We start from the raw sequence: 144,179 nt of genomic DNA, 5'->3' as shown, positions 1-144,179 counted from the left end.
AGGATTTTATAATTTTTATTTTTCTTATTCGGTAGTTTCCTTTTATTGCCTTCTGAACATTGATGGTGCATTTGAGATGGTACAAAGTGCAATGTTACCTGCAACTAAGCTGTCACGAAAACTTGAGGAAAGTCTACAATATTCTATATCCATGAAAATTAAACAAACTTTTCATGTGGACTAAGAGATGCAGTTTATTTATTGTTACAACTTTTTCAAACTCTTACCAAGCTTTTTATTCTTTTGAGATGGGTTTTTCAGCACCTTTGATTTTATTGAAATATTAAGTGTGAACGCTGCCAACCAAGCCCCTTTGTGACAAACAAGCTGAAAGCCCTCTCAACAGATTATATCATCAATTCAGCTGAAGTATGAATACATGTACCAGGCGGACAACTAAACAAACCAAAATAGAGACATTATTTATGTCACAAGACATCCTAAAGCCACTTACATGTACATGTAGCAAGTGGTTTATTAAGGTAAACATCTTAGTTTGTTTTTTTAATAGCAGAATTGATACATTAAAATAAAGTGTGACCTAATTTTGTAAATACATGTAGAATATGTGGGAGAATCAAAGATTTGCCATGCGTTAACATAGAGGTGTATAACTGCCTAATGCACAACGGAGACTCCTGCAACTGTCCCTCATAGCAGTTGTTATTGTTACTGCTAATGTTTGTGAGAAGCATATTTATTTCAAACTGTGATCAAAACTGACTGGAACCCAAATCCCATTAAAGCAAGTCATTTCACTTGGCGGCCATCTTTAAAATGCCTCTCGAGCAGTATGCTCAGTTATTCTGTCTGAATGGGTAAATATCAAATTCTCCAAAACTGTTTGCCAAGCTTACGGTTACATTACATATTTGGTTCCACCAATACATTTAAACAACAATCGTCTCATAAGTTTCATTTCTAAACGTTCGAAAAAAAAAAAAAAATCGACATTTTTCCAAGCTAATGCGCACTTGAAAGAAACGAGATCACGACACCAACCTCATTTTTGGCCATTTTACACATGATCCTTTGGATAATGCTTCGTCAGATCGCGCTGCTCTTCTGAATTAATTCACAACTTCGTATTGATGACAAATTTCCTCCATAAATGACAGCGACTCTTTGTTTACAAGTTTGTGGGTGTTTGAGTAGTTGCTGTCATGTAATATGCAATTGACAGTATGGACTGTACCTCGTGTTCATTTCATACAGCTTACAAAACTAAAAAAACGTTTTCAGATGTAATTGGTTCATTTAAAAGTACAGCTTTCAAGCTTTATCTGGAATTATCCAGTGTGTTTGTTGACCACCAAACTGTCGTAAAAACACACCTCTAGTCTATAGCAATCGCTCATTAGCTCCTGTACTAGTAGGCGGGGCTTTATTCACCATATTGACTATTACACTTTTCCCCATTCAAAACTATATGAGTGACATGTCTTGTGTATTCTATAGTCTTTTCTGAAACTAACTGTGCATTTCAAAGGATTTAATGCTTACCCTCCAGCCAATCAGAATCAAGAATTTCAAGTTTGTGTTAAAATTTCAAATGTTTGTGTGTGCATTTACAAATAATACATTTACACCCACATATATTATGTAATACAAACTTTTATATTATAGTCTTGATTAATCAATAAACTAGCACAAGAGTTTAGTACAGGAATCAAAAATGGTGTCATCTTGAGGCAGATCTTCATGATATTGAGGGAAAGATCTAACACTGATCTAACACATTTTATAAGTTGCTTTGGTCACACTTTATTTTGATGGTCCGTTTGTTGAATTTAAGTTACATTGCAACTTATTCTCAATAGATTATAAGTAGACTGTTAGGTTGGGGTTAGGGTTAGTGTAAGTTGACATGTACTTGCAAAGTTTCTTATAGTCAGTAAAATGTCTGTTGAAGGAGCAGTATCAGCAGATATTAAGCAGAGAGTCTACTAATACTCAAATGGACCATCAAAATAAAGTGTTACCATTGTTTTCCTAATTCCGGAACTACCAGAGTTCTATAATTATTAGTATTAAATTATTAAAACGTTGTAAAAATTTTATGTAGTCAGAATGACTGCCTTGGTAGTGTAAAATTCACCATCGCACACACATATACACGCATACATAAATCACATTTAGCAGCATTTCAACATGTTTTCTGTAATATGTTAACTTTCAGACCTAAATAAATGAAAAACATATACAATTTCAATCCAAATTGACCATGTCTGTTTTAATTTGGTGCCAAAGCACTAAAAATATCTACTAGTGTGAACACATTTTCAGTCTGATGACACCAAGCCATACACTCATTCCTCAGAAACCTTTAAAACTACCAAACATGCTTAATGGAAATTATTAAACCTTTTACTGTGATATAATTTTCCTATATACCCGCAGTTAAGTGTTTCAATTTGATTTGCTTGTATTTCCCTCAGCTAGTCCCTTTATAGTTTATTTTGCTTAAGTATTAACATTAAAAGTACATAAGCAGTTAACAGAAAGAATTAGCATCACTCCTTCCCAGCAAAAGCAGATGAATGATCTCATCCATTGAGACCATTGCATTTTTAAGAGGTTATTTCACTCTCTCACCCCTGTGGTTTGACTTCAGCCGTAGTCAAATGTTCAAACATAACTTTCTTTTTTCGCTCTGCTCCTTGTAAAATCTGACTACAGTTTAAACATTTTAATGACGTTTATTCCTGTCAGACACACCGCTGGGACAGACTAATTGAACCTAATAGTTCCCTTACGGTCCTCTAAATGCCTGCACGATGGATCTGTCCCCAACCTGGTGTAGGAAATTCTTTTAATGTATGGTATATTATTTGTGCTCACCTCCGCACATTGGCGGTTCTGCGTAATATATTTCCACGTGACAGGAAAGCATAAAAACACTTTAGTTTTAAGATGTAAATGACATTTCCATTTAAAGAGATAGTTCACTCAAAACTTCAAATCCTGTCATTAGCTACAGTATGTTCTTGTCCACCCATTTTTATGCGCATTTTAGAATATTTCATTTAAAAAATCATAAAATAAAAATATACACACAACTGAGTAGGATAAACTTTTTTTATCCAATAAGAAAAAAGTGCATAAACTATGATGAAAATAATAATAATTAATTTTATTTATAAATGACACCTTTCTGAACACCCAACTTAACTTTACAAGCATCAACAGACATACAAATTAATAAAAAGATTAAATAAAAAATTATACAATGCCAGAGAAAATGTGAAATACATGAGAGGAGTTAAAGTACAAATACATCGAAGTAACATGGTAAAAGAAAGTCATAGGACAGCCTGCTTAAAAAGATGAAACTTAAGACGATTTAACAGTGTGAAGATTATCACTACTTAGGTCCAGGGGAAGCGATTTCCATAGCCGAGGAGTCGCAGAGCTAAAAGATCTGATCCATTGTGCTTAATCGAGTGCGAGGTGGCACCAAGGAAAGAGAGTTGGCTGATTTAAGAGTGTGAGAAGGGGTGTAACACAATTACTAAATAAATTGTAGCATGTGCATCAAAAAAGTAATGTGATAACAATGGGATGACATTGACGGACAATCCACCAACATATGAAAAGTTCTGTTAGTCATTCTAAATTCCCTTAGCCAAAGTCTGTCATTATAGTGGTTCAGTAGTCTTGGTAGCACTTTATAATTACACACTATTGAATCATCTATTAAGCATTAGCAAATAGTTAATTCATTATATGTTAATTATTACCTCTACATTAACAGACATTAGTAAGAAGTTTATAAATACATCTACAAATGCTGTATTTTTGGCTAATAAGCACATTTATAATTATAATTTATACTTTATTATGACTAATTGTTCATTACTAAATTCATTATTGCATTATTTACAAATAATTTGTATTTAATAGTTGGTGGCTTTTAGAATCATTCAGAATGAGTTAGTAAATACATTTTAAGATTGAATTAATTAAGATTAATATACTATTCAAATCAACATTTATAATTATTATTATTCAGGCATATAGTAATGGTTACTATGTATGTTAATAAATGCTTTATTAACTCAAGTTCATGCAGTTTTGTGACCTAATCTAAAGTGAGGACTATTTATGCTTTATAAATCCTTTATAAATGACTATTAAAGGCTCGATATCAAATGAACATCAAATATTTGCAATCTTAGCAAAAAAAATTTACTGTAAAGTTTAAACACTGCAGAATAACAGGAGTGTTAAAATGCAAATAGAAAATAAATACAATAAAATAAAATTGGATAAAACAACAACAACAATATAATAATTTAACAATATAGTATGATACAAAATGTCATAGTTATTTAGCAATGTTTAAACTGTACCATAATTTTATTTTACATAAGGTTGCAAAGATTTATTTTTCATTTGATACAGTTTCATTTGTGTATTATCAAATGAATAGAAATTAATAAAGTTGTTTACATGTATGTTTTTTTTTCCTGTTTAGAATATAACTAAGCTTTTAATTGTCATTTGCTAGGGATTTGTAAAGCATAAATTGTCCTCACTTTAGATTAGGACACAAAACTGGATGCAGTTGACTTAATAAAGCATTTGTTAACATACAAAAATAACTATTAGTATATGCCTGAATAGAAAGATATAAAAATGTTAATTTGAATAGTTTATTAATCATTTACTAACTTATCCTAAATACTATTAAATAGCACCAACTGTTCTTAAATAACTATCATTAAAGTTCTTAAAATACAATCATTAAGCACATTATAAATGTGCTTATAAGTCAAGAATACAGCATTTGTACTGTAGCTGTATTTATAAACTGCTTACTAACATCTATTGATGTAGAGTTAATACTTAACAGATAATGAATTCACTATTTGCTAATGCTTAACAGATGATTCATAGTGTGTAGTTATTATAAAGTGTTATTCAAATTCCATTTTCCTTCTGATATTTGGAGCCAATTTATTAGGAGGTGATGATTTTGTTCTCTTTGACTCGTCTGATGGAAACGCTGCTTAATTTGTAAATGTTTTAGATGATATTCCAGTTTTGCGCATTAGTCTAATTTGCATATTTGGAAGGAAACAGCTATATACTTACACTTTATTTGTTCCAAACCTGTTTGTGTATCTTTCTTCTGTTGAATACTAAAGAAGATATTTCGAAGTAAGCTATAATCTTGTAACCAATGAGTTCCCTTTTTTTTCCTCTATGGAAGTCAATGGATTTCAGTGTTCTTCGAAATATCTTCTTTAGTGTTCAACTGAAGAAAGAAAATCATAAAAGTTTGGAACTACTTGACGGTAAGTAAATAGTAATTATAATTTATTTATTTATTTTAAGTGAAATATTCCTTTATCTGCAACAATATGTTGTGTTCTACTTTGCGTACACTCCTTAGATTGGTTTGCTCAAATCCAATCCAATTTTGAGACATCGCCTGTTAAAAGATGTTCTGCGATGTGAAAAGTTGCAGCTGCTGTTTTAATTCTTAATATGTCGACACAGCACTCACCTGATGACACTTTTTGGCAGAGTCGGCAGCGCTGAATGATGTTCTGTAATCTCCTTTTTGTCCCGTAGTGGAATTATGGATCAAGAAGACCGATTTTGTTCATTCATTGCATCAGAGTTACTTTATTTATGAGAGAACGAAATTATAGGGTCAGCGCTGCTGTGTTGGAAACAAACCTGATGTCAATTTGCTGCTTGGAGCAAAGAACCTTGAAAACTGCTGAGTGTGTTAAGAGTTTACTTCATAAAAAGAAGCAGACAAACCTACCATTACTCCCTTGTTCACCTACATGGCGCTCACTTAACCCTTCACCTCCCGTAAAGAATGAGAGAAACACAATTTAGAAGGGAAAACTATGGGGCGACACCTCTGATTAACACGTAACAACAGTGGCTAATGCAGGAAATGGCTTTAGGTTGTGGTGACATCAAAGGGTCCTGTCATCAGACACAATCGGATATCATCATGGAGGAAACTCCACCCTTCTAACAGCTACACCTCATGTTGCCTTCACCTGCTATTTGGGCATTAATGAGGACTCTTGAGTCAACCGTGATGCTAAACGTGGTTGACGACAGAACTATAGGCCCTGTTTACTCTTGGTACACTGTAAAAAATGCTGGGTTGTACACAATTCCTTCATGTTGTCCCAACACAAATCGATTAAGTTAACTACCGTTTAATTGTTTTTACAATTTTAAGTGGATCGAACATAAAAAATATATAAGATATCCCGAAAAAAACTCAAGAATTGTGTTGATTCAGCCCATTTTAAATAAGAATTGTGTTGATTCAGCTTATTTTAAATAAGTAGTTTGAACAAGCAGTAAAAATAGTCAATGATAGTTTACCTAAAAATCTAATTCTGTCATGGTTTATTCATCATTTCGTTTTTTCTTCTACAAAGGAAGATACACTGAAGAATGTTGAAGGCAAATAAAACAGCCATTGACTTTCATTGTATTTTTGTTCTGGGATGACAGTGGCTGCTTTTTCCAAACATTCTTCAGAATATCTTCCTTTGCATTCAACACAAGAAATAAATCCATTAAAGTTTTGATACACCTAAGTGTAAATGCTGAGGAAATGTTGGTTTTTTAGCTAACTATTCTTTCAAGACGTTGTTTTGTCAATTCGATGGTGTTAAATACAGACATCAGTGTCTAAAAAAGTGTTTTGAGCTTGTTCACTTTTATTAGACTTTTTTTTAAACGCTCACTTGATCAGATTGCATTCATAGTGTTAACACGAGTGATTTTTTTTTTTTTTTTTTTTTGTTTGTTTTTTTGTATGTCTATTACAGTAACACAATTGTGTTCTGCGGAAAAAAAAGTGTATTACTGAAAATGTACCTGCCATCAACATCTTTTATAAATGTATTTTAACAAGTGGAAACTGTTTCACAAGAATGAATGAGTCAATCAATCAATCAATCAATCAATCAATGCAGCTGGAAGGGCATCTGCTGTTTAAAACATATGCTGGATAAGTTGGCAGTTCATTCCGTTGTGGCAACCCTTGATAAATAAAGGGACAGCTAAAGGAAAATAAATGAATAAATAGATGAATAAAATCAAAAAAATATATCTATGGGGACATCAATTTGTTCCAGATAAGTTCCAGATAAGTCGTTTATGTTGTCACAGCACAGATATTAAATTAACTTTACCAATGTATGTGGTTTGAACATGAAACAATTTTGTGAAAAGAAATCTCAAGAATGGTGTTGTTTAAACTCATTTTAAATAAGTAGTTTTCATAAGCAGCAAAATCCTTTTTTAGCGTGGATGTGAATATGCAATCTCAGCTAAAATGCTAATAAATCATAAATAAATTAAAATTTAAGATCTCTTTTTTAAATGAAACACTCAGCATATTATTGCTGAAGTGAAAGGATTTGGGAAAATTAAGTCTACTGTTAAAGGGAAGGTACTGTACTTGCATTTCTGTATAATATAGACATTTCATAAATATTTTTACTTTTGAAAAGACCAAAGCCAAATGTCTAACCAATTCATATTTCAAATTTGAAGCTGAATTCACAAAAAAAAAGTGGCTGCAATAGGATTTTGTTTAACCCGATCCTGTTGTCTTAGAATTTTATCGTTCGCCATTCTTTCTTTACTTTTTTAATTATTTATTTATTTCTTTTTCAGATTTTCAAATGTAATTTTTCTAATTTATTTCACATTTTAGAAAAAGTCACCAAACTTCAAGATAAATAACATATTTATCTTTTGGTTTGTTTCTGCTGTTAAATGGTAGATGGGGTGGCTCTGTGGCGCAGTGGGTCACGCTGTCGCCTCACAGCAGTTCTCCCCGTGTTTGTGTAGGTTTCCTCCGGGTGCTCCGCTTTTCCCCACAAGTCCAAAGACATGTGCTAAAGGTGAATTGGGTAAGCTAAATTGTCCTTAGTGTATGTGTGTGAATGAGAGTGTATGGGTGTTTCACAGTGATGAATAATAAATAAACAAAGAAATAAATATCTATCAATGGGGAAATTTGTTAACTGCAATTCCCCATACATTGTCAAAAAATACAGGGTTCCAGACATTTCATTCATGTTGTCCCAGCACCAATAGATTAAATTAACTTCACGAATTTAGGTAGTTTGAACATGAAACAATTAAATTTTCCCAAAAAATCTCAAGTATTGTATTGTTTAAACTCATATTAAATAAGTAGCAAAATCATTTTTAGCGTAGTTGTGAATAGGCAGTCAAAGCTGAAATGCTAGTAAATCATAAATAGTTACAGATTTAAGATCTCTTTTTTTAAATGAAACCATCAACATTTTTTTGCTGAAGTGAAAGGATTTAGGAAAATTAAATCTAATGTTCCACGTGTCGGTATGGGTTTCCTCCGGGTGCTCCAGTTTCCCCCACAGTCCAAAGACATGCGGTATGGGTGAATTAATTAAACTGAATTGTCGGTAGTGTACGAGTATGTGTGAATGAGAGAGTATTTGGGTGTTTCCCTTTTACTGGGTTGCAACTGAAAGGGCATCCATTGTGTAAAACAAATGCTGGATATGTTGGTGGTTCATTCCACTGTGGCAACCCCTGATGAATAAAGGGATTAAGCCGAAGGAAAATGAATGAAGTTTACTGTTAAAAGGAAGGTACTGTAATTTGTAAAATATAGATGTTTCATAAATATTTTAAAATCTAATATTAAAGATCAAAGCTAAATGTCTAACCAATTTATGTTCCAAATGTGAAGTTGATTTCACGAAAAAATTGTGGATCCATTAAAATGTTGTTTAACCCTCATGTTGTCTTAGACTTCTATGGATATGTTCATATTCTATATATACACTGTTCGCTATTAGTTAATTAATTTATTTTTTTTATTTTTTATTTTGGGGTCATATTAGAAAAAGTGAACTTCAAGATAAATAAAACGTTGTTTAGGGTTTTTTCTACTGTTAAGTGGTGGCTGGGGCAACACAGTGGCGCAGTAGGTAGTGCTGTCGCCTCACAGCAAGAAGGTCGCTGGTTCGAGCTTCGGTTGTGTCAGTTGGCGTTTCTGTGTGGGGTTTGCATGTTCTCCCTGCATTCGCGTGGGTTTCCTCCAGGTGCTCCGGTTTCCCTCACAGTTCAAAGACATGCAGTACAAGTGATTTGGGTTGGCTAAATTATCCGTAGTGTATGTGTGTGAATGAGTGTATATGGATGTTTCCCGGAGATGGGTTGCAGCTGGAAGGGCATCCACTGCGGAAAAAATGTGCTGGATAAGTTGGCGGTTCATTCCGCTGTGGCGACCCCGGATTAATAAAGGGACTAAGCTGAAAAGAAAATGAATGAATGAATGGTGGTCGGGTCATTTTTGACCAGTAAGTCAACAGGAGGATGAAGCTGTATACCAAAAAAAAAAGCCACCCACAAATTATTATATTCTTTTCTTTTGGATAAGATGTTTTGTGATGAGCTTTAGCTCGTTGTGTGAATAGAAGTTGTATTTATGTATTAATGCTGTATAAATGAATGAAATATACACAATAAACACAAAGATAAACACAGCAGCTATAAGTGATCTACACCAAGAAATGCCCTTCTTTTTAAAGACAAGAGTGTTTGAATAGGTATTTGAGCTGCCTTCAGACACTGGACTTGGTTTGCATTTGACTCATTGAACTTTTTCTGAATTATCATATGGATGTCTTTCTCTGATACACACCTGTTAGTACTTAGGAAGGGAAACTCACCGTCTGAGAGTTTGTGTCTCGGTCAATAGAAAAACAGTGATGGTTTATTTCAGATCTGGCTCACAGTCCGTCTCCTCGAGGAGCTTTGCATTGTTCAGATCCAGCACTATCAGCACGCAGGCCTGCATCTGCTACATTTAATGTAATTATTTTCTTTTTCTGTTCTATTAAATGCAAGTTCCAGGTTGATTTTTCTACTATATTACAGTATCATACAATATTACTTAGGACCCGTAATGGAAAAAAAAAACAATTATAATAATTAAGTACATTTAATATATTAATTACTTTGAACATTATAATGTGTACATCTTTACTATTTTCTGTTTAGTAGTTATAACAGATTCTTCTATATTGAATAACCTGAAAAGTGCATGTTTACTTTGATAATAATTTGTTCAAGGACTGCAAGTTTTTCATTTACAAGTTTTACTGTATTTTACATGTACAGTAACTGTGTTATTGTTGATAGTGGGATTTATTTAGAATATTTGTACATGTCTTTTTTCTAATAACTGACTGTTATTGTTGTTGTATACTGTTGAGAAGAAGGTATATTTTGGGGTATGGTTGAGGTTAGGTCCATAACAAAATAAATATGTTTGGTTCATGCATAATATGCGATTTGTCGTATATGAAATATCTAGTTATATGCAAATAATGAAATGTGTAATATATTAATCATCTTAATGGATAAATATATCAGTATACTTTAAATCAATCTAGGGTTTTGCAGTGGATTTCTTTGCCACAAAGTTTGACAGACCCTAAAGGGCACTTTTTGGTGTCTGTGTCATGATGACATGCATTTGTGTCGACTTACTGGAAAATATCGGACAGCTTTGGATTAGAACAACAAGATCCTGGCAGGGCAAGTAAATACACTAAGCAAGTAAATATCCCTTTTAAGTTTTAATAAGGGCTCATTTACTAGTCCTTTAAGTGCACTTATCCACTTCTTCTTGGCAATTCAGAAAGTGCTGCACTCAATTTCTGCCATTTTACCTCCACCTAACTTTAATTACATGCTCTAGGCTTTCCAGACTTGTCAACAAACCCGCAAAATGATTTACAAAACCAAAAACAACTTGCAACATTTTTTAATAGGATAAATGTTTATCCATTTTCTTTTCGGTTTAGTCCCTTTATTAATCTGGGTTCACCACAGCGGAATTAGCCGGCAACTTATCCAGCAAATGTTTTACACAGTGGATGCCCTTCCACCCGCACTCATTCACACACATACACTATGGACAATTTAGCCTACCCAATTCACAGAAACGTCAACTGACACAGCCGAGGCTCGAACCAGCAACCTTCTTGCTGTTAGGCGAACATGCTAATCACTGTGCCACCGTGCAGCCAGGATAAATGTTTTTTTTTTTTTATTGGATTAAACTTTCAGAATCATTCAATATTTTTCCTTTAAATGCCTCGCCCAAAATGAAAAGTGACTAAATGTAAGTGAATGCAAAGTTGTTGTTGTTTTTACTGTTGAACACAAAATAAGATATTTTGAAGAATGTTGGGTAGTAATAAAATAATAGTAAGTATTAATTAAAGTAATAATTTATAATAAATTATTCTAATAACTATGTATTAAAACATAACAAAAAGGAAGTCAAAGGGAAACAAACCAAACATTTTCTTTTATTATTGTTTTAATATTTAATATACCTTTTATACATTGCTCCTAACATTTTGACCGCCTGCTGCAACACATTTTTGACAAACACCTGATAAACAAAAAATCGACTGAGCAAAACAGCACAACATCACATGCTCCAGCACCAAGATAGCTGATGTTGGTTGCCTAGCAACATAAAAAGTTCAGTGCATTGCTCTTTTCTAAAGACAACCGAAAAGGCAATGCAGTGTATCTTGCATTGTCAAACCTGAAAAGTGTGTGTGATCAGGTCCAAGGCTGCCAGCATTTTTCAAAACATCTGATTTTTGTATCCAACAAAAAAAGAAGCATTAATTAGGGTTACTATTCCCTATTTAATTTTATTCCATTCAAATGTTCCTTTGTAAGCAATACGTTGGTGACTTCAGTTGATTTTAACGACCTTCAATATCACTAATAACAAGGAAGACTGAAACCAAATAGTCCCGTTAAAGGGATAGTTCACCTAAAAATGTAAAATATACTCACTATTTACTCTCAAGTGGTTCCAAAGCTTTCTGAGTTTCTTTCTTCTGTTAAACACAAATTAAGAAATTCTGAAAAACCTTTAACCTCTGATCTCAATAGTAGGAACAACAAATAGTTTACAGGTTTTCAGCTTTTTCAAAATTTATTTTGTGTTTATCTGAAGAAAGAAACTGGTTTGAAACAAGTTAAGGGTGAATAAATGGTGTCAGAATTTTTAGTTTGGATAAACTATCCCTTTAAGTTTAACTGACTTGTGTTTATTTTCAGAGTCTATTTTAAAGTTTTCCAGTGATTAATTCAATTGGGCACTGCATAGTAAGAGTTTCAATTAAAGAAATCTGAAAGCAATAAAAACCAATGAAGCAGACAGCAGGCAAATCATAGATAGCTTAAACACTTGATTTTAAGCACAATTGGAAACATACCTTATAGAGATTTGGTTCAAGTAAACAAAGTAAGCAGGTTGCTGGATAGTGTAGCAGGAATCACTGAGAGTGCATCTGTTTCTAAGTCATGCACTAATTGCATTTCTCTGCTCCTAAATCCATATGCCTGTATGCTTTAGCCAATAAAGGTAAACACATAATCTAATGAAACTGCTTTTGTAGACTTGGAGATGCTTTCTGGTCAAGAGAGGACCCACATGCTAGCCATTACATCCATATAAATCTAATGCATTAATATTTTAATACAGGGAAAAAAACATTATCATTAACCCTTTATAGCCTTGCATATGAAATAGTTATCTGATTTTTAACCTTTAGACATAAAATAATAGTAAACTAAATAAAATATTTTATATTTTAGATCTTTAAAGTTGATGTTGATTTAGTAGCTTATGGATGGATGAAAGATGGATGGATTTATTTATTTCTAATTCATGGATTATCAGTTTGCTTCATTTCAGTTAATGACCATCTCGGGAATATTTTGGACACAATTATAATAATATTTTATTCGTAATTTTACTTGCAAAATCAGACAGAAAGCATGGTGTTTTTATTGTACTGCAAAGCATATATTTTTATCACTTACAAATTTTATATAAAATGATACAACAGGCTTTGACAATTATGTTGGCTGAAACTTAGTTTAACCCCCCTAATTAATGCTTGATTCCTCTGAACCACATCAAAACAAGATGTGTGGGGATCTGCTCTCAATAGTGAAAATAATTTGCAGTGACCTATATCATAAATAATAATAATTAAAAAATAAATAAAAGACAATATAAATACAGTTTATACAGTTGAAGTCAGAATTATTAGCCCCCATTTACTTTATTCCTCAATTTCTGTTTAGTGGAAAGAAGATTTTTTTCAGCACATTTCTAAACATGGTGGTTTGTTCTGTAGACTGTCGAAATATATATATATATTTATATATATATATATATATATATATATATATATATTATATATATATATATATATATATATATATATATATAAAATGAAATAAATCTATAAATCTTAAAAGGAGCTAATAATTTTGACCTTAAAATGTTTTTTAAAAAAATTTTTACTGCTTTTGATCTAGCCTAAATAACACGAATAAGACTTTCTCAGAAGAAAAAAATATTATTAGACATACTGTGAAAATGTCCTTGCTCTGTTAAACATAATTTAGGGTAATATAGAAAAAAGAAAAAAAAATTCAAAGGGGGGCTAATAATTCTGACTTTAACTGTACATTTGACCATGCTTATAATGGTTCACACTATTGTCAATGCATAATCGCACAAGTAGGAAAATATTCAGTCTGTGAACTGAAGCCGGCAAAGCTAAGTTGCATCCAAAATCGCCCCTTTACCTTTGAAAAGTTAATTTTTAGTGGTGTCTGAAACCATATCAGATGTTCTGAGGGGTACTTAATCCACCCCACAATGCATGGAAATATCGACATGAGTACCATGAATTCATGTGTGAATAACGACTACCTCAATTACCTGCTAGTACATGATTATTTGTTAATTAATGTATTACTTACCACATTAGTTTATGCTTAAGTTAACCATCATGAACTCATGATATATTAATGTAGAATTATATCATGACTTTACTTGGAGGGGGCACATCATCATTAACCCGTTCTTAACTACTCATGAACTCCTTATATACGTCCAGCTATTGTGTTTACACTGAATAACAATAGAAAAGTGTTCTGTCAACATCAACAATTTAACACCAGAGTTCATGAGTAGTTAAAAAACAGTTAATGCTAATGTGTCCTTCCAAGTAAAGTCATGACATAATTATACATTAACACCTTATGAGTCCATGTTGGCTATATTTAGCTTAAACTTAAATGTTGATTAATACATAAATGAACAACATTAACTAACAAGTTATTAAGTTAGTCATTATTAAAACATGAACTCATGTTACTCGTGTTGTAGCATGATTAGTGTGCGCCTTAACTCATCATTAAATCATAATAAAGTAATGTTTAGTTTACATACTAACACATCACTATTAATGTACTGTTATTGTAAAGTGTTACCGAATAGAGAATGAGGGTATAGGGGCAATTTCAGATACAGCACTAGTATACCTACCAATAGACACCAAAAAGTAGCTAATGATGAAAGAAATTTTTAGGTGAGCCAAGGTGTCAACTGCAACATGTGGATATCCAGAACCATGTCGGGACAGCAGGACACTTAAGGTCAGCATATACATGAAGTCCATATCTAGGTCAAGCCTGAGTCCGCAGTTTAACACCTGCAATGCTGTAATATTTCTTGATTACCCAGCTGTTGAGTGTAACGGCAGCTGAATTTGGAGCAGGCCTCTCCGGTGATGGTCATTCCACAAATATGCTTACTCAGATCTAAACGTCCATTTGAAGAGCCTCTGGGGAAGGAGTGAACTGGAGCTCTCGTGATTGCAGTCTAACGGTCTGATTAGAGGGGACGCCAGGGCACGGAAATGAGAATCAAATTAGAGGGGATCTTCTTGCACGTAGAACTAAAAGATCTAATTGAAATGATATTACACTGGATCTGCGTCTTATCCAAGTGGTGGATAACAGCAACGGAGGAGACTTTTATGTGAACATATATTCATGATTCATAGCTATAAATGTCAGAATGTATCAGTAAGATCATAATTTAGACTGATCCATAACGCTCAACGCTTATGCTTAATTATATGCTTTTTGTTAGACTTGATGGTTGCCAGATTCCTTGATTGTTTTTGTGAATTTTGACACAATTTGAAACAAACAAATCATTTTTATGGTTGTTTTCTCATAGTCTTCTTAGAAAACAGCTGCAAGGAACTTTGTAAATGTATTGTTTGGTGGTTAGATCTCCATAAACACACTGACTCTTCTTGGTTTTTAATCAGAATGGGAACTGGCTTAACATTTGTTATGTCTCATCTTTGTTATTTTTTTTTTTTGGTGAGAAATGGCGTCTAAAGATCTGCATAAGGTATGTACACACAAACAAATCGAATTAAGAATGGCTTTGGGCATTGAACTGACTTTATTCAATGCAATGAGTGCCATGTTTTTAAGATATCAAGATGTCAAGTTAAAAACAAGAAGTGCCTCATAAAAATTGTTGCAGACCACTGAATTCTTTTCCATTCCAGTTTGAAGGCAGCAACACATCATGTGAAGTGTGGTTTGGCGAGATGCGTAGTTTCAGAAAATGTAAAAATATGAAGGTGGCATTTCAAGCTCACTATATTAATGAAACGTTCCTAATATTATGAGCAAAGCCTCATTTGGTTATGTGGTGCTACCTTCATATTTTCTGAGGCTGCTTTAACAGCATCAGCAAAAGCACAGTACATTCAAGCAACATATCACATTCACAAAATTCAATATTGTTCATATTTTGGTTATCCATTTCAGTTATGATGTTGGGAAAAATGTAATATGTTACAATGTAAAGCCACTTTTAAAAAAGCATCTACACTCACCGGCCACTTTATTACGTTAATGCAAATTACAGCCAATCATATGACAGAAATTCAGTGCATTTAGGCATAATCAAACGATTAGCTGCAGTTCCAACCGAGCATCAGAATGGAAAAGAAAGGTGATTTAAGTGACTTTGAAAGTGGCATGGTTGTTGCTGCCAGAGGGGCTGGTCTGAGTATTTCAGAAACTGCTGATCTACTGAGATTTTCATGCACAACCATATCTAGAGCTAACAGAGAATGATCCAAAAAAAGAAAACATCCAGTGAGTGTCAGTTCTGTGGGCGCAAATGCCTTGTTGATGCCAGATGTCAGAGGAGAATGGCCAGACTGGTTCAAGCTGATAGAAAGGCAACAGTAACTCAAATAACCACTCGTTACAACTGATGTATGCAGAAGAGTATCTATGAATGCACAACACGTTGAACCTTGAGGTGGATGGGCTACAGAAAAAGAAGAACACAGCAGGTGTCACTCCTGTCAGCTAGGAACAGGAAACTGAGGCTACAATTCACTCACCAAAATTGAAGAATAGAAAATTGGAAAAATGTTGCCTAGTCTGATGAGTCTTGATTTCTGCTGCGATATTCGGATGGTAGGGTCAGAATTTGGCGTCAACAACAAGAAAGCATGGATCCATACTGCCACTACCAGTCTGGTGGTGGTGGTGTAATGGTATGGGAGATATTTTCTTGGCACACTTTGGGCCCATTAGTACCAATTGAGCAACGCCATAGCCTATCTGAATGTTGCTGCTGATGATGTCCATCCCTTTATGACCACAGTGTACCCATCAACTGATGGCTACTTCCAGGAGGATAACGCGCCATGTCATAAAGCGTGAATCATCTGAGACTGGTTTCTTGATCATGACAATGAGTTCACTGTACTTAAATGACTTCCACAGTCACCAAATCTCAATCCAAAAGAGCACCTTTAGGATGTGGTGGAACCGGAACCTTTTACCCAACACTGGGTAGATAATAACTTGGTATTATGATTTATGACAGGTGTTGTCTGGTAGATGTATGATGTACCAAGAATGATGGGCCTTTGCTGTGACGTTATTTTAGTCTTTGTTTCCTCAGAACAACTTGTTAATATGGGCTTTAATAATATATTTTCCATGTGATCTCAACATAGAAACTGATTGAGTATAGGCAACAAATTATCTTTTTGAGCAACATCAATACTGCTCAAACAGAGAATAAAATGAACCCTATGTGATGAACAATTGTTCAATGTAATTCAAATTGATCACTGTGAATCCAGTGTCCCACATCCCAGCTGTCATTCCTTTTATAAGTCCCTATAAAAGCTACCCAGTCCTTGACACATTGACATGCACAATAGGCACCAGTAGACAAGTGAGTCATGCCCTGGCAGAAATGAAGTGTATTCTGGCATAGTTTCCAGAAGATGTCTTAGCTTTTAGAGAGGAAACATAAAACTGAAGCTCATGGCTGAAAGACAATCCAAAGATTTATCATACCATCAGCACACTGCAAGTTTAAGCACTGCCCTAGGCTTTCCTATCAACCCATCTTTTTTGCTGAATGCAGTTTCCTTTCAAATCAGTGTAGACATTTCCAGGTCAGTGATAACATGCAGATATCATATTTTTAAAGAGATGCACAGTATATGATGACTAATTTTACATTTAATACAAGCATTAGTTGGGTGATGCAGTAGTAACATGCTAAAATGTTGTTGTGGAGATTATCAGAAGAGCTAATAATTAATTTATGCCATGAACCCTTTGTGACCTTTTTCAAATAAGTTATAGTGCAAACATTGTCTCCCATAAAGGTCGACCCCTGTCATCACTTTGTTATTACTCTCTTGCAGGTAAACTGACATTAGTTCACCATCTCTTCCCCTTTGAAGTGTGACCAAGGACTTCTTATCAAAGCCTTTGCTGTTGAAGGTTCAAACATCAAGGCCTTGCCCACACTAATGTTCGTTTTCATTTTAAGACACATTTAGGTCTTCAGTCTTTTTTGAAAACACTCTCCGTAAAAAACACTCTGCTAAATTCAAAAACGTAAATTCACGTAAATTTGTTTTTGTGCCATGATGCATTTTTAGTCATGACCAATTCAGCTAAAACGGTTGGAGACATTGTAGAGCAGTTGTTTTGGATGCTCTTCATTTGGACAGCGTTGTTAAAGATTAATTGCAGTTTGTAGATGCTCCAGATTTCTTTTCTCCAAAGGATATGAAATGTTTACTCAGAGCTGGTATTTTGGAACGTCTCCCAGTCTATATTTTCAGTCACATTTGCAAGTTTATACTCCTGTGTTACTCGCAGAAACTATTCCACCTCACAGTTGGTCCACTTTTTTTTTTTTAAATGCTTTTCCTCTACATATTGGCACAACATTTCAAAGAGCTGGAAAGTAAATAAACACCTTAACGAATGCACAGTATAGGGATGAAAGCATTTTCAGTCACTTCAATGTGACCAAAATGATTGAAAATGATAGTGTGGATGCGGAGCAATGGTAACCCTTATGAACTGTTGGGGATGTTTTCATCCACTCTGGGGTGATTTTGTGTCTTAGTTTGGCCATGACTTTTTCTGTTTCAGCTAGCGGAATGATTTTTGGTGATACATCTTATTTTGACACATATTTTGAGAAACTGCTTTGAACTTTTTAACTGCTAAAAAAATGCATCAGATAATTGTTTTTTTGTATAAATCTATTAATCAACCTCAGTCCTGATCAAAACTACTAAATTGTTTAGAAAATTAGAGGATTTTCTCTTTAATTGTGAAATTCATACATGATGTCTCTGATTTGGTAAAAAAAAAAAAAAAAAAAAAAAAAAGATGTATTTTCAATATAAAAAGTAATTGTGGACTGACTGTTTTTGCCCCATTGACTTCCATTATAACCACATTTTTTGATTGCAAAACCATGACAGCATATAATCATGCATTTTTGATTGTTGGTGGTTTTCCCTTTTGGGAAGAGGTAGAATTTGTAATTTTTACTGTTGATCGTCAGTTGGCATCATTAACCCCTTAGATAGGCCTGTGCAAAAAAAAAAACCTTTCTGGATTTTATATGGAGTGACCTTTGCACACTTACCTTGGTGTGTCTGAGAAGATCAAAATATGCATCACAGCTCTCAGAACTTTATAATAATAATAATAATAATAATAATAATAATAATAATAACAACAATAATAATAATAATTCCTTACATTTAAATAGCACTTTTCTTGACACTCAAAGTGCTTTATACATTGAGGGGAATCTCCTCATCCAACACCAGTGTGCAGCATCCACCTAGATGACGTGATGGCAGCTATATTGCGCCAGACCGCACACCACACAACAGCTGATTTGTGTAGAGGAGACAGAGTGATGGAGCCAATTATGAGGCCATGATGAACAGAGGCCAGGATGCCATGGTTAAACCCCTACTCTTTTTCGAAGGACATGCTGGGATTTTTAACAACCACAGAGAGTCAGGACCGTGGTTTAACGTCTCATCCGGAAGATGGGAGTAATGGTGTAAACAAAAACAAAGACTGTGTATTTATGCACCATCAAATGTGATTATAATGGAAGTCAACAGGACAGCCACCAACAGTAAATTAGGGAGAAAAAAATGAAAATCTAACAGAGCATCAAAGCCAATGTTTTTACTAATTGTTCACATGTCCAAACTGTGACAAAAGGTAAATAAAAAATCCAGTCCACAATTTCTTTTTATATTGAAAATACGTCATGTTTGTGTTTTTTTCAACAAATCATTTGAAAACTTGGCAATTAAAAAGTTAAAATACTCTAATTAAAAAAAATCAGTAGTTTTGATCAGGACTGAGGTTGATTAATATATTTATGCAAAAAATAATAATAATAAAAATATCCATTGCGTTCTTACAGCAGTTTAATTCAGTGGATGTTTCATCCCTAACTGAATTTGAACATTGCTCAAGGGTTAAATGAAAGCAAATGTTTCAAATGTATCCAGTTTAGTGTAGATGTGCCTCAAGACATCCTAGGAAAGACATCAAAATAGAGGATTGGAATCACAAGCTGTCTGGCCTTATTCTTCAATAAAAGTGTTTAAAAAAAGTTACTTGTTTGACAAAGGGTGCATGGTGAATTTATCATTTAAGTACAAGTACATTTAAGCTTATATATTAATGCCATATATATTCACACTGGGGTCGTCACGGTGGCACAGTCTGGCTGGATCAGTTGGCATTTCTGTGTGGAGTTTGCATGTTCTCCCCGTGTTTGCATGGGTTTCCTCCAGGTGCTCCGGTTTCCCCCACAGTCCAAACACATGTGGTGTAGGTGAATCGAATAAGCTAAATTGGCTGTTTGTGTGTTAAAGAGTGTGTATGGGTGTTTCCCAGTGTTGGGTAGTGGCTGGAGGGGCATCTGCTGCGTAAAACATATGCTGGATAAGTTGACGGTTCATTCCGCTGTGGTGACCGCTGATTAATAAATGGACTAAGCCGAAAAGAAAATGAATGAATGAATGAATTAATGAATGAATATTCACACTGAGGCATTTTTATAGTAGACAAAAATCAGTCAAAGCAGCATTACATAACAAAAATGTGGAAAGTTTTTAGGGTGCCATTTGTTATTGACAGTCTTTGCTGTCTTTCAAATAAAATGAATCCGTCTAAAGGAAATGAAAGTTTTCAACAGCTGATGGATAGTTTTCACTCACAATTTTTGTGAATGTTTAATTTTGGTCTCTTACAGTCCCTTTATTCCTTCAGACATCTAACTTTGGATAGTAATCTTCATGAAGATTTAAGGATTAGTATGTTTAATTTCCTGTAAGCTCCATTTTCATTCTGCTCTTCCTGTTTTTTCCCATATTTGCTCTACACAGATGGATGGTGGATGAGTTTCTGTGCTAAGCAGTTAATTTTTGTTTTGTTTTGTTTTAAATAATACAAGCAATTTTAGAATTTGATTTCAGTATGACAAAATCATTTGTATCATGTAAATAAATGTTTTATGTGATTTTGCAAGGATGAACTAAACAAAAGTTAGACTAACATATGCTGGATTAGTTTGTGGTTCATTCCGCTGTGGCAACCCCTGATTAATAAAGGGACTAAGCGAAAAGAAATGAATGAATGAATGAATGATATTGGGATAATAAGGAGCTTGACACCATTTTATTTGTAAAACCTTTTGATATCTGTTTATTTGTTAGGGAGTTAGGGTAGTTGATTGTACTTTTATTTCTTTCATTTTTGGTTGAGTAAGGTAGAGGTTTAAAATAAGGGAATTTTTTGTTTGTTATTTTGGACTTGTCAACTCCTGAATTCAAACCCCAATAAAATTTTGATTGCATATTTTCTTTGTCTTGTCTTTCATGTCGTGTACCACCCCTAAACAGTACGTAACAGACTACAATCAAACAAATATTGTCCACTTGCTCTGAAAGACAAAAGTAACATACATGTAATGATTAAGAAGAAAACAACGTCATTCTTAAAAGGGGTGTCTATAAGATTGTCATGAAACCTTTATAATCATGACATGACACAGCATGAATGTGAATGAGATTTTATGCATGCTTATCACAGCTGTCATTAAGTGTTATTCACTCAGTTATGACATTTTAAATGCAAATATGACATTGTTTGTTATGAAAACTTGACATTAACAAATACATAACAACTGGCTTTTATCTTTGTAATGACAACTTGACATTACCAAGACAGCTTGTCATAAACATGATTGTCATGAGGCCCATTATAATTGTGTCATGAATGTTTTCTGACCACTTTTTCCAACCCAGGCTAATTCTGATTTACCAACCCCTACATACATTTTTTGGAGAGAGAAAAATACATCCCAGGAGCTACGTTTTTTGCAGTTTTTGTTTTTGTGAATGCGCAGGAGGCCGCTGTGTATGCTTTTTCAGATCTCAAATTTCGGTTCTAATGTAAATCAACCAGAGGCTGCTGTCGACTGACTGACTGACTGACCAACCGACCGATCCCCCCACACTCCTCCAAACCCAACCAGTAGTATTTTAAAAAGTATTGTTTGATCCACCCACCCCTTCCCTAAACCTAACTGAGGTGTTTTGAAAAGCCATCCAGAAAAAGAAAAGCCCTCGCCTGATTTTTACCACATTGTCAGATTTTACCACATTCTCACCCTGTTATTTGCTTGTTTATTTTATTTTTTGTCTTTTGTTTTTGTTTTACCTGCTTTCTGGAACCGTTCTTCACCAGACTCGAACTTCAGCTTGAAATTCGAAATTTAGCTTGAACCACTGTAGCTGAGGTAAAAAAAAAAAAAAAAAAAAAAAAAATATATATATATATATATATATATATATATATATATATATATATATATATATATATATATATATATAATGATGCTGTTATGAAATGCCTTTATGGCAATCATGTTTATTACAGATTTGTGACATGTTTTGTTGTCTTGGTAATGTCAAGTTGTCATGACAAAGACCAAAACAGGGGTGCGTTTCCCCAACAATGACATAACTCGTGGCTGAACTATCATAGTACGATGCATCATTTGGGAAAAGAACGATGTAATGACTAGTGTTTCCTAAAACCCGTAGTTTCTCTGTCGCAGATCCATCGCTTGATCCATGTTAGTTATAGTGTAAAACGTCCATAATGATGCTCTAAACGGCGTGGAGTAACTACTTCTTTAGAAGTTCTTTAGAAGAAACCCATCATTTCTTCGTGCAAGTTAAATTGTTTTACACAAACACGCATTTAAAATAAAATCCATTATTAGTTTTGGTAAAAACATAAATTAAATAAATTAACTATAAATTAAAAGAATTGCTTTTTAATTTTAAGCATTTTAATATGCTTTTTGTTTTCACAAGCTTTGAAAACGTAACATAAATTCTGCTTTTAAATAATAGGTCACCTATAGCTTTCGCCATGAGGCTGTGTTCAAAATGACATCAATGTTTTCAAAGTGCACTGCGAAGGGAGCACAATTGTAAATATGAAGATTGTTAAAACTGAACTATAAAAATACTTTGAAACTTTTAGAATACGTTTGAAAAATTATCTTACACCTTAGACAGATGACCATAATGTTTGTTTTATTTTTAATCATTTCAACTATGAATGTTAGAATGTTCTAAATTAATAGGGCATAGAGGGATAAGTGAGAATAAAACACATCCAGGAACTATGTTTCTAACTACAGCTCCAGAGGTGTAGTTGCAAGTGCACAAGTTTGTGACGCAGTTTGCGAATGTTTGTTGGAACGATGGATTTGGGAAACAGCAAATCAACGAACTATGTTTGAAAAGACAGAACTTGCGACCTTAGTTGGCTAACGATGGTTTTGGAAAGCGCACCCCTGGTTGTGAAGTATTTGTTTATGTCATCTTTGCATTTAAAACGTCATAATTAAGCGAATGACATTTCATGACAGTTCGCTTCATAAGCCGAAATAAAATCTCATTCACATTGATTATAAAGGTTTCATAACAGTCTTATAAACACCCCTTAAAAATAAAGTATTACCAAAAACAAAATTATTTCAAATTATATACGAGATTCCAATGAGCTGGTAACCTAAATGGTCATCATCTTTCTTTCAAAACACGTCTTGCTTTCTTACTTAGGAATCTTATCTCATCCCAGAAGCAAAAGGCCAGTATTGTGCAACTGTCTGTCAGTGTAGTGATAAGGAAACCTCATTAATGTCTGCCACAGGAGGAGATACGAGATAAAACTAATTGAATGAATTCAGATCTTATCTTTTAACATCATCACACAGATGATCTAATGAACAATATATGAAACTCAGATTGCAAACCCTAATTAAATTAATCTCCCATAGGAGACACTACTTCAGTGTGTGGATCCTGTCAAGGTCTCATCCTCTGGGGGTCAATTTTTTCCTCTCCACACTCTAAACTTTCACTGCATTCCTCTAAAGGAGTCCATGTGGATTTGTTTAGAGGTGCATCTGTTAAAAACCCTAATGCCCTTATTTACTATTTGACTTTTGACTTAACACTGTCCACTTGTGCAATATCAATCTTTACAAGTAAGCACTTAGAATTTGGGAGTGCATGTTTATCCTCTAGGGAAACATAGATTCAGTTATTCTTGTGTAAACAGTTAGCAGTAGTAGAGCACTAGTATTAGTCAACCATATCCGGTGCAACCCAAACATATCTAAATATTTCCATCAAAATCAAAGTTTGAAACAACTGTTTAAATAAATCTTATTTTATCACCCTTTGGTGGATAGGCTGGTCTAAAACAGATGTCAAATGATAATAGGTCTGGGATTCATTTAAAAGTGATTCATTTCAGTTGTAAAACAATATTTCCAATATCACTGAAGAAGTGTCCATTGTTTCTGGGGTGTTTTTTGTTGTCCAAGACATTCTTTAAATGTGTTGTACAGCTGTTGAGATAATTATGTGAGCAGGTATATGTTTTAGTCATCACTGTTGCTACAGGTTCTTGTTATATAATCCACACTTACAGTAGAGCAATTTTATGTGCTTAGCATCTGTTTGTGACCTGAGCCAGACATGTTGAAAATATGCTACACAGTGTAATCTGGAGTTTCTAGGATAATCCTGATTTATATTTTCTCTTTGACCTGAGAAATTTTCCAGTCACCGGGGTTCAACTTTTGCATCATTTAAACCTGATTACCTCAGAAAGTCCTAGCTGTAAAAAAGTTCTCATTCTTTCCAGCTCTATTTGTTTTATCCATCAAAAGTTGTCTATCTTATCCAGCATTATGCAGACCCAGTTTGGTTATACTTTTCTTCTTCTGGGATTTTTATTAATGAGCATTTAAAAGCTATTCTCCCTCAAAGGTGGCAACCTGGAAAGATTGGTTTTAATTTCAATGCCATTCCACAGATGGTCCTCATTAAAGTGTTTTAATGCCCAAGTTCTGCTTGCATCTATGGAGGCTGGGTTTGTGAGAAAGAAAAATCCCTCTGGAGGATTCAAACTAATGCAAGGTCTAGATGAAGCTGGACAGATTTCCATAATCATGTGATGTCTTTAACGTAAAAAAAGGAAAGGAAAAAAGAATGTGCCAGGGCATGTTTGGTTTAGTGTGCAATCACATCCAGTAGTTTCCACATACTGCTGCCATGATTTCTCAGTAATACACACAGTTCTGTGATTTACTGTCAACATGTATCATAATAATCAAGACCAGGTGTTATGTTGCATCTGACAACATCTGATTTAGCTGTTGCAGGAAGCAGTTCATTAACAAAAGTGGGTCAAAAACGCATTTGTGAGTAAACTCATGTAAACTCTGCCTCCTGCTAAATGGATCAACAAAGGCCCATGAAGATCTAAATGGTAGCAGTGTTCGAAAGCACTAACCCCAACTATATATTAGTTTTAATAATTTTTCTCTGTGTGCACTGTAAAAAAAAATCAGCTGGGGTGCCGGAAAACAAAAACGTAAAATAGTGGCCATTAAATGACACAAATTTACCAAAAAGTAATGTACGTTAAATGACAGAAACTTGCAGAAAATCTAAGTCACATCCCAATTCTATTTTTGTACCCCTACCCCTTCCCCTTGGCCCTTAAAACCGAGGGTGAAGGGCTTTAAAATTTACCCCTAAGAATTGGGACGGCACTACAGCACCTGCACATGTCATCAGATGTCATTGCGATCTCATGCTTCATATGAGATTAGACATCGCGACCGCTGTAGTTATTCCAGTTGTGTTATTTTTTGGTTTTTATCTTCAGGAAATCACTGAAGGCATATATTGTTATCATAATGATATAATGTGGCAATAAGATCATAACTATACTGTGTATTTACACAGTGGTCATATTCATCTATGAAAACACACCAAAAACAACATTAACATTATAGCAGTCACGATAAAAAGCCCATTCCCAGCAACTAGACATTACTGACAGGCTATTCAAGTGTCATCGAGTGTCAGAATGTTGTGGGACATCTGTACAGGAGTTATTATTAGAGAATGTAGATCGCAAATTTTGCGGTTTTTATTTTAGCAGTTTTTTAAAGCATGACGGTAAAACACAAATGCGGTTATGAATATATTAAAACATTTGCTTGTTTGTTGTAAAAATTCTTAATAATGACAAAAATTTACTAATTTGTGGATCTCCTTACTTCCGGGTGCAGCGATCCTGCCGTTGTAGCTGGTGTATTCTTGGAAATTTTCTTCCCCCTTGGTTTCGAGTGTGGTATTTACCCTTACACTAAGAGGACAGGGCTAAGGGAAAGAATTGGGATTGGGCCTAAATTTAAGGTAATTTCTGTCATTTGACATTCGTTATTTTATGGTAAATTTTTGTAATGTAATGCCCGCTATTCTTTCCCGCTACTCCAGCACTCCAGCTACCGGAAAAAAATCCTAAAATAACTGTTTTTTTTTTTTTTAAGTGTAGTTACATAAGTAGTTACACTGTACTGTAACTGCATCACCTAAAAAAAGTGTAACCAAAACTAGCTCTGTGACCCCTGAGTACTTTTATTTTTATGCTTCAATTTGTCTGAAAGTCTGAACTCAAAATTATTACATTCACAATAATTTTTAAATCACTATCATTATCTTAATAGTTTGGTGTGAACATGCCTTAAATTATGTTTTGACCAATGTTTTCCACTTTTGTTGGTATTTCTAGAAAGAAGTTACTAATTAAATCAATTACCGATTAAATCAAGTCTCAGAAGTCTGAAATTGGTTCTAAAAAATGGCCTTTGTGCAGAAACACTGCCTCCAGAAACAAGTCCACACCCTAAATTTCAGACACAGTCATTGTTTTGATGGACTACTGAAAAGCAGAAGGCATTTCTTGCCTGCTGGAGACAGACACGTCAGCAGACAGATCATCTTACCTTGATTTGCAGAGAAATGTCCATCTGAGATTTATTCATTTTTATTATGAAAAAGATTAGCAATATTAATCTCAAAAGTATGAGGGATATTTATCAAACCAACTCGGTACAACAGATAATCTTGGACACTAAAGGAGTGTTGCGCATTTGTCGATGAATCATTTGTGTAAAGCTTCATTACGCTACTTAGATACGCAGTGTTTTCAAGCTGTTTCCTACAGTTTATCTGGGTAAATGTTGACTCAGCTGAAATGCATTATTAGAGCATTTGCAGAACATCAGAACAGTTCAGGCTTTGTCATCTCTTTAGTCTCAATGCAACAAGCAAATACATTTCTCAGAAATTGCAGAATCTGTGAAACCTGTGTTATTTTTATTTTTAGATACCATTGCTTATTACTGCTTCTTTTTAATTAAAAAAATGATAGTTACATGGAGCACATTTAGCATGTAAAGAACATTTAAGGTTTTTTTAAAAAGGGAAAAAAGTTGTTCATTCTTAGAAACAAATTATAATTTTTCCGATACTGATCATTTAAAAATGAAAAAAAAAAGAAAGGAAAATAAAGAAGAAGAAAAAATATCCAAAAATGTAAATTCACTTGTTCAAAACCAATTTAATAGAAGATCATTTGACAAATGTTGCTAGATGGCACCCATTAACTTCCATAGTATTTTTTTTCTACTATGGAAGTCTATGGACGCCAGCAACCAACTGTAACAAGGAGCCGGCTACAGGGCTGTATGACACCATTCCTTTTCATGCTTATCATGTACATCAGCAGACTTGAGATGCAAAGAGGAATTGACCACGACAACAGGGTTCGAGCCTGCTGAAGAACGGTTCTAGAAAGCAGGTAAGAACAAAAGCCAAAAAATAAAATAAACAAGTAAATAATAAGGTGAGAATGTGGTAAAATCTGAAAACATGGTAAAAATCAGGTGAGGGCTTTTCTTTTTCTGGATTGCTTTTTAAAACTATTGGTTGGGTTTAGGGAAGGAGGTGCGCAGGTCAATCAATGCTTTTGAAAACACTATTGGTTGGGAAAGGAGGAGAGGGGGCCACTCGATCAGTCAGTCAGTCATTCAGTAAGTCAGTTAGTCAGTCAACAGCGCCCTCTGGTGGATTTACGTGACAGCAGGCACGAATGGCAATCGGGAGAGAAATTTGAGATCTCAAAAAACATACACATTGGCATCTGGTGGATTTGCGAAAACAAATTCTGCAAAAAAAACGTAGCTCCTGGGATATATTTGGCACTCTCCAAAAATGTATATAGTGGTTCCTTTTCAGAATGAGCCTGGGTTGTAAAATCCCATAGCATCTTACTCGTTTGAAGCCTTTATTTTAAAAAAGTGTATAATGTATTTATAGTTCGATTTTCATAAAAATATAAATAAAAAAAGTAGTGATATTGAGTGTCTCGACCAGCACCATTGAGTCAACCAGATGGGAACTATTCTGGAAACCTCTTTGAAACAGTCAGTTTTTTTTTTTTTTTTTTGCTATTACATTTAGTGCAATAATTGAGCATTCCAACTTTAAAGTTTATTTAACCATTTCTTTATAGCCTCACAGTCTAAAGTAACTCTCTGTTGGCTGAGGTGTCCATGGTTTTCCACTCTTTGTCTGGATTCTAGCAATAGTCCAGCTGCACACAGCAGGGTTGGGAGGCTGTTTATTATACAGTCCCGTCCATGTGGAGGCCCTGGGGATCTAGGCCAGAACGGCAAGACAAAAGCTATGTGAGAATTCAGGGAAATGGCCTATAAACCTGAATGCAACAGTTTAATACTGACACACTGAAAACCACACAGTCTGCTGTACAGGAAAGTGCCAAAAGGCTGAAATTATATCTGTTCTGTCAGTGCTTGCCTTCTAACTGTTTTCTTTTTAAGTTGTGCCCTTTAAATGTCCATCAGTGCCTTTTTTCATTAAAGTTGAGATAAGGTTGGAAATATTTCAAGAGTGATGACAGTAACAGATGCGATCAAGTATTTATTTCAGGGCTCAGAGTTTTGTTTCGCGTGCTTTGACAACTCTACATGTAATATATTTCATTATTACGAATATGACATTGTAAACAAAAGCTACTTTACTCATTATTGGATCATTTGTCTCACAGTTATCATTTTAACATATGTGGTTAGACCACCGGTGAAAATAAACAGGGCTTCATTGTCTAAAGAATGCTGTTTATTATTAGTTGTTTTCTACAGGTCATTACTCGGGCAGATGGTCAAAGAAAGGAGTCTGGTTAGTACAGACTGTAGCTCAACCTTTTTTTTTTTTTTTGCTGAATCATAGCCAGCTTTGATTTTCTCAGTGGATAACTAAAAGAAAGTGATCTGGGAAAAATACAAATGGACTGTCAATTTTTGATTAATACAAAGGGAAATGAAAAACACATTTCAATGTCTACATTTAAGAAAAATGGACATGAAGAAGCTAGTAAAATGCTGTAAATCACTGATGTTAGTGAGAAGAGGTGCTAAATTGCTATGCCACTGATGATGTGAGAGAAAATGTAACTAAAACCATTAGCAGTGTCAGAACAGTGTTAAACAGTTTGTTTGTTTGTTTGTTTGTTTGTTTGTTTGTTTGTTTGTTTGTTTGTTTATTTAAATACATCTTATTATCAATTTTGGTAAGATTTATATTTTTCTCTATTTTTAGCCAGGCTGGTGAGTCATTAAAAGTCTTAGTAAAACATCAGCATATGGTATATCTACTATCTACTACATAAGAATTAAAACTGTAATTAAATAGCAACAATTGTAACCTTCATGTTATTCAGTGTAGCTGTTCTCTTTTATGTCGAAACTACCAAAAACCAAAAAATGAATAGGTATGCATTCATTCATTTTCCTTCCTTGGGGTTGCCACAGCAGAATGAACCGCCAACTTATCAAGCATATATTTTAAACAGCAGATGCCCTTCCAGCCACAACCCAGTACTGGGAAACACCCATACACTCTCTTATTCACACACACACACACACACACTACGGCCAACTTAGTTTATTCAACTCACCTATACCACATGTCTTTGGACTATGGGGGAAACCAGAGCACCCGGATGAAACCCACGCCAACACGGGGTGAACATGCAACTGACCCAGCCGGGACTCAAACCAGCGACCTTCTAGCCGTGAGGCGACGATGCTAGCCACTGAGCCACGGTGGTGCCCCGAACAGGATACACTGTTACCAATAAAATTTGTTTACAAAACTACCAAAAGTCATACATGTATTCACACAACAACATGTAAATTGCCTACTAGCCTGCATAATAATGACTAACAATAAATAAGTAAATTAAATTAAAAAAAAAAAAAAAAAAATATATATATATATATATATATACAGTATATTTGCTTTTAGTATTGTAGCCTAATAATGATCAATAATATTGATTAATATAATACATATTAATGTATGTATATTTATGTATTATTATTAATCTGTTTTTTGGGCATGGCTCATATTCTGGCTTTAGTTTACCCAGACACACATGCAACATAAATCTCCGTTTCTGATGTGAATTAGACTATTTATTAATTAGCAACACAGACCTATATTCAGATTATATAACAAAAAATAGTTACAGTAAAACTTTAATTTAAGGGGTGTTCACAAAACAGTCACGGCAATATAATAATAATAATGACATAACCATTTCATAAATAAATAGGAGATTTTATGCATGCTTATGACAACTATCATGAAGTGTCAATTGCTCAGTTATGTCATTTTAAATGCAACAATTACATTGTTTGAGATGTCTTTGTTATGATAACCTGACATAAACACATTAAATCACATGACATCACCGAAACAACATAACTGCCATAAATCCATCACAAGCACGATTTCTATGGGGCCATTATTATTGTGTCCATGAATATTTTTCTGATCACCTTTTTCAGTTGAACAAACGGAATCTGTTAAAACAATTATCAGTGAAAGTATCAGTACTTTGTCAAATAATTTTACAACAGCCTAAATAATATTTAGTCACATTTATTTCTTATTTTAATGACAAAGTCAATGTACACCACTGTAGTTGTGGTCAAGAAACTGTTAAACAATTTATGACAGAAATATAATGGTAATCATATTTATGGAAGATTTATGACAGGTTACATTATGTTGTCTATGTAATGTCAAGTTGTCATGACAAAGACAGTGGAAGTTTATGATGTATTTGAATTGTCATAACAAAGTTATTTGGTTACCTTTGCATTTAAAATGACTGAGTGCATAACACTTAATGACAGTATTCATAAGCAGGCATAAATCTAATTTCTATGCATGATGTGTCATTTCATGAACACCTCTTTCAAGTAAAGTTTCCCAATAAGAATAAAATGTATATGGATCCTGCATGAATCCTGAAATCTGCTGTTATGGTAAGTATCATTAAGATCTCAACTGCCTTAAACAAAGCTTTTGCTACACCTGAAAAGAATTTGCGAGGAGAACATGCATGGATTGGGTCTTTTCTATGTCACAGGAACCACTGCTTAGGGACCACTAGTAACATGTGCTAACCAGGTGGACAGCCCTGCACTGTGGACTGTAGATTTATTGTTGAATGGTAGCTACATTCACTTTCAAAACAGCGTCTGGAAAAACAGGTGCAAGCTTTGATGCTTCCCACTACACCAAAATATTATTAATCCAGTGTGAGGTTGTTGGTAAAGAGTATGTACACCCTTCATTTTAAATCATACCAACAGAGATCTTTGATCATAGTCTTAACAAAGCACCTTAGACCTCTGGACCTGTAAATTTGTTACATCTTCAGCCTCCCTGTTATTAAACTGAATTATGTGTCAGACATAACAAATTTACAACATGCTTAAAAGAAACATCAGTCTTTTTAATATGCCAAGTAGTCATGTACCAATTGTTGATTTAATGCATCTTAGGAAAACGTGCAGAACTTGCAGTACTTTGAAAGTTTTCATTTAAAATGGCAAAAACATTAACAAACAATTACAAAGAAATGGCAAATAACACATTCAGTAAGTGTAAATGATAATAAAAAAATAATAAAGTAAACAAGTCTTGTAAACATTAAAACATACTTTGAAAATATACTCTAATAACCTTGCACGTACAACTTCTGTACATGACCAGCTAGTTTCAACCGTTTCAACCTGTAGAGTTGATGCAATAAAAGGGTAAACATAATGCTATACATAGCTTTATACTTCAGTCATTGGAAAACTTGGTAGTGTAATTATGTCTTAAACAGCGTAAACTGACAATGTGCAGTGTATATCAAAGATGGAGAATTCTAACAGGATTTAAAAGTTATCCAATATTAGTTTTTTTAAAAACATGCACTCGCTTTTCATATTAATTGAAATATGTAAATGGCACATATAGGGCCTGTGTTTCCTTTACAAATATTATTAAGAATATTCCATTGTCTATTCTAAATTAACATAAAATCACTTACAAAAGCTAACACGTATTCTAATACCATATATAAATCATATAAATAAATAATGAGGTGATTTATTAAGAAATGCAATGTTATATTTATTATTTATTAGGAAATGAAAAAAAATCATACTTTAATAACAATATTAATATGATGATGATGATGATGATGATGATTATTATTATGATTATTATTATTATTATTATTATTATTATTATTAACTAGGATATTGTTTTTTTATTTGTTTATTTTTTGAAAATATATGCTATGTTTTCACAAGCTTTGGAGACGTAACGTAAATTCCACTTTTAATTAATAGGTCACCTATAGCTTTCGTCATGAGACATGGCTGTGTTCAAAATGACATCAATATTTTTTAAAGTGCACTGCGAAGGGAGCACAATTGTAAACATGAAGATTGCTAAAACTGAACTTTAAAAATGCTTTGAAAGCAAATTACACCTACACCTACACTTTAATGCTTTAAAAAAAATCATCTCAAGTTTAAATGTTTAAATGAATAGGCCATAGTGGGGATGACTGGAAATAGAACACAGCCAGGAACTATGTTTCTAACTACATCTCCAGAGGTGTAGTTGCAAGCATAGAAGTTTGCGACGCAGTTTACGAACATTTGTTGGAATGATGGGTTTGGGAAATGCCAAATAAACAAACTATGTTTGTAACGACACAACTTGTGACCTTGTTGGCTAACCATGGTTTTTGGAAAAGCACCCCTGATTGTGAATTATGATTTGAATTCCTGAATTCCATTGAATTCTTTTGACAATAAAATCTGAACTGTAATTTCATAAATCACAATCCAGCACTGTCAAAACACCCTTGAATTCGCTCGAATCCATAAAAATAACTAAAAGTACTGTTCACATTATAGGCCAGTTGGAAATCAGTATTTTAAGCAGCAGAAATAGTGTCCTGTATAGTTTGCAGTTGTTCTTAATGTAGTCACACATATATTAGACTGAACATGTATACAAATGTCCATGATGTCGAAATTAAGTTTTTGTAGTTTATAAGAAAACAGATTATCATTTTCAAAAACTTGCACTTTCAAACTTGTTTTAGAAGGTCTCTTTTTCAGGCCCCTAAAGCACATTTGTTGTATGAATAATTTAAATGCATTTAAAAATTCAATTTTGTTGAAAATGATGCCATTTCATGTTCATTTGTCTCAAGAAACATTTCCATCTACCTTTTTGTATAAACAATCTTTTTCAGAATTCTTTACTAAACAGAAAACATTGATTTAATTAAAACAAAAGATTTGCAATTAGAAATGAACTCACTGTCATTTTTATGTATCATTGTTGGTTAAATTATATGTGTGTTTGTATATATACATGAGAAATATTTAAACAATAATATCTGTTGTTAAAGACGCCATAAAAAGAATGATGAATACACTGCCTTATGAGGTTCTCAAACAATGCTGGTAATTATACGTTGCTTTCATTCTTGTCTTATCATGATCACAATCTCCATATGCTCCGTACCACTGTTTCCATCACAGAAAATGACTGCAACTACATGTCAATTTCAAGCAGGTGTGCTTTTTGCTTTAAATGATGTGATGTGATGTGATGTATGGAATCTCCCTTGTGGGCAATAACATGGTCAGGAGCCTGTGACCTTTGCCCTTGCCAGCCCCCTTCATTTTCTTCTCCAAATGATTCACATGCCCTGTGAACTCAGGGGACTGCATGCATCACTTTAGAGTATGATCAGCATGTGTGAGTGTGTTTGTCTGCAAGAGTGAGAAAACTCGAGAGTGAGAAAACAAGGATTTGAACCCTGTGTAACCTTATATAAAGACAAAAACCTTAAAGGGTCAAAATAGCTTGTCACGGAAATAGAACACTGGGGGATGCAACAACTTCAAAACTACTTTAAAACACACTGTGCACAGACATATTTGTATATGTTTTAGAGACCTTATATTATTACAACACACAGAGAAAAATCTAAATGAATACTCTTGATTCTTAAAAATATGAGTTTTCTTAATGTCTTTCATGAAGGAAATAGTTTATATAAAGAAACTAAACATTATTTATTGCCTTAAATCCTTACTCTTTCTTCCACACTGAGAAGTGAGACGTTATAAGTAATCATTTTCATAAAGTTAAAAATAATAATGGTCATAAAATTCAGAAGGTAATAATCAGTAGCCTCGGGTATTTTGTTTTGCCACCATGATTTCAGCTAAAATTTCCTGTAATATTTGACTGAAGAGGGGAAAAAGTCAAGTCTGACAGCCTAAGGTAAATAAACAGTAAAAAGTACTGTTCTTGGTGAACTATCTCTTTAACATAACCTCTTTTTCCCTGGACTGCACATGTGCTTTTCAGCAGCTCTCGGTGTCGTCCAAAACATTACTTTCAGGAACGCGTGTAAAAGGCTCACAGTCGGTCACTCCCCCGAGCCCGTGTCTGTGCGCAGCCGCGTCCACGCGCGCGCCACCGCCAGCTGAAAGTTCCATTCTAACGTTTCCAACATTACGCGCAGCTTCACAGCTGGATTCTCTGGTGCGCTTCTCAAACCTGATCATTTTCTAAGATTTTGATGACTTATTCATACTATTCTAACGCATCTCGGAATACTAACAACTGGATCATCCTTGCATTAAGAAGAAAGTCGTTTTTATTTTTCGTTACATGAAGAATTTGCTGTCTGAGTTAAATGGACTACCACATCTCTGGAGATGAAGTTCTAAGGAGTGCTGTGGATCAAAACCATGCCGGAATTTAGGAAAACAATCTCTCTCTAAAATAAGGTTTGCTTGAATGAACTCTGAATGAATGAGTTGCTGCAACAACGTCTACTACATTAAACATTAGAAGCAATTTTATTGTTAGATGATATTTGTGACGTAAGTTGTGATGTAGTGTTTTCAGTAATAGGCTACTGCAAATATCTTCTCATAGGGTGAAAGACTACTAACATTTTTGCAATATTTCGCTTAAACTGTTGCGACTTTCTGCAGTTGCAAGTTGTTACGGCTGTGAAGCTGAAGATGGGTCGCTTTTACGCTCAGATTTGGATAATGCTGGTGTTGATAGCAGTGCCCGTAGCGGTAAAGTGTTGCCCGCGGCCATGTGCGTGCCATCAGCCAGTAGAGGTGCACTGCACGTTCCGCTCCTTACTCACGGTGCCTGCTGGCGTGCCCAAACAGGTGGAGCGAATGAATTTGGGGTAAGAATGAGTGTGCTGTGCCGATTATTTTTCTTATACAATGCTTTCTCATTTTCTACTTTTGATATCAACTTTCTAAAGGGAGCATGCGCCCACTTAATTGATTAGCATACAGTGCACCGTAATAAGCTGAAATTGGATAGTATCACTTGTTTTAAGCCATTTAATCCAAGGGTTCATCTGTAGGTTAGGGGAATTTCCTTGGTGATGTTAAATGCCAAGGATATTTAGACATTTTTACAGGTGACTTACAACTATGTAGGATGGATTTGATTAAGGGAGAGTTAAACATGGTATTATTTCTTTACAGGTTTTTTTTTACAGTACAAAGTATACAAAATAACAAATTGATGTTTTAATGCACAAAATTTTAGTTGTGTACATTTCAACATAAAACAGATATAAGAAATTTGTTCTTAAATGTAAGAAAATACAACTGTCCTATGAGCAAAGTCAAACTTTTAGGTTATAGCCTAGTTGTCTCATGCCTGTATGCATAGCAGTGTAACTGCCATTTTTTTTACCCAACAGTAATTAAAATGTGTGGTTATACTGAAAATAACTGAACACATACTTTACTAAATTATCAAACGAATAAAGGCATTTTAAACCAAAATGCAAAACCACTGAAAGAGAAAATAGATATTTATGTATTTAGACTTTTCGCTTATGTCTTTTGAAAACTATGGGTTGGTGACAGACTACTACTTTTGTGAGATTATAAAATGCTATATTGACATGAACCTACCAGGGAGGATTTGTGAATGGCAGTGAAGTAACAACGCTGATTGTAAATTCAGGCAATGACAACATTGTCATTTTTTCTTTAAGCTATGACTTGTTCAATTGGTCAGTACCTGTAACAAAATCCGTACCAAAGCTATTGAATTGAACCCTGCAAATAAATTAATTGTAGCACATTTAAATATCTTATTATCCCTTTCTTTTGTTCACTTAGGTTTAATACTATAAATAAAATAACTTACAGCTCTTTTGCTGGGTTACGAAAAATGGAGCTTCTTTTAATGCATGGAAATAACGTGCATCAGATTCCTGATGGAACATTCATTGACCTCATATCCCTTCAGGTACTGTCAAGTTTCTTCCTTCAGTAACCATTATTTCAGTGCTTATTTTGTTTGCAGTGATGCATCATATATTTATGGAACAGCTTGTGCAATTAACTGATAACAAATTTTAACACTGTTATATAATTGTAATATAAATTACGACAATAAATCCATTTAAATGCTTCTTTCTCTTCAGATGCTGAAACTAAGCTATAATAAACTGAAGTTATTAAGCAGACAAACCCTTATGGGTCTCTGGAGTCTCACTAGGTTGCACCTGGATCACAACAGACTTGAGTTCATCCACCCAGATGCATTCCAAGGTCTCACAAATCTTCGCCTTCTCCATCTGGAGGGCAACCAACTTCAGCAGCTCCACCCGGCCACCTTCTCCACTTTCTCTGTTCTTGGACACTTCCCAGTGTCAACCCTGAAGCACTTGTACCTGTCAGATAATATACTGACCACACTGTCACAGAAGATGCTTGCAAGCATGCCCTACCTGGAGAGCCTCTCCCTGCATGGGAACCCCTGGACCTGTGACTGTCGCATGAGATGGTTCAAAGAATGGAATAAAAATTCACCAGGTCAGAATTATCATGACTGACAGTAATACTGATGTTCTATGAGGATTCCAATCAGGGGGAAGTCATATTGTGTGATCATTATTACAGATTATTATTATTATTATTATTATTACTACAGATAGAGCATTTCATGAAGTAATTTCCTTTCACTGAATTTCCACTTTCTTCTAACCTCCACCTTTTTTATTTTCCAGGAGTGCTAAAATGTAAGAAAGACAAAGCCTATCCAGATGGTCAACTATGCCCTTTGTGTTTCTCCCCAAAACAACTAAAGAAGAAACAGCTCCAAGAATCGGAGAAACCCACATGCAATAGTCCCATCATCAGCATTTCTAATAGAGCCATTTCTTCAGAGGACACAGAAAGTGATCTCTTGACAACAGATGAATTTCGTCAACCCCTTGGCAATATTTCCCTTGGCCTGTCAGATGAACATGGACATCAAGTAGATCTGGAATGCCTTGTAATTGAGCCAAGAGAGCTTACTAGTATAGGCTGGGACTATGTTAACCAGTATCAAATATCAGTAAATTTGACTCTTACATTAGATTTGAAATGTGCTATTGACAGGTCTAGTTATGAGAGGCTGTGGCGATTAATTGCTTATTACAGTGATGTTCCAGCTCACCTTCGAAGGGAAATTATGCTAAGCAAGGACCCTTATTTGAGCTACAGATATCGGCAAGATATTGAAAGGGATGCTCTTTACTTCACAGGAGTAAAAGCAAACATTGCAGCTAACCCACCCTGGTTAATGCAGTCATCAATGGACCTCCAACTAAACAGACTTCAGTCAACAAGTAAAAATGTTCGACTAATTCTCAGCACCTATATGACTGATATAATGGAAAGAGAAACCTTAAGACGGCAGAGTCAAGGCTGGGTTATAATTGAGTCCAAGAATGACACTAGAACAATGCAAGCTGCTGTCGTGGGAAGTCCTGCTAAAATAAACTGTACCGTTCATAGCTCAGGGAATGAGTCAGTAAAATGGATGCTTCCTGATGGCTCTACTATAAAAACACCTTATCGCAATAGTGAAAACAGGCTTTCAGCATCAAGTTCTGGTCTTCTTGAAATCAAGTCTCTTGATCATTCTGACTCAGGAGTGTACTACTGTATTGCACAGGTTTCAGATGACCTTACTGTCTTCCCTTTCCGCTTGACAGTGGAGGAATCCTCCAGCCCACCTCCTGGAGGTGAAGGAATAACAGAGCCAGTTACAGGATTTACAGGTGAAACTTTCTCTCTTCCATGTGTAGCCACTGGATCACCTGATGCTGCTATACACTGGATTCTCCCTAATGGCAGCATTGTTAACAAATGGCTGAACATTTCCAGGATATCTGTGGCTTCAAATGGATCTTTGGCTATTTTAAATAGTCAGCTTTCAGACAATGGATACTATAAATGTGTAGCAGGAAACCAGCATGGGATGGATACTTTGGCAACAAAAGTCATAATATCAAGGCCACCAGGGATACCGGCTTTACGGAAGTACTCCAGTAGCCCTCAACCTGCTGAGGGAGTTTCAACCAAAATAAATATTATGACAAACGATATGGAATCATCTGGGGATAATGAACCTGAAGCATTTTTGGAGAAAGCACTTGCAAAGAAAGCAGATATACCAAATCGACGGAGGATCCCAAGTACGGGAATAAGAGGAGGCCATCCATCTAGAAATTCCTGGAGACACCCTTCTACACCAAGAAGGAGAGTAGGTACCCCAGTGATAGACAGGGCTAACACTGTAGATTCAAGAAGAAGAATTAGCATGTCAAAGAACCAAATAGACCCAAAACACTGGGCAAGCATTTTGTCAAAGGTTCGCAGTGGTGGAACTGGTCCAAAAACAACTACTCCAAACTATGCTCAGACCAGTACAAACAAAATACAGGAGACAGAGCAAAATACAAAGCAGTCAGAAATTGTTAAAAAGATTGAAGGATCATCTTCAGAATTTACAACAACAAGACCACCAGTAAATGATGTCACAATGTCACAGATGCCCAATGGGGCTACTGAGTTAAATTTGGATATAAGGGCTCTGGATTCTGAGAATACAGCACATGTTATATACCAGATAGCGACACCTGAAACCGATCCAAATTCAGATTTGTTTACAGATATCACACAACCCACAGTTGGACCACAGATGACCCAATTTACTGTGGGAGATTCTAGGATTTCAAAGGGAGTAGCAATGAGCACTGTGTGGAGCACACCATCATATGGAACCCATTTACAGGAAAACCAAAGCCACACAATGGATAGTGGCAGAGTAACTGAAGCAATTCAACAGTTTGATGGCAAATATGACGTAGAAAACAGAGTTGTGCAAAACCCAGAGCCTGTGGGAGAGGTTTATCAGAGAGGGACGGATCACAGTTTAGCATCAACCACAGCAAAATCCATTACAGAGCCAAGTAAAGAAACTGCTGTGTACTCATTAACTGAAACTCTAACTAAAATTAAGCAAGGACCACAAACTCTGCAAGAGAACATAACTCAAGAGAAACATGTCTCAGAAATTCCACTGATTCTTACTGTGACACCAACCACCAAACCCACTTCAGGACATAAAGCAACCTTTACTAATTCACTTAATGTTTCCTCCTCACATGCTAGGAACACATCCAGTTTGAGGAGGAGAAATGGTGGAAGACGTAGAAAGACTAATAGAATTAAAACTAAGACAAACAGTTCTAAATCTTCACTATATATCACAGACATCACCCAACAGCCCACTTTTTCAAATTTGGAGGTCACAAATGGATTTACAGTTGTTACTAAGACAACTGCCTCCTCAAAAACTAAAATAGAAACTCCACAGGCCAAAAGTGTAGTGGCCAAAATGAATACTACTGTTCCAATAACTGACATTCAACCACCGTCACTAGGCAATATGACTCATGAAAAGAACACAAATTTATTATACAGTGGCAGGAATCGCAAAACTCACAAATCTCTATCCCAAGAAAAAGTATCTATGACAAAAGATAGACACTCACCTAATGATAAGTCAGCTAGAGAATTTAAAAGCACTACAGCAGTACCAGCTTTTCCATCAACTTTCAGTAATTTTGAAAGAGAACAAGACAAAAAAAAAACTAAATTGAATGGGAGAAAATCTGGTGTTTCCCACCATATTCCACCTCTGAAGGCAACCTTTCATGAGGAGTTTAAAAGCATCCATGCCCCTGCACCTAAAATATTTGAAGAGACTGAGCAGATAATTATTGCAGGAGAACCCAGTTTGGGACCAACATCAGACTACTTCCATGCACTATTAGATGAATTTCTAATTGAAAGTCCAGGGAAAACACACAACCAACATAATCTCACAAAGACACAAGAAATCATTCCTCCAGACAAAGAGCTTGAAGGAAGATTTCCTGTGAAACAATTATCTTCATTACCTCCTAGTACCCAATATAGCATTATCAAAAATAATTTGGATATCTCACAAGGTTCAGCTACATCAGTCACTCCAGTTTTTGAGGCACATCAGAGTTCAATAATAGTTCATGAAACAACAAAACCAACCAGGCTTCCTACTGTTAGCACTGATAACAGAGAAGTTACTACTTTATACATGAATCCACTGACTTCATTAGAAAATGCTAACATGCCAGTTTCAAAAGCTAACATACTTGCAACAAAAACATTTACAACAGCCGTCATGCCTCCTACAGTACATGCATATATGCTTTACCCTACTACACCTATTTCTGAAACAACTTTAGGTGAACCACATAATTCAAATCACATTCCTGACAATGACAAAAACAGATTTGTATCCTCAAGCCAGGAAAACATTAGTAAGATAGAACTTAGCAAAACATACATTAGAGCAAGACCTCCAGTCACACAATTTCCTTATCAATTAACCAGTGCCTCTAAGGAATCAGGATCTCAAGAATTAGGGGAAAACATCCACAAAAAGACAACTACAAAAAGACCCACAACTACACCACTTAACTCAACTTTAACATCATCTTTACCCCTGGAAAAACTTCCTGACAGGCTGGGTGTTCAGGGCAGAGGAAGCTCTTCTGTGCATTATGCAACATCAGAAGGACTTCTACAAAGACCAACAGCATTGCCTGAGGGCAGAGGCCGACCTCAGATTACCAGCACAAACATTAGATCAGTAACAGCACATGCCGAGACTAATGCTTATTTACCATGTATGGCTTTGGGAAAACCCCGTCCCTTCCTTTCCTGGACTAAAGTATCTACAGGTAAGGCTTATACTTTTTTAATATTTTATGATGACATTTCAATACACAATTTTCATGCATAAAGGCATAGATAATGTAGCTCTGAAATAATTCTGTTTCCTGCAGGAGCTAGTATCACACAGAACACCAGGGTACAGAGATTTGAGGTCTCCTCTAATGGTACGCTTATAATCCACAAGGTAATTCCTCTGGACCAAGGCCAATACCTCTGCAGTGTCCAAAACCAGTTTGGAGAGGACAGGATTGTAGTTAATTTAATAGTTCTGGCTGAGCATCCTAGAGTGTTACAGCCTCGCTATAGAGAAGCCACAGCATACCTTGGACAAACTATTGAGTTTGAATGTCAGTCAAAAGGGCATCCACAGCCTCAAATTACCTGGGTCTTACCTAATAAGGAAATTGTACATTCAGGTGGACCTGCACATGGCACTCCTGAACATATGATCTCAGTCTTACCTAATGGCACACTTCACATGAAATCAATTAATCAGATGGATCAAGGAATTTATAAATGCATTGCTAGCAATGCTGCAGGTGCTGATGCCATATCTGTTCGGCTAACTATTGCTGCCTTGGCACCCATCATTCAGCAGCTAAGCCTTGAGAATGTTACTTTTCCAGAGGGAAGCACAGTCTTCTTTAATTGCTCAGCCAGGGGTGTCCCTCAACCTTCTATTAACTGGATCACACCTGATGGCATGCAGCTTCGTTCCTCACAATTTATTAATGGGCGTAACTTGTTTGTTTTTCCCAATGGGACACTCCATCTTCATAGTCTCTCTCAAACAGATGCAGGAAGGTATGAATGCTCAGTTACTAATGTCATCGGCAATGCACGAAGGGCCATTATTTTGACTGTAAGGAAGTCCATGAAGTACTCAAGAGCCAAGATTACATTCTCATCTCCTCAAAAAACAGATGTAGTCTACGGAGGCAGGTTGCACCTGGACTGTGTTACATCAGGGAATCCAGAACCCAGGATCATCTGGAGGACTCCATCTAAAAAGCTTGTGGATGCTCACTACAGGTAATATAAACACATCACTGAACCACATCTCCTTTGCAGGAAAGCATATTCTAGGTTTATACAAAAATGTGCATATATCTACAGTCTTATTTTCTTTTTCCTCTCCCTCTGCATTTCTTTTGATTCATGAGGCATGCACTTAGACACAGAGTTTAAAAGTTTGCAGCTTGTTTTGACTGATCAGAGATTTTAACCTTGGCATGCAAATCAAACACTCTAATTGCTCCTGTAATAGAAGGGTTGTTTTGATTTAAAAATGTCAGGAGTGCAACAGTAAATAAAAAACAAAGTAACATTTTACATTCCATTGACCAAATTACAGTTACTCAGCAATAATAATAATATGTCTGTATGTTTTTTGTATATTTCAGTTATGATCCAAGGATCAAAGTGTCTGCCAATGGAACACTATCCATAATATCTGTGACCGAAAAAGAAGACGGTGAATACCTCTGTGTTGCTCGCAACAAAATCGGGGATGATTTTGTACCCTTTAGGGTCAGCATCATGGCAAAACCTGCTAAAATTGAGCAGAAAACAGAGGCTGATAGGAAAGTGATATATGGAGGTAACCTAAAAGTTGACTGTGTGGCATCTGGATTACCCAACCCTAAAATTCAGTGGGCACTGCCTGATGGTACTATGATCAACAGTGTCATTAAGTCTGAGCGTAATGTTGGCATTCGAACTCGCAGATATGTTGTCTTTGACAATGGAACTCTCTTCTTCAACGAAGTAGGGATGCATGAAGAGGGTAACTATACTTGCTATGCTGAGAACCAAGTTGGAAAAGATGAGATGAACGTGCATGTTAAAGTGGTTGCAGATGTTCCTGTGATTGTGAATAAGACACAAGTTGTCGTCAGGGTGCTCTATGGGGAATCTGTCTCTCTTCAGTGCAGTGCCAAAGGTGAACCAACACCCCTTGTATTGTGGTTCTCACCCACTAATAGAGCCATCACTTCATCTTCAGACAAGTATTTTATACACAACAATGGGACTTTAATCATTAAGAAAGTTCAGAGATTTGATGGTGGGAACTATATATGTCTTGCCAGGAACAGTGCTGGGCAGGATCGCAAAGTGACCAGAGTAGAAATCTTTGTCTCTCCACCTGCAATTAATGGCTTCATTGGAACCACAAACTCACTGAGATTGTCTAGTGTAAGAGATCAGAGGAAACTGATTGACTGTGATGCTACTGGTACCCCTGCCCCACGAGTCATGTGGGTTCTTCCAGAGAATGTTGTGCTTCCTGCACCATATTATGGCAGTCGAATGACTGTACATCGCAATGGCACTTTGGATATCCGTTCAGTGAGAATGACAGATTCAGGTCAGTTAGCCTGCATTGCTCGCAATGAGGGAGGCGAAACAAAGTTCATTGTTCAGCTTCATGTAACAGATATTTTAGAGATGCCAAAACTTAAGAGTCCTAAAATGGAGACACTTTTACTGACTGTCGGCAGGACCATAAACCTGAACTGTTCATTTGAGGGTTCACCTACCCTACAGCTAACCTGGATCCTTTTAAATGGCTCCCCGCTTCAAAGTGGCGCACAATTCAATAAATTCCTACACAGAGCCGATGGGACTTTGGTCATCAGTAATCCTGCCCTCTCAGAGGCAGGCACATATCGTTGTTTGGGACGCAATGCTGCTGGGATGGTTGAAAGAACTGTCACGTTAATACCAGGGCACAAGCCAGAGATCAGTAACAGGTATAACTCACCTGTTAGTATAATTAATGGGCAGAGTTTACATCTGCACTGCATGTCAAACACTGATTCTGTCCACCTCACCTGGACCCTGCCAAGCGGAATTATCTTAAACCGACCTCAGAGAGCAGGTCGTTATGGTGTTCTTCCCAATGGAACCCTTTCTATCCAACAGGCCTCTGTCCATGATAGGGGCTCATACACATGTAGGGCCTCAAATGAATATGGTAGCTCCTTGCTATCTGTCCCAGTCATCATTATTGCATATCCACCACGTATCACTAGTGGTCCGGCTTCTGCTACCTATGCCAAAAAAGGAGTTGCAGTTCAACTTAATTGCTTGGCCATAGGTATTCCAAAAGCAGAAGTAGCATGGGAGACCCCTGATCGAACGCGGCTTATTGTCAGCCCCCAACCACGGCTTATTGGAAACAAGTATCTCCATCCTCAGGGTTCCTTAATCATCCAGAATCCTACAACAAGAGATGCAGGATTGTATAGATGCACAGCCAGAAATGTAGTAGGGGTTGACACAAAGGGTACTTACCTTTATGTGTACTGATAAAATACGGATATCTACATGCCATATGCCCAAAGAACTGCGACATTGAGCTGAAACACAGCTTGATAGTAATAGCATTTGTCAATGTGAAATATAGAATGAAATCAGATCCACCATATATATATATATATACAGTTGAAGTCAGAATTACTAGCCCCCCTTTGAAATTTTTTCTTTTTCTTTTTTAAATATTTTACAAATGATGTTTAACAGAGCAAGGACATTTTGACAGATAATATTTTTTTTCTGAAGAAAATCTTATTTGCTTTAATTCGGCTAGAATAAAAACAGCGTTTAATTTTGTGAAAACCATTTTAAAGGTCAAAATTTGTAGCCCTTTTAAGCTATATATTTTTGATAGTCTACAGAACAAACCATTGTTAAACAATAGTTGCCTAACTACCCTGACCTGCCTAGTTACCCTAATTAACCTAGTTAAGCCTTTAAATGTAATTTTAAGTTGTATAGAAATGTCTTAAAAAAATCTCTAGTAAAACATTATTTACTGTCATCATGACAAAAATAAAACAAATCAGTTATTAGAAATGAGTCATTAAAACTATTATGTTTAGAAATGTGTTGAAAAAAATCTATCTGTTAAACAGAAATTGTGAAAAAATAAAAATAAACAGGTGGGCTAATAATCAAGGAGTGGCTAATAATTCTGACTTTAACTGTATTTAAAAATGGGTGCTATTGTTTTAAGGTTTGCAGGTGAAATATTGCGAAATGAATAAAAAATGTGTGTGTGTGTGTGTGTGTGTGTGTGTGTGTGTGTTTGTATATATATATATATATATATATATATATATATATATATATATATATATAATATTAATATATATATATATATATAATATATTATACCTATATATATATAGATATATTGTGTGTATGTTCTATACTTCAAAGGCTTGGTATGAAAGTTTTCACGTTCACTGTTTGACAATGACAGCTTATGTCTAAATGTATAAATGAAAATATATATATATATATATATATATATATAGATATATATATATATATATATATATATATATAATTAAGTTTTCTGTTTTATGGAAGCCGATAATGCAGAATATTTTAAAATTCAGGGATACATTTGTTTTAATGATACTTCAAATAAAAAATAAAACAAACTAATTATTCAACAAACTTTCAAATGTAAGAACAATTTCTGACAAATATTCTTACAATAAAGGCTAGGAAAAATGTCTAATAATTATTTTAAAGCATTGCATAATCTACATTCTCATTCAGCGCTTAAGAATTACTAGAAAATCAGGTTCAAAGTTGACGTGGTGTTTTTTTTTAATACCCATTTGTCCATATGTAACATTTTAAATTATTTGTCTTTTCAAATGTACTTCTATTTTGCATATTTTTAATAAAGATGAGTTTTAATAAAAAAAAAATAAAAAAAACATGATCTCCTCTCTGTACTGTTATTACACTCAGGACACATCAAGTTTATATTTCATTTTGCAAATTTATAGCTGCTTTATAAATGTGTGTCTGTGTATGATCTGCAAGAAAACCCGTTTTGCCTAAATGATTAAGCAATTAATATGGTATTATTATTATTATTATTATTATTATTATTATTATTATTATTATTATTATGTAAACTAGACTATAATTATTTAAACTTACATAATTGAAGTATTCTTAGACATAATAAAGGCTCTCAATTGCTTTATATTTATTTATTTATTTGTATGATATATTTTGAGCAACTGTGTTACTAAATACTCATATAAATGAATGGGACAACCTCAAATTACACTATGTAGATTCTGTTTTCCCAAAATAATTAACTGTGTAAACCTAGAAAAGGTATTTGGCTTTTTATTATTACTATATTATGATTTTTAAAATAAAATAAATATTAATCACTGTCCCTGCTCTAATTTCTGTAGCCCAACTGAATTGATTATTTTCCCTATTATTATTTTTTGGTAGAGTTATGAAGCAAAAATGTTGTCACTGTATAGGACAGAAATAATATATAACAAATCACAAAAAGAAATGTTGTATTGACAATATTTACATTACCACAGAATAACTCTGAAAGTAATCCGATCTCTCTTTACACAGAGGTCATTTCAGATGGTGTGGCTGATATTTTGTATTGAAGCAGATCAAATAAAAGATGTTCTCTAATTGATTGAGCAACATAAATGGTTCATGACTTCAAAGAGCTGTCGTTAAAGGGTAATAAATGGACCCAATATTAAAACATGGGGATCAAGGGTTTCAAAACATGGTTTATGTTGCCTTTGACTTTGTCTGGTCTTTAAGTTTGCCTACCATAAAAGTTTGTGGTGTCTGGCAGTTAAGATTAGAGACAGACTTCCAACAAATCTGGGGAGACATGAACATGCGTTGAAAACTAATGTTCGATAGATGTTTACACATGAAAGGTTTTACAGTGATGATGCACAAGACGATTTTTGCCTGGAGTCTTTAGAGATGATACAGCTAGAGTGTTTATAGCCTGACCTCTAGAGGCAAGAAAAAAAAAAACATTTTTTTTTTCATTTATTTCCTCTTGGTTTTTAAGCTTTTGTTCCAACTGAGTTTTCTTAGTAATTGTCACCACCATATATCCTCCAAGAATATATATGTTTTTAATATGTTAAATTTGTCATTAAAAATTCTTAAATACTCAAATAATACACCATAAATACATTTCTAGACATTTTTTTTTTAGTCTGAACGCTTTTATTTTTAATAGTTTCAATGTGTGTGTGTATGTTCTGGATGTTTTTACCGGGGATATGATCATTCATATTTTCCTATATATATATATATATATAGGGTTCAGATACAAAAACCTCTAAATGCCGTCTGAATGAGCATTTTTAACAGGCTCCTGAGTAAAGGTTCAGTAATATCAATTATGGCAAATAATAAGTCATTTTTATGGACTTTAAAGTTAAATAACTCAACAAACAAAGGAGGCTGAGAAAAATTTGCATTTTTTGATGGAAATTTCAGACAATTTTCAGAGGTTTTTGCATCCGAACTCTTCATATACCTTCATAAAACCTCTAAATAATTTTTGATATTTTCTTCTAAAATGAGCATTTTCTCTGACTCGTGTGTAGGCTCAGAAATTTAGATTTTTATAGTGATGAATAAGTTCTTTTAATTGCTAAAAAAAGTGAAATAACATAAACAGGGGGCTGATAAAAGCTCATTTTAGAGAAAATTTCAGATATCCTTTAGAGGTTTTGCATCTGAACTCTTCATATACACAGTAGAAGTCAGAATTATTAGCCACCCTTAGAATTTCTTTTTTCTTTTTTAAATATTTCCCAAATGAAGTTTAACAGAGCAAGGAAATGTTTAAAGTATGTCTGATTTTTTTTTTCTAGAGAAAGTCTCATTTGTTTTATTTCAGCTACAATAAAAGCAATTTTTTAAAAAACATTTTAAGGTCAAAATTATTAGCCCCTTTAAGCTATATTTTTTCTCCATAGTCTACAGAACAAACCATCATTATACAATAACTTGTCTAATTGACCTAACCTGCCTAGTTAACCTATATAACCTAGTTAAGCCTTTAAATGTCAGTTTAAGCTGTATAGGAGTATCTTGAAAAATATCTAGTCAAATATTATTTACTGTCATCATGGCAAAGATAAAATAAATCAGTTATTAGAAATGAGTTATTAAAACTATTATGTTCAGAAATGTGTTACATTTTTTCTCTTCGTTAATCAGAAATTGGGAAAAACTTAAACAGGGGGCTAATAATTCAGGTGGGCTAATAATTCTGACTTCAACTGTATATGTATACACACACAGAGAGACACACAATTTTAGCTGATTGGGGAGTGGACAATAGCGGTCATGTACCCAAATGAAAAACAGATTTAATAAAGCTTTCTAATAATATTGTAATATGTATTTTTTATCATTATTATTTAGAGGTTTTTCACCTTTGATTAGGATAGGATAGTAAAGGCTACAGAAAGAAAAGCTTTGGAGCAGAGAGAGGAATGTTCGGCAAAGGACCTCAAGCCACGAATTGAACTCGAGTCACCGTGAGCACCAATATGCTATATGTCGGCACACTTAACCACTAGGCAATTAATTGTTTGCTTGTGTTCTAGGAAATCTAAAAAAAAAAATAAGACATATAATAGGAAATACTGTGAAAACTTTGCCTTGCTCTAAACTGTAGTTCATACAAGTGCAGATGAAGTGGGGGTTTATGGCTCAATGCAGAGGGGAAAGACTAATACAAATTAATGGATACAAAGCATTAATATTTGAAAAAAAGAAATGCTAAAAATATTGTTTTCTGTTCATGTAACACGTGGATGACAGACAACGTTAGGATCCAAGTGCAGGTTTATTCCGTAGTCAGGCAAGCAAGGGTCAACACAGGTGCAAACAGATGAATAAAGGCAAATCCAGAATCGTAGTCACTATAACAGGCGAGAGGTCGGAAGGCAGGCAGCGAACATGGACAAACAGACAAACTTGGCAAGGGTCAAAACACTGAGAAACAAGACTAAGGAAAATGCGTTGAATTGTCACTTTACAGGTAAACAAGACTCGGCAAAGAAAGTGATTGTGTGTGCTGTTTAAATAGTGTGTGTAATCAGTCTAGAAGCAGCATCAGCTGTGGGAGTCCAATCGGTGGAGACTTGGAGCAGGTGTGTGTGTGCGGCATGACTGAATTTGTAGTTCATAAGATGTAGTCCATGTGAATGTGAGTGTTTACCAGCGACCTCTGGTGGTTAGATCGCCTCTAATCATGACAGTTCATTAGCTTGAAAAAAAAAAAACTTGGATCAAAAACAGCATTTTTGACAGCAGTGTCTCAATTTCATAAAACTGCAAATAAAAGCTCACAGCATATTTTATATAATCCAGTTATTATGACAATATTCTTCAGAGGTAGGTAAAATTATTATATTATATTATATTACATTATATATGCGATGAAAATGTAACAGTTGAGATGTTAATACACATACAGTACGAACAGAAGTAGTGTGTGTTATATGCTGCCATCCAGCACACAATTAATCGAGAAACAGATCAAGCTTCTTCTTGATGTTGTCGAAGGCGTCTTTGCCCATATAATCAATGTGTCCTGCTTCCCACATCAGTCGATGCTGCAGATCCTCCCGCTCTGCTTCAGCTGCCGCCTGCAATGAAAGAGCCTTATGATCAAATACTACTTTAGTTACAAGAAACATATCAAATTCAAACTGATATGTAGTTCTGGGGGAAACACTAGTGCGTTCATCATGAAGCAAAGGCAAGTCTAAAAACTGCTCTAACGAGTCGCCATTAGATGGCAGCATACACAAGTGCACTAAAATTTGCAAGAGCAAGACATCTCAAGATATTTTTTATTCAGTTTTTGTTGTGTGTTTTTCCACATGTTAAATGAATTTGTTATTATTATTATTATTATTATTATTATTATTTAAGTACTTAAAATCAATCAGTTTTAGTTTATTTGAGTTAAAGTACATCAATTTAAATATAATCAAATAGAAAAAGGTTGCCTTAAAATATTTACAATTAATATTATAAATAATGTTTTAATGGCTTTAGAATAAAATTCACAATAAGGTAAATGGGGCATATTTATAGAAATATTGAAATTTATCACACTTCAATTACTCTATCTATCTATCTATCTATCTATCTATCTATCTATCTATCTATCTATCTATCTATCTATCTATCTATCTATCTATCTATCTATCTATCTATCTATCTATCTATCTATATTTGTGTGTGTGTGTTTGTTTGTTTTTTTTTGTATGTTGGTTGGTTCTATTGACATTATAATGTTTGCAAATATATATAAAATCATTTATATGATGTATTTTAATCACTTAAAAAAAAGATCACAGACAACAAAATCCAGTGTTTTTTTTTTCCTATGATCCAAGTAAATCAGCTTATTTTCCAACATACTGCTTCTCCAGTGGCTCCGGCAGAGTCTTCACCAGCGTCTGGTTCTGTGTGCTCAGATGAAGGGCTTACAACAAGAGTCTCTTCAGTCTCCACAGTAGACAGAACATCAAAGAGAATATTCTGAGAAGACAGACAGACAGATAAACAAGTCAATAAATAAATAAATAAAAAAGATCTCACAAAAAAAAAAAGTACTGCATGTACATTCACAATTTATGCAACAGGATTAAAACTAAATTGTGATTCAGAGTTGGGGTGGGCAGAATATCTTTACATTGCTTTAGCCAAATATAATATTTTTTAATGCATATTTCAATTCAATTATAGCAATAAATCAAATTACTGATGTGTTTAAGTGTAACGTTACATTACAAGTGTAACAACATTTTGTGTTCATTAGTTTTAGTCCAAATGAATTCATTAGCATGAAAAGTTTTTATTTTATCTTTGTTAATATTAGTTAATGAAAATGCAGTTGCTCATTAATATTTAACTGAGTTCATTAATTCATTGTTGTTTCATGGATATCTGCAATACTCGATTCTGACTGTTCAGTCACAAAATTCTAAGGTATGTTACTCCGAGACAACAACCGCTGAATAACACAAGCTCATCCAGGAACTTCCAGGCGACCAACAGTGAATACATTCAGATCCATCTATTTACATCCTCATTCATATGTAGCCGTTTGACTGTAGTTTTGGACTATTTGGTGCAGTCTTGTGAATGAATGAAGTATAGGTTAGTATATGCTCCATTCAGCCCGCTTTACGTTTTTGACTCTTTGGTGCCGGTTGTGACTAAATAATGTGCAGGTTAGTGTAAGCTCCACTCAGCTCTGTTTAGAGGTTTTGTTTCAGTCAGCTTTGCATTTATTTAAAAAGTTAATTAACTATTACGGCTCAGATAAATTTTTTGTGTCTATTTTTACATTTTGTGATGTAGCCGTGTAATAAACAGAATAAAGTACATCCTGGATAGTTGTTTCTGCAGAATAAAGCCCATCTAACTTCACAAGCATGAATTTGGATTTTAATAATTAGTAAATTTTGACCTATGATTAATTATCCTGTTCTATCCCGATATTAATACTATCCTTTTGTTAAATCAGAAACTCTCTTCGATATTTGTGTGCTTGCATTATAAACAGCACTCTGTGTGTTTGGCAGTCATGTGAACGGGTTAGTGTTGTCTTTGTGTTGTGTGTGAGTCACTGCTGGGTGTGCCACAGATTGGTTTGAAAGCCCAGAGGAAGAGATACTTTTAAAGGAGTTGGAGTTGAGTCACAGAGAAACTCAGAACTGCGTAAGCTTATTTGTCACACTTCCTCATTTTTATTCTTAAACCTTCACATCGCTGGAAGAACAATGGATGATGCAATACCACTTACTGTTTCCTCTGGCTTTTTAGAGGAACTGATTGTCAGTGAATCCAAAGAGAGATCTTGGAGAGGTGTCGGTTCAGTGTGCTGGGCTTCAATGCTTTTCTTTTGGCTTTGTGATGGAGAATGATGCGTTTGTGGAGGAACAAACTGCTGCACTGACTGAAAAAAACATGAGAAAGATGATGAATGACTGACAGATTAAATAAGTTTATGTTAGATAACACTGGATTTTATATGTTCAAAAATAATCTATAAATAAATAAATATATAAAACATAATTTAGAAGTAATTGACTATTTTCTGTTCTCATTTGAGCCTAGCTTAAAAACAATGCCACATTAAAGGACTAATTCACCCAGAAATGAACCTTTTGTTATTAACTACTCAGCCTTATGTCTTTCCAATCCCCTGAGCCCTTTGTTCACCTTTTGATCACAAATTAAGATATTTTAAATGAAATCTGAGAGCTCTCTGACAGCAGCGTCCAGCGACATTCAAGAGAACCCAAACACATTGTCAAAACATTCACACTTTGTTTGCCAAAAAAACAATAAGAACAACTTTGTTTGTCTTAATCGTCATATCATGGTGCGCTACTACACTGTAAAACCCCAAAAGTTAAGGTAACTCGAACCATTTGAGTAAACTGATTGCAACAAACAATTTAAATTAAAAAAACTAATCCTAATGAGTACTGTGAGCTTAATACATTTGAGTAAAAGAAGCAATCTCGAACTCAAACCATCTGAGTATTGTAAAACTCAATAAGTTAAGGCAACTCAAACCGTTTGAGGAAACTGATTGAAACAAAACATTTGAGTTAAAAAAAACGAATCTACTGTAAACTTTCTTCATTTAAGTTGAAATGAGGTATTTAGAAAGAGGTATTGTAGAAAGAGCAATCTCAATACAACGCGCTGCCCATATTAAGCTATGTTCCCACTGCAGGCAAATGTTGCCTGAATCAGATTTTTTTGCCTACATGTGACTCAGATCTGTTTTTGTCTTGACAGTGTGAACAGCCCAAATCCCATAGAATCTGATCTTTTCAATTCAGATGTGTGCCACTTTCATATGTAGTATTAAATCAGATACAGATCTGATGTTTTGCAAAGCAACAGCTGTGTGAACGGTTTTGTAGGATTTCATGTGACTTACATTATCTTTGAGCGACATGTGTCATCATTCTGTGCTGCAAACATCATCTACTACTCAGCAGCATCGTAGAATATTACACAGGGCTAATACTTGTACAAAAAGTTGGTTGTTCATTTTGAAAAAAAAATTGAATGCAAAACCGGCACTTGTTAACCAATTATTAATCATTAACCTTTTAAAAATATATATTATTTAGTTAGATTTAACATACAGTTTTCCACATTATTTATGTTACAGCCTTATTCCAAAATAGATTGAATTCATTTATTTCCTCAAAATTCTACACACAATACCCCATATTGACAATGTGAAAAAAAAGATTTTTTTAAATTTATTAAAAATAAAAAAACCTGAAAAATCACATGTACGTAAGAATTCACAGCCTTTGCTCAATACTTTGTTGATGCACCTTTGGCAGCATTTACACCCTCAATATTTTTAAAAGATAATGCCACAAGCTTGGCACACCTGTCTATCAAGTTAGATGGGAAGCAATGGTGTACAGCCATTTTCAGATCTCTCCAGAGATGTTCAATAGGATTTAGTTCTGGGCTCTGGCTGGGCCACTCAAGGACATTCATCAAGTTGTTGTGAACCCAGTCCATTGATATTTTTCCTGTGTGTTTTGGGTCATTGTCCTGCTGGAAGATGAACCATTGCCCCAGTCTGAGGTCAAGAGCCCTCTGAAGCAGGTTTTCATTCAGGATGTCTCTGTGCATTGCTGCATTCATCTTTCCCTCTATCCTGACTAGTCTTCCAGTTCCTGCTGCTGAAAAACATCCACAAAGCATGATGCTGCCACCACCATGCTTCACTGTAGGGATGGTATTAGCCTGGTCATGAGCAGTGCCTGGTTTTCTCCAAACGTAACGCCTGACATTCACTCTAAAGAGTTCAATTTTAGTCTCATCACACCAGAGAACGCTGGAGTTCCAAACATCTTCCACTTACGGATAATGGAGGCCTACAGATAATCTCTACAGATAATTCTACAGATCTCTAATCTCTACAGATAATTCCTTTGTCTTCATGCTTGGTTTGTGCTTTGACATGCACTGTCATCCCTGGGACCTTGTATAGAGAGGTGTATGCCTTTTAAAATCACATGCAATCAACTGAATTTACCACAAATGAACTCCAATTAAGCTGCTGAAACATCTCAAGAATGATCCGTGGAAACAGAATGTACCTGAGCTCAATTTAGAGCTTCACGCAAAGGCTGTGAATACTTATGTACATGTGATTTTTCAGGTTTTTTATTTTTAATAAATTTGCAACACTTTCCAAAAATCTTTTTTCAAATTGTCATTATGTGGTATTGTGTGTTGAATTTTGAGGAAATAAATTAATTTAATCCATTTTGAGGCTGTAATATAAAAAATGTGGAAAAAGTGAAGCGCTATGAATACTTTCCAGATACACTTTAAAAAGTATGTCAATAAAAATTGCATATATAAAATTAGTAAGCTATAAGCTGTTGAACAATGTAAATATCAGAAAATAGGAGTCCCAAAAACAAAATCATCCTATCATCATCCATGAATATTACACTTATGATACAAAGGCATTAGACTGATGCATTTTTATTGCATTCTAAAGAATTCTGTTAGCACCACACTGGAAAATGAAACCATTTCCAAGCTCACTGGACCGGATTAGCACAGAATGGCTAATCATTATCATTAGAAACAGAATCATTATGTCTAATAGTGAAAAATTGGTGAAAAGTCATACTTACTGAATTTTATTTTGTTTTTTGGCACTAAAAAGACTTCTTGGAGCTTTGTATGATTATAGTTTAGTCACAGAAATACTTTGATAATGTTTTGGTTCTTTTTCTGGACTTTGAATGCTTCAGGACCATTTTTGTCGATGAGACAGAATTTAAAATATCTCATTTTGTGTTTCAAAGATGAACAAAGATTTCTGTAGACACCCAGTGCAAATACAAAACTGTGATAAACTGCTACTGTATGACATGCACTGAAAACAATATGGGTCATTTCGGTTTAACATACTCAGGACATCAGCGGCACAGAAAAAACAAACAAACAAAAAAATAACTCAAGACATCCCTGACAGAGGATTGGTGTCCCACTCAATTTCTTAAAGGAATAGTTCACCCAAAATGATCATCAAAGTAACGGGATGCTTTCACTCATCAAACTCGCGTATGCACCAATAACTATTTGACCAGGTTGTATATTAAAAACAATAATATTGTAAATAATTTTTCCTAAACTGCTTCACAAGATATTAGTGTGTCACCAGGAGCCATGGCTATTTATTTGTACTTGTTTGTCTAAAAAAACATGGTAACCATTGACTTTCATTATATGAATCACCAAGGGCTATGGATTTAGCTGAAAAAATCTTTATTGTTCCACTGAATAAAAAAGTTAACTACATCTTGAATGACCTGTGGGTGAATATATTAACAGGGAATTTTCGTTTTTGAACGAAGCATCCATTTTACTACTCCAGCTGTTAGTACTTCTGATATGAAGAAATTGATTAGCAATGCAACAATGGTTTCTTCTAGTGTGAACTATCATTTTGTTGCTAAAGTATTAATGTGTATCACATGGCGGTAACATGAATTCATCAAGTAGAACAGTCCTGGGACAACATCTTTGATGCAAATACTGTAACATTCCACTCAACCAATCTGATTTTAGGGTTATGTTTACCATTAAAGTCTAGTTCAGGCTTAAAACAAGGGTTAGGGCAGGGGTGCCCAAATTTGGTCCTGGGGGGCCAGTGTCTTGCAGAGTTTATCTTTAAGCCTAAGTAGACACAACTGAACCAGCTAATCAAGCTCTTACTAGGTATACTAGAAACTTCCTGACAGGTGTGTTAAAGCAAGATGAAGCTAAACTCTGCATGACATCAGCCCTCCAGGACCAAATTGCTTATGGGCCTCCTCTTTTCCCTCTGATTATATGGGCAAGTTATGATTAGGATAAGTTAAGGGGGTAAAGTTAATGTATGGTCAGTTTAAAATGTTGTTCCAGATGTCTTGAAAAAAAAATATGTTGATTGTTTGGTTGAATGGATGCTTTACACTTTTCTGGAATCAATGGAACAAATCAACTGGGATTTGATTTCTCAGTTCATGACCTATTTAAGTCCATTAAAAAAATTACCATGCAAAAGCTGACTCTCCATTGGACAAAATAATGTAATCAAAGAAAAAAGGTACAAAAGATGTCACTTGCCTAGTAAAGACTTGCTAACTTTACAATCTGAGATTATCTGAGATACCATTTTCATAACACATCATTTTTGTTATTGACTTTTTGTCTGTTTACTTTTTTCCCCAGAAAGACTTTTTTATCTGAATAATTAGTGTGTCGTTAAAGGGATAGTTCACCCAAACATGAAATTCTGTCATTTACTCACCCTTGACTTGTTTCAAACCAATTAATTTTTTTTTTTTTTTTTGTTCTGTTGAACACAAAACATATATTGAAACATGTAAGAAACCTGTAACCACTGACTTTCATAGTAGGAAAAACAAATATTAGGTAAGTCAAGGGTTACAGGTTTCCAAAATACTTCAGTACATCTTCCTTTGTGTTCAACAGAAGAAAGAAACTCAAACAGGTTAAAATATTGAAGGGTGAGTGAATGATAAAATCATTTTATTTTTTTAGGTGAACTCTCACTTTATTGCTTGGGTAATTTACAATTTTGGTTTCTAGTTTCGAGGGATGAATCAATTGAATAAAAATGTATTCCCTGAATGCAGTGCAAGTCACTTGGAATAAAAATAGTTGCAAATTATAGATATCATTATTATAAAATACCTGAGGTGAATGTAGTCTTTCATACTCTTCATTGTTGTCCTCCATTTTAGCTTTTGTCTGTCTTTGACTATAATACTCCACCCACCATAAATTGATGAATTGCTCAAAGTTCTTTCTGTAATCCCTAAAAGAAGATTCATTGGCAGCCTGTGAATCATATGGAATATGCCAGGGTTTGGTTCCACCCAAGAAATGGACAATTTTTGCATGGTGACCATACCTGTGCAAATGCAGAATGAAATATTGGCTATATTCAGGTATTAATAAAGATATACGAGAAGTTAACAACCTGTACAGAAATGAATAACATCAGTAATTATTGGCATGCTTAAATAAAGAGTTTAGGGCAAACTTACTGCTGAAATGCTGGCAGATATGTGTAGACGGCACTGGATGTCAAGTTGTACACAAATGGCAGATGCTTCCTGATATCTTTTACTGCCCAGTCATTGAAGAAAGTGTTTAAAAGACCCTGGTCTCCCCCTATACATGACAGATCATGGTTTATTAATGTCATTCATATTAGTAGTATCTTTGGCAGTAAACGAGTGCCTGAAACGAGCAAGTAAGTGTCAGAATTCATTTTTGCCATTTTAAAGCAGTGGTGAGGCCAGAAATATTTAATTGGGTGAATCTGGGTAAAAATAGGGTGGACCTCAGTGCCTACATGTACTCTTACTGTATAACAACTTGTTTCCTATACTGTATGTATCGTCTCTGAGTAAAAAAATTGTTTCAAACAATATATATCCAATCTCAATCTCCAATTTTGATACTGAATTACTTTCTTCTTTAATAAACTAGGAACAAGAAAAACATGATAAAAAAAGAACATTTGACAACATGAACTAGGTGTTTATTTGCTTTGGCTGAAAATATATTCTCAATAAAACTAGAGGCAACCACTGCACATTAATCAAAGTTTGAGCAATTGTTTATTTAAGTTAAATTGTATAATTTGAAAATATGAAATAAAACATAAATTGTTTGAATTTGAGATTATGCTGCATAAAACAGAATGGCAGAAAACATTTGGCAGGTTGAATAAAATGCTAATTCACTCTTTGCCAGTAGATGGAACTTATAAACTAGTATGAAATGCTCTGCATGAGCCAGTAGTAAGTTCCAGCCCAACCGGAGGCTGCAGTCACAACAGGCTGCAGTTTCAGGAGGGAATGTGTTACTAGCACTGAATTTCTGGAACCATAGTTTTTCATAATCTACCCAATAGGATGACATAGTGGAGGCTAAACACCTGCAGCAGGCAGATCTACAGCACATATGGTTTTACACCCCTGTTGGTCCTGATCTGTCCAGTAGGAGTGAAATGCAGCCAATTACTAGGTTATTCTAACCAAAAGTTTAACAGATAGCATAAGAACAGCAGAAAAGAGTTTGGGTAACTTTACTGGTCAATTTTCTTCTCAATATCATTCTTTTTTTTGTAAAAGCGCAACAAAGAGGGGTAAAGTATGTATATATTCACATGCACTTTAACATTTTCAGTACAGCCAGCAGTAAAATTTTACTAATGCATCTTTTTATACAAATCTTAATATGCATATGAGAAAAATCTATTAATGAGACCATTTAAATTGAATATTAGCAAAATGATCATATTTACACGAGTAAGCCATGATAAAATGTTTGTACAACAAAATACAGGAGGTATAAAACTGATTATAATCAAATGACCCTTGAATATTTCCAAAAATAGAGCTTTAGTAAAAATAGAGCACTTACGGACATATATTGCAACGTTTAAATCAGCCCCAGAAATAATCTGCATGTGCACGCTGAGAGAAACTGAAAGAAACCCGAATATATAGTACAGTACTTTAAATGTCCAGTAGGTGGCGAGTGAAAACCACAAATGGCTATATGCAACTGTGCAACAATGGTAGTGATTTAAAAATAATGTTTTGGGGGGCCGAATCTCATTATATTTTTGCAAATGGCCGGCAGTTTAAGACCCCTGCATTAAACTATTTAGAATCTCATCTCCCATTCCCTTCACTTGCTTCACTTGACAGGAAAAGGAATCTACATGTGCATGAGATTAAAGCATGGGAGCAGATCATCCACAGAATGAGCCAGAATTTACCAAAGCCCTCTGAGTTGAAAAAGGCAAGGGAGGAGGTAGCAGTTTTAATATTTTTGTAGAAAATAGTAATCCTTAACATTTCAATCTTTTCATTTTTCATATAAAGATGTTTGTGTGCTGCTGCAAATCCCTGTGTGTGTAATAAGCAAAGCGTACATGAGTTGTAGACCTGTCTATAGACGCATAGTGTGAATGAGTGAGTAAACAGTGGTGTATCTTTACCCACTCACTCACTCACTCAAAGTTAAAAACTGTTTAAAGTCCCCAAATATCCATTTATTTTACCAAAAATAAAATGCATTTATTTAATCATGTGATGGCAAAGCTTAATTTAAAGACACTGTGTGATCGTTTAGAATGTATTTTAGAATGTATTCTAATATGCTTATTTGGTCCTTAAGAATTATTTCGTATTATCAGTGTTTAAAAAATGGATTATTAATATTTTGTGGAATTGTTGTGTTTGTTTTAAGATTCTTTGATGAATAAGTCTAACAGGAAAAATATTTTGCAACCGTCTAAACATACTGGCTTGTTCATTTTAATAAATTTAATGAATACTTGTTGAAAAAGAACTTAAATGGTAGCATGAATGTGTTGCTCCTGTTGTTTCTGAAGATTAAAAACACTAATGTTGCAAAGCAGCCTTTGAGGCTAATTAGTTCCAACACACATTGAGCGCCACCAATGTAGCCTCAACTTAAAAGATCTGAATGTAATATAAGCTAAATATAACTGAATGACTCACCATCAAAGCTGCCGTGCTGTGCAGCGTGTTCCAGTATTTGTGTGTGAGTATTCAGGGAGGGCCGAAACACAAATACACCAGTGTTGAAGCAATCCGGCCAGCCTGGATCAGGTGCTGCAGACAGTTCTTCATATTCAAATAGCTCATCCACATTACACAGTACCTGCAGCATAGAATGACACACAATTTAGGACCACTCCATATGTTTCAATTGATTAAGATCATATGAATAACAGATGATTAAGAATGTATTGCTGATATGTGGTTATAGGAGCTGCAAAAGAGTGCTAGGTGAAGAATTAGCATTAAAAAGCATAAAAACATTACAATTACAGTTGTATGCAAAAGTTTGTGCACCCCTGATAATTTCATGTGAATATATTTTATACCCTGTAGAAAAAGCGGCATTTCAGTTCTGACATAACATTTATTTAATCAACAGATGCAATGCGATATAAGCCATAACAAAAACAGGCGGGTGCAAAAATTTGGGCACCCCAACAGAATAATGACATCAATCTTTTGTACAGCCACTTTTTGCTGTAATATAAGTCTGTAGATGCTTTTCAAAGCCAAGTCAGTCGCTGGATTCTTGCTGAAGGAATTTTGGACCATTCTTCCTTGCAAAATCTCTCCAGTTCAGTCAGGTTTGATGGGTGTCGAGCGTGAGCAGCTCTTTTCAAATTAATCCATAGATTTTCAATGACGTTCAGGTCTGGGGACTGGGTCATTGTCCATTGTCCTGGGTCAAACATCCAACCCTGGAGTAATTTCTGCCTCTTGACTGATTCCTGAACATTGTTCTTCAGAATCTGCTAATACTGGGTGGAATTCATGCAATCTTCAACTCTGACATGCTGTCCAGGACCTGTGTTTGCCACAGATTCCCACAGCATGATTGACCCTCCACCATATTTTACAGTAGGGAGCAAGTTCTTCTCCTGGAATGCTGTGTTGTTTTTCCATCATGCAAAACACCAATGATTGTGGCATCTGTCCACAGTATATTTTAAAAATGGTTCCGGCTTGTCCAGATGAGCCTTTGAATACCTCAAACGACTCTTCTTGTTGGCAGAATGCAGAAAAGTCTTCTTCTGCAACACCTTCCATTGAGCTGTTCTTTGTGAAGAGTTTGCTGGATTATGACACAATCTATAATGACATTATTTGCAACAAGATGTTTCTGGAGCTCTTTGAAGGTGGTCTGTGGTTTGTCTGTGACCATTCTAATCATTCTTCACCTTTGCCTGTCAGATATTTTTCTTGGTTTAGCACATCTTTCTTTCACCAGAACTGTTCCCATGGCCTTCCATTTTCGTACTATATTTCTGACTGTGGAGATAGAGACTTTAAACCTTTGTGATAACTTTTCGCATCCTTCTCCTAATTTATTTTGATCAATTATTCTAATTTTTAGGTCATCAGGAAGTTCTTTTGAGGTTCCCATGTTGCTATTTTCTGGTTCACAATAAGAAGAAGCACAACTAGCAATCAGCTATCTTAAATATCCTTTTTCATAATTGGTCGTACATGTGTTAGGGTTGTTAAGGTCTACTGAGTGACCCAAATAAATTTTGCGTCGTAATCAATCAGCATTAAGTGACTAGGTTTTGAAATCCACACAAAAAAGAGTGTCCAAACTTTTGCATAGCCTATTCTTTAGTTTCAATTTAATTTCACACATCTCAATACTGCTACACTAAGTATTTCTGTCTGAAAAACATGACATTATCTAGCTTTCTCTAGATACTGAATGGCATTTCACTGTGCTCTTCTCTTATAAAGAAAAAGCTCATAATTATGCAGCTATAGAGGGGTGCCCAAATTTTTGCATAAAACTGTATTCACCTTATTCTCCGCATACGAGCAGATGAAGCCATTTGAATCTTTTTGAATAAACAGCTCATTATGCTGCTTGATGTTGCTAACTGATCTTTTCTTATTATATCGTTGTGCTTTTTATGTATAGTCAAGCGAGTAGTTTGATCGTTTTCTGCGCACTTCCGCATTGGAGAATAAGGTCAATACAGTTGAAGTCAGAAATATTTAGACCCCCTGAATTATTAGCCCCCCTGTTTATTTTTCCCCCAATTTCTGTTTAAAGAAGAAAAGATTTTTTTCAACACATTTCTAAACATAATAGTTTTAATAACTGATTTCTAATAACTGATTTATTTTATCTTTGCCATGATGACAGTAAATAATATTTGACTAGATATTTTCCAAGACACTTCTATACAACTTAAAGTGACATTTAAAGGCTTAACTAGGTTAATTAGGTTAACTAGGCAGGTTAGGGTAATTAGGCAAGTTATTGTATAATGATGGTTTGTTCTGTAGACTATCGAAAAAAAAAACATAGCTTAAATGGGCTAATAATTTTGACCTTAAAAATATTTCAAAAAATTAAAAACTGCTTTTATTCTAGCCGAAATAAAAGAAATAAGACTTTCTCCAGAAGAAAAAAATATTAACATGCTGTAAAAATTTCCTTGCTCTGTTAAACATCATTTGGGAAATATAAAAAAAAAGGGGGCTAATAATTCTGAATGAGCTTTATATTTCTAAATTTAAAGGTTTGATTATTTTAATAATTTAATTAACATTAATAATGCACTGTGAATTGTTTATGACAGATTTTTCTTGTTGGAAATAAAACTGACAATTTTTTTGGTACACAAAGAAATTCGATTTTTACTTTGATTTATCTTAACATAACTATGGTATTTATTAAGTACTCACAAGTGTGTCTGCATCCAAGAACACACACTTGCTGTACTGTGTAAGGGTCCAGCAGTGTAGTTTGGTGAAGGTGATCCCCAATTCAGGACGTCCCAGCCAGGCGAGATGAGCCTTGTCTTTACTATCCAACACATCAACTACAAAAACCTCATCAAAAACATCCTCCAGAGCCAATCTAGACAAACAAATCAAAATCAATGAGACAAAGAAGTCAAAGACAATCCAAGATAGATGGGAAGTGACTTAAGTATTACCTTTATGAAAGCCACATTGTAATGTTAAATGTGCAAAAGGAGCTCAATTACTCTTAATTGCTCTTCTGTAAGAAAAATCTTACTGTTATTTCAGAATGAAAGGTGGAGGTCAGTTCTTCTCTCACCTGGCTGATCTAGAAACATCAGGGGAAACCATCACCACTATCTTTCTTGACGTTCCATGTCTGCGCAAACTTTTGCCTACTACTATACATCCCATGCTATAGGCATCTGTAGTGGCCAGAGTCACAAAAGCCTGGGTTTCTAAGAGAAGATAAAATACAAGACAGTAATGAGAAAAGAGAGTTTATACAATGCTTAGCATAAATTAACCTCATTTTGAAAATGAATATGTTTATCCATTCCTCAGTGAATATAGATCATATATTTTGGTACATTTTAACAAAAGAGTTTTAAGTCATATATAATCATTAAAATAATAGTTTGGTCACCTAATACCTTTGGGTATAGAAAGATAATACATTTATATTGGGAAAAAATGGGAAAAAATGGGAAAACTGCTATTTTTCAACTAAATTGTTTTTTTTTTCTTGTCCTCTTTTTTTAGGATTGTATTTAATACTTTTCAAGTATTTCATTTCATTCAAAACATCACAATTAAATTGTTATGCAGAAAGAAATTACGTTGCATCAGACCCAACAAGAACATAAAAAAGATCACTATACAAACACTATAAAATCGTAATATAATAAGCTTTTATAATTTCATAAATATATAAAAATATAGTTACATAAAATATAACCCAATTTAAAAATCTCTGAAGAGAATAACTTAATACTTAAATACCTATTTCACTATTTGTTATAATTGCTGTAATATTAACAATTCATGCTAGTTTAACTATTTATTGATTGATTATTTCATACTAGCTATAAATAGTGTTTAAGATACAGTATTATTCAAAACTCTTATAATGACAGAATTATAACTATCACAAAACCGCACTGATTTGCTCCTCAGACTTCTGTAACGCTTGCCTGATGGCATGAGCGTGAGCAGGCTATGGCCAGGGTGTGTTAGATTCCTTAAAATGCTATTTGCCCTATACAGACAACGTCGTTGATACAGTTCCTCGATAGATGTTATATTGACTCCAACAGACCTGCCTAGCACCAACAGACCTGCTAAGCACTAAATGCTTTGGACCAGTTAAACTACATTAAAAATATTTATGCAACATTTTTGTTTTTGCTCTCATTTTTATTGAGCTGCATAAAAAAGCAGCTCAGATTTACATTTTAAATTTGGATTATAGACTCAAGTCTTGTCTGTGAATGCAGAGATAATGTCTTAATTCACAAATCCACGAGTTAAAGTTTTAAAATGTTATAAAATAAGATTAGAAAAGTCAATATTCATAGGCTCTCTGACAAACAAATTTGGTTGTCAGTTCAACTTTGGTTCTTAATCTTGTCCTCAACACACACAGTTCAGTGATTTATAAGAGTGACAATCACATTCAATGGCCAGATTAACTCCCAAAATTTATAATGTATAATATGACAACTGCATTTACACATTCTACAGAACCCATCTGAACAACTAGTGATACAGTATTTGAATGTACATCTTAGATTAACTCCCAAAATTTATAATGTATAATATGACAACTGCATTTACACATTCTACAGAACCCATCTGAACAACTAGTGATACAGTATTTGAATGTACATCTGTATATCTACAATAATGATTTGATATAATATGTATTTATATATTTAATGCATCAATATGAACAATGTCTCAGATGAAAGCAAAGAGTTTGTATGTATATATTTTTTAATTATTTGAAACCATTTTAGGCTTTGATACAAATTGTGCCATTTTAGTGACTGATGTTTAAAATTCAAATGTGCTCTTTTCAAAAGATGGTGGAGCTACAAATACATATGTGACACTATATTTGCAGATTCAAAACTCTAATGGCAGATGGCTGATTCTCACTCAGTGCTGTTTATACTAATGGTTAACACCAATAACGGTCAAGAATTTCCCCCTCCTATGACACGTATGAAAAATATACATCTTTTTTTCACCATTAAATGTATTCATATACTGTTGCCACACAACTGTGTTTAAACCCCTTATAAAAGTTATTTTTACAGAAATTAAACTGGAATTTTCTATTGTGCATTTTGATCTTTGAAACTTTGCAGAACATTTACATTCATATACAGTTTTATTGAACTGCATGAAATGTATTTTTAAAAAAAAGTGTTATGGGAGCAGAAAGAACATGCTTTGACAAATATTAAGTGATATGAAGTTTTTTTTTTTTCAGTTACAGAGAAAAAAAAAAAGACTTGTCCCAAAAATATATAGCATAGTAATAGTATTTTAGGAACCAAGATTATCTTCCTTTTCTCAGTGTGAGCAGAAGGTAAAACTTGCACATTCTAGTGTGTGAACACAGTCATTCAGGCCAAGATATTTACTTTAAAACAAATTAAACAGTAATTTTTACATGTTAAAGTGTTGTAGAACTCACTGCATGTTTACATGAAGAGAATGTTACTAAGATTGTTTTCCCTTGAGATTGGTTTTTTAGAAAGAATTGTTTTTAAATTCCTCAAAATAAAAAAAATACTTTTTAATTCAACGTGCATTTACCGTTTTGTTTGTAATTTTACAATTCATTAGCAATTTGCAAAAATTAATGATTGTAACATTTTGAACAGTAATAGTAATACAAGAAATAAGAAAGGGAACAAAATCCAACCATGCGTGTCAAAACATTCTGATTGACATTAACAGGATAGAAATATCAAAAGCATCTAAGGTCTCATGTTTAACTCTGTGAACCATCACACCCCACCTTGCACTGTGAGCTGGTTACTGATATACATAAATCAACACATTTGTTTTCCTGGTCCACTTTTTTCTTCTGTCAAAGACAAGCTTGTATGACCCTTCACTGAATGGTTAGTGATTGAACGTGGAATGGTTCAACAGGCATCCTACAAATAGGCTATTACTATTATTTGACAGCACAGCTTGGAATATCAATTTTGGTTTAAACCACCATTTTCAGTTAAATACAGGTTTGCTATTGGGTAAAAATCACATTACCAGACGTTCTACCCATTTAAATAATCTATAAGAGGTCTCGTTTATAAATATAGAAATATGTCAAGCTGTATGGCATTTGGTCATAAACAAAACGGGAATAATCTACTTACCGGCCATTTCTAGTTTTTCGCGTTCTTTTTGATGATGAGGAAACCTGTAAGGAACAATTTCTATGAAGTAAATATGGAGTATTTGAATTAAATGACTAAATCGTAGTAGAGCTGTAAGAAGTCTTTCAACAGCAGAGCGTCCTCAGATGTAGTTCACGGACAGTGGAAAAAAAGCTGTTTGAAGCACGCGACTAAGGTCATTCAACTCCTATTACTATCACTGTACATGAATGAGCAACTACCGATATCGATTACACAATTACAAATATGGGACTCAAAGGAAAAACAAGTGCAACACTGAAGGGTGAAAGATATTATTATAAAAGAGCCTTCATGTAGGCCTATCAGTGTAGTCAGATTTAGACTGATTTGTCCAAAATGAGCTTGCTGTAATTACTATTTAAAGGGATAGTTCACCCAAAATTGTAACTCTCATTCGGTCGTTTACTCAACCTTTACTTCTAACAAACCTGTTTGAGTTCTTTTTTTTCTGTTGAGCACAAAAGTAGATGTGAAAATTTGGGAAAACTGTAACTACGGCTTCTACGGTAGGCTGTTTGTAAATAAAGGTCAGTTACATGTTTCTATCAAAATATGTTCTTTTGTGTTCAACAGAATAAATTTAAAGCGCTAGAAACTTAAAATTATGTCATTATTTACTCATTCTCCACTTGATCCAAGGCTGTTGGAGTTTTTTTATTCTGTTAAATATAAAATTAGATTAAATGAAAAATGTTATAAAGCAGCATTCACTGACTTCATAGTATTTTTGTTCCTACTATGTGGATGTTTTCCCAACAATTTTTCCAAACACTTGTTTTGTCTTCAACAGAACAAATGAATAAATTCATAAACTTGCCTTTTTGGGTAAACCATCCATTTATCTCAACTTTGGACAAAATATCAGGCAACCATTAAAAAAAATTGTTAAAAAAGTAAATAATTCAGGAATGGCAGTGGCTTTATTAGAGGAAGTAACAGCAAATTTATGTTAAAACAAAAGCACACTCTACATTTTACAGACAATAAAACAAGAATTTCAATGATATAAAATCATGAGAATGGGCATTCCAAAATTAATATCTTTCCTCAGCAGTATTTATGAATGAATACAGTGAATTTTAAGTGCATTTAAATAAAGAACATGCAAAAAATAAAATAAGCATGTATCCCACATAATTTAAATGTACTCTATGATCGTTGTATCTTTAAGTTGTATCAGTTAAGTTCTCATTAGAGTTTTCTGTCTTACTGTTAAAAAGGCCTCAATACAAACACGTGTAAGAATAAAAAAAAAAGAATAACCCATGTTACTCTTCTGTATAGACAGCTTGCACTTTACAAAAGCAAGTCCCTCATGCAACTTGCTGTATACATCTACACAAATAGTAACAACTTTGTCAGTTTAAAGTGCAGTTTCTTACAATGGCACTATTTTAAAATAAAAACAGCATTAAAAGAAGTTTAGTGACAGAATTCCACATTCTCCAAAGATTAATCAGTCAAGAGAAAATGTTGGTAACACTTTGCAATACAGTGCACATGACGTTAGATATTTACTAACACAAACTAATGATAAACAATAGATTATTAAACACTAATTGCTGTGCTTGTTAATATTAGTTGATGCACCGCGAGTTAAACTAACATTGAACAATTGTACTTTTATTATTTAACGTTACAAACAAGAATATTATTGTTCACTGTTTGTTCATGTTAGTAAATACATTAGCATTTTTAAAGTGTCCAATATCGTAAAGTGTTACAGAAATGATAAAAACGAAAAAAGAAAAAAAGAAAAAAAAAAGTTAAAAAAAGGAAAATACATTCTTAAAAGGCAGTACAACATAAATTGTAAAGCATCCCAAAAAAAAAAAAAAAAAAAAAAAATGGCACTAATGTTTTTACACTTACACTAAGCCCAGCATTTTACAAAACAGATGTTTCCCATAGGGTTAGGCTCTCCATATCTGTACATGCTCAACGCATATATTCTTTCAGTGCTCAGATCCAGCATCAGTTATGATGAACGGAGCAGGTTACTGAGAGCTGTAGGAGATAAAAGTCAAATGTCAACCTCTAGTTAAAAAGGTTTCAGAAAGCCATATAAAAAATGAACATAAGTAAATAAGAAAACATGAAAATATAACTTTTGAAGACGTAATACTTTTATTGAAATCTTCAAAATGTGACATTAAAGACATATATAAATGTTACTACACTGAAATTACATTACTGTGTTAAAAAGTTGTATTATATTACAAAATAACTGTTTTTGCAGTAGTTTTGATCTAAAAAAATATTATTCTGAAAATAACATTTAAAAAAAACAAAGCATCACACCACTCAAATTTGGTGGTGACATTTATGTTAATCTAAATGTTATTTATGAATGAAAATCACAGACAACTTTGCATGCTGTATGTGGAGTCAAATTTTCATTCATTTTTATTTCAATAAAAATAATAAACATTAATAAAGTAACAAAAAATGAATCTTACCTTGTGGCTCGGAATTAGTACCATGGCTTTTGCCACTCTCTGGATCTCCCCCTATAAAGACAATAACTTTTTGTTTATGCCTAATTTTAACACCAAGTCCCTTACTGAAGTTCCATGAAAACACCATTAACATTTCTCTCACATGGTGATAAATGAGCTTTTAGGTACTTTTTTTAACATGGTCTTAAAAAACTCGACTCTGGTGGGACTCGAACCCACAACCTTTGAATCACTTCTCTAAGTGAAGCTTAGAAGTCCAATGCGCTATCCATTGCGCCACAGAGCCACCTGTTGAGCCCTCGAGGCCTTTGTAATACAAGCAAAGCAGTTCAACAGCTTTCCACGTCATCAGCCCAACCCCCACTTCCTCTACTAGAGCTGCTGTTTCAGTTCAGCTATTTTCAACACTGTACTGGGGCTCCCACCAGTGTTTACACAGTCGCAAGACAAGTTACTATTTTACTCAACAACTGGGTTTTAGACTTAAAAAAAAATCAGCTTGCTATTAAAGCACTGAAAGTTTTTAATTTCTTCTGTGCAATCTGAACTATTAAAATAGGCAAGCCTCACTCAAATATCCAAACCAGTCTACTTATTTGAGGATTCAAATTCTTTTCACTAGAAAAAAGGGGGCCCAACTTACCTCCTTGCATTTTGAAACAAAGTTTCTTTTTCTGATATGCAAAGTAACTAGAGGCGGCACCGAGAACAGCAACTCCTACAGAACTGATGATGGCAGCCAGAGCTCCGCCTGTAGGACACATTTAAAGAGACACACATAAGAAAATAAAAAGGACAAGTGGCAGTTAGTTACAAATGCTTTAAATAACGGAGGCGATTTGAAACAAAGTAACATACCAATCATTAGTAGAAGTTTGCTGACAAAACTACAGTAACTTGGGAACTTAACAAGAAAAACAAAAAGGTTTTGCCACAAGGGGGCGCAACAGGAGTCATTCTCTACAGAATACATGGGAAATGTGCCAGTACACAATGTTCTTCAACTAGTAAATTAAAAAGGAAATCATATCACAACAAACTTTAGATAATAAAGGTTTACAAAATGTACACAAAGTTTAATGGTTGAAGAAGAAATAGATTTTTTTATTGATAAATTTGCTATATACAAAAGAAGATTCCTCATTTTGAAAATGTGTAACTACATATCTGATATTGCACGATTATGGTTTACTGAACTAGAATTTCAGTTGCTGTTATTCCGCGGTCATGTGGTGTAAACATTATGGGCGTTGGCTGCATGCACCCAATTTTTTGTGAATGCAAATATGCCTGCAGGAGATAACTTGACTAAAGAGAGCCTATCAAATTACTTGCATAAACAAATGACTAATAAGCTTCAGTTCTAACGTTCTGCAAACGTGCTTCTCTAAAGCTTAGGAAGCTAGCTAATATTAGAGGCTGTTGCTAATTCACTCTCTCTAGCTGGCACGCCAGTGTTCTTCACACAAGCGCAATACATTCTCACCATGCCATTGTTGATGGTGTTAGTTTACCCGCTCACATATGCTGACAATCAAAAAGCAGTTGGGTGGGACAATCAAAGAGTCAAAGCAGTTGGGTGTGACTGACATTAACCAAACAGAAAGCATTGTCACATTTTACTTTATTAAAACTCATCACAGGTGCACAAACACACAGAAAGGTTCAAAATCAAAGAGTGGTACAGAAAATAATGTCAGAGTAAAAAGTAAGCAACTTTCATTAATTAAAAAAAAAAAAAAAAACACCAAAGAATGCTAATGCTTAAGACACCGTTTCATAAAGTAAACAAGCCATCACTCAAAGGTTGAGTATGTAATACATTTAATTATATATATAATTATAAATCATATACATAATTTTATATATTCATAATTTATGAATTATAAATCATAAAAATAAAGCTTCATTATTTTGGTCTCGTCAAGATAAGATCTGAAACGGTAGGGATTAAGCCAAAAAGGAAGTTTGTATTACTCTTATTTTTATATACGACCTTAATTTCTTTCAGATCTCACTCCCTAAAGTATCTGACTTCATGTCACACATAGGACATGAGTGCTTCCCCTACCGTAATACACCTAAAAAATAGGGGGACTGACTTTTTTCAACATAAACTTTCTTTAAAATAAATAAAAAATAAAAAAAGACAAATGTTTTAAAAACTATAATAAACTAAATGTATGGACAACTGAGGTCAGTGTCCTCTGCAGTAAATACATGGGGAACTTTAAAACAAATTCTATGATGAGAAAAATATTTAAACCGTTATGGTAAATAGAGTTAAAAATTAAACAATAAAAAGTTAGGTTTTATTGAGATGGACTGATGGTGATTGTATGGGTGTTAATGGCCAGATTGGGTAGCTAAACACAAACAAAGGAAAATCAAGACCAGTTAAAAAAAAAAAAAGAAAACTAAAAAAGACCTACAGCTGAAATCAGAATTATGAAACCCCCTTTGAAATATTTTTTCTTTTTTTAAGTATTTCCCAAATACTGTTTAACGGAGCAAGGTCATTTTCACAGTATGTCTGATGATACTTTTTCTTCTGTAGAAAGTCTTATTTCTTTTATTTCAGCTAGAATAAAAGCAGTTTTTAATAAAAAAAAAGTTTTAGGGTCAAAATTAAAGCTATATATTTTTTTCAATAGTCTACAGAACAAACCATCATTATACAATAACTTGCCTAATTACCCTAACCTGCCTAGTTAACCTAATTAACCTAGCTAAGCCTTTAAATGTCACTTTAAGCTGTATAGAAGTGTCTTGTAAATAATATTTTACTAGATAATTTTCTGTCATCATGGCAAAGATAAAATATATCAGTTATTAGAAATGAGTTATTAAAACTATTATGTTTAGAAATGTGTTGGAAAAAATCTTCTCTCTGTTAAACAGAAATTGGGGAAAAAATAAACAGGGGGGGCTAATAATTCAGGGGGTTTATTAATTCTGACTTCAACTGTACAACACAATATTTCAGTAAATTTAAAAGTTAAGCCCTAAAATTCTGTTTTTGAGATTTAAGACATTTTAAGGCTTTTTAAGACCCCGCAGATACCCTGAATAAGTGCAAACCACCAAGTTCATCAACTTTCAAAATTAATTTTTTCACAACAGTATCATAGAACAGTACAATTTCGGTCACCCAAATAATTAAAAATTTCTCCTTATTAAAAACATTTTCCAGATGTACCAGTAAACAGATTGCACAAACTGTGAGTTTGGTTTAATTTAAACAAACTTCAAATGCAATTAATCTACTTGTGCTGTTCATTTGAGTAAAACACTGCCATCCAAACCCAGGTGCACACTAAACAAGTGGACCAAATCCTCTAACAAAAGCCCAAAAACTCTAGTATACTTTCAGCTGAAATATGAACAACACAAACCAATGACACTAAAGCTAACCACAAGCAGCACATAAGAAAAGAGCACGTTCAAGTACTAGCATGAGTACTCAAGCATTTATTTAACACGTTTACTAAATCAGTTTCTAAAAATACCATCACATGTACAGACATACAAAGCACTTTCAGCCCAGCACACAGCAATCTTTTTGGATGTTCAGTAAGTTCAAATGGAAAACATACTGTAAATGGTAACAGATGTTGGTTTGGTTTTGCCTCTAAGTTCAGTCTTTCAAAAAAAAAAGACTAAATAATTGTCTTTTTTGTGCAGATCTAAAGAAACTATGAGTGTGTACATAAGAAAGTCTGTGTATGAATCAGTTTCTTTAAACTTGAAATATTAAAAAATGTCATGGTGTTACAGTATGACAAGTGTCTGCGATGAAATACATTTCATAGTGCTCGGCTCTACTTGAGATTTAGGCTGGCATAATCCCTGCATGCATTAAAGCTTCCAGCTGAGACTCGCACATGGACAAACATTTGCCAACTTCAATTTTCTGCTGCATTTTCAAGGTCAAGTAAGTTTAAAACCAAGCCAGAAAAAACCGGCGTTATACTTTTTCCACCTCAAATATTCATTCTCGAGAAAATGAGTAATAAGATGGCAGACACAAGCAGAAAAAGAGGAAGCACAGTAATGGAATGCTCAACATGGCCTTGGGGTTAATACACTGCACCATACAACCAAAAGAGATAGAAAGCTAATTCTCATTTGAGACGTGTTAAGAAGAACAAGTCACACTGTTACTGGAAAGAAAGAGGGGAGGGAAAAAAAAACACGCACATGTCCTTATTGTTTGAACAAGATAAAGTTAAAAAAAAAAAAAAACAAAAAAAAAAAAGACCAGAAATCCTCAGGATGTCCTAAAAGATACAGGAGCAATAAACATCCTTTTTTACAACAATGAAAGTTACAAGCTTCATTTCACAGCCAAAATCTTCAGTTATCAGTATACTCATGTATTACAAACATCCATTATCTACTCCTTAATTTTATACACTACTCTTCAAAGGCTTGGATTTATTTTGTTGTTGTTGGACTGGTTACTGATAGTGAGATGACTGATTTAATTGTACAGACTGCCATTTTTATTGTATTTTTAGATCAATTACAGAGAGAGATAGAATAGTTACATTTTAAAACTATTTTAAAAGATAAACAACCCTATAATTTTAAAACACAGCTTATGTGAGAGGGCAAAGCAAATTTTTCAGAAATTAATCTAATAAGCCAGTTTGGTGGACAAAATATTTTTTTCTAATTAGAAATATTTTTCAGTTGTTACCCATGTTGTAAACAAGTATGCTGTTTATTTATTAGGGACCAGGCCCTATAGAGTATATGCAGAAGCATGCAGAAGGACTTTTAATTTGCCAGTAACCTGGGTCAAACGCTTCCAGTGAACTGTATGCTTTTGCAAAATCGGCGCGTTTAAGGTCAACCATCTTCACTGCCTAAATAATATACGCTATAAAGTGGGTCTCAGATTATACAAGAATCACTGCATTAAACTACATTTTACCGTGCCATCTTTAAATGTTACTCCTGCATTTCCGATGGCGTTTCTGCACTAGGCTGCTGATCCTGACAGGCGTGTGCAAGTAAACTGCTTTTCATCTCGGTTTATGCATCAACTAAATGAATGCTGAAGTCATTTTGTTACATTACAACATCGATGCTGCAAAAGGAACTGTATAAAGAAACACTAGCTCTGCATAAACCCTATTGGAATTGCTCAGTTCTTCTTTTTATTCTTCTTCTTCTTCTCTAGAATAAAATCACATTTTTGAGGGTCTTAACATCCGAAAACTTTGCATACGCACCAAAGTGGCAAAAATGTACACTTGTTTTAGGTTTCTGAAGTGCGTGTGACAAAATGGCTTAAGAGCGCCACCTATACACTTGATGAAGTGGCCCCTGAGTTACGTTTCGAACACATACCACCAAAATTGGCACGCACATCAAACATGCCCATACGTTTAGAAGTCAGACGTAGGAAGTCAGATATTTTTAACAACCTCTGCCAAAAAAGTGCAGTTTTTGCCAGTTCCAGGCATTGTATTTTAACAAACTTCTCCTAGGGATTTCATCAGATCAACATCCAAATCAGCAATTGTGATCACCTTGGTGATGTTAAATAGCGAAGATCTGAAGGGCGTTTGTGGTGGCTTCACAAACTTTGATGTTTCACCATGAAACAGTAAGTTGTTATAACTCAGCCATGCATTGTTTGATTTGCCACAAAATCCACAAGTTCAATAACAGTCCTGACCTAAACACGTTTACATGTCAATATTCAGTTACAGTTATAGTGCCACCGGCTGGCAAGAGGAAATGACATGTTTTACAGTGTAAAACTCCCCTTTCAAATTTTATCAGACTAAATCCAAGTTTAATCAGCATAATCCAAAGACCTTTGTGATGTGAAATTGTGAAGATCTAGAGTTTTAGTCAAAGAGCGTATTGGTGGCGGACTGACAAAGTTCAGTGTTTCACCATGGAATAAGAGGCACTTATAACTCAATCATACAATGTCCGAGCTGCCTGAAGACATCTATATGCAAATATTAAGTTATAACCATAGTGCCATCTGCTGACACAAGGAAGTTTGGTATAAATCTGCAATTTTCTCAAGTTATTTATATATATATATATATATATATATATATATATATATATATATATATATATATATATATATATATATATATCAGCTTAAATTGTTATTGTACACTGTTCCGTTATCCAAAGGCCACCGAAGGGGGTTAGCCCAGGTGCAAGGTCCCTTTCATCGCTGCTTGCAGCTTTGATTTATTTTTATTTTCTGTAGAAACCATGAATCACTTATTAATATTCTTTACTTTTATTAATAAAAATTCAAAAGAAGAGTATTTATTTGAAACAAATTTGTCTTACTAGTCACTTTTGATTAGTTTAAAACATGGGTGGCTCAGTGGTTAGCACTGCCACCTTACAGTTCAGTTGGCTTTTCTGTGTGGAGTTTGCATGTTCTACCCATGTTTGCATGGGTTTCCTCCAGGTGCTCCGGCTTCCCCCACAGTCCAAAGACATGTGCTATAGGTGAATTGAATAAACTAAATTGGCTGTAGTGTATCTGTGTGAGAATAAAAGTGTATGGGTGTTTCCCAGCACTAAATTGCAGCTGGAAGGGCATCCACTGCGTAAAACATATTGTTTTACTGGATAAGCTGGTGGTTTATTCCACTGTGGCGAACCCTGATGATTAAAGGGACTAAGCAGAAGTAAAATTAATGAATGAATTATTACAGACACCAAACTTTTGATAAGTAGTGTATAAGCTTATAACTATCCATATTACCATAAAAAGAATCAACTCACCCATACAATGTGATTCATTCCACACTGCCAAACTCAATACCACTAAATCACTTAATCTTCACCAAATATGCATTGCATCCTCAAAAGAGCACCAGGAGTCCCAGCCTTATAACCAAACATAACTTTCAAACCATGTAAACAATCTGTAAACCATTTAAAACCCAACACAAGCAAAAGAAAGTTACTATCCAACACATTCACAGCTCAGCCTTGTCCTCGGTAACATTCAGAAGCCCCCGAATCTGTTCTAGCAGGGGCTTTGCTACTTGGTTAAACTTGTCAATCCAGACACTGAGGGCTTCTGGTATATTATCGACTAGCATCTTGACAAACTGGAGCCACTGCTGGTCTAGATCTGCAACGACAGACAGGCAACCGAAGCAGAGGTTTAGGGCACGGCCAATGGCAGTATGAACAGTCAATTCAAGCACTCTTCAGGAATGCTAAAAGGTACCACACATACAACCATTCACCACCCATTTAAACCAACACAGAGGAAAACAGTCTGCTAGTGGAAAAACCTCAACATGTACTGCCCATAGTAATTGTTATTGTCTGTTGAACCGCCCTGTGCTTATGTAAGTACTGCATGAGAGTTAGTCACCAGACTAGCATGGTTTCCATGGCTAAAATGCTTTATTTTTGTGGTCAGACTCATGAATGGTCTCATTCTTAATTTAAAAATAAAAATATAATCTAAAACAGAACACATGCTAACTCTGCTGAGAAAGACAATGCTGGATAAACTGAGCTTCAGTAAAAATAAACTGCCAAAAGTGAGGAGAAGAGAGCAAAAGAGAGAAAGCCGAAACAAAATAACAACCCAGAGCCACTTGCTCGTGTCAACATTTGTGAGAACAACATTATTTTAGTGGACTCCAAAAGGTAAACACCATAACAACCCTCATTTTCTGATGGTACACCAAGAGATTTACTGTTAGATGAAAAGCTATTGTGATTTGACATTTTAGAGAACAGTTTGAATAAAAAAAGTAAATATAATATTTACCTTGAGGTTGCTCAGCGCCACCACCTAATAAAAATACAAATTAAAAATGGCACAAATTAACATCCAGCAAAGAAGAAATAGTTTGCCGTTAAAGAAATGTAGAATGCTGATTTACTTTTAAAAAACAAAACAAAACAAAAAACAGAAAAATAGTCAACTAAACGTATGTAAACAGATAAGAAATGAAATACCGCTTTGATCATCATTGGAAGGGGCTCCTCCTCGCCCTTAAAAAAAACAAAAAAAAACAGAGTCAGATTTACTCTATAAACAGCACTAGACTTAGTAAAATAGGATATAAAATCTAGCAAACTGAATGTATTTACAGTCAAGCTATTTAAGTCAAAGTCATATGGTAAACTCCAATGAATCATGTGAAATAAAATACTAAATCAGCTGTATTTTTCCAACACAGTCAGAAATAAAGGTACACTTTTGTACTGTACGGGTGTACCTTATTTATTTATTATATATATAATATATATATATATATATATATATATATATATATATATATATATATATATATATATATATATATATATATATATATATATATATATATATATATATATATATATATATATATATGAGAGAGAGAGAGAGAGAGAGAGAGAGAGAGAGAACCATAATTAGCAACAGTTCAAATTGAAAAAAAAAATAATAATAATAATTGTAAAATAATGATTTCACTCTGAACTCTTGATCTGCTATGAACAAACTCAAACTCCATATGCAATACCAACTCGGGCTGAGGAAACAGAGATATAAAGAATATGGGGGAGGGTGGTATGGTAAAATAAATAAATCAATCAAACCTCCACTGTGACCTCCATCAGGTTTGTATCCACTATCCTCATTCACACCAGCAAGATCACTGTCATCAAAAGATCCACCACCTTAATGAAAAAACAAGAGCAATAAAATTTCATGAGACAAGCACTGTAATACACATAAACATTCTCCGGTTTTACTTCTCTTTACATTCAAGCTCAAAATCGTCTCTTAGCAAAATAAAATGTGATGAGCTTTTAAATTATCGCCTCGAGTATTCAAATAAGCATACTAAACTTAATTACAAAACTGTTTGTTTATTTGTAGTATGTTTTGGTGAAATTTACACAAGAAATATTTAATGAGCAATAGATCCTGAGCACCTATGACAAATATCCTGTAAAATGATTTGTGAAAAAAAAATCTGCATCACTAATTCCTCTACAAAGTGCATGATCATCATATAAATCAAATGTCTTTTAATGCTGCTCAAATTTTTTTAATTAAAGGAAAAGAAAATCTGCATACAATAAAGCAATCGACATTACAGTTTGTTTTTTTCTATTTTTGTTAAAACAACCCAACCCTCATCCTCAAGACCTAAATATCCCAAGGCACCTTAACAAAACTAAAGACATAAAGAAAGATGCATCGTTTATATGTGCTGGCGTGTTCATGTGCACACGAGACAGTCACAGCGGTAAAAACAAATGCTGAATCAAAACTTTTTAAAATCCTGTATCAATATTAGAGTTACTTTTGCATGCTGGAGGAAGGATGACACCATGGCTGAAGTATTTCTATTAGACAGGTAATGCTATGTTTTAAAACCATTTTAGTCATGCAAAGCTGATGTGCATTTTGTTGTTTTACGAATGGGTTATTTGCACAGAACTGTTGTTTAGCCACTGAAATAGTCAGGTGAAAAATTGATGTGACTTTTTTTAAACGTTGTAAAGTATTTTTTTACAGCATCGATAATGTTGTTTCTTTTTTTTAGTTTAATAACAAAACACAAGTAAATAGCGATATTCCTCCTAGCCTGCTTTATGAGGGGAAGTTGGTTTTATATTCACATCAGTTCATTTTTGAACCTGTGACACTCTCCCTATATTGTTTACTATGCTACTCTGAATATTCAGTCTGAAATAACATACAAGTATGGTTTAGTAATAGGTGTAATTCCTGCACCCCGCCAGATTGGTAAAATGAGGTGACGGATCAGATTTCAGAGGTGCCAGATCTGGATCCGGAGTGTTCACGCACAAATTAAGCCCTGGGTATTATAAAGTACTATAAAGTTTTCTAACTGGCGAATGGCATGATGGGTTGTCTATTGTCATCTTTACGGTGCACGTTCGTGATTTCAGAAGGCGTGGCTTTGGACAGCAGTGGAGGGACTGTGTTTTCAAAGCTATTATGCTAACGGTTAGCATTTTGGCAGATCACCCACTGCACCTTTAATCAGATATGACTGGTCAGATTTTCTACAGCACTTGTCCTTCTTTCACTGTAGGAAAAAACATTGTAGGACACCGTGGGACAGTAACAATTGTGTTGATTTATGGACTATGACAATTCGATCCGAATCTGATGAGGGACATTTTTTTTAATTATTTTTGAAGAACCCCAACTTCCAATATAGGCTTAACATAAAAAGGTTTTTTATTTTTTACTTGGTATGCAGTAAATTATATCTTAAGGCCAATGTATAGGTGTATGCAAATACAAGCGTTTCATTGACGTTAGCAAAATGTTAGTATGTTTAAATTACATTTTCATAGACGTGAGAGTTTGTATGCACGCATTTCAGAGAAGAGCTTAAAATTTCAAATGTTTGAGTAACATTAATGTATCAGTCTGGATTTTACATTGTGCAAGCTTGTTATATACAGTTGAAGCCATAATTATTAGTCCTCTTGAATTATTAGGACACTATATTTTTTCCCCAATTTATGTTTAATGGAAAGATTTCCATTTCTAAACATAAAAGTTTTAATAAACTTTGAATAACTGATTTTTCTTACCCATAATGACAGTACATAATATTTTACTAGATATTTTTCAAGATACCACTACTCAGCTTAAAGTACAATTTAAAGGCTTAACTCGTAATTAGGCAAATCATTGTTCTGTAGACAATCGAAAAAATATTGTGCTAATAATACTGAACTTAAAACGGTTAAAAATAATAAAAAACTGTTTTTATTCTAGCCAAAATAAAAAGCTTTCTCCAGAAGAAAAAAAAATTATAGAAAACACTGTAAAATTTCCTTACTCTGTTAAACATCATTTGGGAAATATTTGAAAGAAAAAAATATACCGGAGGGCTTATTAAATTTGTATATGCCTATACAACAGTGTTTCAGTTACGAATGTCTGAGAAAAGTTTGATTTAAAGGGATAGTTCTCCCAAAAATGTACTCACCATGAAGTGGTTCAAAACTTTTGATTTTTTAAATGTATTGAGTACTGAAGATATCTAAAGTAACCATTGACACTTATCATAGGAAAAACAAACACTAGGTAAGTCAGTGGTTACAGATTGTCAGCTTTCTTCAAAATAACTTCTTCCAAGTTCAAAAGAAGATAGTTTAACAAGTTTGAAACAAGTGAAGTTTGAGTAAACGGTGACTTAACTAAAGTTATGGTTTAACAAGGTGAGGAAACACTTTCGATTATGTTTTCCCCTAACAATACAAATCTTATTTAAAAACTGCATGAAGCGTTTACTTGTGTTGTCATAAAACTTGTGTGATCTAAAACATTTAAGTATGAAAAATATATTAAATCAGTAAGGGGGCAAATACTTTTTTCAACTACTGTATATGTAGAGTGATTGGTTACAAAAATTAAACTGAAATTCCTGAAAACTTGTTTTAGCACTTGAGAAAAAAATCTTTTTTAAAACAATAATGTTAATCATCCAGTTATATCTTAATAAAAAAAAAAATTCAACTAAAATAAAAACCGTAGACAGCTACATTACACATTGTGTAAAAGGTCACATAAAGGCAAAAATGGGGCATTTTAAAGAAATATCAAAATAAAAATCATGCAGCTTAATGCTTATCCATCTTATTTGAACTACACGCACTAAATTCTGGCTTAAATGTGTATTTATTTCTTTTAATTTTAAAAAAGGTAATATGAAATATTTGAAAAACACTTGAGCATTGAGTCTTTGTGCAACCAACCAGCAGTAAAATGTGTGTCTTTTTACGAGAGAAGAGAGATCAAAATGTGGCATGTTGTTTGTTTTCATGTTTTAAAATAGCAACATAGTAGCAGACACATACCAGTTCCTCTTTCTTTAGGTGGGACCACAGGTTTTTTGGGCTCTGTATCTGTAGAAATAAATAAGTAAAATAAATAAACAAATTCATTCAAATCAGCATGATCTGTTACCTCGAAATGGTTAGATAGACAGTAGCTGCAAAAGATAGCAGAAAAAAAAAATGAATTGATAATAGCCATAAATACTAGCAAAACAGCCAGTAAGTTGGGGCTTGAATCCATAAATATTTAATATATCCCATTTATGTCCAATATTTATTTTTTTAAGAAACGATTCACAAATAAAACATACCCTTAGAAAATAAAAGAAGAAATTCTGTTAAAAATAATATGTAGGTGAGTAAATTATGACTCTTTAATTTTACGTTTACTTGATTAATCTAAAATTGTCATAACCTCTTAAGGCCCAAGTTTTTTTACAAGCATTTTTTATTTCTCTTTGCTATTTGGACCTATTATGTGGACTCGTGGTACAAATTTACATAAGAACTTTTTTTTATGTATATTTAACATGGAATTTTTTTTTTTACTTGCTTTGATTATCAGAGAGTAAAAAAACACATTTTTTTCCCATTTTGGACAGTTAAGAATAGTGTTTGGGATATGTCATATGCTGCAAAACAGTTGCAGGATGACACTGTATGTCTGTAACAAAATATAAAACATTCAAAGTATTTTAAATAGCCACTTAAGAGCTAAAATGTGCTGTCCACATATGTGGACACTAAGCCCTAGGAGGTTAGGAGCTAAAAAAAAAAAAAAAAAAACACTACATTACACTGATTTAGTTAACAAATGACAATTGACTCAGTGAATAAATGAAATCGGATGGATGGATGGATGGATGGATGGACAGACAGCTTACCTGGACCAAACGCATCAGACAGATCCAGCTCACCTGAAAATAAAATGTTAATTGAATTAGTTTTATTACTTAAAAAAAAATTTGATAAAATAAAAACACACTAAAATTCAAAGATTTATAAAACACAATTGACTTTACACATTTGCATTCAAGTTATACATATATATATATATATACATATATATATATATATATATATATATATAAGAGAGAGAGAGAGAGAGAGAGAGAGAGAGAGGAGAGAGAGAGAGAGAGAGAGAGAGAGAGAGAGAGAGAGAGAGAGAAATATACAGACTAGTAAGATCTTGTAAACACATGAAACATAATTTCTTTTTTTCAAAACAAACTGTTATCAACAGCTTAAGCAGGAGTCAAAATATTACATTAATAATTAAATATGGTTATATTGTCAGGTTATTGATTTGCATGTTAATTGGTGAAACAAGTTGCTTTATTAAACATATATTTATACTTGCATTTAAATGATGTATACTGTATTTATTGTGGTGTCAAAATCAATTGTTTCTTCGGGAACCGCGATGCAGATGCGGACAATTCAGTATCGGTTCAGTGATAATCATTACCAGTTATTATGTACTGACGGCATTTATCTCACATGCACCATGTCGCCGTAACTTACTATGGCAAGGGAGGCGAGCGAGAGTATTTACAACGCTCCAAATACTTAAAAACCCATAAACTGTGCACAATTTCACTGCGTGTGTGTTTACGGGACAATCTTTCACTAACACTGAACAGCAGAAACCCCTATTTCACTGCGATTGAGAGAATGAAAGTAAACTCCATTTTTCTCTCTCTCCCTCACTGTGGCCCATTTGACCTGCTGGCATCACTTTTTCTCTACTCTCGGTTGTTACAGTGATACTTCTTGATACAGACACGAGCGCGTCTGCAGAGCGTGTGTTTATCATGGATCAGCTGTGATCGCCGCTGCTGTTTATCAGTGTTTAAGCCAGGCTTTACTCATCTGTGAAGAGTGCAAGCTCGTAGAGCTAATCGCAGCCCTTTCAGTTGAGCGCATGACCAATCAAATGGGTGTAAGAAAGAACTTGCTAGACAGGACTCAAAGAGAGCGGGACACTGATATTTGTTTTTTTGCTATAAATGCTCATGTTGTTTAAAGGTACAGTTTATATATCTGACTGTTTGTATTAAAGGACAAAATTGTATTACAAATAGTATATAAATATATTTAGACATTTTACTACAAGAATTGCTGTGCTGTGAAGAAAATATAAAACCATGTATGGAAAGCACTGTCAATGCACCATGATATCGAATTGAACCGAATCGATGGCATGATAATCGTAACCGAACCGTGAACCAGTGTAGGTTCACACCTCTAGTATGTATGTATGTTTTACCTCCAGATGCTGTTTTTTTTTTATCTGCAAATATAATACAATACATGAATTTGACAAATACACTCATTCACCAAGACAAACTGTATCAAATTAACAAATAAATGCACTATAGATATATTGAGCAACCATGACCACATAAATCCTATAATAAAGTGTCTAGCACACTGCATGTAAATTATAACTTATATTATGCTACACAACATAAAACTAAACCTAGATCACACCAGAATCCTAGTCCTTATGCTACATGAAGTAAACTGTAACTTCCACAAACTATAAATAAATAAATCTTACCATCCACTGATTTGGGGGGAACAACAGCAGGATTTTTAGGCTCTGTGTACAGTAAACAACAGAGATAAAACAAACTTTATGAAGCTATTTTAAAAGTTATAAGCAGCTAAAAATAGATAAATAAAATAAGTAAAAATAAATAAATAAATAAAGCTCTATGCTTCTTCTAGATTAACACTTTAGATCTATCAGCTATGTATCTTTTTGATATTTTTGAGCGTTTTGAGAGTCCACTGGCTCTTACCTGAATCAAAAGCATCTAACAAATCAAATCCTACAAAAGTATAATAAAGGGGAAACATTAAAATGGCACTCTACATATATTCACATGAGCCTAACAAGGTCAAAACAATTACATTTAGAGAAAATGAGTGGAAACGTATTAAATATTGTAAATAAAAGTTACCTGGATCTGACTTTTTGGGTGGGGGTGGTTTCACTTTTGGCTTCTCTGTGGCTAAAGTGAATAATAATATGATTTTTTTTTAAATACAACAAATGCACACAAACAAGTATGGCACTACTGTATATATATATATGTATATATTAATAAATCAAATTTTTAGGCAACGTCAAATTGTAGAACAGCAACATAAAACTAACAAATGGAATAAATACAGAGAACTATCTACTTACGGATCTCATCATCATCACCAAAGGCGTCGCCAAGGTCCAATTCTGCAAGAAAACAGTTTCTTTATGTTATAATATTTAAATATTCTGTTCAAAGAAACCATCCCTAGAGGTTTCATGACCAGTTTAATCCCATACTGAACTCAAGGTTAAACTGAATCTAATCTCTTTTCTGACACATACATAATCGAGAAAACTGGCCTATACAAGCTTCCATTTTTCAACCAATCAGAGCTCCGGTCAGTAAAGGATTCATCCAGTCAAATAAGCAGAACTTAATCATTAATTTATTTGCAAACAACCAAATTATGAAAGTATACATCAGCATTAGACTGTAACACTCTAAATATATATAATAAACATAAACCACCTATACATTAAATTAAATTTACTGGCCAAATAATTTCAGGACTATTTTATTAGCATGTAAATCATTACATTTGATCAGAATGATCAATGGTAACACTTTAGATCATAATTTGTGATATTAACAAACAATTAACTACCACAACTAGCTTAATAAACTACTAATTAGTGTTTAAAAAATAGTGGTTCTTTTTTATGCTTTATCATTAGCAAAGATGATTTAGCACTGTAAACTCTTAAAAAAGCTGGCTTGTCGTAACCCAACATTGGGTTAGTTCTTTTTTTTTAACACAGTGGTTGGGTTTGTTTATATTTGACCCAATGTAGGATTACGACAACCCAGCCTTTTTAGAGTACACACCAATTGCCATTTAGAAGCATGCAAAAAACAATTCAAAGCATCTTCATATATATTAAAAAGCATAACAAACACATAGAATATCCGATGTCAGATATATGTGCTGTGTTATGCTTTTTAATAATTAATTTAATATTTTTTTATTATTATTTATACAATATTGCATAAAATAAGACTTTTGGTATTTAAAGCTTAAAAAGCCTCAAAGAAAGAGTATTGTTTAGCTGTTTATTAATAGTTGGTAAGGTAGAAGTTGTGTTTAAATTTTGGGTAGAATTAGGGATGCAGAATAAGATCATACTTTATACTACTCCTTACTATTGATAATATTTTATTATATTTATAACTAGTAGTTAAACGTGTAAATTGTGACCTAAAATAAAGTGTTAACTTTTTAATCGATCCAAACTCAGCATTCCGGAAGAGATTATAGGTGTGTAGGACAAAAAAAAAACTGTTCTGTTGAACACAAAAGGGGATATATTGAAGAATATTTGAAAGCAGTAACCATTCAGTTCTGTAATATTTTCTCAGCCTACTGTGGACGTCAATGGTTTTCAACATTCTTCAATACATGTTCAAAAGAACAACAAAAAAACTCAAACAGGTTTGGAACAAGACAAGAGTGAGTAAATGATGACAGTTTTCCTTTGGGTGAACTATCCCGTTAAAAAAAGAAATAAAAACTTTTTTTTTTTTTCTATCTAAAAAAAGCATTTGTGAATGTTTGTGCGAAGGAAGGAAAGAGATAGAAAACACCAAATCAATAAACCAGCCTCATTCCTTAAGGGTAAAAGTCTTGACTGGGCTAAATGATTGGAATTTGACAGTTCACTTTAAACTAATAACCCCACCCATCCATACACTGTGTGAATCTATTGTGTACTATGATGGATTCACATTGACCAACAAACACTTTAGATGACAATTAATAAGTCTACACATAAAATCGTGATGTTTATCGTGCGACTGCATGTCTACCACACGAAACTGCCTGATAGGGCAACATCCTGTGGCTTATGTTGCCAGAGCAATGTGGACTGTTTTCATGTCTGCTCTATGCACGACTGTGACTGGTGGTTGAGTCAGAACTGAAACTAGAGAAATCCTTTCATCTGTCTTTTCAGAAGTTTATGCCATTGACTTACATCAAATGCATTTTCAAAAGAACTACATTTGAGTTTGGGAAATGTGAATATTCAGGGAAACTTAAAACAATAAAAAGACTAATTTGGGAGTGTATAAACAGTATATTTACATTGTCATGCTTATCTCACAGTGGTTCTTACCACAAATGTAGCATAATGCAAGACTTTCAGGATTTAAAGTTTAAAAGCCTCCTAAATAAACAGTATTGTTTATGGATATGGTTACAGCTGGAGAACCAAAGCGGATACAATATTCACGTTGACACGTTTTCACCGCACTGAAATTTCAAGTTGTTAAAATCCAATTAAACAAACTGAATTGGGAAAATCGGTATCTACTTCTGTAGCATTGATTTATACGTCATAACTTTGGTCATACATGTAAAAACATTATGTTGCCGTCTTACAAAAAGAAACATTAGCTTGGTGCTAAAAGTCCTGCCATTTTCCCCAAGGGTTGGTGAGTCATGCAGTTTGTATGTGGATAAATTACATTTCCAAGAGTCAAGCCAACGTACCAATTTCTTGGGTAACTCAAAACATTCAACACACCCTTTGTTCACCAGGGCGAATAACTGCGCTAATAGGCAACTGTTACTAATTACTATTTAAAAGCGACATAAACGAGTGACGTGTATATAGAAGAACTGTCAAAAAATAACTTCTCTGTTACAGTTGTGATATTTTGGGAACGAACGGTCCCAGTACACGAACTGTTACAAGCGTTGTTACCAAAACAAAACGCCAACACAAACGTTTAGGCTGAAAACCATACCTTGCGCTCTTGTTGCTGCGAGACCTGCCAGCAGAAATAAAATCCACGTGTATGAAGTCATCTTGCTGTGGAAAGTTAAACTGTTAGATACATTTTGTGTATCTTTCAGAGCTTTGAAACGCGCTAAAAGTAAAAATGGTAAAGGAAGGTGAGCAGTAAGATTTACTCACCCCTTTGAGTGACCCAAGCGTGCTCCAATACTATTCAGCAGTTCAGCGCTCTGCGTAGTTTAACTACGGATGATGTGCAGAAAAAAAGAAAGTGTATTTGCCACGCCCTACCTGCGCTTTTTTGGAGAGGGCGAGTGCTTGAAAAGAATTTAGATGGTGCTGTTTCTTCTTCAAAGCAGAACAAAAGATCAATCTTGGTTTTTATTTTTTGACAATTTATTGTAAAGTTTTGTACGTTTATGTTCGATTTATGTACATTATTTTGTTTGTTTGATTTGTTTTGTTCTTGTTTAAAGCACATACGGGCAACTTTGATGACAACTTTAAGCGAGGCTATTTGTTGTTTCACGGGACCAGGTGATAGGTGGCGACAGACTCTAATGAAAAGGTGAAGGTGACAACCAGTAGACGTGATCTTTAAATTTTTGGAACAAATTCATTCATTCATTCGTTCATTCATTCATTCATTAATTCATTCATTCGTTCATTCATTCATTCATTCATTCATTCATTCATTCATTCATGTTTGTATTTATTTGTTTTTTGTTGTTTATTTATTTTACAACATGTTTGTATAATTATGCAATCTTTCATTCATGTGTGAATTTTTTTTGTTGTTGTTGTTGTTGTTTTTTATTTATTTTACAACATGTTTGTATAATTATGCATTCATTTGGTTCATTCATCCATGTGTGTATTTATTTTTTGTTGTTTTTTATTTATTTTACAACATGTTTGTTTAATTGTGCATAAATTCATTCATTCATTCATTCATGTGTGTATTTATTAGTTGTTTTTGTTGTTGATTTATTTTACAACATGTTTGTATAATTATGCATGCATGTTATGCATTTATGTTTTCATTCATTCACCATTCATTTATTTGCATCACAATGGAAAGGTTAAGTTTTTGTTGTTGTTCTTGTTGCTGTGCCTCTTAGTCAGGCAACTTGTGTGTGTAGACCTATGCATGTATTTATTTAAAAATAATAACTGGACTCGCACTGGTCTCGGTGTGATTTTATCTTATTGTTTTTTCTAAAGAATTAGCAAAGAAAAGAAATAGTAAGTAAAAAAATGATCACTGATGTTTGTTATTCCCCTAACCAGGATTGGATTGGAACCATTTATTTATTTATTTATTTATTTATTTATTTATTTATTTATTTATTCATAACAACATCAACAACCATTTATTTATTTATCTATTTATTTATTTATTTATTTATTTATTTATTTATTTATTTATTTATTTATTTAGTTAGTTAGTTAGTTAGTTAGTTAGTTAGTTACCTGTACTGTTCTTTAGTCCTTATTATTTCCTCCATATGCTGTTATTACTGGCTAACTTTACAACTTCGTTTATTTATTTATGGATTTATTTAGCCAGTTAAAAAATAGTCCAACATGCTTTTGCCTTCGTTTTGGGATGTTTTGGTCTCAATTATTGTAATTAATTCATTTATGTTTGATTATTGGATATGCTTATGCCCTTCTTTGCATTGGTTTTGCTGTAGTATAGTGTGTCAATATAATCATCACTATACTAAGTAGACTGTTTTGTTGCGACATCTAGTGTTAAATGAATGCGTTGCAATACAGGAATAGTGCATGCTGCTTCCAGGCTATAGCATAATAATTTATACGTTTTTAAAGCCCTTTAAAAATCACCCACATTAAATACAACTTGACCAACACAACTGGAATTAAGGTTTGAACAAAACACAGGCCTGGTTGACATAAGGCTACAACTGAAGGGCACCTCATTTGTAGGACGACACACAATTCAAATCACAATTCAAGAGCATCTGCCCATTTCAGATCCGAAGATTAGTTAGTAGTAAAAAAATAAAAAATAAAAAAACTTTTACAAAGAAATCTAAAAGATTTAAAGAAATCGTGCATCTTATCCTTTATTTGGAATATTTCGGTAGGTTATTTATAAATATTTATTATTATCATCGTTTAACACGAGCATCCTCTCTATATAACATTTTCTTGAACATATTTGAGCCAGCAGCATATTGGATGATGATGGGTATCCTGAAGGGACCTCAGAGTATCGTGCCCCCTTGCGCAAACTGTGTGAGAGATCACCAATGGATGAGGCAGCGCTCTTTCGCGTGTCATGTTTTTGAAGAGCCCACGCGTTTCACTCTAGGTTCCCTATTCGGCACGCACCAATGCAGATACGGACCGGATCGGACGCTGGTGGCGCCTGAACGCATATCCATCTTCATTGCGCTCACGGGTGTCTGCGTTTTCTCCAGCTCGTGTAGTATCATGCAGTCTTTAATATCCCCAGTCACCAAAGCAATACTGGTTGCACTGTTTATTTTTGCGATCCTGCTCATTTTGTACGTGATATTATGGTATATATGTCGAGATGTGGATTGTGATCACGGAATTTGATTGACAAATTACTGGAAGCGTCTTTAAGGACATGCACCGGGTGTCCCAGCATTGGCACTGATCAACAAGGGAGCAAAGGTTGACTCTGGTAAGTCTCTGACCTGTATAACTCCTGAGAATTAAGAGTGGACAGGATTCATTCGGTATTATTTTAATCTGCCGGCATTGATTTTGGTGTCCTTTTGCACTAACGTGTTGCGCTCTGCTGGCTGTCGGTAACCACCGCAAAAGACTTGCTTTCATTTCACCTGTTAATGTGGACGCAAATCAAACCATTTGCCATTTTTTTGCTTTTAAACTAATTTGAAATCATAAACTCTAGAAGGAGCCACACACGTTTATAATAAAATCCCCTGGATCAGCTATCATATATGATTTTTTAAAACATTTATTTATTTATTTATTTATTTATTTATTTATTTATTTATTAAATTCATTTTGGGGGAAGTTAGTAAATATGCAAAGGACTGTATATCACCTTTCATTAATTTAATTATTTCAACTGATCATATACATCTACGCTATGAACGTATAAAAGTTGACAGATATGATACCAATGCCTCACATTTGTTTGTAAGTATGACATCTGCTGAGGGCCATCTGCTTGTGTTGTGGACAGTATATGAATATATTTTAATTCATCGTAGTATCCAGATACACTAAAGCAAATGTTTTAAAACCAGCTAATCGCACTGAAAGTTCATGAAAACCTATGGCAAGCCAATTTAACATTATTCTTTTAAATATAAAAAAGGTGAAAATGAAAGATGGACAATTTAATGTGAATAAAATTCACAGTTATTCATTTTATGGATTCGCTTCTATGTTTATTGTTGATAATTTGACCACGGTAACTCCATAAAATATTACTTGAGAACTGCTGGTCTTGGCATACCAAATCTGCCGATGTATTAACATAACTTCAGGAAACAAACAAAAAAAACTCCATTAGTAGGCTACATCATATTGTATGTGATATTAATTTGAACAGCTACATATTACCATAAATAAACAGTTTACATAAATAGATATTAGGGCTTAATGAGTGAATTGTCACCAGCTTCTGGTCTTTTAGAAGATAGAACTATTTTTTTTCTTAAAGAATAAAAAAGGTTTTGTACCTTTAGTGTGTTTTCCAAATGCTGTGAAGTTGTCATGATGAAAAGCTTTCTGCTCTGGTTGTTCATTACAATAAAATTGCTATGGTGTTGTTCTTTATTTTCTTTATTGGATTTACAAATAGCCAGCTGATAAATAGCCAGAAGGTGGGGCTGTTGTCATGTGGTAAGTTTCAACCACTGAATGGTCATCATTATTCAGAAAAACAGAAAAGTATATGAAGGCATAGTTCTCGCAAAAATGAAAATTCACACAATATTTACTTTTCCTCACCTTTTATGGGTATCTTTCTTCAGTTGAACACAAAATAAGGTTATTTTGAGCAAAGCTAAAAACCTGTAACCATCGACTTTTACAATAGGACAAAAACCACCAACCTGATTTCACCAAGTAGGACATGTTCCTGGATTAACATCTATGTTGATCCTGGAACAACATTCCAATCAGCCAATTAGAATTAAGGGACATGTTTACCATTTATCTTAAGTTTAGGCTTACGATTGGGTTTATGCACTTCTACATGATTGTGATCCAACTATAATTGCCCCTTTGATTTTGGGAATTATTTACAGTTATGGTTGGGTTTAGAGGTAGGGAAAGGTATGGGTTACATTTTCAAACAAAAATGATGTTCCAGGATCAAAATAGATGTAGGATTGCATCATACTTGGCAAAATCATGACACTTATGGAAGTCAATGTTTTCCAACTTTTTTAAAGTAATCTTTTGTGTTCAACAGAAGAAAGTCAAACAGGTTTGGAACAAGTGAAGGGTGTGTAAATGAGGACATAATTTTAATGAGCTATCCCTTAATTGTCAAGAGAATATGATATATTAGCAATCAAAATAGAACAGATAGAATCAGAATCTATCAACAGATAGAATAGAATTAGAATAGACCTTTTAAAAGTGACTTACTGCTCAAACATTGTTCCCATTATGTGACACCATGTATACATGTGGCAGTTTAATGATGAGATTTGTTCGAGAGAGAACAAAAACAGAAAGAACAAAACAAGTGAATTTAATTTGTCATTTAACATTGAAGTGCAGTGGGGCTGGGAGGGCTGTATCTCTTCTTCTCACACTATCAAAACCCTTGCTTAGTGAGTATTCTGAATACTGTTTAATAGCTACACCAACTTCCTGCTGTTCCAGTTTTAGTCATTTCAGCCAATAATGTAACTTTCTTCAGTGGTGACCGTATAGGCCTATCAATTATTATAATATACCACACAGCTTAATTGCACACTAGCATCTATCAGAAATAAATGTAAAAACGGCTTGCCATAGAAACCTGTGGTTCGCCTGTTGTGCGCTTGAGATGAGAGAGCGTTTGAAATTTGGTTAGTGGTTCGTTATGCGGAGACTCACTGATAACTCAGATGTTTTTTTACCAAATTGTTCGTTTGTTCATCAACAACGTGCAATCAGCGTGGATTGCAGTGCGTTAAATTTTCCATTGTTTATGCGTTTGCCTATTTCTTTTGCAAACCGCTACAATTTCACTCCGCGAGCATTGTGACTCACCGAATAAATACTGTGCTCTGAACGTGAGAGGAATCCCAAGTGTCGAACAGTCACCATAGCGCATCATGAGCGCGTCCAGCTGCCAAATTGCCCTCGAACCGGGGCCACCTATCCAAGCTGGAGAAAGAACCGCTAGTGGACGCAGATAAGTGCAAGGTGAACTGCTGCACCCGCGGAACCCGACGAGGCGCGTACATTTCCATTCTGAAGGACAAATAGAGGACAGATTGCTTGTTAACCCAGATTCCATTGTGCTTGTTGAAGCTTTCTTAATACGAAATCATTAGATTCAGAGTCTTATTATAAACATTGAAAGAGATTAAAAATCGTTTGGTATGAAATTAATCTAGGCATGATATTTTGCAAGAGAGAGAAACAACAGAGTTAATGGATAAGAAGTCTTGAGATAAGCTCATATTACATTTATTATCAACACACGTTTTTCAGTTTACTTTTTTTGTCAATCTCCATTTGTATCATTGAAGCTTTGACTGGAATAAACCTGTCTTGCATGTTCAAGTATTTTAGCATCATGCACTTTTTCTGAAAACTTGTTATGCAAATTTAGTATTAACTTACACCATGAAGTTTTCATTAAAATAAATGTAAAATTATTTGGATCTTCCAACTTTTTCAGAACCATCGTTCATTGTAAAAGATGTTAAGAAGACTATTTAAAATAATCAGATTTTTTGATTGATGTGCCACATTTGACATGTGGGGAAATATAATTCTAAATGGGTTAAATGGGGGATTTTCTGTAGAATAACGTAGTCGTGATTTTCCCCCTGAATTATTAGCCCCCCATTTATTTTTTCCCCAATTTCTCTTTAACAGAGAGAAGATTTTTTCAACACATTTCTAAACATAATAGTTTAATAACTCATTTCTAATAACTGATTTATTTTATCTTTGCTATTATGACAGTAAATTATATTTTACTAGATAATTTTCAAGACACTTCTATACAACTTAAATTGACATTTAAAGGCTTAACTAGGTTAATTAGATTAACTAGGCAGGTTAGGGTAATTAGGCAAGTTATTGTATAACAATGGTTTGTTCTATAGACTGTTGAAAAAATATATATATATAAAAATAGCTGAAATTAAAAAAAAAAAAATAAGACTTTCTCCAGAAGAAAAAAAAAAAATATATATATATACATAATGGGAAAATTTCCTTGCTCTGTTAAACATAATTTGGGAAATATTTAAAAAAAGAAATCATTTCAAAGAGGGTTTAAACAATTATAATTTCAACTGTAGATATTTCAGTGAAATCTGGGTTTTTGTTCTTCCTTTAAAAGTACATTTAATCTAAATTTAAAATAAAAAGAGTGCATAAAGGTATGATCAAATAATCTAAGTGATCGAACACATTTATTTAGAGTTTTATGCTAATATAGATACACATTTAATAGTGCATCCCATAAAGATTGAAGCTCAGGCTAATTGCACAGGTTTCTATAAGAAATAAAACATTCAATAAAACCTTAAAATAAATTGAATGCTGTTTGTCAAATTTTAAGTTTTGCTTACCAAATTCTCATCAGCTTCAATACAAATTTGTGTCTTAGTTCTGTTGATCTACACAATTTTTTAAAAATCATTAGTCGTCACGTAACATTCCCATTTTAATTTTAAGACTAAACTTAAATATACAATAACTAGTACACGGATCAGTTAATAAAAAAAGATGTGTATTTTGTGACAGAAGTTAATGAACATGCAAAACAATGCTACATGCTGCCCTAAACACCTGTTTATATGTGATGGCATTTTGAATCATGGGCGAAGCAGTGGCGCAGTAGGTAGTGCTGTTGCCTTACAGCAATAAAGTCGCTGGTTCGAGCCTCAGCTGGGTCAGTTGGCATTTCTGTGTGGAGTTTGCATGTTCTCCCTGCGTTCGCGTGAGTTTCCACCAGGTGGTCCAGTTTCCCCCACAGTCGAAAGACATGCGGTACAGGTGAATTGGGTAGGCTAAATTGTCTGTAGTGTAAGTGTGTCTATGGATGTATCCCAGAGATGGGTTGCAGCTGGAAGGGCATCTGCTTTGTAAAACATATGCTGGATAAGTTGGCGGTTGGTTCCGCTGTGGTGACCCTGGAGTAATTATGGGACTAAGCTGAAAAGAAAAGAAATGAATGAATTTTGAATCACCCAACAAAAGCTTATTAAATGTAAAAAGAAGTCAAAACAGCACTAAGATTTTCTCCATAACATTCTGTAAAAATATATTTTACTTAAAAGTTTGTGTATTTTGTGATTCACATGTTTATTTATGGTTGTGAATTGCATTATGTGAACTTGATATCTGCTCCATCAACTTTTGATGTTAAAAATTCAACAGTTTAACAAAGTGACTTTTATTGACATTTTAGTAGTTTAAAATAATATAATCTACAAGAAATAATATATAGAGAAATAAATCTGTAAAATAACAGAAAATATAGACCATTTTGAGGGATGGAAACAATGGTCCCAACATATTTACTGATTTACATTTATAATTTCTATAGCTATCGAGAATCCAAAAAGAGCCATGCTGATAAATAATACCATGATAGGTGCTTTAACATTAAGTTATGATTGAATTGCCTCTTATTACAGTTAATATATAGTTTGAAAACAAGCTGGAAATGTTCATGGGCCAATGACATGACAACATTGAAATGGTCTATAGGCGGTTTATTACAAGTTTGTTTGTTTTTTTCTCAACGTAATATACAAAACCAACCTAGACAATATTTCACCTTCAAGTTTAAACTATTAAAAATGTTAATAAAAGTCACTTTTTTCCCCCAACTATTTAAGTTTAAAAAGGTGTTGGAAGAAAGATCAAGGTCCTACAATGCAATTCAAAAAATAAATAAAGAGGGGAAAGTAAAAAATTAAACGTTTATACAGTGCACTCATAAGCAAAGATCTACTTGGAGATGCATTTTCAGAACCTGTACTGAACTTTTTCTGTCCTATTTATGGTGACATCATATCCTGTTTGGTTCATTTAGATGTCTTAGATGTCTTTTTCCATGTGTTCATATTTCAGTCAAACTTTTGTAGGTGAACTGAAACCCATCTTTTCTGCAGTGCTTTTCTGTTTGCTTTGCCCAGAAAGATTTACGTTCGCACTTCGTCAAATGAACTGTATCCTGTTAATTAAACCAAAATGAACATGAACTTAATTCATTTTCTGAATAAAATGACGGCTTTATGGGTTGGGAATTACAAAACAGTGAGGAGATAATGACAGAATTTGCATTTTTGGGTGAACCCGCATGCAGTGAATGCTAGTTATAATCTACTGCATGTGTGGGTATGTAACAAATTACACAACTGTTTATGGAACACTAAAGAGAGAGAGAGAGAGAGAGAGAGAGAGAGAGAGAGAGAGAGAGAGAGAGAGAGAGAGAGAAAACAAGCAGAAGGGGGAGGGCTGGAGCTCTCAGGTTAAAAACGCTGTTGTTCTGAATGCATTCTGACAAGGAGTCAGTAGATACAAACACACTCTGAATGGGGGAAATACAACAGCTGTTTTGCTATCCAGCATCCAGAGTAAATGGAAAAGATGGAGTTTATGTGAGAGTGCATGTTTGTCTGGAGGCTTAGCACTTCTGGAAAGAGCGACAGCGAGTAGGGATTCAGGTCAGTGTTAGAACACGCTCAGGGGAAGTATCCTCCCAGGCCCCGAAAGGATAAAGAACATGTCTGCTCAAATAGATGAGACAGGAGACAAGATAGAAGATCCCCGGGTCATGCTGACATGTAATTATCAGAACTTTTCACTTTTGAGCAGCAGTATTGATTTAACCGTGCGGGGAAAATCCTGAGTGGTGGCGTGGAAAAGCAAGCTGTCATATTGTCACACCTCAAGCCTGTTGTGTGTTGGCCATTTGACCCACACTTTAAAAAATAATCTCCATGAAAAAGCCTTTAAAAGCTTTGGAATTTTTCATTGAACCCAATGTTCTTTATACTGGAAAATGGTCTTTACATTGGTAAAATGTTCTTCGTACAATGAATATATGGTTATTTTAAAGGGATACTTCATAACATTCTGTTATCGACTACTAAATCAGTGGTTTCCAAAATGGGGGTCGCGGGACACTGATAGGGGGTCACTTGGTGATTTCCAAAAGTCTAATAAATTTTACTAAACTTTTAGGATTACCACATTTTATCCATAACCTACAGAAGATTTAAAAAATAGTAGTTAATAGCTGCATTAAAGAAGCAACATCTTGCAAATTTTTTTTCTTCATAGGATTGGTGTGTTTACATTAGAATAACAACATAGCAATAGTGTCAGCTGGAACAGATTGATTTTATTGCACCAGGTTAAACTTTCTGACACCTTTATGGCAATCAAATACATAAAAAATAAATACAGGCCACAACTGAACATTGAGGATGATCTCTGAGTGGCGGTCTTCAAAATGTAATGTAAAATGTAATCAAATGTCTATTATAGATCAGTGCTTGTAATGTATCTCTCACGTTAAATCTTGATGGGGCTACTTACATATCGCATGCAAAACAACGTTGAAAATGTGACGTGTGCTTCATATGGGAGTCGTTGGACTAAGCCGAAAAGAAAATGAATGATGAATTATTATATAGGCATCACATGCGTGCAGTGGGTAGTATGATCGCCTCAAAGCAAGAATGTCGTTGGTTTAAGCCCCGGCTGAGTCAGTTAGCATTTCTGTTTGGAGTTTGCATGTTCTCACTGTGTTCTTGTGGGTTTCCTCCTGGTACTCCGGTTTCCCCCTCAGTCCTAAGACATGGGGTATAGGTGGAACTGTCTAGCTAAATGCCCATAGTGTATGTGTGTCGAATGCAGAGTGTATGGGTGTTTCCCAGTGTTGGGTTGCGGCTGGAAGGGCATCCGCTGCGCGAAACATATGTTGGATAAGTTGGTGATTCAATGCGCTGTGGCGGCCACTGAATAATAAAGGGAGTAAAACGACAAGAAAAATGAATGAATGAATAAATGAATTATTTATATATAAACCCAACAGCAGCCTTTTTTACGTTCATTAGATGCAATGGAATTTCAGCTTTTTAGTCAGGGAAGTTTGATATTTGCCGTAAAGTACACATTAAATTAAAATGAATCATATTGATTTTGTTAGTTAATTTTTTAAAAATCCATTTGCTAAAATAAAAAAAGAAACCTCCATGATGGAGCTATCACAACTTTCAGAAAAAAGAAAAAAAACTGATAACGGCAGTTAGAAGAGAGAGTAAATGTCAAATTTACTGTCCTGCCCCATAGACGTAGCATTAGAAACACCTTGCAAAGCAGATGAATCGTTTTTTTTTTGTAAATTAATGCATAGATGATAAAATGCAAGGGTGTCAAAATCAGTTCCTGGAGTGCTGCAGGTCTGCATAGTTTAGTTCCTGCTTCAGCACACTTATGCTGCAGTCACACTAGAGTTTGAGCTAGCGATATTCTGTTGTGTGTCGCTGTGAAAAGGGGCAGGATTAAACAAGATGATTAGGACATAAAAAAATGAGCAATTAGTCCATATTTTAAATTTCTGTTCAGAGAGATCATGTTTTGATCTTGGATTGGCTCTCACACAGTCACATGATGCAGTTTTGCAGGTCTGAGTTCACCAAGCTTGTACTTAGCGAACTGTAAAATGTAGCACGAGTTGCGAGTCTGTTTGTATCTTTGTGCATATGAATGGAAGTCTATGGGGAGAAAGTGCAGTGGTGACCGCAGCTTTAAGCTGCGTCACACTAGGCTTTCCTCCCATAGACTTCCATTCATACGCACACGAATGCGTCAGACCGGAGAAACGCAAGGTCATGCGTCAAGTTTCGCATATGTTGCTAGGCAGTGCAAAGTTCAAGCTTGGTGAAATCTGACCTGCGAAATCGCATCACTTGACTGCATAGTGAAACCAACCGAGGATCAAAAACATGACCTCGTCTGGAACAGAAATTTAACAACTGGAGCAATCGCTCGCTTTTTTTAATGTCAACTCATACTTGTGTTAATCCCACCCCTTTTTGCAGCGCCGCGCGACAGAAATTTCCAGCACACACAAAGCTCGGTGTGACCGATAGGCTTGAACTTGTAGGTTTCATGAAACAAGGACTAAAGCTGGTGTCACACACTTGACTTTTCCCTCCATAGACTTCCATTCATACGCACAGCGGAATGCATCAGACCGGAAACGGCGGGGGGGTCATGCGTCGGAGTTTCGCATGTTGCTAGCGGTGCAAAGTACAAGTCTGGTGCACTCTAAACCTGCGAAAATCGCATCACTGACTGCGGTGAGAACCAAATCGAGGGATTTATATAAACCGGACCTCTCTGGGCAGAAATGTAAAACATAGAGCAATCGCTGGCTTTTTTAATGTCTAATAAGCTTGTTTAATCCCGCCCCTTTTCGCAGCGCCGCACGACAGAATTTCGCACACACAAAGCCCGGTGTGACCGCAGCTTAAAGCACTCAATTAGTTAGATCAGGTGTGTTTAATTAGGGTTGTAACTTAACTCTGCAGAGCTGCGGCCCTCCAGGAACAGAGTTTAAACACCCGTGATATACATTGAAATGTACATACTGACAGTTTTGACAGTGCTATATGACAACAAACAGAAATGGTCAGGAGGAGGTGTATGATAGATTGTAATAACTCTCCCAAAACCCTTTACTTGATCTTTCTGAATGAAATGCCTTCAATCAGCCAGTTTCCTTATTTAATATTCCATTTCTCTTGGAACTGCATCACAAAAAAACAAAAAACAGTCACAGCTTCTGGTTCATGCAGACTTTAAAATGTGAACCCTGATTTTAGTTTTTGGGGTAAACTATTCCTTTAAGAAGGAATTTAAGGTTTAACCTAATGAAAGGTTGTTTCATTCAGAATCTTTGTTCCTTTTATTAATTTTCTGAAAGCCAACAAGCATTTGTGTGAATTCCAATACAGTATATAAACTCAGTGGCAGATCCAAGCTTGAATTCTAAACTAAATTATTCAAAGAACAAATTCACTGGTACTCCGTTTCTACAATCTGAGACATTCAGCTTCTCATTCCAGACAAAATCCCTGCTTATAAGGCCTGAGCCTTTCCAGTAGAGAATGTCTGTTTACATAGCACTAGTCAAACATTAAGAATTCTTCACAACCTGCTGTCACTGCACCAAAACCAAGCCTCAGGTTTGCGTTTCTGTCTCAGGAGGGCTTTTCATGGTCCGCATCCCCCTTGCATGTGTAAAGAATGAAAAAAAAACTGCCTTTGTAAAGAATGTAAAATGAAATAGCCATGTAGAATCATAACTCAGCATAGAATGATGTCTGAAAGAATCATTCTGAAGAATAATGATGCTGAAAATGTTGGACTGAATCACAATTTATATTTTAAAAACATGTTCACAAAAAAAAAAACTTTTTAAATTTAAAAAACATTATTGCATATATTGCTTTATTTTTCTTCTTTAAAAAAATCATATTACCAAAAACTTTTGTAGATAGTACATAACTTTAATTCACAATATGTAAATATTACGATGTAATATATAATATGTAATAAATAAATAAATAAAAATATTAATAAAATATGTTTTATAACTGTATTTATATACAAGATGATGTTTATCTGTTAAAAAATTTTAGTCCAATCAAATATATGTCACGTCCCACAAGTCTGAGGGAATGCTTTTGTTTAGCTTATTTTGAATAAAACTGCCATGACAAATTTGATGAAAAGTTGGACTGAACAATTCAAGCAGAAAAAACCGGCGTTAACTTTTTCCACCTCAAATCACTCGAGAAAATGAGAATAAGAGGCAGACACAAGCAGAAAAAGGAACCAGTAATGGAATGCTCACATGCCTTGGGTTATACACTGCACCATACACCAAAAGAGATAGAAAGGCTAATTCTCATTGAGACGTGTTAAGAAGAACAGCACACTGTTACTGAAAGAAAGAGGGGAGGGAAAAAAAACACGCACATGTCCTTATTGTTTGAACAAGATAAAGTTAAAAAAAAAAAAAACAAAAAAAAAAAAGACCAGAAATCCTCAGGATGGTCCTAAAAGATACAGGAGCAATAAACATCCTTTTTTACAACAATGAAAGTTACAAGCTTCATTCACAGCCAAAATCTTCAGTTCAGTATACTCATGTATTACAAACATCCATTATCTACTCCTTAATTTTTACACTACTCTTCAAAGGCTTGGATTTATTTGTTGTTGTTTGGACTGGTTACTGATAGTGAGATACTGATTTAATTGTACAGACTGCCATTTTTATTGTATTTTAGATCAATTACAGAGAGAGAGAGAATAGTTACATTTTAAAACTATTTTAAAAGATAAACAACCCTATAATTTTAAAACACAGCTTATGTGAGAGGGCAAAGCAAATTTTTCAGAAATTAATCTAATAAGCCAGTTTGGTGGACAAAATATTTTTTCTAATTAGAAATATTTTTCAGTTGTTACCCATGTTGTAAACAAGTATGCTGTTTATTTATTAGGGACCAGGCCCTATATAGTATATGCAGAAGCATGCAGAAGGACTTTTAATTTGCCAGTAACCTGGGTCAAACGCTTCCAGTGAACTGTATGCTTTTGCAAAATCGGCGCGTTTAAGGTCAACCATCTTCACTGCCTAAATAATATACGCTATAAAGTGGGTCTCAGATTATACAAGAATCACTGCATTAAACTACATTTTACCGTGCCATCTTTAAATGTTACTCCTGCATTTCCGATGGCGTTTCTGCACTAGGCTGCTGATCCTGACAGGCGTGTGCAAGTAAACTGCTTTTCATCTCGGTTTATGCATCAACTAAATGAATGCTGAAGTCATTTTGTTACATTACAACATCGATGCTGCAAAAGAAACTGTATAAAGAAACACTAGCTCTGCATATACCCTATTGGAATTGCTCAGTTCTTCTTTTTATTCTTCTTCTTCTTCTCTAGAATAAAATCACATTTTTGAGGGTCTTAACATACGAAAACTTTGCATACGCACCAAAGTGGCAAAAATGTACACTTGTTTTAGGTTTCTGAAGTGCGTGTGACAAAATGGCTTAAGAGCGCCACCTATACACTTGATGAAGTGGCCCCTGAGTTACGTTTCGAACACACACCCCCAAAATTGGCATGCACATCAAACATGCCCATACGTTTAGAAGTCAGACGTAGGAAGTCATATATTTTTAACAACCTCTGCCGAAAAAGTGCAGCTTTTGCCAGTTCCAGTCATTGTATTTTAACGAACTCCTCCTAGGGATTTCATCAGATCAACATCCAAATTGGCAATTGGTATCACCTTGGTGATGTTAAATTGCGAAGATCTGAAGGGCGTTTGTGGCGGCTTCACAAACTTTGATGTTTCACCATGAAACAGTAAGTTGTTATAACTCAGCCATGCATTGTATTTGCCACAAAATCCACAAGTTCAATAACAGTCCTGACCTAAACACGTTTTCATGTCAATATTCAGTTACAGTAATAGTGCCACCTGCTGGCAACAGGAATTGACATGTTTTACAGTGTAAAACTCCCCTTTCAAATTTTATCAGACTAAATCCAAGTTTAATCAGCATAATCCAAAGGCCTTTGTGATGTGAAATTGTGAAGATCTAGAGTTTTAGTCAAAGAGCGTATTGGTGGTGGACTGACAAAGTTCAGTGTTTCACCATGGAATAAGAGGCACTTATAACTCAATCATACAATGTCCAAGCTGCCTGAAGACATTTACATGCAAATATTAAGTTATAACCATAGTGCCATCTGCTGACACAAGGAAGTTTGGTATAAATCTGCGATTTTCTCAAGTTATATCTATATATATATATATTATATATATATATATATATATATATATATATATATATATATCTATATATATATCAGCTTAAATTGTTATTGTACACTGTTCTGTTATCCAAAGACCACCAAAGGGGGTTAGCCCAGGTGCAAGGTCCCTTTCATCGCTGCTTGCAGCTTTGATTTATTTTATTTTTTGTAGAAACCATGAATCACTTATTAATATTCTTTACTTTTATTAATAAAAGTTCAAAAGAAGAGTATTTATTTGAAACAAATTTGTCTTACCAGTCACTTTTGATCAGTTTAAAACATGGGTGGCTCAGTGGTTAGCACTGCCACCTTACAGTTCAGTTGGCTTTTCTGTGTGTAGTTTGCATGTTCTACCCATGTTTGCATGGGTTTCCTCCAGGTGCTCCGGCTTCCCCCACAGTCCAAAGACATGTGCTATGGGTGAATTGAATAAACTAAATTGGCTGAAGTGTATCTGTGTGAGAATAAAGTGTATGGGTGTTTCCCAGTACTAAATTGCAGCTGGAAGGGCATCCACTGCGTAAAACATATTGTTTCACTGGATAAGCTGGTGGTTTATTCCACTGTGGCGACCCCTGATGATTAAAGGGACTAAGCAGAAGTAAAATTAATGAATGAATTATTACAGACACCAAACTTTTGATAAGTAGTGTATAAGCGTATAACTATCCATATTACCATAAAAAGAATCAACTCACCCATACAATGTGATTCATTCCACACTGCCAAACTCAATACCAATAAATCACTTAATCTTTACCAAATATGCATTGCATCCTCAAAAGAGCACCAGGAGTCCCAGCCTTATAACCAAACATAACTTTCAAACCATGTAAACAATCTGTAAACCATTTAAAACCCAACACAAGCAAAAGAAAGTTACTATCCAACACATTCACAGCTCAGCCTTGTCCTCGGTAACATTCAGAAGCCCCCGAATCTGTTCTAGCAGGGGCTTTGCTACTTGGTTAAACTTGTCAATCCAGACACTGAGGGCTTCTGGTATTATCGACTAGCATCTTGACAAACTGGAGCCACTGCTGTTCTAGATCTGCAACGACAGACAGGCAACCGAAGCAGAGATTTAGGGCACGGCCAATGGCAGTATGAACAGTCAATTCAAGCACTCTTCAGGAATGCTAAAAGGTACCACACATACAACCATTCACCACCCATTTAAACCAACACAGAGGAAAACAGTCTGCTAGTGGAAAAACCTCAACATGTACTGCCCACAGTAATTGTTATTGTCTGTTGAACCGCCCTGTGCTTATGTAAGTACTGCATGAGAGTTAGTCACCAGACTAGCATGGTTTCCATGGCTAAAATGCTTTATTTTTGTGGTCAGACTCATGAATGGTCTCATTATTAATTTAAAAATAAATATAATCTAAAACAGAACACATGCTAACTCTGCTGAGAAAGACAATGCTGGATAAACTGAGCTTCAGTAAAAATAAACTGCCAAAAGTGAGGAGAGAGAGCAAAAGAGAGAAAGCCGAAACAAAATAACAACCCAGAGCCACTTGCTCGTGTCAACATTTGTGAGAACAACATTATTTTAGTGGACTCCAAAAGGTAAACACCATAACAACCCTCATTTTCTGATGGTACACCAGAGATTTACTGTTAGATGAAAAGCTATTGTGATTTGACATTTTAGAGAACAGTTTGAATAAAAAAAGTAAATATAATATTTACCTTGAGGTTGCTCAGCGCCGCCACCACCTAATAAAAATAAAAATTAAAAAAGGCACAAATTAACATCCAGCACAGAAGAAATAGTTTGCCGTTAAAGAAATGTAGAATGCTGATTTACTTTTAAAAAAAAAAACAAACAAAAACAGAAAAATAGTCAACTAAACGTATGTAAACAGATAAGAAATGAAATACCGCTTTGATCATCATTGGAAGGGGCTCCTCCTCGCCCTTAAAAAAAACAAAAAAAAACAGAGTCAGATTTACTCTATAAACAGCACTAGACTTAGTAAAATAGGATATAAAATCTAGCAAACTGAATGTATTTACAGTCAAGCTATTTAAGTCAAAGTCATATGGTAAACTCCAATGAATCATGTGAAATAAAATACTAAATCAGCTGTATTTTTCCAACACAGTCAGAAATAAAGGTACACTTTGTACTGTACGGGTGTACCTTATTTATGTATGTATTATATATATATATATATTAATATATAATATATATATATATATAATATATATATATTAGATATATATATATTAGATATATATATATAGAATATTATATATATATATTAATATGAGAGAGTGAGAGAGAGAGAGAGAGGGAGAGAGAGAGAGAGAACCATAATTAGGCAAACCAGTTCAAATTGAAAAAAAAAATAATAATAATAATTGTAAAATATGATTTCACTCTGAACTCTGATCTGCTATGACAAACTCAAATCCATATGCAATACCAACTCGGGCTGAGGAAACAGAGATATAAAGAATATGGGGGAGGGTGGTATGGTAAAATAATAAATCAATCAAACCTCCACTGTGACCTCCATCGGTTTGTATCCACTATCCTCATTCACACCAGCAGATCACTGTCATCAAAAGATCACCACCTTAATGAAAAAACAAGAGCAATAAAATTTCATGAGACAAGCACTGTAATACACATAAACCATTCTCCGGTTTTACTTCTCTTTACATTCAAGCTCAAATCGTCTCTTAGCAAAATAAAATGTGATTGAGCTTTTTAAATTATCGCCATCGAGTATTCAAATAAGCATACTAAACTTAATTACAAAACTGTTGTTTATTTGTAGTATGTTTTGGTGAAATTTACACAAGAAAAATATTTAATGAGCAATAGATCCTGAGCACCTATGACAATATCCTGTAAAATGATTTGTGAAAAAAAAATCTGCATCACTATTCCTCTACAAAGTGCATGATCATCATATAAATCAAATGTCTTTTAATGCTGCTCAAATTTTTTTAATTAAAGGAAAAGAAAATCCTGCATACAATAAAGCAATCGACATTACGTTTGTTTTTTTCTATTTTTGTTAAAACAACCCAACCCTCATCCTCAGACCTAAATATCCCAAGGCACCTTAACAAAACTAAAGACATAAAGACAGATGCATCGTTTATATGGGCTGGCGTGTTCATGTGCACACGAGACAGTCACAGCGGTAAAACAAATGCTGAATCAAAACTTTTTAAAAATCCTGTATCAATATTAGAGTTCTTTTGCATGCTGGAGGAAGGATGACACCATGGCTGAAGTATTTCTATTAGACAGGTAATGCTATGTTTTAAAACCATTTTAGTCATGCAAAGCTGATGTGCATTTTGTTGTTTTACGAATGGGTTATTTGCACAGAAACTGTTGTTTAGGCCACTGAAATAGTCAGGTGAAAAAATTGATGTGACTTTTTTAAACGTTGTAAAGTAATTTTTTTTACAGCATCGATAAGGTTGTTTCTTTTTTTTAGTTTAATAACAAAACACAAGTAAAATAGCGATATTCCTCCCTAGCCTGCTTTATGAGGGGAAGTTGGTTTTATATTCACATCAGTTCATTTTTGAACCTGTGACACTCTCCCTATATTGTTTACTATGCTACTCTGAATATTCAGTCTGAAATAACATACAAGTATGGTTTAGTAATAGGTGTAATTCCTGCACCCCCGCCAGATTGGTAAAATGAGGTGACGGATCAGATTTCAGAGGTGCCAGATCTGGAATCCGGAGTGTTCACGCACAAATTAAGCCCTGGGTAGTTATAAAGTACTATAAAGTTTTCTAACTGGCGAATGGCATGATGGGTTGTCTATTGTCATCTTTACGGTGCACGTTCGTGATTTCAGAAGGCGTGGCTTTGGACAGCAGTGGAGGGACTGTGTTTTCAAAGCTATTATGCTAACGGTTAGCATTTTGGCAGATCACCCACTGCACCTTTAATCAGATATGACTGGTCAGATTTTCTACAGCACTTGTCCTTCTTTCACTGTAGGAAAAAACATTGTAGGACACCGTGGGACAGTAACAATTGTGTTGATTTATGGACTATGACAATTCGATCCGAATCTGATGAGGGACATTTTTTTTTATTATTTTTGAAGAACCCCAACTTCCAATATAGGCTTAACATAAAAAGGTTTTTATTTTTTACTTGGTATGCAGTAAATTATATCTTAAGGCCAATGTATAGTGTATGCAAATACAAGCGTTTCATTGACGTTAGCAAAATGTTAGTATGTTTAAATTACATTTTCATAGACGTGAGTTTGTATGCACGCATTTCAGAGAAGAGCTTAAAATTTTAAATGTTTGAGTAACATTAATGTATCAGTCTGGATTTTACATTGTGCAAGCTTGTTATATACAGTTGAAGCCATAATTATTAGTCCTCTTGAATTATTAGGACACTGTATATTTTTTCCCCAATTTATGTTTAATGGAAAGATTTCCGTTTCTAAACATAAAAGTTTTAATAAACTTTGAATAACTGATTTTTCTTACCCATAATGACAGTACATAATATTTTACTAGATATTTTTCAAGATACCACTACTCAGCTTAAAGTACAATTTAAAGGCTTAACTCGTAATTAGGCAAATCATTGTTCTGTAGACAATCGAAAAAATATTGTGCTAATAATACTGAACTTAAAACGGTTAAAAATAATAAAAACTGTTTTTATTCTAGCCAAAATAAAAGCTTTCTCCAGAAGAAAAAAAAATTATAGAAAACACTGTAAAATTTCCTTACTCTGTTAAACATCATTTGGGAAATATTTGAAAGAAAAAAATATACCGAGGGCTTATTAAATTTGTATATGCCTATACAACAGTGTTTCAGTTACGAATGTCTGAGAAAAGTTTGATTTAAAGGGATAGTTCTCCCAAAAATGTACTCACCATGAAGTGGTTCAAAACTTTTGATTTTTAAATGTATTGAGTACTGAAGATATCTAAAGTAACCATTGACACTTATCATAGGAAAAACAAACACTAGGTAAGTCAGTGGTTACAGATTGTCAGCTTTCTTCAAATAACTTCTTCCAAGTTCAAAAGAAGATAGTTTAACAAGTTTGAAACAAGTGAAGTTTGAGTAAACGGTGACTTAACTAAAGTTATGGTTTAACAAGGTGAGGAAACACTTTCGATTATGTTTTCCCCTAACATACAAATCTTATTTAAAAACTGCATGAAGCGTTTACTTGTGTTGTCATAAAACTTGTGTGATCTAAAACATTTAAGTATGAAAAATATATTAAATCAGTAAGGGGGCAAATACTTTTTTCAACTACTGTATATGTAGAGTGATTGGTTACAAAAATTAAACTGAAATTCCTGAAAACTTGTTTTAGCACTTGAGAAAAAATCTTTTTTAAAACAATAATGTAATCATCCAGTTATATCTTAATAAAAAAAAATTCAACTAAAATAAAAACCGTAGACAGCTACATTACAATTGTGTAAAAGGTCACATAAAGGCAAAAATGGGGCATTTTAAAGAAATATCAAAATAAAATCATGCAGCTTAATGCTTATCCATCTTATTTGAACTACACGCACTAAATTCTGGCTTAAATGTGTATTTATTTCTTTTAATTTTAAAAAAGGTAATATGAAATATTTGAAAAACACTTGAGTCTTTGTGCAGACAACCAGCAGTAAAATGTGTGTCTTTTTACGAGAGAAGAGAGATCAAAATGTGGCATGTTGTTTGTTTTCATGTTTTAAAGTAGCAACATAGTAGCAGACACATACCAGTTCCTCTTTCTTTAGGTGGGACCACAGGTTTTTTGGGCTCTGTATCTGTAGAAATAAATAAGTAAAATAAATAAACAAATTCATTCAAATTAGCATGATCTGTTACCTCGAAATGGTTAGATAGACAGTAGCTGCAAAAGATAGCAGAAAAAAAATGAATTGATAATAGCCATAAATACTAGCAAAACAGCCAGTAAGTTGGGGCTTGAATACATAAATATTTAATATATCCCATTTATGTCCAATATTTATTTTTTTTAAGAAACGATTCACAAATAAACATACCCTTAGAAAATAAAAGAAGAAATTCTGTTAAAAATAATATGTAGGTGAGTAAATTATGACTCTTTAATTTTACTTTTACTTGATTAATCTAAAATTGTCATAACCTCTTAAGGCCCAAGTTTTTTTACAAGCATTTTTTATTTCTTTTTGCTATTTGGACCTATTATGTGGACTCGTGGTACAAATTTACATAAGAACTTTTTTTTAATGTATATTTAACATGGAATTTTTTTTTTACTTGCTTTGATTATCAGAGAGTAAAAAAACACTTTTTTTTTTCCCATTTTGGACAGTTAAGAATAGTGTTTGGGATATGTCATATGCTGCAAAACAGTTGCAGGATGACACTGTATGTCTGTAACAAAATATAAAACATTCAAAGTATTTTAAATAGCCACTTAAGAGCTAAAACGTGCTGTCCACATATGTGGACACTAAGCCCTAGGAGGTTAGGAGCTAAAAAAAAAAAAAAAAACACTACATTACACTGATTTAGTTAACAAATGACAATTGACTCAGTGAATAAATGAAATCGGATGGATGGATGGATGGATGGATGGACAGACAGCTTACCTGGACCAAACGCATCAGACAGATCCAGCTCACCTGAAAATAAAATGTTAATTGAATTAGTTTTATTACTTAAAAAAAATGTGATAAAATAAAAACACACTAAAATTCAAAGATTTATAAAACACAATTGACTTTACACATTTGCATTCAAGTTATACATATACATACATATACATATATATATAATATATATTATATATATAAGAGAGAGAGAGAGAGAGAGAGAGAGAGAGAGAGAGAGGAGAGAAGAGAGAGAGAGAGAGAGAGAGAAGATATACAGACTAGTAAGATCTTGTAAACACATGAAACATAATTTCTTTTTTTCAAAACAAACTGTTATTAACAGCTTAAGCAGGAGTCAAAATAGTACATTAATAATTAAATATGGTTATATTGTCAGGTTATTGATTTGCATGTTAATTGGTGAAACAAGTTGCTTTATTAAACATATATTTATACTTGCATTTAAATGATGTATACTGTATTTTTGTGGGTCAAAATCAATTGTTTCTTCGGGAACCGCGATGCAGATGCGGACAATTCAGTATCGGTTCAGTGATAATCATTACCAGTTATTATGTACTGACGGCATTTATCTCACATGCACCATGTCGCCGTAACTTACTATGGCAAGGGAGGCGAGCGAGAGTTTTTACAACGCTCCAAATACTTAAAAAACGCATAAACTGTGCACAATTTCACTGCGTGTGTGTTTGCGGGACAATCTTTCACTAACACTGAACAGCAGAAACCCCTATTTCACTGCGATTGAGAGAATGAAAGTAACTCCATTTTTCTCTCTCTCTCTCTCACTGTGGCCCATTTGACCTGCTGACATCACTTTTTCTCTACTCTCAGCTGTTACAGTCATACTTCTTGATACAGACACGAGCGTCTGCAGAGCGTGTGTTTATCATGGATCAGCTGTGATCGCCGCTGCTGTTTATCAGTGTTTAAGCCAGGCTTTACTCATCTGTGAAGAGTGCAAGCTCGTAGAGCTAATCGCAGCCCTTTCAGTTGAGCGCGTGACCAATCAAATGGGTGTAAGAAAGAACTTGCTAGACAGGACTCAAAGAGCGGGGACCTGAATTTGTTTTTTTGCTATAAATGCTCATGTTGTTTAAAGGTACAGTTTATATCTGACTGTTTGTATTAAAGGACAAATTGTATTACAAATAGTATATAAATATATTTAGACATTTTACTACAAGAATTGCTGTGCTGTGAAGAAATATAAAACCATGTATGGAAGCACTGTCAATGCACCATGATATCGAATTGAACCGAATCGATGGCATGATAATCGTAACCGAACCGTGAACCAGTGTAGGTTCACACCTCTAGTATGTATGTATGTTTTTACCTCCAGATGCTGTTTTTTTTTTCTGCAAATATAATACAATACATGAATTTGACAAATACACTCATTCACCAAGACAAACTGTATCAAATTAACAAATAAATGCACTATAGATATATTGAGCAACCATGACCACATAAATCCTATAATAAGTGTCTAGCACACTGCATGTAAATTATAACTTATATTATGCTACACAACATAAACTAAACCTAGATCACACCAGAATCCTAGTCCTTATGCTACATGAAGTAAACTGTAACTTCCACAAACTATAAATAAATAAATCTTACCATCCACTGATTTGGGGGGAACAACAGCAGGATTTTTAGGCTCTGTGTACAGTAAACAACAGAGATAAAACAAACTTTATGAAGCTATTTTAAAAGTTTATAAGCAGCTAAAAATAGATAAATAAAAAAGTAAAAATAAATAATAATAAAGCTCTATGCTTCTTCTAGATTAACACTTTAGATCTATCAGCTATGTATCTTTTTGATATTTTTGAGCGTTTTGAGAGTCCACTGGCTCTTACCTGAATCAAAAGCATCTAACAAATCAAATCCTACAAAAGTATAATAAAGGGGAAACATTAAAATGGCACTCTACACATATATTACATGAGCCTAACAAGGTCAAACAATTACATTTTAGAGAAAATGAGTGGAACGTATTAATATTGTAAATAAAAGTTACCTGGATCTGACTTTTTGGGTGGGGGTGGTTTCACTTTTGGCTTCTCTGTGGCTAAAGTGAATAATAATATGATTTTTTTTTAAATACAACACAATGCACACAAACAAGTATGGCACTACTGTATATATATATATGTTATATTAATAAATCAAATTTTAGGCAACGTCAAATTGTAGAACAGCAACAAAAACTAACAAATGGAATAAATACAGAGAACTATCTACTTACGGATCTCATCATCATCACCAAAGGCGTCGCCAAGGTCCAATTCTGCAAGAAAACAGTTTCTTTATGTTATAATATTTAAATATTCTGTTCAAAGAAACCATCCCTAGAGGTTTCATGACCAGTTTTAATCCCATACTGAACTCAAGGTTAAACTGAATCTAATCTCTTTTCTGACACATACATAATCGAGAAACTGGCCTATACAAGCTTCCATTTTTCAACCATCAGAGCTCCGGTCAGTAAAGGATTCATCCAGTCAAATAAGCAGAACTTAATCATTAATTTATTTGCAAACAACCAAATTATGAAAGTATACATCAGCATTAGACTGTAACACTCTAAATATATAATAAACATAAACCACCTATACATTAAATTAAATTTACTGGCCAAATAATTTCAGGACTATTTTATTAGCATGTAAATCATTACATTGATCAGAATGATCAATGGTAACACTTTAGATCATAATTTGTGATATTACAAACAATTAACTACCACAACTAGCTTAATAAACTACTAATTAGTGTTTAAAAAATAGTGGTTCTTTTTTATGCTTTATCATTAGCAAAGATGATTTAGCACTGTAAACTCTTAAAAAAGCTGGCTGTCGTAACCCAACATTGGGTTAGTTCTTTTTTTAACACAGTGGTTGGGTTTGTTTATTTGACCCAATGTAGGATTACGACAACCCAGCCTTTTTAGAGTACACACCAATTGCCATTTAGAAGCATGCAAAAAATTCAAAGCATCTTCATATATATTAAAAAGCATAACAAACACATAGAATATCCGATGTCAGATATATGTGCTGTGTTATGCTTTTTAATAATTAATTTAATATTTTTTTTATTATTATTTATACAATATTGCATAAAATAGAGACTTTTGGTATTTAAAGCTTAAAAAGCCTCAAAGAAAGAGTATTGTTTAGCTGTTTATTAATAGTTGGTAAGGTAGAAGTTGTGTTTAAATTTTGGGTAGAATTAGGGATGCAGAATAAGATCATTTTATACTACTCCTTACTATTGATAATATTTTATTATATTTATACTAGTAGTTAAACGTGTAAATTGTGACCTAAAATAAAGTGTTAACTTTTTAATCGATCCAAACTCAGCATTCCGGAAGAGATTATAGGTGTGTAGGACAAAAAAAAAACTGTTCTGTTGAACACAAAAGGGATATATTGAAGAATATTTGAAAGCAGTAACCATTCAGTTCTGTATATTTCTCAGCCTACTGTGGACGTCAATGGTTTTCAACATTCTTCAATACATGTTCAAGAACAAACAAAAAACTCAAACAGGTTTGGAACAAGACAGAGTGAGTAAATGATGACAGTTTTCCTTTGGGTGAACTATCCCTTAAAAAGAAAAATAAAACTTTTTTTTTTTTTCTATCTAAAAAAGCATTTGTGAATGTTTGTGCGAAGGAAGGAAAGAGATAGAAAACACCAAATCAATAAACCAGCCTCATTCCTTAAGGGTAAAAGTCTTGACTGGGCTAAATGATTGGAATTTGACAGTTCACTTTAAACTAATAACCCCACCCATCCACACTGTGTGAATCTATTGTGTACTATGATGGATTCCATTGACCAACAACACTTTAGATGACAATTAATAAGTCTACACATAAAATCGTGATGTTTATCGTGCGACTGCATGTCTACCACGAAACTGCCTGATAGGGCAACATCCTGTGGCTTATGTTGCCAGAGCAATGTGGACTGTTTTCATGTCTGCTCTATGCACGCTGTGACTGGTGGTTGAGTCAGAACTGAAACTAGAGAAATCCTTTCATCTGTCTTTTCAGAAGTTTGCCATTGACTTACATCAAATGCATTTTCAAAAGAACTACATTTGAGTTTGGGAAATGTGAATATTCAGGGAAACTTAAAACAATAAAAACTAATTTGGGAGTGTATAAACAGTATATTTACATTGTCATGCTTATCTCACAGTGGTTCTTACCACAAATGTAGCATAATGCAAGACTTTCAGGATTTAAAGTTTAAAAGCCTCCTAAATAAACAGTATTGTTTATGGATATGGTTACAGCTGGAGAACCAAAGCGGATACAAATTCACGTTGACACGTTTTCACCGCACTGAAATTTCAAGTTGTTAAAATCCAATTAAACAAACTGAATTGGGAAAATCGGTATCTACTTCTGTAGCATTGATTTATACGTCATAACTTTGGTCATACATGTAAAACATTATGTTGCCGTCTTACAAAAAGAAACATTAGCTTGGTGCTAAAAGTCCTGCCATTTTCCCCAAGGGTTGGTGAGTCATGCAGTTTGTATGTGGATAAATTACATTTCCAAGAGTCAAGCCAACGTACCAATTTCTTGGGTAACTCAAAACATTCAACACACCCTTTGTTCACCAGGGCGAATAACTGCGCTATATAGGCAACTGTTACTAATTACTATTTAAAAGCGACATAAACGAGTGACGTGTATATAGAAGAACTGTCAAAAAATAACTTCTGTTACAGTTGTGATATTTTGGGAACGAACGGTCCCAGTACACGAACTGTTACAAGCGTTGTTACCAAAACAAAACGCCAACACAAACGTTTAGGCTGAAAACCATACCTTGCGCTCTTGTTGCTGCGAGACCTGCCAGCAGAAATAAAATCCCGTGTATGATCATCTGCTGTGGAAAGTTAAACTGTTAGATACATTTTGTGTATCTTTCAGAGCTTTGAAACGCGCTAAAAGTAAAATGGTAAAGGAAGGTGAGCAGTAAGATTTACTCACCCCTTTGAGTGACCCAAGCGTGCTCCAATACTATTCAGCAGTTCAGCGCTCTGCGTAGTTTAACTACGGATGATGTGCAGAAAAAAAGAAGTGTATTTGCCACGCCCTACCTGCGCTTTTTTGGAGAGGGCGAGTGCTTGAAAAGAATTTAGATGGTGCTGTTTCTTCTTCAAAGCAGAACAAAAGATCAATCTTGGTTTTATTTTTTGACAATTTATTGTAAAGTTTTGTACGTTTATGTTTCGATTTATGTACATTATTTTGTGTTTTTGATTTGTTTTGTTCTTGTTTAAGCACATACGGGCAACTTTGATGACAACTTTGAGCGAGGCTATTTGTTGTTTCACGGGACTAGGTGATAGGTGGCGACAGACTCTAATGAAAAGGTGAAGGTGACAACCAGTAGACGTGATCTTTAAATTTTTGGAACAAATTCATTCATTCATTCATTCATTCATCCATTCATTCATTCATTCATTCATTCATTCATTCATTCATTCATGTTTGTATTTATTTGTTTTTTGTTGTTTATTTATTTTACAACATGTTTGTATAATTATGCAATCTTTCATTCATGTGTGAATTTGTTTTGTTGTTGTTGTTGTTGTTTTTTTATTTATTTTACAACATGTTTGTATAATTATGCATTCATTTGGTTCATTCATCCATGTGTGTATTTATTTTTTGTTGTTTTTTATTTATTTTACAACATGTTTGTTTAATTGTGCATAAATTCATTCATTCATTCATGTGTGTATTTATTAGTTGTTTTTGTTGTTGATTTATTTTACAACATGTTTGTATAATTATGCATGCATGTTATGCATTTATGTTTTCATTCATTCACCATTCATTTATTTGCATCACCATGGAAAGGTTAAGTTTTTGTTGTTGTTCTTGTTGCTGTGCCTCTTAGTAGGGCAACTTGTGTGTGTAGACCTATGCATGTATTTATTTAAAAATAATAACTGGACTCGCACTGGTCTCGGTGTGATTTTATCTTATTGTTTTTTCTAAAGAATTAGCAAAGAAAAGAAATTGTAAGTAAAAAAAATGATCACTGATGTTTGTTATTCACCTAACCAGGATTGGATTGGAACCATTTATTTATTTATTTATTTATTTATTTATTCATAACAACATCAACAACCATTTATTTATTTATTTAGTTAGTTAGTTAGTTAGTTAGTTAGTTAGTTAGTTAGTTAGTTACCTGTACTGTTCTTTAGTCCTTATTATTTCCTCCATATGCTGTTATTACTGGCTAACTTTACAACTTCGTTTATTATTTATGGATTTATTTAGCCAGTTAAAAAAATAGTCCAACATGCTTTTGCCTTCGTTTTGGGATGTTTTGGTCTCAATTATTGTAATTAATTTATTTATGTTTGATTATTGGATATGCTTATGCCCTTCTTTGCATTGGTTTTGCTGTAGTACAGTGTGTCAATATAATCATCACTATACTAAGTAGACTGTTTTGTTGCGACATCTAGTGTTAAATGAATGCGTTGCAATACAGGAATAGTGCATGCTGCTTCCAGGCTATAGCATAATAATTTATACGTTTTTAAAGCCCTTTAAAAATCACCCACATTAAATACAACTTGACCAACACAACTGGAATTAAGGTTTGAACAAAACACAGGCCTGGTTGACATAAGGCTACAACTGAAGGGCACCTCATTTGTAGGACGACACACAATTCAAATCACAATTCAAGAGCATCTGCCCATTTCAGATCCGAAGATTAGTTAGTAGTAAAAAAATAAAAAATAAAAAAAACTTTTACAAAGAAATCTAAAAGATTTAAAGAAATCGTGCATCTTATCCTTTATTTGGAATATTTCGGTAGGTTATTTATAAATATTTATTATTATCATCGTTTAACACGAGCATCCTCTCTATATAACATTTTCTTGAACATATTTGAGCCAGCAGCATATTGGATGATGATGGGTATCCTGAAGGGACCTCAGAGTAGCGTGCCCCCTTGCGCAAACGGTGTGAGAGATCACCAATGGATGAGGCAGCGCTCTTTCGCGTGTCATGTTTTTGAAGAGCCCACGCGTTTCACTCTAGGTTCCCTATTCGGCACGCACCAATGCAGATACGGACCGGATCGGACGCTGGTGGCGTCTGAACGCATATCCATCTTCATTGCGCTCACGGGTGTCTGCGTTTTCTCCAGCTCGTGCAGTATCATGCAGTCTTTAATATCCCCAGTCACCAAAGCAATACTGGTTGCACTGTTTATTTTTGCGATCCTGCTCATTTTGTACGTGATATTATGGTATATATGTCGAGATGTGGATTGTGATCACGGAATTTGATTGACAAATTACTGGAAGCGTCTTTAAGGACATGCACCGGGTGTCCCAGCATTGGCACTGATCAACAAGGGAGCAAAGGTTGACTCTGGTAAGTCTCTGACCTGTATAACTCCTGAGAATTAAGAGTGGACAGGATTCATTCGGTATTATTTTAATCTGCCGGCATTGATTTGGTGTGTCCTTTTGCACTAACGTGTTGCGCTCTGCTGGCTGTCGGTAACCACCGCAAAAGACTTGCTTTCATTTCACCTGTTAATGTGGACGCAAATCAAACCATTTGCCATTTTTTTGCTTTTAAACTAATTTGAAATCATAAACTCTAGAAGGAGCCACACACGTTTATAATAAAATCCCCTGGATCAGCTATCATATATGATTTTTTAAAACATTTATTTATTTATTTATTTATTTATTTATTTATTTATTTATTTATTTATTAAATTCATTTTGGGGGAAGTTAGTAAATATGCAAAGGACTGTATATCACCTTTCATTAATTTAATTATTTCAACTGATCATATACATCTACGCTATGAACGTATAAAAGTTGACAGATATGATACCAATGCCTCACATTTGTTTGTAAGTATGACATCTGCTGAGGGCCATCTGCTTGTGTTGTGGACAGTATATGAATATATTTTAATTCATCGTAGTATCCAGATACACTAAAGCAAATGTTTTAAAACCAGCTAATCGCACTGAAAGTTCATGAAAACCTATGGCAAGCCAATTTAACATTATTCTTTTAAATATAAAAAAGGTGAAAATGAAAGATGGACAATTTAATGTGAATAAAATTCACAGTTATTCATTTTATGGATTCGCTTCTATGTTTATTGTTGATAATTTGACCACGGTAACTCCATAAAATATTACTTGAGAACTGCTGGTCCTGGCATACCAAATCTGCCGATGTATTAACATAACTTCAGGAAACAAACAAAAAAAACTCCATTAGTATGCTACATCATATTGTATGTGATATTAATTTGAACAGCTACATATTACCATAAATAAACAGTTTACATAAATAGATATTAGGGCTTAATGAGTGAATTGTCACCAGCTTCTGGTCTTTTAGAAGATAGAACTTTTTTTTTCTTCAAGAATAAAAAGGTTTTGTACCTTTAGTGTGTTTTCCAAATGCTGTGACGTTGTCATGATGAAAAACTTTCTGCTCTGGTTGTTCATTACAATAAAAACAGCTATGGTGTTGTTCTTTATTTTATTTATTGAATTTACAAATAGCCAGCTGATAAATAGCCAGAAGGTGGGTCTGTTGTCATGTGGTAAGTTTCAACCACTGAATGGTCATCATTATTCAGAAAAGCAGAAAAGTATATGAAGGCATAGTTCACGCTAAAATGAAAATTCACACAATATTTACTTTTCCTCACCTTTTATGGGTATCTTTCTTCAGTTGAACACAAAATAAGGTTATTTTGAGCAAAGCTAAAAACCTGTAACCATCGACTTTTACAATAGGACAAAAACCACCAACCTGATTTCACCAAGTAGGACATGTTCCTGAATTAACATCTATGTTGATCCTGGAACAACATTCCAATCAGCCAATTAGAATTAAGGGACATGTTTACCATTTATCTTAAGTTTAGGCTTACGATTAGGTTTATGCACTTCTACATGATTGTGATCCAACTATTATTGCCCTCTGATTTTGGGAATTATTTACAGTTATGGTTGGGTTTAGAGGTAGGGAAAAGGTATGGGTTACATTTTCAAACAAAAATGATGTTCCAGGATCAAAATAGATGTAGGATCGCATCATACTTGGCAAAATCATGACACTTATGGAAGTCAATGTTTTCCAACTTTTTTAAAGTAATCTTTTGTGTTTAACAGAAGAAAGTCAAACAGGTTTGGAACAAGTGAAGGGTGTGTAAATGAGGACATAATTTTCCATTTTAATGAGCTATCCCTTAATTGTCAAGAGAATATGATATATTAGCAATCAAAATAGAACAGATAGAATCAGAATATATCAACAGATAGAATAGAATTAGAATAGACCTTTTAAAAGTGACTTAATGCTCAAAGATTGTTCCCATTATGTGACACCATGTACACATGTTTAATGATGAGATTTGTTCGAGAGAGAACAAAAACAGAAAGAACAAAACAAGTGAATTTTTATGGAGTCATTTAACATTGAAGTGCAGTGGTGCTGGGAGGGCTGTATCTCTTCTTCTCACACTATCAAAACCCTTGCTTAGTGAGTATTCTGAATACTGTTTAATAATTACACCAACTTCCTGCTGTTCCAGTTTTAGTCATTTCAGCCAATAATGCAACTTTCTTCAGTGGTGACCGTATAGGCCTATCAATTATTATAATATACCACACAGCTTAATTGCACACTAGCATCTATCAGAAATAAATGTAAAAACGGCTTGCCATAAAAACCTGTGGTTTGCCTGTTGTGCGCTTGAGATGAGAGAGCGTTTGAAATTTGGTTAGTGGTTCGTTATGCGGAGACTCACTGATAACTCAGATGGTTTTTTACCAAATTGTTCGTTTGTTCATCAACAACGTGCAATCAGCGTGGATTGCAGTGCGTTATATTTTCCATTGTTTATGCGTTTGCCTATTTCTTTTGCAAACCGCTACAATTTCACTCCGCGAGCATTGTGACTCACCGAATAAATACTGTGCTCTGAACGTGAGAGGAATCCCAAGTGTCGAACAGTCACCATAGCGCATCATGAGCGCGTCCAGCTGCCAAATTGCCCTCGAACCGGGGCCACCTATCCGAGCTGGAGAAAGAACCGCTAGTGGACGCAGATAAGTGCAAGGTGAACTGCTGCACCCGCGGAACCCGACGAGGCGCGTACATTTCCATTCTGAAGGACAAATAGAGGACAGATTGCTTGTTAACCCAGATTCCATTGTGCTTGTTGAAGCTTTCTTAATACGAAATCATTAGATTCAGAGTCTTATTATAAACATTTAAAGAGATTAAAAATCGTTTGGTATGAAATTAATCTAGGCATGATATTTTGCAAGAGAGAGAAACAACAGAGTTAATGGATAAGAAGTCTTGAGATAAGCTCATATTACATTTATTATCAACACACGTTTTTCAGTTTACTTTTTTTGTCAATCTCCATTTGTATCATTGAAGCTTTGACTGGAATAAACCTGTCTTGCATGTTCAAGTATTTTAGCATCATGCACTTTTTCTGAAAACTTGTTATGCAAATTTAGTATTAACTTACACCATGAAGTTTTCATTAAAATAAATGTAAAATTATTTGGATCTTCCAACTTTTTCAGAACCATCGTTCATTGTAAAAGATGTTAAGAAGACTATTTAAAATAATCAGATTTTTTGATTGATGTGCCACATTTGACATGTGGGGAAATATAATTCTAAATGGGTTAAATGGGGGATTTTCTGTACAATAACGTAGTCGTGATTTTCCCCCTGAATTATTAACCCCCCAATTTATTTTTCCCCAATTTCTCTTTAACAGAGAGAAGATTTTTTCAACACATTTCTAAACATAATAGTTTAATAACTCATTTCTAATAACTGATTTATTTTATCTTTGCTATTATGACAGTAAATTATATTTTACTAGATAATTTTCAAGACACTTCTATACAACTTAAATTGACATTTAAAGGATTAACTAGGTTAATTAGATTAACTAGGCAGGTTAAGGTAATTAGGCAAGTTATTGTATAACAATGGTTTGTTCTATAGACTGTTGAAAAAAAAAATATATAAAAAAAATTAAAAACTGCTTTTATTATAGCTGAAATAAAAAAAATTAAAAAAAATAAGACTTTCTCCAGAAGAAAAAATATATATATATACATAATGGGAAAATGTCCTTGCTCTGTTAAACATCATTTGGGAAATATTTAAAAAAGAAATCATTTCAAAGAGGGTTTAAACAATTATAATTTCAACTGTAGATACTTCAGTGAAATCTGGGTTTTTGTTCTTCCTTTAAAAGTACATTTAATCTAAATTTAAAATCCAAAGAGGGCATAAAGGTATCATCAAATAATCTAAGTGATCGAACACATTTATTTAGAGTTTTATGCTAATATAGATACACATTTAATAGTGCATCCCATAAAGATTGAAGCTCAGGCTAATTGCACAGGTTTCTATAAGAAATAAAACATTCAATAAAACCTTAAAATAAATTGAATGCTGTTTGTCAAATTTTAAATTTTGCTTACCAAATTCTCATCAGCTTCAATACAAATTTGTGTCTTAGTTCTGTTGATCTACACAATTTTTTTAAAATCATTAGTCGTCACGTAACATTCCCATTTTAATTTTAAGACTAAACTTAAATATACAATAACTAGTCAGTCAATAAATCAGTTAATAAAAAAAGATGTGTATTTTGTGACAGAAGTTAATGAACATGCAAAACAATGCTACATGCTGCCCTAAACACCTGTTTATATGTGATGGCATTTTAAATCATGGGCGAAGCAGTGGCGCAGTAGGTAGTGCTGTTGCCTTACAGCAATAAAGTCGCTGGTTCGAGCCTCAGCTGGGTCAGTTGGTATTTCTGTGTGGAGTTTGCATGTTCTCCCTGCGTTCGCGTGAGTTTCCACCAGGTGGTCCAGTTTCCCCCACAGTCGAAAGACATGCGGTACAGGTGAATTGGGTAGGCTAAATTGTCTGTAGTGTAAGTGTGTCTATGGATGTATCCCAGAGATGGGTTGCAGCTGGAAGGGCATCTGCTTTGTAAAACATATGCTGGATAAGTTGGCGGTTGGTTCCGCTGTGGTGACACTGGAGTAATTATGGGACTAAGCTGAAAAGAAAAGAAATGAATGAATTTTGAATCACCCAACAAACGCTTATTAAATGTAAAAAGAAGTCAAAACAGCACTAAGATTTCCTCCATAACATTCTGTAAAAATATATTTTACTTAAAAGTTTGTGTATTTTGTGATTCACATGTTCATTTTTGGTTGTGAATTGCATTATGTGAACTTGATATCTGCTCCATCAACTTTTGATGTTAAAAATTCAACAGTTTAACAAAGTGACTTTTATTGACATTTTAGTAGTTTAAAATAATATAATCTACAAGAAATAATATATAGAGAAATAAATCTGTAAAATAACAGAAATTATAGACCATTTTGAGGGATGGAAACAATGGTCCCAACATATTTACTGATTTACATTTATAATTTCTATAGCTATCGAGAATCCAAAAAGAGCCATGCTGATAAATAATACCATGATAGGTGCTTTAACATTAAGTTATGATTGAATTGCCTCTTATTACAGTTAATATATAGTTTGAAAACAAGCTGGAAATGTTCATGGGCCAATGACATGACAACATTGAAATGGTCTATAGGCGGTTTATTACAAGTTTGTTTGTTTTTTTCTCAACGTAATATACAAAACCAACCTAGACAATATTTCACCTTCAAGTTTAAACTATTAAAAATGTTAATAAAAGTCACTTTTTTCCCACAACTATTTAAGTTTAAAAAGGTGTTGGAAGAAAGATCAAGGTCCTACAATGCAATTCAAAAAATAAATAAAGAGGGGAAAGTAAAAAATTAAACGTTTATACAGTGCACTCATAAGCAAAGATCTACTTGGAGATGCATTTCCAGAACCTGTACTGAACTTTTTCTGTCCTATTTATGGTGACATCATATCCTGTTTGGTTCATTTAGATGTCTTAGATGTCTTTTTCCATGTGTTCATATTTCAGTCAAACTTTTGTAGGTGGACTGAAACCCATCTTTTCTGCAGTGCTTTTCTGTTTGCTTTGCCCAGAAAGATTTACGTTCGCACTTCGTCAAATGAACTGTATCCTGTTAATTGAACCAAAATGAACATGAACTTAATTCATTTTCTGAATAAAATGACGGCTTTATGGGTTGGGAATTACAAAACAGTGAGGAGATAATGACAGAATTTGCATTTTTGGGTGAACCCGCATGCAGTGAATGCTAGTTATAATCTACTGCATGTGTGGGTATGTAACAAATTACACAACTGTTTATGGAACACTAAAGAGAGAGAGAGAGAGAGAGAGAGAGAGAGAGAGAGAGAGAGAGAGAGAGAGAGAGAGAGAAAACAAGAAGAAGGGGGAGGGCTGGAGCTCTCAGGTTAAAAACGCTGTTGTTCTGAATGCATTCTGACAAGGAGTCAGTAGATACAAACACACTCTGAAGGGGGAAATACAACAGCTGTTTTGCTATCCAGCATCCAGAGTAAATGGAAAAGATGGAGTTTATGTGAGAGTGCATGTTTGTCTGGAGGCTTAGCACTTCTGGAAAGAGCGACAGCGAGTAGGGATTCAGGTCAGTGTTAGAACACGCTCAGGGGAAGTATCCTCCCAGGCCCCGAAAGGATAAAGAAACATGTCTGCTCAAATAGATGAAGACAAGGAGACAAGATAGAAGATCCCCGGGTCATGCTGACATGTAATTATCAGAACTTTTCACTTTTGATCAGCAGTATTGATTTAACCTGCGGGGGAAAATCCTGAGTGGTGGCATGGAAAAGCAAGCTGTCATATTGTCACACCTCAAGCCTGTTGTGTGTTGGCCATTTGACCCACACTTTAAAAAATAATCTCCATGAAAAAGCCTTTAAAAGCAATGGAATTTTTCATTGAACCCAATGTTCTTTATACTGGAAAATGGTCTTTACATTGGTAAAATGTTCTTCGTACAATGAATATATGGTTATTTTAAAGGGATACTTCATAACATTCTGTTATCGACTACTAAATCAGTGGTTTCCAAAATGGGGGTCACGGGACACTGATAGGGGGTCACTTGGTGATTTCCAAAAGTCTAATAAATTTTACTAAACTTTTAGGATTACCACATTTTATCCATAACCTACAGAAGATTTAAAAAATAGTAGTTAATAGCTGCATTAAAGAAGCAACATCTTGCAAATAAAAGCCATCAGCCTTTCCATTTTTTTTTCTTCATAGGATTGGTGTGTTTACGTTAGAATAACAACATAGCAATAGTGTCAGCTGGAACAGATTGATTTTATTGCACCAGGTTAAACTTTCTGACACCTTTATGGCAATCAAATACATAAAAAATAAATACAGGCCACAACTGAACATTGAGGATGATCTCTGAGTGGCGGTCTTCAAAATGTAATGTAAAATGTAATCAAATGTCTATTATAGATCAGAGCTTGTAATGTATCTCTCACGTTAAATCTTGATGGGGCTACTTACATATCGCATGCAAAACAACGTTGAAAATGTGACGTGTGCTTCATATGGGAGTCGTTGGACTAAGCCGAAAAGAAAATGAATGATGAATTATTAATATAGGCATCACATGGTGCAGTGGGTAGTATGATCGCCTCAAAGCAAGAATGTCGTTGGTTTAAGCCCCGGCTGAGTCAGTTAGCATTTCTGTTTGGAGTTTGCATGTTCTCACTGTGTTCTTGTGGGTTTCCTCCTGGTACTCCGGTTTCCCCCTCAGTCCTAAGACATGGGGTATAGGTGAACTGTCTAAGCTAAAATTGCCCATAGTGTATGTGTGCGAATGCAAGAGTGTATGGGTGTTTCCCAGTGTTGGGTTGCGGCTGGAAGGGCATCCGCTGCGCGAAACATATGTTGGATAAGTTGGTGATTCAATGCGCTGTGGCGGCCACTGAATAATAAAGGGAGTAAAACGACAAGAAAATGAATGAATGAATAAATGAATTATTTATATATAAACCCAACAGCAGCCTTTTTTACGTTCATTAGATGCAATGGAATTTCAGCTTTTTAGTCAGGGAATTTGATATTTGCCGTAAAGTACACATTAAATTAAAATGAATCATATTGATTTTGTTAGTTAATTTTTTAAAAATCCCATTTGCTAAAATAAAAAAAGAAAACCTCCATGATGGAGCTATCACAACTTTCAGAAAAAGAAAAAAAACTGATAACGGCAGTTAGAAGAGAGAGTAAATGTCAAATTTACTGTCCTGCCCCATAGACGTAGCATTAGAAACACCTTGCACAAGCAGTGAATCGTTTTTTTTTTGTAAATTAATGCATAGATGATAAAATGCAAGGGTGTCAAAATCAGTTCCTGGAGTGCTGCAGGTCTGCATAGTTTAGTTCCTGCTTCAGCACACTTATGCTGCAGTCACACTAGAGTTTGAGCTAGCGATATTCTGTTGTGTGTCGCTGTGAAAAGGGGCAGGATTAAACAAGATGATTAGACATAAAAAAATGAGCAATTAGTCCATATTTTAAATTTCTGTTCAGAGAGATCATGTTTTGATCTTGGATTGGCTCTCACACAGTCACATGATGCAGTTTTGCAGGTCTGAGTTCACCAAGCTTGTACTTAGCGAACTGTAAAATGTAGCACGAGTTGCGAGTCTGTTGTATCTTTGTGCATATGAATGGAAGTCTATGGGGAGAAAAGTGCAGTGTGACCGCAGCTTTAAGCTGCGGTCACACTAGGCTTTTCCTCCCATAGACTTCCATTCATACGCACACGAATGCGTCAGACCGGAAACGCAAGGTCATGCGTCAAGTTTCGCATGTTTCTGCAGTGCAAAGTTCAAGCTTGGTGAAATCTGACCTGCGAAATCGCATCACTTGACTGCATGAAACCAACCGAGGATCAAAACATGACCTCTCTGGACAGAAATTTAAAACATGGAGCAATCGCTCGCTTTTTTTAATGTCTAATCATCTTGTTTAATCCCACCCCTTTTTGCAGCGCCGCGCGACAGAATTTCGCACACACAAAGCCCGGTGTGACCGTAGCTTTACTTGTAGGTTTCAAACAAGACTAAAGCTGTGGTCACACTTGACTTTTCCTTCCATAGACTTCCATTCATACGCACGCGAATGCATCAGACCGGAAACGCGGGGTCATGCGTCGAGTTTCGCATGTTGCTGCGGTGCAAAGTACAAGCTTGGTGAACTCTAACCTGCGAAATCGCATCACTTGACTGCGTGAGACCAATCGAGGATTAAAACAGGACCTCTCTGGGCAGAAATGTAAAACATAGAGCAATCGCTGGCTTTTTTTAATGTCTAATAAGCTTGTTTAATCCCGCCCCTTTTCGCAGCGCCGCACGACAGAATTTCGCACACACAAAGCCCGGTGTGACCGCAGCTTAAAGCACTCAATTAGTTAGATCAGGTGTGTTTAATTAGGGTTGTAACTTAACTCTGCAGAGCTGCGGCCCTCCAGGAACAGAGTTTAACACCCGTGATATAATACATTGAAATGTACATACTGACAGTTTTGACAGTGCTATATGACAACAAACAGAAATGGTCAGGAGGAGGTGTATGATAGATTGTAATAACTCTCCCAAAACCCTTTACTTGATCTTTCTGAATGAAATGCCTTCAATCAGCCAGTTTCCTTATTTAATATTCCATTTCTCTTGGAACTGCATCACAAAAAAACAAAAAACAGTCACAGCTTCTGGTTCATGCAGACTTTAAAATGTGAACCCTGATTTTAGTTTTTGGGGTAAACTATTCCTTTAAGAAGGAATTTAAGGTTTAACCTAATGAAAGGTTGTTTCATTCAGAATCTTTGTTCCTTTTATTAATGTTCTGAAAGCCAACAAGCATTTGTGTGAATTCCAATACAGTATATAAACTCAGTGGCAGATCCAAGCTTGAATTCTAAACTAAATTATTCAAAGAACAAATTCACTGGTACTCCGTTTCTACAATCTGAGACATTCAGCTTCTCATTCCAGACAAAATCCCTGCTTATAAGGCCTGAGCCTTTCCAGTAGAGAATGTCTGTTTACATAGCACTAGTCAAACATTAAGAATTCTTCACAACCTGCTGTCACTGCACCAAAACCAAGCCTCAGGTTTGCGTTTCTGTCTCAGGAGGGCTTTTCATGGTCCGCATCCCCCTTGCATGTGTAAAGAATGAAAAAAAAAACTGCATTTGTAAAGAATGTTGAATGAAATAGCCATGTAGAATCATAACTCAGCATAGAATGATGTCTGAAAGAATCATTCTGAAGAATAATGATGCTGAAAATGTTGGACTGAATCACAATTTATATTTTAAAACATGTTCACATGGAAAAACTGCTATTTTAAATTAAAACATTATTGCATATATTGCTTTAATTTTTCTCTTTAAAAAAATCATATTACCAAAAACTTTTGTAAGATAGTACATAACTTTAATTCACAATATGTAAATATTACGATGTAATATATAAATATGTAGTAAATAAAATAAATAAAAAATATGTAATAAAATATGTTTTATAACTGTATTTATATACAAGATGATGTTTATCTGTTAAAAAATTTTAGCCAATCAAATATATAGTCACTCCCACAAGTCTGAGGGAATGCTTTTGTTTAGCATTATTTTGAATAAAACTGCCATGACAAATTTGAATGAAAAGTTGGACTGAACAATTAACATGAATTTCAGAATGTCTTGGGGAATTTTGCTCTCCCTTCCGCTGGAATGACAGCAGAACTTAAGCTGATAAGCTGCAACTCCCCAAGTAAAAGCTGATGATCCATGTTATCCAGCAAGATTTGAAAGTGGTCCAAAAGCCAAATGTCTTGTGTAATTTGATGGAAGGAAGGACATCTAAGGTCCCTTATTATTATTAATATTATTATTAACGGTATATAGTGTCTCATTCAATAATTGAAATATTGTGCAATAAGGGACGTGTCAGAAATGCACTCTCCACAAACACACAGGTAAATGGGATTATCAAATACATTTTTCTAATTTATTAACAAACACTTCGCTTAATGGGACCAAGGAACCAGGAACACAGGAATGCTGAGGAGGTTGACAATACAAGGCCAGACTCAGACTAACCAAAATTTAGGAGTATTAATCCACAAGACATGATTAACTAATGACAAACAGGGGTGTAAACACAGGTGGAACTAATGAATACTAACAGATGGTGGGCAAACAGAACAAAGAAATCACATGATACAACAAAAGCACATAGAACAGGACACAGAAACCTGACATGAAGTAGCAGAGCCCTTTTCATTTATTTTGCAATTCATTTTCAGATGACCACAGTTAACTGCAACAACAAAAAGAACATAATACATACAGTTGAAGTCAGAATTATTAGCTCCCATTGATTTATTTATTTATTTTTTGTAATTATTTCCCAATAGAGCAAGGACATTTTCACAGTATGTCTGATTCTATTTTTTTTTTCTCCTGGAGAGTCTTATTTCTTTTATTTTGGCTAGAATAAAAGCAGTTTTTAATAAAAAAAAAAAAAAAACCTTTAAGGTCAAAATTATTAGCCCCTTTAAGCTATGTTTTTTTTTTCCGGTAGTCTACAGAACAAACCATCGTTATACAATGACTTGCCTAATTACCCTGACCTGTCTAGTTAACCTAATTAACCTAGTTAAGCCTTTAAATGTCACCTTAAGTTGTATAGAAGTGTCTTGAAAATTATCTAGTAAAATATAATTTAATGTCATAATAGCAAAGATAAAATAAATCAGTTATTAGAGATGAGTTATTAAAACTATTATGTTTAGAAATGTGTTAAAAAAAATCTGCTCTCCACTAAACAGAAATTGGGAAAAAAAAATAAACTGGGCAGATAATAATTCTGACTTCAACTGTATATATTATTTACTCTCTCTCTCTCTCTCTCTCTCTCTCTCTCTCTCTCTCTCTCTCTCTCTCTCTCTATTATTATTATTATTTTTTGTATACCCAGCTCTACAGTCTGATATATCAAAATGTATAGTCTGTCATTGGGAGTGGAACCAATGTACTAAATGACAAATAAACTTGTTTGTGTATGTTCTTTCAATGTTGCTTAAAATACCCGTTTAATTACATTCGACAAATATTTCAATACTTGCTTGTTACTACCATGTATCAGAACTAGATGTATTTAATTTGTTTTCTCTGTGGCAATTTGGACCAACTTGTTTTTCCCTCCACTTTTTTTCTGACAGTGGTTTTTCCAGAGATTATCTGCATTTTGACTCAATGGGGCGTCTCCGGTGCATTGACGTAGAAAGCGGAACTATCGTAAGAGCGTCTGAATCGTTCCTGCTGTACTTCAGCACGGAGTGTAAACACTGAGACACTCGCTGTCAACTTCAAACATGTGGAGGTTGTTACATTGTATCCTCGGCTTCATCAGACTCTACTTAGACGGCGTGAAAGTTCTGCTATTCCAGCTTTTCAACAAATCATTCAGGCTGCCAGGTTAGAGGTTTTTTATCGTTACGAATAAGCAGTGCTCCAACGAGTGGCTATTTTATGTGTGCAACAGCTGTCAAACATCTATTCTGTAGTTAAGCTGTCCGGTGCAGTTGCGGAAAGTTTGAGTCGCTTAAAGAGACAACGCACACAAAAAATAAAGTAATGCTTTGATTTAGTCACCTTCATGCTGTTCTTAATATCTTTATGATATTTCTTTCCGATAAACTTTAAATGAGGTCGGCAGAATAACAGCGTCAGTCACAATTTATTAATCTTTCTTTAATATTATTATTGTATTATCATTATTATTATTATTACAATTATTATTATTATTATTATTATTATTATTATTATTAGTAGTAGTAGTAGTAGTAGTAGTAGTCGTGCTTCTCGTTTTCTGTTGAATAAATAAAAATGGTCAATTAGTTTATTTATTTACTCTATTTTAGTGAACTTGTTGAATTTAGTGAATTTGTGTCCTTTTTAATATTTAAACAATTTGTATGTTTATTTGATAATTTTGACTGCTTGCTGACTGTAAAATACTTGCATGCACACAACACGCAGAAAGGGTTTCAATATTTTGGCGAAAACATAATTTTTTTTCATGGCAAGGTTAACATTTGCATGAAAGTGCTCTAAAACTTAAATGTGTTTTTCACTTGCTGTTTAAGGTAGCTTTCTGTAACCTTTGACCTACTCACTCTAAAGCCATATAAGCCACTAATATATTCTTATATCACTTTTCATTTAAAGTTATTGCATAGCAGACCATAATAATTAATGTTTTAAGTTTTTTTTTTTTAAAATAAAAGAAAGGTAAAGTAAAGATAAAGAAAGTAGTGCAAGTTATCTGAGTCATTGAAGCTGGCAGAGATACAATATGGCTGTTGATCTTTATCACAATCTAATCACATGTTTGTGCTTAGGATAGCTTGGTTGCAAATTCAGACGGCTCTTTATTTAAATTCAAATCACCGTTAAAGGGCAACCATGTCCCAGCATGAAGCACAAGGATTAGACTCAAATCCATCCTCACAATGGACTTTTTGTATCAGAAATATTTAAAGCCCTTTGGGATTAGTTACAAAGGCAGAAAAAGCCTTTGTTTTTGCACATTCTTTGACTTTTTTAATGGTGACATTAAAATGTGAGCCTTAAAATTAACACATAATTAACTTAATTTTAACTTATTACATATTAACTTTTAATTATAACATGGAAATGTCAACAAGAAGTACCCTTGCTTATTAGTAATGATTATCATAATCTCTCTGCTTCTCTGACCGATTGAGTGGTAAAACATCAATAGTGTACTTGTGGATTTGTTTATGATAATTATTTATTAGAAGTAAAAACACACACTTAGCAAAGGCATGAAGGAATAGCATCATTAGGAGGCTTATCGCATAAGCGCATGCTGTTCGCAGTACGTTGGCGTTGGATGCGGTTTCTACATTTTAATGATCTCTGAGACCAGTGTAAATCCAGGAACACTTGCAAAGCGCTGACAGGATACGTCCCAAAGAAAGACAGTGTGTGTCAGTGTAAAACAACCTTGTTAGGTATGATAAAAATATGTATTTTTTCATCATTTTCTTGCTTCCTGTCTTGCCCAGATTTGCCCAAGCAGAATGGAAAGGTTGCCATAGTTACAGGGGGAACCAGAGGAATGGGATATGAGATTTCCAGACATCTGGTCAGCCTGGACATGCATGTGATCATTGGTATAGTATCACCTCAAACGTGATTTAAGATCAATGAGCCAAAACTATTCCACTGACGATTTGACCTCAGATCAATTCTTGTGGTCATGCAGCTTGTTAATAGGTTTCCTGCCACTTTTCATTGATTTTTAAAGAGTTATCTATACCATGATGAGCAGTGGGTTTTAAGTACAACTGGTCTAAAGGAGCCAATGATATTTTAGTAAATGAAAACTAAAGCTTAAACTGTTGGACAAAGAAACAGTTAACTGAAATAAAATACAAAATCACAATGAATGAAACATTTAAAATTTAGTTACTGAAATAAAATAATAATTAGCAGAACTAATAATAGTTTTTACAATTAATAAGCACAGGAAATCTGATTTGCGGCTGTTTAGAGAAGTACTTGTATCACTGTTAGACTTTGCTGTAATTTTACAGTTATTTACTGAAAAAACACTGAATAAAATACCACATACATTCTTTACAGTTCACCGCTTTAATATTCACTGCATTGTGGGTCATTTTAAAGCTTTTACAGTAACTTACTGCATATTAGGAATATGCAGTATTCTATTGTAATCAAAGTAATCAAGTACTGCTAGTGTAATTGACGACACAAATGAGACACTTAATAAAAAATATATTAATTAACATTTTGTATCACAAAATGTGTTTAAAATAGATTGATGACTTCTGTAAACCATTTAAAATGGATATTGAATACTGTTCTACGTGATCTCAGCACTTGTTTGAAATTTATTAAATTCTATATTAAATACAAAAAATGTAAACGTTTTGTACTGCTAATGTAAAATGTAAATAAATTACAGTAAAAGTACTGTAAAAATTGTCATACTTTAAAATTAAAAAGAGGTAAAGGGAATTTTACCACAAAACGAAGCTGTGGTCATGTTATTTTAATGTAAAATAAAATTGCTGTATAGCCCTGTTATTGTAAAACAGATTTACAGGTAAGTTACTGTAAATGTGGCAGTTGCGGTAACTTGCTGGCAACAGTGCTCTCCCTCAATGGCCTGCACTCACATTACAACTTTATCTTCTGAGCCCAAGCACACTTACGTCATTGATGATGCGCTGTTCAGTTTAACAGAAAGAGAAGCACTTTTGCTCAGCACAGCGGAGATTGCTTTAGTTATGTCGTTTTGTATTATTTTAGTCGTTTGAGATGCAGTGACACACAGTCAAATCTTTTGCTGAACAGATCCACAACTTTTAATGCTCATAAGTTATTATAAAAGTTCTTGTGCTGAAGATATTATTCAATTCAATTCAATTCAATTCAATTCAATTCAATTCAATTCAATTCAATTCACCTTTATTCAATTCAATTCACCTTTATTTGTATAGCGCTTATACAATGTAGATTGTGTCAAAGCAGCTTCACATAAAAGGTCACAGTAAATAGGAACAGTGTAGTTAAGTTTGTAGTAGTGTTTAAGTTCAGTTCAGTTTAGCTCAGTTCAGTGTGGTTTAATAATCACTACTGAGAGTCCAAATACTGAAGAGCAAATCCAACGATGCGCAGCTCTACAGATCCTGAACCATGCAAGCCAGTGGCGACAGCGGAGAGGGAAAAAAAACTTCACTAAAGGCGGAAGTGAAGAAAAAAAACCTTGAGAGAAACCAGGCTCAGTTGGGCATGACCATTTTAATTTCTCCGCTGGCCAAACGTCTTGTGCAGCGCTGCAGTCTCAGTGGCGGATTATGAGGTTTGCTGAAGGTGTAGCTGACGTGTAGCGAGAGGTTTTGTTTCTTCAATAAACTATAAAATTCATATTCATTAAAAAGTAAGAATGATTAGTAAATCCATATAAAACAGCACCTTAAAAGTGACTTCCCGTCTTCAGTTTGCACTCACACTACAAGCGTACTGCACCTGCGCCCAACTGAATCGTGCTCTGGCACACCTCTTCCAACAGGGCCCAGGCACGGTTCAGTTGGAGCACTCACACTTGTCAAACAAACCAGGAAATGCGCCCGGGCACAGTTCAGATAGCCTAGTGTGAGTAAGCCATAAGTTTCCTCAAAAATACAATAAAATGTCTAACAGTGTCGATAGTGCTTTTGCATTCAAACATTTACTTTATTTGCCAAAAACTGTAAACGAGTTGTGTTTAACTACATACATTATCTTTAAAATGAAGAAGTTTCTTCATGATTTTTACTGTTATTTATTTTTGAAGTTGTGTGGTTTTGTGTTTAGTGTTTGTTCAAACTATTATTTTATTTTATTGAGTGAGGTTTACACAACAGTTAATGTAAGCTGTGCAAACACTAAACTTTGCTCTTGTCAATACTGGACATGTCCTGATAGTGGCGACTGTCCAGTGCCAAAGTGTAAGACCTCTTTTAGTAAATCTGTTTTTTTTTTCTGTTAAGGGAACCAATGATTTACCTGTTAGCCCACAATTAGAAAGTAATATAAATATTTTTAGTAGTGTTTTTAAAAAAGTGGTTAAAAACAAAACAGCAGTGTTTATACTGTGTACTGTTAGTTAATTTGCTTTTGCCTTACAGCAATTTTATGTAAATAATTATAATGCTGTGTATATGTACCTATTTTATTTTAATTTTTTCATGCCTACCGTGGACAGGTATTGAGAATTAGCAAGTTGGCTAAAACACTTAAACAAATGCATTTGGTTGTCCAGTGTAATTGTGATGTCCATGTCAAATAAATAAACAAATAAATAACTATGTTAAAGTTATTTAAACTAAGACTTAATTAAAAAGAATTCAAACTAAAACTGAAAAAAATTATATTTATATATATATACATTAAAACAAGTGTGTTCACAAAATAAAAACTAAACGTAAACTAACAAAAACATTAATGAAATGAACTAAAACTAAACTGAAATTTACAGCAAATTTAAAAATAACATCAAAATAAAAACTCATTTTAAAATGCAGCAACCCTGAAAAAAAGAGTGCCAACTCAAGTGTCTTCTGCCTTGTCTCTCTTCTAAGAATTTCTTCTTTTTCGTCTTCTTCTTCTTTTTCCTTCTTGTCAGTCCGGATTATCAATAAGAGCTCTTTCCTTAAGTATAGTGACACATAAAAGGCAATAAGAAGGGCTTATGCAAGAGTAACTCTCCTCACATGTTCATGAAGGACAGGGCTTTTTAAAGAACAGGATATGCAGGAAAATGGCTCATATTTGGCAGAAGTTTTAATGCAACTGCTTTTTTGATAATATTGGTAAAAACTTGTAATTACAGTTTGTTTTGTGCCTCATTGTTTTGAGGTAATTGAGTGGCTTTTTGTAAATAACCAGGAAAATATGTGCAAAAAAAGGACTGTGTAATTTTGTATCTGGTCCTTAAGTGTTCATTCTGTTAACATTAACTCAATTTAGTTCAAACCTGTTTTAGTTTTTTTTTCGTTGAACACAACAGCAGATATTTTTAAGGTTGGAAAACAGTAGCATTTGACTTTGACTTTATCAGAAATAACCTCATAAACAGGTTTTTTTTTTGGTATAAACAATATTTTTGGTATTCTTTAAATACTGATCCGAAATCAGTGTTTTCTTTTTCACTTTCAAACCCCTTTAGCATCTAAAGGGTTGCAATAAGAATAAGAGAAATAGTATACCATTTACATATAATGTGATTAGGGTGTAGCTACTTGGCTTGAAAGCAGATGACAAAAGTGGTGTCAGAACCTTTTTTCTTTACATTTTTGGTAAAATGTGCTAATACATGTGAATTTTAAAGTGATTTGCATTACAAGCTTTTTACAAACGTGTCCGTACCTTTCCATTTAACAAACAAACAAACAAAAAAAACTTGGGCATCAATTTATAAATGTCTGTTTTTTTGTCCTTGTTGGTTGACCTGCACCACATACTGTTATATAGCATTATTATGATTCTACTATGTATCTCGTTTGAGTGTTCACAGTTCATATGACTTCACAAAAACATTTCTTATTAACAAAAACGGTTTATTTCTTATAGTGTAAAACTTTTATTACCAAACTACTGAATGTACTTTTACCATAAACATATACAGCTTAGTGGTTTATCATGATATCATTTTGTGCTTTTACACATTTTTTAAATACAAATCCATAATACATAGTGCAGTTTTATTTATTTAATTTAAAGCAACATCACAGAATTCGCAGAAAAGCCGACTGTGAGCTTGCTTCAGGTTGCCTGCGTTTGGGCTTAAAAAGCTTGAATGTGCAGCACCACAAAGGCTGCAGTCAACAAATTGTATCTGCTCTACAGGAAAAAGCTCTCTATACCAGCAGGTGTCGGTAGTCTAAATTTGTCAAAAAGGGATTTCAATAGGACTGCAGATATACAAAAAGTAAAGCAGCCCTTGCTTGCCTTTTTGAATATGAATTATACTGATCACAGTGAGATCATTGTGAAAATATCTGTGCTTTGGAATAATCGGGTAAGATTGTATTAAATTTCTGTTTGTGCAACCTTGACTTTTTTATTGCTTTCATCACTTTTACTTTTCTCTTTGTGGATTGACTTGTCAATCAGACTTCTCTTTCTCACTAACAAAGACAGATGAGTGGCAATTCAACACACTTAATCGACTAAAAAGCTCTTAAAAGTGGTCTAGCTAGTGTGGATTGTGTGAAACACCTCAACAATTGGGTCTACACTCAAACCTTTACACTAATGAGGAACAAAAAATATGTATTACAGTCTTAATTTACTTTTTTAAGGATCTACACATGGTTCTTATTAGAGCTGTATGATTAACTGAAATCAAATCACAATCATGATTTGAAACGTTGCGATTAGCTAATTGCAAGGCTGCTATATATACCCAGAGCAAATACGTGACTGCCGTCTGTGTGTGATAGACTTACTAGCCAATTGAGAGAGCACACTTTCATTGAACTATGTGGAACGCCCACAATAAAACAAACAAACAGGAACGTGTGGACTAGTGGGATGATGGCTGCTTCAGAAGCATTAATAGGCAAATTCATATAAAGGAAATGCAGCATGTTTTGGTTTCAAAGTCATAGACACCGAACAAAAACAGGTAATTTGTAAGAGCTGTCGCAGAATTGTGGCCACAGCTTGAGGAAATACAACAACCAGTACCTAAAAAAGCACCACAGACAACATATGAGGAGTGTCATGCTAAAAAGTCAACTAAAAAGTATTGCCAGTGACACTCAATCTAGTAGCAAGCAACAACAAAGTACAATTTCAATGTTGTTTGCAGCCATTACACCATATGAAAAAAACATCACGAAGGCACTAGGAGATAACTAACACCATAACTCACTACTGTTTGCTCTAGAGAAAAATTAGTGTTTCATTTCTGAATATTAAAAACAAATTTGAATAAAAGTTGGAGTTAGTTAATATCTTTTCAGTTCCTTTTTTAAAAATTTTTTTTTAAACTTCTCATCTTTATTTTATAGCGCTGTCTCATGCTCTCCACTCCTCCATAACCACCGCAGCAGCTGCTCAGGATACGCCCTGGTCCAGGATTATAGAAACCTCGGGAATAATAAAAACAGACTAACATAAACGCAGATGACGTTCAAATTATGATGTCTTTTGGGAAGTGTTCCTGGCTCTGGGTGCCCTAAATAATGCAGACTAACAATCCTTTTGAGTATTTGGATTTCAAAAGCATTTGTGTTTTATGTGTATGCTAATGCAAATAGATGTGTCTTTTAATCTAGTTTTAAACTGATAGATTAAACTAACAGAACTAACTAACATTCAATGCATTTTAGCAGTAAGAAGCTATGATGCAGAATATTGAGCTGAAGCTTGACTACAAAATTAAATCGCAAATCAAATAAAAATCTATTTAAAAAAATCGTAATTAGATATTTTCCCCAAATTGCACATCCCTAGTTCTTATTAAGGAAAGTAATGTGAAAGTATGTTATTTTTGCATTTAAACAAATGTTATACAGGCGTAGCTCCGGTTTCTCCCAAAAGTCCAAAGACGTGGTATCGGTGAATTGGCTAAGCTAAGTTGTCCGTAGTGTATGTTTGTGATTGAGTGTGTATGGGTGTTTCCCAGTGATAGGTTGCAGCTGGAAGGGCATCCGCTGCATAAAACATATGCTGGATAATTTTGTTCATTCTGCTGTGGCGACCCCTAATTAATAAAGGGACTAAGCCAAAATGAAAATGAATGAATGAATATAGGCTTAAAATTTTACTTTTTAGATTGGCTGAGAACCTGATATTGCTATAATTGTATTTAACCCCACCCTTCCCTCTCTTTTGTTGTCTTTTTTTTAGCTGGAAATGAAGAAGAGGAGGGTCTGGCAGCAGTGAAGAAGATTCAAGAAGAGTTGAATCAGGGAAAAGGTAAAATTCTTTCAAAGCTACATATTCAGTGTGAAAAAAAAGGCTGTGTGAATTCCCAAGCACCGTCACGTCTACATCCTCCTCCATCAGTGATCCTGACCTTTACGTTCTCCTTGAGGTGATGATTTACTCCGCAATGACCTGATACCAGTTAACTAGCAGCAAAACAGGCTCATTTTTCTCGGCGTGTTTGGACTGGTCTGTTTACTGGAAGAATGTGTGTGAGAGCAAGCAGAAGAATACCAAGAGAGTAATGTTTGATGATTGCGTTCGCTGAAGAACCGTAACCTCATTGTAATGCAGATAGGATATTGAGAGCTGCAGTTGGGATGAAGGCTCGCTCACTTCCCTGCGGTATCCACCCCTCCCCCCCATGTGGATTTTCAACTGCTAGGCGAGAACAGGCCCATCAGTTTTCACTCTTAGCTTTCATCACTGGGCTATTGAAGTTGTGAAATAACGCACTGGAGGGAATCTGTCCTTCTGCCCTTATCTAGGGTCAGTTTGTGTAAAACCATAACCTTAAATGCCAGTTTCGAAATTGGTCTTGGTTTAGAGGCGAAGATGTCTGATGTGCTAACAAGAAACGAGGCTTTCAAAACAAGCAAAGGCTTGGCTGGAGGTCTTTTTGCGTTCGAATGTGTGTGAGGCTTTACGCTCAGTGTGATCTGTCATTGTACGTCTCTAAGCCAGTCTAATAATGACACTTGATCACTTTTTAGATGGTTACAATCACCTAATGAGGATAAGACATTGCATCCAGTTAAACAGAGGAGTTGATTTAGTAAAACAAGATAGACTGCGCTGACAAAGATAAGACATGCAATTATAATGGACTCAGAATGCTCTATGAGAACTTCAAAGTCAAGCAGCTGTCTTATTTATCTTGTTTACAGCTGTTTTTATTTTACATTTTTTTTGGACAGTCTGAATGTTGCCATGTCTGGCTTATTAAAATTGAATGATGTGCTGATGCTGCTGCTTTATAAGCAATTGGGGCATCAACAAGGTTATACTTGAACATGTAAGTTTGCCACAACATTCATTTATTCATTTTCTTTTCAGCTTAGTTGCTTTATTAATCTGAGGTCACCACAGCGGAATGAACCGCCAGTGTGCCACAATAATTTGCACTAAATATGCCAGAAATGTTTTGTATCATTATGGCACATGCTTCTGATCATTAGGAAGTAAGATTATTTAAATGTTATGTGAATGCTGTGTCAGGCTAATACCATCATAATGACATCACAGCAATAGAGGCCATAGCCTAAGTATTACAGATAATTGCAGTCATTGCATCACACACAGTGAGACATTTCGTCTTATAAGGTTCTATCTGACATTTTTGTCAAAACTGAATTATTGACATATTATCATTGACAATTTATTTACATTATGGGTTGTTTTTATTGTTTTTTAAAGTTGTTTACATTTTAAGACTTTTTATTTAAAAAAACAAATGTTTCACACATACTGTTTGCTATATGGAATGCAAAAAATTTGAAGCTCAATATCTCAAAATCATTTAGAACGCAGATAGAAGCTTATAATTCTAAGGTGACAAATTCATGTTGCAAGAATGAATGCTATTACCAAAGTAAGAAACCCAATTAAAGGGATAATTCACCCAAAAATGAAATTTCTGTCATCGTTTCCTTTTTTATTATGATATTGTTTTGTCAAACACAAAACAATTTGTTTTGACGAATGCTGGTTAATTTTACGCATTGACTTCCTTAGTATTTTTTTTTTTTATTATGGATACCATCAACCAACATATTGCAAAACATCTTCTTTTGTGTTTAACAGAAGAAAGAACCCCATAAAGTTTTAAAATGATACAAGTAGGAGTAAATGGTGAGGTAATTTTGAACACATCATGATAGCTAAAGTGTTAATAATAGTTCACCAGATGTTTTACCAACATTTATAAACTTAAAAATATTCATTTCTTACAGATAACATTGGTATAAGCCAAATAGGGTGATTGCATGTATTTTAAAGGTGACCGAACTGTTTAACATAGCTTACTCGTATACTATATCATCTTCATCGGTCTTTCTGCCTGTCTGCCAGAGAACTCACTCATTTGTTTATTCTCTTTTCGGCTTAGTCCCTTTATCAGGGGTCACCACAGTGGAATTAACCTGCAACTTATCCAGCATGTGCACCCATACGCACTTATTCACTCTCATACACTATGGACAATTTTAGCTTACCCAGTTCACCTATAGCGCATGTCTTTGGACTTGTGGGGGAAACTGGAGCACCCGGAGGAAACCCACACGAACATGGGGAGAACATGCAAACTCCACACAGAAATGCCAACTGACCTAGCGGGGATTCAAACCAGCGACCTTCTTGCTGTGAGGCGATCATGCTACCCACTGCGCCACCATGACACCGCCAGAGAACTATGCAAGAGAACTAGTTAGCACAGCTCTACTGGGAAAGTGAGCAAGTGACATATTAAAATGATTTATACAGGACGATGGAGAAGAGTGTATTAAAGTATAAACATTATTATTTTTTTCATTTATTAATGTGTTTTAAATTGACTGTCAATTTTAAGGCAAAGTCTCCCTGCCGGTCTGAGGGTGCTGCAGCTGAAGGAAAAGACCAGTTAATACAGCTTGACTCTGGAAAATGAAATTCTTACAGAAATTTCAGCGTGACTTTATATCTTGCAAATATCTTCAGAATACAACACAGACAGCGATTACAAAAAGTAAAAAAATTAAAAGTTAACCATATTCTAATGGTGGTGTCACAAAAATCTGACGTGGATGACCGATGTCCTGCAGATTTTAGCTCCAACCCTAATTAAACTCGCCTGAACAAGCTAATCAGTGTCTCACTATGTACAGTCTACTTGAAAAGAGTACCTTACTAGGCATAGGGGAACTGCAAGGATGCCACAGCCTCTACCCCCTGCTCTTCACTTACTGAATGCTCAATAACAATTAGAACACACTGTATATATTTACAGTGATGCTGATTGCTAATGTAGCTCTGACCATCCAGTCAAAGGACGAGAAAATGCTAAAGCTATCATTTACCTTCTAGATGGCCTCACTGCCAACTTGAAATTTGCTTGTTTCATTGCCGTTTAGTTTATACCACAAATTTCTTTGACCCTGGCTATATAATTGCTGAAATTTGATTAGTTAAAAACTCTAAAATAAACATACATTACTAGAAGCAGCACAATCACAAGAAAAAAACATGAAATGAAGAGAACAGACTACTAGAAATAAATGCAATAAACATTCATGGAAAAATAAAAATAAATTATTGATTTTGATAATGTTAATGCTTTGCTGGCCTTGATCACTATGTAAATAAAATTTACATTTGGAATTTTAATTCAATTAATTTTAAAAAAGAGAATTTAAAACTATGAATATTGACATCCCGATTAACAAATCATGAAAGTAGCAAATCAAAGGCTTTTAAATTAGTCTTTATTAAAGGTACAGTTCAACCAAAAATGAAAATGTACTCACAATTTATTCCCCCCTCAAGTGGTTCCGAACCTTTAGGAATTTCCTTATTATGTTTACATAAATCAGTATATTTTGAAGAAAGCTGAAAATCTATAACCATTTACTTCCACCGTAGGAAAAACAAATACTATAAGCAAGTCAATGATTACGGGTTTCCATCATTTTTCTAAATGTCTTATTTTGTTTAACAGAAGAAAGAAACACATAAAAGTTTAAAACAAGTAAATGGTGACAGAATTTACATTTTTAGGTAAACTATGCCTCAATCACTGGTCCTGTGTGCACTTCTGCTGAGGATATGTAAAAATGCTGCATGTATTACTCACTATTATTTATTAGAAATTTGAATAATAGAAATTTTGTCTGCTTCCCTTTGCAGAGTTTGCTCCAGTGTAGTTTTAGATTGCAGTTGTTCTCGCATTGCACAACTGTCTGGGGTACCATTTAAGTGTGTGTTCACACTTGGTAGTGTTTGTTTGGTTAGAACACTCTGGTGCTGCTGCACTTGTTCTAACTAAACAGTTAATTGGAATTACTGTGAATGCCGCAAACCCTGGTATGCACCACAGAAGTGGAACAACTGTACACATTTCTTGTTTGGATTGGTCCAAATAAACCACAAGGAATAAGTGTAATGTAACATAATGTAGTCTTATTTCTGTTGTGTGCACACTTTAGCGGCAAATAACATCTCAATGGGAACAACCAGCAAGATCCCTTACTAGTTTTTTCGAAACAGGATGTGGTAAGGAAATAATGTGAGATTACATGTGAGACAGGACTTCTTGCGCAAGACTTTACTGATTAATTCATGTCAAAAATATTAGCGCACAAGATTCAGGTTGTCTATGAACTGATTTACTATGGAAAAAGTTGCAAAAAGCATGCTCTATAGAAAATGCGAAATGCATACTCCATTGTCTGTCACCTGAATGAGCAGTGACTTACCTTAGTATTTTGGGCATTTGGAAGTCATTAATAACAGAAAGCTGTGATTAAGTGAACGCTATGACTATAATCACACAGTATGAACCTGGGGAGTTATCTGTGAATTGAAGGCATAGTTCACCCAAAAATGAAAATGTACTCACCCTCAAGTGGTTACAAACCTTTATGGGTATTTTGTTGAATACATAAGAAGATATTTTAAAGAAAGCTGAAAACCGTTGACTTTTTTAGTAGGAAAAACGTATACACTGGAAGTCAGTGGTTACAGGTTTTAAGCATTCTTCAAAATATCTTCTTTTATGTCTGAGTTTTAAGAAACTGATTTGGAACCACTTGAGGGTGAGTAAATAGTAAGTTAATTTTCAATTTTAGGTAAACTATCCCTTTAAGGGAAATGCTAATTAATTGATTAATCTTAATTCTTGTTTTGTTTTAAATATGACATCTGCAAACAGAATATGAGATGTGTGTGTATGATATGTGTTTTAAAGCATTTAAAACATATCTTTGGTTTGTGATTATTTTAAACATTTTGTTGTTGGAGTTTATTCCTAAATAAGCTTCAGCTAAATACTGGTCAGTACCTGGATGGGAGATCATATTGGAAAGCTAGGTTGCTGCTGGAAGTGGTGTTAGTGAGGCCAGTAGGGGGCCGTGATCTATGTGGGTCCTAACCCCCCAGTATATTGATGGTGACTCTATACTCTATACTATGCTGTCTTTTGGGTGAGATGTTAAATCAAGGTCCTGTCTCTTTGTGGTCTTAAAAATCCCAGGATGTCCTTTGAAAAAGAGTAGGGGTTTAACCTTGGCATCCTGGCCAAATTTGCCCACTGGCCTCTAGTCCATCATGGCCCCCTAACCATCCCCATACCATAATTGGCTTCATCACTCCCGTCTCCTCTACACAAATCAGCTGTTGTGTGGTGTGCAGTCTGGCACAATTTGGCTGCCGTCATGTCATCCAGGTAGATGCAGCACACAGGTGGTGGATCAGGAGATTCCCCCAATGTGTAAATCACTTTGAGTGTCCAGAAAATCGATATGTAAATGTAAGGAATTATTAAATATTCCACAAAAAATATCAAACTGAAACTAATTTTAACATTGAAAATATTTAAAAAACTTGAAGCGACCAATTAGCATAATATAATATTTTTAAACAATCATACATTCACTGCTATAGATACTTCTTTGCTAACATATTTTAAATACATTTTAAATTATACTGTCGCCCCACAGCAAGAAGGTTGCTGATTCGGGTCCCAACCGAGCCAGTTGGCTTTTCTGTGGAGTTTGCATGTTCTCCCCATGTTTGCGTGGATTTCCTCCAGGTGCTCCAGTTTTCCCCACAGTTTAAATACATCCACTAGGTGAATTGTGTGTGTGTGTGTGTGAATGTGAGAGTGTTTACGTGTTTCCCAGTACTTGGTTGCAGCTGGAAGGTAAAACATTAAGTTGAACCTATGTAAAACATTTGCTGGAATAGTTAGCAGTTCATTCTGCTGTGATTTTTGTCAAGCACATATAGCAATAGCTTCTTGAAGTGGGGCAGGACATGTCAGATTGTTTGATGAGAAACTGAAGTATGAGGTGACATTAAAAAATCCATATAGATGGAGGAGACAAACTGCAAACTTTAGTCACTATTTTGTAGCTTGTAGATATCCTAAAGACAAGAGATGCCCAAACTAGGGCCCGCGGCCCAAAGTTGGCCCATGTTAACCTTTGATTTGACCCACCATCCCATCTGAAAAGAGAGGGAGAATAATGGGGAGGTGGATGGGGCAAATTCATTTGACAGAGTTTGGCATTTCGAAATTAAAGTAACATTTTGTTTATTTGTTTTATTGCTAAGCTACAAAAAAGCCAACAGAAGTTAAATGATTCAATTAAAAGTTGTAAATGAATCAGACTTTTAAAATGTAAATACTGTCACTTGACAGACAATGCATAAGATATCTGCGAGAAAATCCAGGTAAACTCTGGAGCAGCTCGACTAGTGTTTTTCACATCGAATTCCATTGTGTTATAAATAGGATTGTTTATGTTTTTACTGAAGTAAGTTCATTATTAAATGTTACAAATGATACTGCATTAATTGTTATGATTTAAAGCAATGTTTTATAGATGTTTTTAAATTCTAACAAACTAATTAGGAAATTTCCCATGACAAATTTAATATATATGGATTTGGTGTATATATATATATATATATATATATATATATATATATATATATATATATATATATATATATATATATATATATATATATATATATATATATATATATATATATATATATATACATACAGTTAGAATTATTAGCTCCCCTGTTTATTTTTTCCCCAATTTCTGTTTAACGGAGAGCAGATTTTTTCAACACATTTCTAAATATAATAATTTTAATAACTCATCTCTAATAATGGATTTATTTTTATCTTTGCCATGATGACAGTAAATAATATTTGACTAGATATTTTTCAAAACATTTCTATACAGCTTAAAGTGGCATATAAAGGCTTAACTAGGTTAACTAGGCAGGTTAGGGTAATTAGGCAAGTTATTGTATAACAATGGTTTGTTCTGTAGACTAGAAAATTTGCTTAAAGGGGCTAGTAATTTTGACCTTAAAATGGATAAAAAAAAAAAAAATTTAACGGCTTTTATTCTAGCCGAAAATAAAACAAATAAGACTTTCTCCAGGAGAAAAAAATATTATCAGACATACTGTGAACATTTCCTTGCTCTGTTAATCATCATTTTGGAAATATTTAAAAAAGAAAAATAAATTAAAAGGGGGGCTAATTCTAACTTCAATATATATTATATTTATTGGCCCACATCCCTCAATCAAGTTTGCTTTTTGGCCCTGTATAGAAAAAAAGTTTGGGCACCAAAACTTTTTGATTTCACAGGCACTGTTTATTGAATCAGATAAACATATAAATTAGTTTTGAATGATAGTATATCAATAAACAAAGGAAGCAAAAATCTTTAGCATTTCCCAACCTGACCAATAAAGCTTCCTGTGTATCCCTGAATGAATAAAATTTACAGATAGTGTTAGTTGAATGTACATTTGCTCAATTGAACTGAACCCCCCAAAATGGCACCGGACAAGCTCATCATGGGGTCATGCTGACCCTTTACTCTGCGGCTCCAGAGATAGTGTCCGTCTTGGAGAGATAGTGGTGAGTGACTGATTCAGGGCAGAGCGCTGCTGGCAGACACACTCGTCCCACACTGATCCGCTCTCCCCTCTCCTGCCCTGACAACACAAGGCAGACGTGCAGAGCTGAGCCGTGGCAGGCGGCAATACACCCTGTCAACACGTTATGGATTCAGTCACTCTGGATGGGCGGACAGTTATGTTCCCTAGGCTGTTTTCCACCCATCCTCCGCTTGTCTCGTTCTCTACGCAGCTGCCGCAGCTCCGGATCTGCAATGTGATTTCTGAGTGACGAAGTGTTTAAAACCCATCAAAACGCTTTTCACAAAGTGTCTGTGTCAGATGAGGGATGTGATTTTGGAGGCTGCCATAATGGCACATGCTTTATCGTAGATGTAGACTAAGATGTGCTTGTATAGTATTCAAATAAAAAAAAAATATTCAGACACCAGGTATATATTTTACCAGTTTATTTATGTTAGTGAGGATAGCAAAGTAAAGTAAACGTTAGCTACTTTTACATCCACCTTCATAAAAATCGAAGCGCCAAGATGAACATCAATTTTAAAATTGTGCATAAAAATATATGCGCATAACTGAGTAGGATAAACTTTTGTCTTCTAAGGTGCAGTTCATTTTTTTAATACCGAAAAGATTCTCATTGCTTCTCCTACCTGTAATGTGAAGTGGACGCTGACAACGGGGTTGCGTCCAAATGCAGGATTTATTATGAGAAATGGTCAGGCAAGCAATGGTCAACACAGGGGCTTACAGATGTACACAGGAAATCCAGAGTTGTAGTCAAATAACATGCGAGTGGTTAATACAGGCAGGAAGCAGACAACATAAACAAACAAACAAACAAGGCGAGACAAGCCAAAAGAAACCGCGTCGTAATGTTAACAGCACGGATAAAAAGTTCTAAACCGCTTCAGCTGTGTGTTAGCAATCAGTTGGAAACTGGAACAGGTGTGAGTGTTTGGTGCATGACTGGATCTTGAAGTCCATATACAGGCAAATTTGTAGTTCTATGTGATCTGTGAGTTTACCAGCGATCTGTAAGGATTAGTTGGTTATTGTGACACTACCGCAGCAAATTTTGTTTTTAATGTTG

At 34.4% G+C, this 144,179-nt stretch overlaps 5 protein-coding genes, 3 long non-coding RNA genes and 1 other non-coding gene across 10 annotated transcripts in view; 3 read left to right on the top strand and 6 right to left on the bottom strand.

Annotated features, from left to right (window-relative positions):
• The window catches only part of prkx (protein kinase X-linked), a 69,891-nt gene extending 69,707 nt beyond the window's left edge, over positions 1-184 (top strand). Inside the window, exon 8 of the mRNA XM_056458290.1 lies at positions 1-184. This exon is cut by the window's left edge and continues 2,919 nt beyond it. The gene's annotated coding sequence lies outside the window, so the exon portion shown is untranslated.
• Positions 185-34,649: 34,465 nt separating this feature from the next.
• Positions 34,650-45,332, top strand: mxra5a (matrix-remodelling associated 5a). The gene is made up of 7 exons (XM_056458279.1): positions 34,650-34,927; positions 35,138-35,346; positions 36,305-36,434; positions 36,613-37,003; positions 37,198-41,250; positions 41,356-42,277; positions 42,649-45,332. Exons 2-7 carry the CDS (start codon positions 35,168-35,170, stop codon positions 44,555-44,557), a joined length of 7,584 nt encoding a protein of 2,527 aa, XP_056314254.1. The 5' UTR covers positions 34,650-34,927; positions 35,138-35,167; the 3' UTR covers positions 44,558-45,332.
• A 3,569-nt stretch (positions 45,333-48,901) lies between these two features.
• Positions 48,902-66,232, bottom strand: gyg2 (glycogenin 2). The gene is made up of 9 exons (XM_056474515.1): positions 65,910-66,232; positions 62,834-62,972; positions 62,455-62,629; positions 59,713-59,875; positions 57,217-57,343; positions 56,861-57,080; positions 51,900-52,052; positions 50,510-50,629; positions 48,902-49,725 (listed from the first exon to the last, which is right to left on the bottom strand). Exons 1-9 carry the CDS (start codon positions 65,914-65,916, stop codon positions 49,600-49,602), a joined length of 1,230 nt encoding a protein of 409 aa, XP_056330490.1. The 5' UTR covers positions 65,917-66,232; the 3' UTR covers positions 48,902-49,599.
• Positions 66,233-66,852: 620 nt separating this feature from the next.
• Positions 66,853-86,309, bottom strand: cd99 (CD99 molecule). The gene is made up of 15 exons (XM_056458260.1): positions 86,262-86,309; positions 86,092-86,171; positions 83,448-83,489; positions 83,218-83,268; positions 83,056-83,085; positions 82,812-82,853; positions 82,518-82,541; positions 81,133-81,165; positions 80,270-80,317; positions 77,015-77,095; positions 76,388-76,423; positions 76,197-76,220; positions 69,054-69,161; positions 68,411-68,461; positions 66,853-67,958 (listed from the first exon to the last, which is right to left on the bottom strand). The coding sequence occupies exons 2-15, from the start codon at positions 86,150-86,152 to the stop codon at positions 67,930-67,932; spliced, it is 660 nt and encodes a 219-aa protein (XP_056314235.1). The 5' UTR covers positions 86,153-86,171; positions 86,262-86,309; the 3' UTR covers positions 66,853-67,929.
• trnar-ucu (transfer RNA arginine (anticodon UCU)) lies at positions 68,605-68,696 on the bottom strand. The gene is given in 2 exon segments: positions 68,605-68,640; positions 68,660-68,696. It is a non-coding gene; the product is annotated as a tRNA-Arg (tRNA).
• A 14,896-nt stretch (positions 86,310-101,205) lies between the features above and the next one.
• On the bottom strand, positions 101,206-103,751 carry LOC130229452 (uncharacterized). The gene is made up of 4 exons (XR_008837838.1): positions 103,682-103,751; positions 103,059-103,094; positions 102,867-102,893; positions 101,206-102,216 (listed from the first exon to the last, which is right to left on the bottom strand). It is a non-coding gene; the product is annotated as an uncharacterized LOC130229452 (long non-coding RNA).
• Positions 103,752-106,918: 3,167 nt separating this feature from the next.
• LOC130242320 (uncharacterized) lies at positions 106,919-109,172 on the bottom strand. Its single transcript, XR_008838967.1, has 3 exons — positions 109,146-109,172; positions 107,783-107,815; positions 106,919-106,969 (listed from the first exon to the last, which is right to left on the bottom strand). It is a non-coding gene; the product is annotated as an uncharacterized LOC130242320 (long non-coding RNA).
• A 259-nt stretch (positions 109,173-109,431) lies between these two features.
• On the bottom strand, positions 109,432-112,720 carry LOC130242268 (uncharacterized). The gene is made up of 5 exons (XR_008838959.1): positions 112,674-112,720; positions 110,067-110,108; positions 109,839-109,889; positions 109,678-109,707; positions 109,432-109,477 (listed from the first exon to the last, which is right to left on the bottom strand). It is a non-coding gene; the product is annotated as an uncharacterized LOC130242268 (long non-coding RNA).
• A 2,227-nt stretch (positions 112,721-114,947) lies between these two features.
• dhrsx (dehydrogenase/reductase (SDR family) X-linked) overlaps positions 114,948-144,179 on the top strand; it is a 107,559-nt gene continuing 78,327 nt past the window's right edge. The window contains exons 1-3 of one of the 2 annotated variants that reach the window (XM_056458247.1): positions 114,948-115,259; positions 129,004-129,111; positions 135,365-135,433. In XM_056458247.1, the coding sequence (XP_056314222.1) occupies positions 129,057-129,111; positions 135,365-135,433 (124 nt within the window). In that variant the 5' untranslated portion in view covers positions 114,948-115,259; positions 129,004-129,056. Of the gene's footprint in view, positions 115,260-127,223; positions 127,388-129,003; positions 129,112-135,364; positions 135,434-144,179 lie in introns of those variants that run through there. The other variant, XM_056458237.1, reaches the window with a different exon arrangement.

The sequence above is a fragment of the Danio aesculapii genome, chromosome 1 (genome assembly GCF_903798145.1).
Source record: "Danio aesculapii chromosome 1, fDanAes4.1, whole genome shotgun sequence".
In the NCBI taxonomy this organism is placed as follows: Eukaryota; Metazoa; Chordata; class Actinopteri; order Cypriniformes; family Danionidae; genus Danio; species Danio aesculapii.
Note: the sequence above shows the minus strand (reverse complement) of the source record. Positions and strands in the feature narration are given on the sequence as shown.

Bases quoted from the DNA above. Each gene is read 5' to 3' on its own strand.
- mxra5a (XM_056458279.1), top strand. From the start codon at position 35,168: ATGGGTCGCTTTTACGCTCAGATTTGGATAATGCTGGTGTTGATAGCA. The intron at 35,347-36,304 runs GTAAGAATGAGT...TTGTTCACTTAG, and splicing joins GTGGAGCGAATGAATTTGGG to GTTTAATACTATAAATAAAA. The intron at 37,004-37,197 runs GTCAGAATTATC...TTTATTTTCCAG, and splicing joins ATGGAATAAAAATTCACCAG to GAGTGCTAAAATGTAAGAAA.
- gyg2 (XM_056474515.1), bottom strand. The intron at 59,876-62,454 runs GTGAGTACTTAA...TCTATGCTGCAG, and splicing joins TCTTGGATGCAGACACACTT to GTACTGTGTAATGTGGATGA. The intron at 50,630-51,899 runs GTAAGTGGTATT...CTGTCTTCTCAG, and splicing joins CTAAAAAGCCAGAGGAAACA to AATATTCTCTTTGATGTTCT.
- cd99 (XM_056458260.1), bottom strand. From the start codon at position 86,152: ATGACTTCATACACGTGGATTTTATTTCTGCTGGCAGGTCTCGCAGCA. The intron at 83,086-83,217 runs GTAACTTTTATT...ATACTTTTGTAG, and splicing joins ACCCAAAAAGTCAGATCCAG to GATTTGATTTGTTAGATGCT. The intron at 76,221-76,387 runs GTATTTCATTTC...TATTTTTATTAG, and splicing joins TTCCAATGATGATCAAAGCG to GTGGTGGCGCTGAGCAACCT.